The 125,739-nt window shown below is 42.7% G+C and overlaps 7 protein-coding genes across 11 annotated transcripts; 4 read left to right on the top strand and 3 right to left on the bottom strand.

Annotated features, from left to right (window-relative positions):
- Positions 1–9,247: 9,247 nt before the first annotated feature.
- Positions 9,248–30,502, bottom strand: LOC129811146 (chondroitin sulfate proteoglycan 4-like). The gene is made up of 17 exons (XM_055862353.1): positions 30,316–30,502; positions 28,705–28,868; positions 25,882–26,131; positions 25,354–25,782; positions 23,773–25,081; positions 22,543–23,638; positions 22,168–22,425; positions 21,761–22,000; positions 21,224–21,477; positions 20,713–20,935; positions 20,382–20,558; positions 16,531–16,729; positions 16,153–16,284; positions 13,327–13,502; positions 12,966–13,149; positions 12,246–12,739; positions 9,248–12,065 (listed from the first exon to the last, which is right to left on the bottom strand). The coding sequence occupies exons 1-17, from the start codon at positions 30,398–30,400 to the stop codon at positions 10,416–10,418; spliced, it is 7,320 nt and encodes a 2,439-aa protein (XP_055718328.1). The 5' UTR covers positions 30,401–30,502; the 3' UTR covers positions 9,248–10,415.
- Positions 30,503–49,427: 18,925 nt separating this feature from the next.
- On the top strand, positions 49,428–62,157 carry LOC129811117 (ras-GEF domain-containing family member 1B-B-like). The gene is made up of 11 exons (XM_055862314.1): positions 49,428–49,532; positions 52,261–52,458; positions 55,264–55,386; positions 55,574–55,711; positions 59,329–59,544; positions 59,736–59,810; positions 60,128–60,220; positions 60,380–60,482; positions 60,616–60,887; positions 61,024–61,220; positions 61,344–62,157. The coding sequence occupies exons 2-11, from the start codon at positions 52,267–52,269 to the stop codon at positions 61,372–61,374; spliced, it is 1,440 nt and encodes a 479-aa protein (XP_055718289.1). The 5' UTR covers positions 49,428–49,532; positions 52,261–52,266; the 3' UTR covers positions 61,375–62,157.
- A 229-nt stretch (positions 62,158–62,386) lies between these two features.
- On the bottom strand, positions 62,387–64,935 carry LOC129811136 (PR domain zinc finger protein 8-like). Its single transcript, XM_055862347.1, has 4 exons — positions 64,857–64,935; positions 64,350–64,574; positions 63,962–64,176; positions 62,387–63,716 (listed from the first exon to the last, which is right to left on the bottom strand). Exon 4 carries the CDS (start codon positions 63,302–63,304, stop codon positions 62,504–62,506), a length of 801 nt encoding a protein of 266 aa, XP_055718322.1. The 5' UTR covers positions 63,305–63,716; positions 63,962–64,176; positions 64,350–64,574; positions 64,857–64,935; the 3' UTR covers positions 62,387–62,503.
- A 307-nt stretch (positions 64,936–65,242) lies between these two features.
- LOC129811110 (anthrax toxin receptor 2-like) lies at positions 65,243–82,443 on the top strand. Its single transcript, XM_055862302.1, has 17 exons — positions 65,243–65,379; positions 65,678–65,749; positions 66,333–66,404; positions 66,521–66,602; positions 66,691–66,795; positions 66,913–66,981; positions 69,137–69,217; positions 69,313–69,373; positions 69,491–69,586; positions 70,126–70,195; positions 71,122–71,200; positions 71,995–72,090; positions 72,208–72,264; positions 72,379–72,474; positions 72,676–72,855; positions 73,074–73,154; positions 81,724–82,443. Exons 1-17 carry the CDS (start codon positions 65,243–65,245, stop codon positions 81,760–81,762), a joined length of 1,473 nt encoding a protein of 490 aa, XP_055718277.1. The 3' UTR covers positions 81,763–82,443.
- A 2,353-nt stretch (positions 82,444–84,796) lies between these two features.
- paqr3b (progestin and adipoQ receptor family member IIIb) lies at positions 84,797–89,760 on the top strand. Of its 2 annotated transcripts, XM_055862329.1 has the most exons (7): positions 84,797–85,137; positions 85,486–85,717; positions 85,937–86,099; positions 86,333–86,488; positions 86,745–86,942; positions 87,069–87,159; positions 87,856–89,760. In XM_055862329.1, exons 2-7 carry the CDS (start codon positions 85,527–85,529, stop codon positions 87,999–88,001), a joined length of 945 nt encoding a protein of 314 aa, XP_055718304.1. In that variant the 5' UTR covers positions 84,797–85,137; positions 85,486–85,526; the 3' UTR covers positions 88,002–89,760. The 2 variants fall into 2 exon arrangements, with proteins under 2 accessions (XP_055718304.1, XP_055718312.1); XM_055862337.1 differs by lacking the exons at positions 84,797–85,137; positions 85,486–85,717 and having other exon boundaries at positions 85,939–86,046.
- Positions 89,761–101,618: 11,858 nt separating this feature from the next.
- LOC129811106 (progestin and adipoQ receptor family member 3-like) lies at positions 101,619–110,434 on the top strand. Of its 2 annotated transcripts, none has more exons than XM_055862277.1 (7): positions 101,619–101,837; positions 106,046–106,271; positions 106,491–106,653; positions 106,845–107,000; positions 107,170–107,367; positions 107,495–107,585; positions 107,716–110,434. In XM_055862277.1, the coding sequence occupies exons 2-7, from the start codon at positions 106,087–106,089 to the stop codon at positions 107,868–107,870; spliced, it is 948 nt and encodes a 315-aa protein (XP_055718252.1). In that variant the 5' UTR covers positions 101,619–101,837; positions 106,046–106,086; the 3' UTR covers positions 107,871–110,434. The 2 variants fall into 2 exon arrangements, with proteins under 2 accessions (XP_055718252.1, XP_055718263.1); XM_055862288.1 differs by lacking the exon at positions 101,619–101,837 and adding an exon at positions 101,859–105,244.
- An 891-nt stretch (positions 110,435–111,325) lies between these two features.
- anxa3b (annexin A3b) lies at positions 111,326–118,775 on the bottom strand. Of its 3 annotated transcripts, XM_055862267.1 has the most exons (14): positions 118,679–118,746; positions 117,660–117,696; positions 117,012–117,059; positions 116,823–116,910; positions 116,422–116,516; positions 116,156–116,269; positions 115,902–115,992; positions 115,182–115,261; positions 114,976–115,032; positions 114,643–114,736; positions 114,439–114,534; positions 114,292–114,350; positions 113,818–113,940; positions 111,326–111,765 (listed from the first exon to the last, which is right to left on the bottom strand). In XM_055862267.1, exons 2-14 carry the CDS (start codon positions 117,672–117,674, stop codon positions 111,706–111,708), a joined length of 1,020 nt encoding a protein of 339 aa, XP_055718242.1. In that variant the 5' UTR covers positions 117,675–117,696; positions 118,679–118,746; the 3' UTR covers positions 111,326–111,705. The 3 variants fall into 3 exon arrangements, with proteins under 3 accessions (XP_055718242.1, XP_055718236.1, XP_055718228.1); XM_055862261.1 differs by lacking the exon at positions 117,660–117,696 and having other exon boundaries at positions 118,679–118,775; XM_055862253.1 differs by lacking the exon at positions 118,679–118,746 and having other exon boundaries at positions 117,660–118,672.
- Positions 118,776–125,739: the final 6,964 nt, after the last annotated feature.

The following is a 125,739-nucleotide window of genomic DNA, read 5'->3' as shown; positions in this document are numbered from 1 at the left end:
GTCTAGCGTGACAGGATATGTTAAATCATCACTTATACAATTAGTGTCACTTCAAAAATATGTAGAATGATTTCAGTAAGGAAAAGTTTAGAATCGCAATTATATCTGTGAAAACATGTTTAACCTGTTGCATTGAATCCCCCTCATTTGCCTTTTCCTCTGAACAAATATAACGTGATTTCAGTCTCATGCAAATATGAATGACATGTCCCTTTGTGTGTGTGTGTGTGTGTGTGTGTGTGCATGTGTATCAATGTCTACGTGTGTGTTATCATAGAGAGGGCAACCAAGGGGGGATTGGTATCCTGTTGTAGTTTCTGGACCTCGTTTTGTGAAACCTCCTGGAGAGATCTGTGCCAGGAACACGCTTTAAGATTCTAGAACCCTGGGGGAGAACAGAACACATGATTTTCCATTCCTTCTTATTGTTCTGAATGGGGGGGGGGGGGGGGGAGATCGGCCAAAATAATACTGAAAATTATGTCTCTGTGGGAATCCCTGATGTCGAAGGACATTGTTGAAAATAAATCTCTCTTCCTACAGTTGTACTGTATGTGTCACGTTCCTGACCTATTTCTGTTAGTTTGTTATATGTGTTAGTTGGTCAGGACGTGAGTTTGGGTGGGCATTCTATGTTTTCTGTTTCTATGTTGGTTTATGGGTTGCCTGGTATGGCTCTTAATTAGAGGCAGGTGTTTGGCGTTCCTCTAATTAAGAGTCATATTTAGGTAGGTGTTTTCACAGTGTTCGTTGTGGGTGATTGTCTCCTGTGTTTGTGTATGTCATTATGCCACACGGGACTGGTTTCGGTTTATTTGTTCAGTGTTTTTTTATGTGTAGGCTTTTTTTTCCCTGTTCGTGCGTTCTCGTGTGTTATGTGAGTCCGTCGTTCAGATCTGTCTACACTGTTTATTTGTTTTGTTAGTTTATTAGTCAAGTTCGTGTTTTCGTGTTTTTTCTTTAATAAATCATGTCTACAAACTCCGCTGCGCCTTGGTTCAATCCATGCTCCTCCTCTTCTGATGAAGAGGAGGAGGAAAGCCGTTACAGAATCACCCACCAATCCAGAACCAAGCGGCGTGAGTTCGAGCAGGAGACTACACAGGTATCATGGACTTGGGAGGAAATATTGGACGGGAAGGGTCCATGGGCACAGCCGGGAGAATATCGCCGTGCTCGTGAGGAGATGGAGGCAGCGAGAGCCCAAGAGCGTTGGTATGAGGAGGCAGCTAGGAGACGTGGCTGGAAGTCCGAGAGGAGACCCCAAAAATTTCTTGGGGTGGGGCTAAGAGGTAGTGGGCCAAGGGCAGGTAGGAGACCTGCGCCCACTTCCCAGGCTTACCGTGGAGAGCGGGAATACGGGCAGGCGCCGTGTTACGCAGTAGAGCGCACGCTGTCTCCTGTACGAGTGCATAGCCCAGTGCGGGTTATTCCACCTCCCCGCACTGGTAGGGCTAGATTGGGCATTGAGCCAGGTGTCATGAGGCCGGCTCAACGCATCTGGTCTCCAGTGCGTCTCCTCGGGCCGGCTTACATGGCACCAGCCTTACGCATGGTGTCCCCGGTTCGCCTACATAGCCCGGTGCGGGTTATTCCACCTCCCCGCACTGGTCGGGCGACAGGGAGCATTCAACCAGGTAAGGTTGGGCAGGCTCGGTGCTCAAGGGAGCCAGTACGCCTTCACGGTCCGGTATTTCCGGCACTACCTCCCCGCCCCAGCCCAGTACCACCAGTGCCTACACCACGCACCAGGCTTCCAGTGCGTTTCCAGAGCCCTGTGCCTCCTCCACGCACTCTCCCTATGGTGCGTGTCTCCAGCCTAGTGCCTCCAGTTCCGGCACCGCGCACTAAGCCACATGTGTGTCTCCTAAGTCCTGTGCACACTGTTTCTCCCCGTACTCATCCTGATGTGCGTGCACTCAGCCCGGTGCCACCAGTGCCGGTACCACGCACCAGGAATATAGCACGCTTTGAGAGTTCAGTGTGTCCTGTCCCTGCTCCCCGCACTAGGCTTGAAGTGCGTGTCCTCAGTCAGGTGCCTCCAGTTACGGCACCACGCACCAAGCCTACAGTGCGTCCCAGCCGGCCAGAGTCTGCCGTCTGCCCAACGGCGCATGAACTGCCTGTCTGCCATGAGCCTGCAAAGCTGCCCGTCTGCCATGAGCCTACAGAGCCTTCCGCCAGACAGGAGCAGCCAGAGCCTTCCGCCAGACAGGTGCAGTCTGAGCCATCCGTCTCCGCAGCGCCATCTGAGCCATCCGTCTCCCCAGCGCCGTCTGAGCCATCCGTCTCCCCAGCGCCGTCTGAGCCATCCGTCTCCCCAGTGCCGTCTGAGCCATCCGTCTCCCCAGCGCCGTCTGAGCCATCCGTCTGTCCTGAGCCATTAGAGCCGCCCGTCTGTCCCGAGCCGTCAGAGCCGATAGTCAGTCAGGAGCCGCTAGAGCCAGTCATCAGTCATGATCTGCCAGAGCCGCCAACCAGACAGGATCTGCCAGAGCCGCCAACCAGACAGGATCTGCCAGAGCCGCCAACCAGACAGGATCTGCCAGAGCCGCCAACCAGACAGGATCTGCCAGAGCCGCCAACCAGACAGGATCTGCCAGAGCCGCCAACCAGACAGGATCTGCCAGAGCCGCCAACCAGACAGGATCTGCCAGAGCCGCCAACCAGACAGGATCAGCCAGAGCCGTCAATGAGCCATGAGCGTCCAGAGCCGTCAGCGAGCCATGAGCGTCGAGAGCCGTCAGCGAGCCATGAGCGTCGAGAGCCGTCAGTGAGCCATGAGCGTCGAGAGCCGTCAGCCAGCCATGTGCGTCGAGAGCCGTCAGCCAGCCATGTGCGTCGAGAGCCGTCAGCCAGCCATGTGCGTCGAGAGCCGTCAGCCAGCCATGAGCGTCCAGAGCCGTCAGCCAGTCATGAGCTGTCCCTTAGCCCGGAGCGGCTATTTACCCAGAACTGCCCCTCAGTCCAGAGCTGTCTCTCTGTCCGGAGCTGCCTTTCAGTCCGGAGTTGCCCCTCTATCCTGATTTACCTCTCTATCCTGAGCTACCTCTCTATCCTGATCTATCCCTCTGTCTTGAGCTATCCCTCTGTCTTGATCTATCCCTCTGTCCCGGTGCTGCCCCTGTTGTTGATGTTACAAAAAGGATTTTGTGGGGGTAAGAGGAGGGTGGACATTCATAGGGGGAGATGGAAGCTGGGATTGACTATGGTGGGGTGGGGACCTCGCCCGGAGCCTGAGCCACCACCGTGGTCAGATGCCCACCCAGACCCTCCCCTAGACTTTGTGCTGGTGCGCCCGGAGTTCGCACCTTATGGGGGGGGGTTATGTCACGTTCCTGACCTATTTCTGTTAGTTTGTTATATGTGTTAGTTGGTCAGGACGTGAGTTTGGGTGGGCATTCTATGTTTTCTGTTTCTATGTTGGTTTATGGGTTGCCTGGTATGGCTCTTAATTAGAGGCAGGTGTTTGGCTTTCCTCTAATTAAGAGTCATATTTAGGTAGGTGTTTTCACAGTGTTCGTTGTGGGTGATTGTCTCCTGTGTTTGTGTATGTCGTTACGCCACACGGGACTGGTTTCGGTTTATTTGTTCAGTGTTTTTTTATGTGTAGGCTTTTTTTTTCCCTGTTCGTGCGTTCTTGTGTGTTATGTGAGTCCGTCGTTCAGATCTGTCTACACCGTTTATTTGTTTTGTTAGTTTATTAGTCAAGTTCGTGTTTTCGTGTTTTTTCTTTAATAAATCATGTCTACAAACTCCGCTGCGCCTTGGTTCAATCCATGCTCCTCCTCTTCTGATGAAGAGGAGGAGGAAAGCCGTTACAGTATGTGTAATGTCAGGATTCAAGGATCGTTGTTGGTGTTATATGAGGATCGAAGGACCATTGTTGGTGTTATATGAGGGTTGAAGGACAATTGTTGGTGTAATATGAGGATAGAAGGACCGGTGTTGGTGTTATATGAGGATAGAAGGACCATTGTTGGTGTTATATGAGGATAGAAGGACCGGTGTTGGTGTTATATGAGGATAGAAGGACCGGTGTTGGTGTTATATGAGGATAGAAGGACCGTTGTTGGTGTTATATGAGGATAGAAGAACCGGTGTTGGTGTTATATGAGGGTTGAAGGACCATTGTTGGTGTTATATGAGGATAGAAGGACCGGTGTTGGTGTTATATGAGGATAGAAGGACCATTGTTGGTGTTATATGAGGATAGAAGAACCGGTGTTGGTGTTATATGAGGGTTGAAGGACCATTGTTGGTGTTATATGAGGGTTGAAGGACCATTGTTGGTGTTATATGAGGTTTGAAGGACCATTGTTGGTGTTATATGAGGGTTGAAGGACCATTGTTGGTGTTATATGAGGGTTGAAGGACCGGTGTTGGTGTTATACGAGGATAGAAGGACCATTGTTGGTGTTATATGAGGATAGAAGGACCGTTGTTGGTGTTATATGAGGATAGAAGGACCGTTGTTGGTGTTATATGAGGGTTGAAGGACCATTGTTGGTGTTATATGAGGGTTGAAGGACCATTGTTGGTGTTATATGAGGATAGAAGAACCGGTGTTGGTGTTATATGAGGGTTGAAGGACCATTGTTGGTGTTATATGAGGGTTGAAGGACCATTGTTGGTGTTATATGAGGTTTGAAGGACCATTGTTGGTGTTATATGAGGGTTGAAGTACCATTGTTGGTGTTATATGAGGGTTGAAGGACCGGTGTTGGTGTTATATGAGGATAGAAGGACCATTGTTGGTGTTATATGAGGATAGAAGGACCGGTGTTGGTGTTATATGAGGACAGAAGGACCGTTGTTGGTGTTATATGAGGGTTGAAGGACCATTGTTGGTGTTATATGAGGGTTGAAGGACCATTGTTGGTGTTATATGAGGATAGAAGGACCGGTGTTGGTGTTATATGAGGATAGAAGGACCGGTGTTGGTGTTATATGAGGATAGAAGGACCGTTGTTGGTGTTATATGAGGATAGAAGGACCGGTGTTGGTGTTATATGAGGGTTGAAGGACCATTGTTGCTGTTATATGAGGGTTGAAGGACCATTGTTGGTGTTATATGAGGGTTGAAGGACCATTGTTGGTGTTATATGAGGGTTGAAGGACCATTGTTGGTGTTATATGAGGTTTGAAGGACCATTGTTGGTGTTAAATGAGGTTTGAAGGACCATTGTTGGTGTTATATGAGGTTTGAAGGACCATTGTTGGTGTTATATGAGGTTTGAAGGACCATTGTTGGTGTTATATGAGGATTGAAGGACCATTGTTGGTGTTATATGAGGTTTGAAGGACCATTGTTGGTGTTATATCAGGTTTGAAGGACCATTGTTGGTGTTATATGAGGTTTGAAGGACCATTGTTGGTGTTATATGAGGTTTGAAGGACCATTGTTGGTGTTATATGAGGGTTGAAGGACCATTGTTGGTGTTATATGAGGTTTGAAGGACCATTGTTGGTGTTGTATGAGGGTTGAAGGACCATTGTTGGTGTTATATGAGGGTTGAAGGACCATTGTTGGTGTTATATGAGGATAGAAGGACCGGTGTTGGTGTTATATGAGGGTTGAAGGACCGTTGTTGGTGTTATATGAGGGTTGAAGGACCATTGTTGGTGTTATATGAGGTTTGAAGGACCATTGTTGGTGTTATATGAGGGGTGAAGGACCATTGTTGGTGTTATATGAGGATTGAAGGACCATTGTTGGTGTTATATGAGGGGTGAAGGACCATTGTTGGTGTCCTTCCAAAACGCAGTTGTAATTTAGTTATGTAAGTTATTTGACCAGGTTGACTGGGGTACTGCTAGATGACTTAGTATGCATCACCCTGAACAGACTAATATATGTAGAAGGGACTTTTATTCATCACATGACACAAGGAACAGTGTATAGTCCTATATACACTGAGTATACCAAAGGTTAGGCACATCTCCCTAATATTGAGTTGGCTCACCCATGTCTTAATAATCACAGGAGGTGCACATAATAATTTTGAAGTTAAAGGATAACAGTGATCCAAAGCCTATTCAAGTTTGTCCACACGGAAGTTCACATTCACAAACATTACCTTGGTTAAGTTAGTGAGGATAAGCAGCAGCCAAACAGCCTTTAGTCAGACACTCTTAGCCAGAGCAAAGTTCAAAGCACAGAACGACTTAGTTGATTCCTTTATTACTTATTCCATAGAATTAGGAATTAGAATACTAGAATGGAAATTAACCTTCTTATGATGGTCCAAAGGTCAGCCATGTTTGTCAGGGAGTTGGTCACCCATAGGTTTGCCAATGCTGTGATAAGATATTGCGTGAAACAATGAATGTGAATAATTTACCTGTGCTGTATGTGTGCCAGACAGTTTTAGAGGAATGTTTTTTTTTTTTATTCAAGGCAACAGAAATCGCGCCGCCATTTCCTGGTTGCAAAAATTCTAAAAGTTTGCCTAATTTCAGATTATGTGTCAAAACAAGCACGTATATAGTAGAGAATCATTGTACCATCTAAACTCCTGTGAAATATAAACATATTATATTTTCAGCTGTTTGAAGCTGGTGTACAAACCTGTAAGGAAAAGACGCATAAAGGAAATTTAAGAACGGGAAGCATAGAAATAGCACACATAGAACATATCTACTTAGACTTGCTTTCAATGAGAATGACTGAACTATAACTACAATTTCTAAGTGAATTTGGTCAGATCACCCAAATAGTTAGATATTACAGCTTTAATTAACTGCCAATATGCCAACATTCCATTCAAACAATGCAGTCAATCCACAACCAGACACTGGCTGATATCATTAGATGATAGGACTTAAACAAGTTGTAAATGCAACAAGTACTGATATTGTATCATATAATAACACTCACAGCTTTCCTGGAAAACAACATCTGAGACATTTATGGCCTGTTTACATACGTAAGGCTATTTATCCTGAAAATTGGTATAAAACCCAAATAAACTGTTTTTATAATTTTATGACAATATTTTAGGTTGACTATAATTCCATTATAGAATTTCTGATACTGTGCATTACATGCCTTACTTCTATTTTCCTGGTTAAGTAAAAACAGGAAATGCATCACCTATGCCTCTACTGCCATTCATTCTAATTCGACTGGTTTTGGATTTCTCCCTGACCAAGATGGCTGCCATTTTCCCCCATTATGGAACTGTTATGGTTTATATCATAGCCCCTCTAGTAATTTAATATGATCTCTATTACTCATTTCTACACAGACTGGCTACTCCTCTCTCTCAGAAGGACTGTGCATGTTTGAGATTGACTACATAGCAGTGGGCTGTGCAATGCACCAGAACTTCACAAATCCTGGAAGGGTGTTTCTGAATGTGTATTTCAGAATGCCATAGCAGTCTTCCAAACTGCAAAGGAGGGTCAAAGACACTGTCTCTCAACATACAGAAGGAGGGATTTCTGCTACCATCTCACCCCTGTCTAATTATTAATGAGATCTGAAATTGGTGTTTATGTGATGTCCACAGACCCCTAAATCTAGACCGTTTTGCAGTGACACCTTTTTTAAGTTACTGTTCCTGTTCACAAAGAACCACATGTCCATTCATCTCTACAACAAAGGAGGCCATTTTATTTCCACTGGCTGGGACTCTGGTGCAGTCTCTCTCTGTGGAAACAGGAAACTTGTTGGAACTTGATTTGAGTCATATTTCTAACTGTCAATAATGGTGACTGATATCTTTTCTTTAAGTAATCGGAAGCATATTGCAATGTTTGTGGAATGTTAGTGATGAATCTGAAGATGTCTTGTTCAGTTGCGTTCACTTTAAGTGAAATCTTACCCTCCCCTTGTGTGTACCTCACTCTGCCCCAGTCCAGCCCACACGGGCCTCTGAAGTCTGGTGGAAAAGTGGAGAGTTGAATGGAAGGATATAAAGAAACAAAAGCTGTACTCTTGTCTTTATGGCAACTGAAAAGGTCAGTCCAGACCAACATAGGCTACTCATTTAAGACGATTTACAGTCTGCAATACTGAGCTGGCACAAGTCACTTTCCTGTGTAGGCCTACAGTGCATTAGCTATAAACTCAGAGTTCTTCAAAAAAACATAGCCAGCCAACACATGATAAAACATCTACAGTGCCGTGAAAAAGTATTTGCCCCATTTCTGATTTTCTCTATTTTTAGATCTTCAACCAAAACCGAATATTAGACACTACCAGCACCATGCTTGACTATTCCTATGAGGTTCTTACTGTGGAATGCAGTGTTTGGTTTTCGGCAGACATAATGTGACCCATCTCGTCCAAAAAGTTGACTAACGTTTGCCAAAAAGCACCTGGAAGCACCCGGATGACTCTTGGAAGACTCTTGGAAGAATGTTCTATGGACAGATGAGTCTAAAGTATAGCTTTTGGACGACATGGGTCCCATTATGCCTGCCAAAAACCAAAAGCTGCATTCCACAGTAAGAACCTCATACCAACGGTCAAGCATGGTGGTGGTAATGTGATGGTTTGGGGATGTTTTGCTGCCTCAGGACCTGGATGACTTGCCTTAATAGAAGGAACCATAAATTCTGATCTGTATCAGAGACTTCTACAGGAGAATGTCAGACCATCCGTCTGTGAGCGGAAGCTGAAGCGCAGCTGGATCATGTAGCAAGGCAATGACCCAAAACACACAATCAAATATACAAGAAAATTGCTTAAAAAGCAACACATTTTAAGTTTTGGAATGGCCTAGTCAAAGTCCAGACCTAATCCCAATTGAGATGTTGTGGCAGGACTTGAAAAGCAGTTCATGCTTGAAAACCCACAAATGTCACTGAGTTAAATCAGTTCTGCATGGAAGAGTGGACCAAAATTGTGAGAGACTGATCAACAACTACAGGAAGCGTTTGGTTGGAGCCACTGCAGCTGAAAGTGGCACAACCATTTATTGAGTATAAGGGGGCAATTACTTTTTCACACAGGGGCACTGGGTGTTGCATAACTTTGTTTATGAAATAAATTAAATAAGTATGTCACTGTTGTGTTATTTGTTCACTCAGGTTCCCTTTATTTAATATTAGGTTTTGGTTGAAGAACACTCCGTATCAAAAAATATGCAAAAGTAGGGACAATCAGAAAGGGAGGAAATACGTTTTCACAGCCCTGTACACAACCTATATATATAACACAAATATTTTATTTGAATAATACAGATATGTGTTACTGCAGGCTGCAGGCTGCAGCAAAGATGAGCACACTGGTGTAGTATGTGTTCTCATTATAGCTCATCTTTATTACCATAGATATATTTGACTGCATACGGTATTTATTTACATGTATAGTACTTTGTATTCAGACATTTAAAACACTGATTGGGGTTTGGCATGCCCGAAGCACAGGCATGATGAAGTTATCATTTGGTTACAAAAAGACTGGATGAAGACATGCATTATTTACAAACAAAGAGAGTGTGTCATCAAGTATTTTTATAGAAATAGTGGGCTGCATATTTACTAGCCAATAGAAACACTGAATCAGGCATGACATGCGTGTTTAAGTTATCATATGGTTATAAAATACTGGATAATGACTGAAGACATGCATTTCAGTATAATTATTTACAACAAAAAAGTGTGTTAGTCAAGTATTTGGTCTATTGTTCCTAACCAGACTAGAAGACATTGTGACCATTACAACATCATGGCTGACTGACTGCATTCAAACTAAAGGCACTTCCTTGAAAACAGATCTAATGTAGTCTCAGTTCCTGTTTCAAGCTACAAGCAGATGTGTATATACAGTACATGTGCATCTATAAATGGCTCTTTCTATATCTATTCCTTTGGTCATTCTAACCACTGACAAGTTGAATTGCTATGTTAGTCAGATTAATGTAAACTTCATAGTGTAACCGCAAACTGAAACATACATCTTTTATAAAACAGGAAGCATAAATACTGTAATAGAATTAACAACTACTCTAAAAAAAATAAACAGTTTACTGGCCTGAAGAAAAACGGACAGGTTTTTGAAGCCATTGTGAAAAGTTATAATGAAACATCTTGGCGCAAAACTAATTGGTCAAATAACGTATAAAATATAAAATCCCAATAAAGCCAAAGTAAAATAGTTGCCACAAATAAAACATTGTAACAGGGTGAATTGTAGAACCAATTAAGAACTTTCTTTATAAGGACCCAAAATCAAGTTCACAATGAAACCAGCAAACAGCACCAACATTGGAATGCAAACATCAGTAGTCAATAGTTACAGTATATTGGGTGCAAGGTTAAACCAAGTCTCTGTGTTTCAGGGTATGTATGGGTTCAATCAGACATAGTACTGGTTGTCTCTCAGAGTAGGTGTGGGGCTACTCAATAGTATAAAGTTTAGTTAGTATCTCTGTTTCAATGTAGGGGTATGAGCTGTGGATCAATTACACCCAGTACTGGTTGTCTCTCAGAGTGGGCTCGGGGTGTTGACAGTGCTGGGCCTGTACCATATCAGGAACAGCATCTACTGCCCAGAGCAGCAGACAAGGGTCACGTGGAGCCAGCGTTCCCCTACGCAGCACATTGAGGACCGGAGTACTGGGGCAACTATTAGGGCCCAGCAGCGGAGTCACCACCACTGAGGGGACCGCAATGCTCCTCTCCGGTCTGCCCAGGTAGGGGCTCCCCTCTGGGCCTCCATCTCCGGCTGCAGCCGCCAGCTCCTGGATGAGCCCTCTGGATAAGGCCCTCTTCTCCCTGCGGTGGCGCAGCACCAGGATCAGGACCACCAGGATGACGATGAGCAGCAGGCAGGCCAGGAAGGGCAGGATGAGCAGCAGGGGGTCGGAGGCCGGCCGGGGCAGGGACTCTCCCCGAACTGGGGTGATTCTGTGGGGGCCGTGGATGTTGTGTTTCCCATGGGTGTTTCCAGGGACGGTGGGGATCATGGGGTGACCTCCGCGGGTCTGGTTCCCCCAGTGGTGACGGGCTTTGAACTGCTTCTGTAGGGTCTTGTTGTGGGTCTTGTGGTTTGTGGTGTGAGGGTGGGTGGCAGAGTGGATTGTAGTCCCTCTGCCGCCTGTGGTTCGATTGCGCCCAGGTGACCTGGTCGTGTGGTTCAAACTCTCTTCGTATGGCACGATGGTGAATAAAAACTCTCCTACAGCTGGCTGAACATTATCCGCCCTCAGAAGGAATGAAAAGGAGTCATTGAGCATGGACACATGGATCTCTGTTGTGTTGTGGTCGGCGGTCCCTAATTGGGACAGTAAAGATGTTGATTGATCGGCGATGTTGTTGCTGTGTCTTTGTTGTGCCAGGGTCTCCTGTAAGGCCACCCTGCCCTGCACCACGTCCCGGAAGGTAAACGACTCCACCGAGTGATTGGCGCCGTCCGATAGGTCAAAGGTTACCTTGACCAGCTTGCCGTGTTTGGGCGGGGACAGGATGTGAAAGACAGGGTCGCTGCCGCTGAGTGTGGCGAGGTCTGTGGCGTCCAGATAGACCTTCCTCAGTTTCACGGCAATGCCACTGGGGATCAGGACGCGCTCGCTGAAATGGATGAGCGGTCGGACCGTGACATTGACCGTCTGAGCGGTCATGTTGCTCTCCGGTGTCGAGACTGTGAACTCAAAGCTGTCCGAGGAGGAGGTGAGGTCCGTCATGTGATAGGACAGTCTGCATGAGTGAAGGTCCTCTTGGTTAAACTCACTGACTGGCAGGTCGGACATGAGGAGACTGCCGTGGTGTGGTGGTGTGGTCACTCTATAGTGAATCGTCACACTGTGTCTCCCATTGGTCTCTGCAGCCAGGTGTTCTGTTGTCAATGTAGCGGTTGTCTGACCCTGCACCAGCCTCAATCCTGTGTTGTTCACCATGGAGACGGTTGCTGCGGTGACCTCCAGGTTGAAGAGCTTGTACAGCGGCCGGTGGAACCCGTCAGTCACACTGAAGTAGAACACCCCTGAAGAGGGTTTTCCATCCTGGACGAAGTGGACTCTGCCATGGTTGATGTCCGCCTGGGAGAAGGCAGACACTGTCTCATTCAGCTGTTCTCCTAGAGACAGGAAGCCATTGTTGGGTTTGCTGATCACCTAAATCAAATCAAATAAAACATCAATGCATTTCACAGACGTGTCTCAACAACTCACAGAAAAAAGTAAGGAGGGAAAACAGAATTACTGTAAAAATGACAACAACAAGTAAGGTGTAAACGATAAGGGGTTGTGAGCCCTGTAAAGGTGAAGGACAGTAAAAGATGACATGAAGAAGACCTTGTAATGGATCTCTTCTGGAGGGTTGTCCAGGTCTTCCACCAGGAGGTTCTCAGGGCTGATGACCACCGTGTCCCCCTGCACCAGACTCAGACTGGGGGACTTGGTCCGGAGCAGGGGCGGCTGGTCATTGACAGGGGTCACTGTGAGGTCAAACGACTCTGTTACTATCAGGCTGGGCTCTGAGGGTCTCTGGGGAGGCTGGCCCTTACGATTCAGCCAAACCTCAAAGGTGAAGAAGTCCTGGCTCGTCTCGGAGTCGTCGTGCTGGTATGTGATTCCAAACTTATCCAGGATGAACTGGGAGAAGTTGGGTTTGGCGCTGGTCAGGTTGCGTTCTCCCACTGTGATTATGCCGTGCTGGGGTAGAGAGGTGACGTGGTACCAGACCTCATAGGAACGTCGCTGGGGTTCCAACAGCTTGCCCAGTAGGTTAGAGGAATCCAGCTGCATCTTGTCAATCACCACTCTGCCACCTTCAGTCACAACAGCACCTGGTAACAGAGAAGAACAACATACAATCATAAACAAACAGCTTTTATTGAACATTCATCAATATCAGGATTGTCATTGCAAATAAGAATAAATTCAAAAGTTTAACTTGAGGTTTTGGACCAGTGATGGTATTCTGCAGGGTAGGTTAGTTGGGCATACTACAGTCAAGAGTCCAGTAGAGCCTTCGTCTGTCTGTCTAACAGCAACACAGACTAACTGACTCACCAGTGTTAGCAGTGAGGATGGTGTTGCGCTCTGCAGGAGCATGCTCATAGGAGATATGGATGCTGAAGACTTGAGGTTGTAGAGAGACAGGGGACGAAGACACTGTGAAAGTGAAGGAGTCTGTAGTCATCCATCCCAACGATTCAGGATGGGTTTGGTCATAACTAATCAAACCCTCATTCACCTAAAAATAACAAGACAACAGAGAAACGAGAAAGATAGGGATATTTTAACTTCAAAATCCAAGTTATTGTTGCAAAGACACTCTTAAAATGTGTCTTGTAAAGAAAACATAACTGTGCCAAACATAAATAAAACTGTGTCTCTATTGACTTTACCGTAAGAAGTGATATTGCATTACCATGTCTTGTGTGAAGGAGGAGATCTCTGCAGTAGAGTTGTCTGTCTGTTTTCTGAGCAGTCTCCCCAGCTTTGGAGGACTGGTAACATTGTAAAGGATGGAGTGGTTCCCTCCCATGTCACCGTTGTCGTTGGTAACCACCAGAAGGTTATTCTGAGAGATGGTATTCACAGAGCCTGCAGAGAGAAAACAGGACCGTGTTTAGTAGGGATAAAACGACATGAGTGACATGTTGTACAAACGTCTTGTCTGTTGTAATAAAAGATTGACATGTTGTAGACTACAAACTTCTGTTGTAACTACAAATTGTAACTATGAAAGACATGATCGGCAGGTTGTACAAACTTCATTGTCTGTTGTAACTGTTAGGACATTGCAGCATTACAAACATAACCAGGACAGAGACAGGAAGTCTAAGTAGCTATTTCATGTTTTTTTCCTGTGGGTGTTACATGCAGCTCTCTAGACAACATTATCTTGGAAGATACCGTACTGGTAGCATGGTCTCAAGGGCGATTGAATCACCTTTCTGTATAATGTAAGACTATGCCACCTCCGTTATCCTATGATCTTGATAAACCAGGCCTCTGGCCAGGAGGCATAATGGCTGGTAAGTTAAGTATGATTAAGTTACTTAGCAACCTACCACATAACCAGCTAGTAAAAGCTGGCAGCTGGCACCATGATCATCTGATTCAGTACAGGCTGGCACCATGATCATCTGATTCAGTACAGGCTGGCACCATGACCATCTGATTCAGTACAGGCTGGCAGCTGGCACCATGACCATCTGATTCAGTACAGGCTGGCAGCTGGCACCATGATCATCTGATTCAGTACAGGCTGGCACCATGACCATCTGATTCAGTACAGGTTGGCAGCTGGCACCATGATCATCTGATTCAGTACAGGCTGGCACCATGACCATCTGATTCAGTACAGGCTGGCACCATGATCATCTGATTCAGTACAGGCTGGCACCATGACCATCTGATTCAGTACAGGCTGGCACCATGACCATCTGATTCAGTACAGGCTGGCACCATGACCATCTGATTCAGTACAGGCTGGCACCATGACCATCTGATTCAGTACAGGCTGGCACCATGACCATCTGATTCAGTACAGGCTGGCAGCTGGCACCATGACCATCTGATTCAGTACAGGCTGGCACCATGACCATCTGATTCAGTACAGGCTGGCAGCTGGCACCATGACCATCTGATTCAGTACAGGCTGGCAGCTGGCACCATGATCATCTGATTCAGTACAGGCTGGCAGCTGGCACCATGAGCATCTGATTCAGTACAGGCTGGCACCATGACCATCTGATTCAGTACAGGCTGGCAGCTGGCCCCATGATCATCTGATTCAGTACAGGCTGGCAGCTGGCACCATGATCATCTGATTCAGTACAGGCTGGCACCATGATCATCTGATTCAGTACAGGCTGGCAGCTGGCACCATGATCATCTGATTCAGTACAGGCTGGCACCATGATCATCTGATTCAGTACAGGTTGGCAGCTGGCACCATGAGCATCTGATTCAGTACAGGTTGGCAGCTGGCACCATGACCATCTGATTCAGTACAGGCTGGCAGCTGGCACCATGATCATCTGATTCAGTACAGGCTGGCAGCTGGCACCATGATCATCTGATTCAGTACAGGTTGGCAGCTGACACCATGATCATCTGATTCAGTACAGGCTGGCAGCTGGCACCATGACCATCTGATTCAGTACAGGCTGGCAGCTGGCACCATGACCATCTGATTCAGTACAGGCTGGCACCATGACCATCTGATTCAGTACAGGCTGGCAGCTGGCACCATGATCATCTGATTCAGTACAGGCTGGCAGCTGGCACCATGATCATCTGATTCAGTACAGGCTGGCAGCTGGCACCATGATCATCTGATTCAGTACAGGCTGGCAGCTGGCACCATGATCATCTGATTCAGTACAGGCTGGCAGCTGGCACCATGATCATCTGATTCAGTACAGGCTGGCAGCTGGCACCATGATCATCTGATTCAGTACAGGCTGGCAGCTGGCACCATGATCATCTGATTCAGTACAGGCTGGCAGCTGGCACCATGATCATCTGATTCAGTACAGGCTGAGAATGACTTTATACTGCAGCAGAAAGACTAGGGGTTTACTAGCCAGTTCCAGATCTGTTTGTGCTGCCTTGACAACTCCTATGGTCATTGTCATGCGAAACACCAAAAGGGTTGGCAAGACAGCACAGACAGATCTGGGACCAGGCTAGACAATGAGGCTAATGCAGGTGGCAGCGGCGGTGGTGGTGGTTATAGGTTTTATATATTCACTTTGTGAACTGTACCAAGATTTTCCTCTTTAGGACAATACACTTTATTCTGATTATGGTGTAGGGGGGGGCTATAGTTATATTTCCTGTTACGTTACCTGGGAACAGCATAACTGGTTTATGTTCTATATATCTAGTTACTGTTAACTGGGAACACTGTGAGGGCTTAGTTCAAAGTCTATATACACTGAGTATACCAAACATTAGGAACACCTTCCTAATATTGAGTGGCATCCCCTCCCCCTTTTTGCCCTCAGCCTCAATTCGTCAGAGCGTAGACTCTACAAGGTGTGGAAAGCGTTGCACAGGAATGCTGGCCCATGTTGACTCTAATGCTTCCCACAGTTGTGTCAAGTTAGCTGGATGTCCTTTGGATGGTGGACCATTTTTTATGCACATAGGAAACTTTTGAGTGTGAAAAACCCAGCAGTGTTGCTGATTTGGACCGGTGTTCTTAATGTTTTGTATACTCAGTGTATCTAGTTACTGTTACCTGGGAACACTGTGAGGGCGTGGTTCCGCTCCAGGCTGAGGACCAGGGAGCGTGCCGTGGTGCTGAAGATCTGTCGGGGGGCAAAGTTCAACCCATCATTGACCTGGAAGTGGAAACCTCCCGACAAGGCACCTGCAAGGAACAAAAGTCTGTCTTAATGCTTCTGGTCGTTGGATATACTACTGTACATATGTCTGTGGTTATAACCCTTATAATCCCCCAGAACAGGGGTATGACTTGTATGTCTAACTTGCATGTCGTATATTGTCCACTTGCATCTCCAGCATTTTGTTGGCACCCTTCAGTGCTACTAACCTACTATTCTGTAAGAGCAGCTACCTCCTATTGATATCTACTATCCAGTATTCATAGTCTCACCACTGTGGACAAACACCAGCTGTCCGTGGAGGGTGTGTGTCTGGGTGAAGTTGAGGATGTGTCTGGAGGGGGCGCTCTTCAGGGCCAGGTGACCGTTACTAGGCGGGGTCACGATGAACTCTAGGTCCTCCGGTGGAGAGTCACTGTCCTCAGCACTCAGGTCATCTACACTGATCTCTGTGACTGAGTTCACCCATACCTGTAAAGGGGACATGTAGAGAAGAGGACAGTTACAGGTAGAGAAGACGACAAGCAAAACAAGCAGAAAGAAACAGATTGAGAATTGAAAAGATTTCTGTCAAACATGGAAATTCTATGAATATTCTACCATCGTATTGTACCGCAACCTACAGCAGTGGTTCCCAACCTTTATTGGTTACTGTACCACCAAGGTCATACCAAGGATATTTTTGCTATTTGATTTTGAATTTTAAGACCCCTTGAAGAATAAAAATAATAATAATAATTTGATGAAAAATTTGTACCCCAAAAATCTAAAGGATGTTTGTTCTGAAATGTCTGTCCTATATCTGAGAGATATAAGAAAGATCGGGAAACATTTGTATATATTTCTTTTTTTACATGTATTTAACCCCATATTTTTGGCACTAAACAGTCTCCATATATACAGTACCAGTCAAAAGTTTGGAAACATTAATTTTTTACTATTTTCTACATTGTAAAATAATAGTGAAGACATCAAAACTATGAAATAACATATGGAATCATGTAGTAACCAAAAAAAGTGTTAAACAAATCAAAATGTATTTGAGATTTGAGATTCTTCAAAGTAGCCACCCTTTGCCTTGATGACAGCTTTGAACACTCTTGGCATTTTCAACCAGCTTCATGAGGTAATCACCTGGAATGCATTTATATTAACAGGTGTGCCTTGTTAAAAGTTAATTTGTGGAATTTCTTTCCTTCTTAATGCGTTTAAGCCAATCAGTTATGTCGTGACAAAGTAAGGGTGGTATACAGAAGATAGCCCTATTTGGTAAAAGACCAAGTCCATATTCTGACAAGAACAGCTCAAATAAGCAAAGATAAATGACAGTCCATCATTACTTTAAGACATGAAGGTAAGTCAGTCTGGAAAATTTCAATAACTTTGAAAGTTTCTCAAGTGCAGTCACAAAAACCATCAAGAAACCTCTGCGGCAGAGGATAAGTTCATTAGAGTTACCAGCCTCAGAAATTGCAGCCCAAATAAATGTTTTACAGAGTTTAAGTAACGGACACATCTCAACATCAACTGTTCAGAGGACACTACGTGAATCAGGCCTTCATGGTCGAATTGCTGCAAAGAAACCACTACTAAAGGACACCAATAATAAGAAGAGCCTTGCATGGGCCAAGAAACACGAGCAATGGGCATTTGACCGGTGGAAATCTGTCCTTTGGTCTGATGAGTCCAAATTGGAGATTTTAGGTTCCAACTGCTGTGTCTTTGTGAGACGCAGAGTAGGTGAACGGATGATCTCCGCATGTGTGGTTCCCACCGAGAAGCATGGAGGAGGAGGAGTGATGGTGTGGGGGTCCTTTGCTGGTGACACTGTCTGTGATTTATTTAGAATTCAAGGCACACTTAACCAGCATGGCTTCCACAGCATTCTGCAGTGATACGCCATCCCATCTGGTTTATGCTTAGTGTGACTATCATTTGTTTTTCAACAGGACAATGACCCAACACACCTCCAGGCTGTGTCGGGGCTATTTGACCAAGAAGGAGAGTGATGGAGAGCTGCATCAGATGACCTGGCCTCCACAATCACCCGACCTCAACCCAATTGAGATGAGTTAGACCGCAGAGTGAAGGAAGCATATGTGGGAACTCCTTCAAGACTGTTGGAAAAGTAAGGGCCTCCCGGGTGGCGCAGTGGTCTAGGGCACTGCATCGCAGTGCTAACTGCGCCAACAGAGTCTCTGGGTTCGCGCCCAGGCTCTGTCGCAGCCGGCCGCGACCGGGAGGTCCGTGGGGCGACGCACAATTGGCATAGCGTCGTCCGGGGTAGGGAGGGTTTGGCCGGTAGGGATATCCTTGTCTCATCGCGCTCCAGCGACTCCTGTGGTGGGCCGGGCGCAGTGCGCGCCAACCAAGGGGGGCCAAGTACACGGTGTTTCCTCCGACACATTGGTGCGGCTGGCTTCCGGGTTGGAGGCGCGCTGTGTTAAGAAGCAGTACGGCTGGTTGGGTTGTGCTTCGGAGGACGCATGGCTTTCGAACTTCGTCTCTCCCGTGCCCGTACGGGAGTTGTAGCGATGGGACAAGGTAGTAATTACTAGCGATTGGATACCACGAAAATTGGGGAGAAAATGGGATAAAATAAAAAAATAAATTTTTTTTTTTTTTAAAAGACTTGGAAAAGCATTCCTCATGAAGCTGGTTGAGAGAATGCCAAGAGTGTGCAAAGCTGTCATCAAGGCAAAGGGTGGCTACTTTGAAGAACCTCAAATATAAAAAATATTTTGATTTGTTTAACACCTTTTTGGTTACTACATGATTCCATATGTGTTAATTATTAATTATTCTACAATGTAGAAAATTGTAAAAAATAAAGAAAAACCCTTGAATGAGTAGGTGTGTCCAAACTTTTGACTAGTACTGTACTTCCATAAATCTTTTTGACTGGTACCGGTGACCTTCAGACAAGTCTTGTGAGGCCTGTACACATAATAGAGCAAAACATGTACGTGTTCGTGAGAGTCTCACCTTTCCACAGACGGGTCATATTTGTGTGTAGCCCCAACTGTTCGGAAGCTACCGACAGAAGTTGGCAGATCGGCTGTACCGACTTCAGACGAGTCCCAAGACGCTTGTGTGGGTCGTAGAGCAAAACATGATAGTTTCTAGGCCAAACCGTTCGGACGCTACAGACGATTTTGTGAGAAGACCGATTTTCTGGATGTGTCATGGTCTGATTATCACCGCTCTAGCTCTCTCACCTTTCACTGCAGATGCGGAAGTGGATCTAATGCAAAAAAAACATACATCTCTAGCATAAATTGACAGATTTTTATGGGGATTTTTATATTACGCTATTTAGATTTCCACGGGGACATCGACCTTAGGGGGTTTAAGTACCCCCTCATGTGCATTATAGTAGTAGGCCTATGGTCTCATGAGTCTTCTCAAGTACCCCCTGTGGATAGGCCAAGTACCCCTAATTGGGAACCACTGACCTACAGTATGTCATGACGGTTGGTTGGTGTCTGATCCCACCACTGAGAGTGATGTCCTGGTGGACAGATTAAGGTACTTCAAAAACACCAGAAGAGGAAATCCGTGCACTCTTGACTGAATGTTCAAAATACCAGATTCTTAACTTGTAACCTCAAAAAATTATTGTCTTGGAACAATGCTACACTCTTATATTTGAAGTCACAAGGGTGTAAATGTTACAATGTGGCTCATACACTTGAACAACAAAATAACTCAATTGGACTCAAATCCAGCAACAACAGAAACATGTCAAGGTCAAGAGGGACAGCTGATAGTATGTCAGGAATTCCAACTATTTGATAAGTTGGGGCAAACTCTCAACTCTAAGCCTTTGCTAAATTATTTTTCATGACACAGGTTCAAATGTACAGGAAGTTGCCAAACAACCAGTGACACAGTTTCCTGACCACTCCCAAAATAGAGCCAATTACATAATTTTCTTATAAACCCTGTTCGTCAAAATCATGAGGCTAAAACACACTGACTTAACTTAGGAGGAGCATACTAGCATAGGTCAATCCCAAATTCCTCACACTTTTTTTGCCAGTTTCTCAAGTTCCTTCCATCTCTGTTATTTCACATATCTGTTACTACAGTATTATTGTGTTATATACACACAAAAATTCACCCTTAGAATCCTGTTGGCTGTGATGACTGGGGCCTCATCGTTGACAGGCGTCACATGGACGAACACCATGCAGGGCTGGCTGTGCTTTCTGGTGTCTGTGTCGTTGGCGATAATGGTGAAGTTATCTGACAGGGTATCACTTCCATCATGGACATAATAAATATGCCCTGAATCCACCTGAAATCACAGAAATGACCCAGAGGTTAGGAAATCTATCTGTCCAGTATAATTCCATCTGCCCAGTATAGACACTCTTTTTAAAATCCTACTGGTAGAAGATGTTCCACCTGAAGAAGATAAAAACATAGATGACCTTGGACCTTTTACTAACCTGTTTGCGTGTGAAGAAAGGAATAGAGAGTCCAGGAATGCGTGCATGTTCAATATGACCATGGCTTGGCGGCTCACAAACATGGTAGAAGAAGTCAACCTGAGAGAAGTGTCTGTTGGTGACCTGTAGGACCTCCTTGGTCAGGGCCGTGGATGACCCTTCTTCCAAGGTCACGTTGAAGACATTGAGAGGGATGTGGATTGGGATGATGTCCACGGAGACCCTGATAGAATAGAATAGAATGAGATGCTTATTGTCCATTTGGTTAGAACGGAAACTAATCTGCCTTTTACCCCAACACACACACACACACACACACACATCGAGGCGCAGTGTCAGCCGCGGTACATGGTGCCTGGATGGAGAGTAATTCACATTTTTGGCTTGAACAGGCAACCTCCCCGCTTCTGGTCTGCCTGACATCTACCTACCTGATGTCATGAACCTCTGGTCAGCCTGTCATCTACCTACCTGGTGTCATGAACTTCTGGTCAGCCTATCATCTACTTACCTGATGTCATGGACCACTGTGATGCCGTTGGAGGCGTCCAGAAGGAAGGAGTCGTGGGTCTGGTCTGAATCCACCTGGAGGTACTGGATGTGTCCCATGTTGACATCCTCCTGGGAGAAGGAGTGGATGGTCTCCTCTCTGCTACCCTGGTCGGGATTGTCCTCTCCCTGGGTTGACCTACGGAGGAACCCGTGGGATGGAGCCGTCTTCACCTTGTACACTATCTCAGAGGGGAGGCTGTCCTTATGGGTCACCTGAAAACAGAGGTCAGATGAAAGATGTGACATGACATGAAATTAGACTATTTGGTGGTATTTGAGAAGTATGGTGTTTTACAAGACAACAAAGTAACCTATAAATGTGTCTATGTTTGTAAATTCATTCTCGTATTATTCCTAAGGATAACACTTGTGTAACACCCCAGTTAAGGTAATGGGATCTGTTATTGTGTCCCTTATAACTAAAACTTGTGATGATATCCCATGGTTCTTAACAGAAAAACTGCTTGTGATAGGGAACTTCAATGTAGTATCTCACCTCCAGGTCTCCTCTGTTGATCTTGACAGACTTGCCCTCCTCCACCACTACAATGTGGTTGTAGAGTACAGTGGGGGGCTGCTGGTGGCTCTCCAGGTACACTCTCACCCCAACGCTGGCGTCCAGACGCACCTCTTTAACGCTCACCGTGAAGTTGAAGGAGTCAGCCAGGTTCATGCTGTCATCATGGCGATACTGCACGCTGCCCATCTTCAGATCATGCTGAGTGAAACGATCCACCTTCAAATTGAATTGAATCAATTGAAATGAATTATACTAAACCGGTCTGCCTTTGAATTGAATTGAACTTTCATTGATGCCCTAGGTCAAATTAAACGAACAACATCACAACACACAACATGCACATTACAAACAATACAACGCTGGTGCTATTTCAATTATTTTACCTTAACGTTGTTGTGGAACAGATGCCCGTGTCTCGGCGGGAGGAAGACCTGGTAGACCACCTCCTCATCGTCTCGGACATCCAAGTTTGTAAACACACTGAAGTTGGCCAAACCCAAGATGGCCACATGGCCTTTCTGGACCAGCAGGCCTGTGTTGTTCTCCACCTGGATGTAGGGGTCCTGGGCAATGACCTCCAACAGTGTGGATGTGTAGTGTTTCCCATCTGACACGAATAGGACGAAGCGTCCAAAGCTGACCTATGGAGTGAAATCTTTAATATTCGTAAGTGTAACAAAGCAATAATTAAAACGGTGTGTGTGTATGTGTGTGTATTTTATGTGTAATAAAAGTTACTGATTTCACACCATACTGACCCCCCTGTGGATGAACAGCACCCTCCTCTGCTGCAGGTCCTCCTGGCTGAACTGGTACAGCTTGTGGCCTGTGTCGTTTACTAGGACCAGGTCGCCCATGGGGATTCCCCGTCTAGTGTAGACCAGCTGACTGTCATCAAAGTCTGAGTCAGCGTCGTGGTAGCGTAGGTCGTCTAACGTCAGCAGCCTCTGCCTGCCCCTGGCCACGTGGAAAACTTTGTCAACAACGCGGACCGGTTTCTCATCATTGACAAGGGCAATCGAGATGTTGAAGATGCCGTCAATGGTGTGAGTGTTTTCTTTTTTGGAGTGTGTGCGTTTGTGATTGTGTGCTTTGGTGTGTTTGGCGACGGTGGTGTGGAACGTGAACGCGTCTTCCGTGGTTTCACTGCCGTCGTGCACGTACATGATGCGGTCCTCTACGATGTCCTGATTGGTGAACGCCGTGATGTTATCGTTAATAGATGTAGAATTAGAGAGATTGATCCGCTTTAACTTGCCATGTTTAGGACTGCTGGTGAGTGTATAAAGGGCTGCTTTAACCCCAACTGTTTCAGCAAACAGCAAATCCTTGGTGATTACCTTGCTTTCTCCTTCCAGGATGGACAGTCCTTTGTTTGTTTGGATCAGGCTATGAACATCTGCCTTGATGTTGATTCTGAAGTCGTAACCCCCTGAATGTGCGTGTTTGGAGACCACCTGGAAACGAAACGAGTCCCTTGTGTCTTCATGAGGCCTACCTGTAACCTCATATTTCACCATGTGGTCAGATATATTCTTCTGGCTAAATGTTGAGTTTTTCATTAAGACTTTGTCTTCGAACACGAGCTGTCCTTTCTTTGGCAGGGATAGCATTCTGAAGTGAAGTTCACTGTCATGGAGCTTCATGCCCTTGGAGACAACACGGAGCTCCTCGTTGCTAAGGACTTTCCTCATACCGCTGACCTCCATCTTACTGCTGGTGACCTTGAAGTGGATCCACCGCACCGTGATGTGGAAAACCAGTTCATCAGTCACTGCTGAGCCCACACTGACCCTGCATTTGAACTGATCTGTGACATTGCTTGTCCTGATCTCCCGGAAGGTGTTGAGGTACCTGAATAGAATCGAAAATAAAATATTTATTGTCCATTAAATTATTTAATAAAATGTAAATATTTCCTTCAACTCGTGGTGTTAAAACAATGGACAATTGCACACAAACACAGATCAAACAACACAGCTAGGTACCTGATGCGCTCTTTCTCCAGAAGCTTCTGTGAGAAGACAAAGGTGGGCTTCCACTCTCCGCTGGAGTGCAGCCGCTGCAGCTCGCCATATCGCGGTGCCTCCACCACGTCATAGCGGATGTCAAAGCCCTGCTTCACAATGTTTACCTGCATAGCTAGGTGCTGACTGCTGATGACAGCAGCCCCACCCTGGTCCACCTCCACCCCTGTGTTGTTGGCCACCTTGTGCTCAAGCTGGACAGCCATGATCCTTAGTACTACTGTGTTGCTCACCTTGTCCCCATCACTGACCCTCACAGCCATCCGGGAGTTCTTCACCAGCCCTCCCGTGTGCACATAGCTGACCTTCCCCTCCTCCAGGTCGGGTTGGGAGAAGGTGGTGATGGCCGTCCCTGGGTGGTCCTGGTTCTCCAGTAAGCCTGCTTCAGCATTATGGTTCCCCAGTACGGTGAACACTAGGTCTGTGGAGTTGCTGTCCAGGTCGGTGGCTCTGAGAACATCCGTGTTAAGGTAGCGTTTGGAGTTCTCCAGGAGGATGAAGAGACTTCCCTCAGGGAGGCTGAGCTCGGGAGCGTCATTGACGGGAGTGACGCTGATATTGAAGCGGTGTAGTTTGTTTCCCTTGAGGTAAAAGGGGATCTCCTTCTTGCTATTGGTAAAGACAGAGAACATGAAGAAGTCTTGAGGGTCTTCTGAGCCTCCATGGACGTAGATCACTCTACCGTGCCACAGGTCCAGCATGCTGAAGGTCCAATCCTCATCTTGGTCTGAATGATCCACATCAAGCCTCAGCTGGCCATGCACAGGCTGCTCTTCAATACGGAACATAATCTGAGACTGACGGATTCCAAGCTTCCGGAACTCTAGGTTCACCTTGATGTGCTTAGATTCTAACAGAGCCCTCCCACCTTCTGGAACCACTAAGTCTTTCAGAACCAGAAAGTTCTGACCCGGCTTCTTCCTGTTCCTGTCTGATCCATGATGGTGGACTAGTGGCAAGGTGACAGAGAGGACAGCCGTGGGGCTCACGGTGGTGATTGCTTCTGGAAGCTTCTCTAATTCACAGCCGACAGATATGTCTTTGGTGACTACAGCGTGGGGTAGCCCCATCCTCTGCGCATTGACCCGGATATCTCTCAGACAGCCTTTGAAGGATCCTCCACCGGCCAGCCGCTTCCCATTGAAAGACAGCAGGCCGGCCTTCCTGGCTTCTAAACGTGATCTGTCATCCACACCACCCATGTAGAGAGGGCCTCGGAGCTGCAGGGACTTGGAATGAGCCCCTAGGCTGTGATTGACCATCTCCTCACCTAGAAAGATACAATTCATTGGTATCACTTTATTTGAATAGTCTCAAATATATGCTTTTTAGATGTTCAGTAGATGTTCAACAAACTGTCAACAACATTCCAACTACAGTACTGTAACTATTCAGTAACCCTAACCCTAGCCCTAATTTGACAACTCAAAAGATAAAATTCCTGTCACACAAGTGGATACACTGAATTTAAAATCAACAATGACAACACAAAATAAAGGTTTACTACTTGTTTCCATCGTGGTCCGTACAGGTCGTCCTTACCTACAGTCAGCTGCACGCTGTGAGGAAGCAAGTGTAGTTTCACCCGGTGCCATTTCTGGTTGTTGACGTACGTGAGGGAGTGCAGCTCCGTCCTAGTCCCGCCGTTACCAACGACAACCACCAACGTCCCCTCTTGGATCTCCATGGCGATAAAGTCACTCTGGTGGGCAGAACTGTACAGGACGATCCCCTCTTCGGAGGAGGTGTGTACCTCACACTCCATCACCCCCTCCTGAGGGACGTCCCACGGGGGCAGGGACATGTACGCCCTGGAACTGAAGAAGCTGATGGGGTCGTCTTCGCCTGCAGAAAACTGAGAACTGCAGCCCAGAGACACCTCATGGACACTCTTATATCCCGAGTAGGGCCGCAGGCTGGACAGCAAGTTGTGCTGGTTGAAGAGCACCTCGTCCACACAGCCGCGGAAGCCTAGGAGGAGGAGGAAGATGAGGAGGAGCAGGAGGAAGAGAAGAATACTTTATAGTCATTGATTATAACTTAAATCTAATATTTTTCTTCTAACCCAACCTGTGGCATCGTCACTATGGAGGTAGGGTTTGTCCAGGCCAACCGTCCCACCAACGAACAACCCATCGTGGACACTGAGGTCCAGGTCTGGCCCGGGGATCCTGACGCTGGTGTGAGAGTGGCGGTCCACCGTCAGAGTGACGTTGTGCTGGTCGTGTTGGAGCTCCACAGAGTGCCAGGCCAAGTCGTTCAGATGAACCCCCTTCTCAGAGCGGAGGGTACGCTCACCTGATCCCAAATCCAACTGAACCTGAGAGAAAGAAAGAATGATAAAGGAGAGATGAAGGAGAGATGAAGGAGGGGTTAATGAGAGATGAAGGAGGGATAAAGGAGAGATGAAGGAGAGATGAAGGAGGGGTTAATGAGAGATGAAGGAGGGATAAAGGCGAGATGAAGGAGGGATATAGGAGAGATGAAGGAGGGATATAGGAGAGATGAAGGAGGGATATAGGAGAGATGAAGGAGAGATGAAGGTGGGATAAAGGAGAGATGAAGGAGAGATGAAGGAGAGATGGAGGAGTTAATGAGAGATGAAGGAGGGATAAAGGAGAGATGAAGGAGGGATAAAGGCGAGATGAAGGAGGGATATAGGAGAGATGAAGGAGGGATATAGGAGAGATGAAGGAGGGATATAGGAGAGATGAAGGAGAGGTGAAGGAGAGATGAAGGTGGGATAAAGGAGAGATGAAGGAGGGGTTAATGAGAGATGAAGGAGGGATAAATGAGAGATGAAGGAGGGATAAAGGTGAGATGAAGGAGAGATATAGGAGAGATGAAGGAGGGATGAAGGAGAGATGAAGGTGGGATAAAGGAGAGATGAAGGAGCGATGAAGGAGGGATAAAGGAGAGATGAAGGAGAGATCAAGGAGAGATGAAGGAAAGATAAAGGAGAGATGAAGGTATCAATAAATGTTTTTCAATTGAAAAATTAACAAAAGACTAATTGGTGGTTATTTTGTAAGATAACATTACAGATTTGTTACAAAAATCATCAAACAACAGAAGGGTTCAGGAAAGTAGCACATCAAGGTTGTTCTCCTCAGCATATTTCTGTCTGACATAGCATAAGTAGAGGTCATTCACAAGCAGAATGCCAGGTTGAATCCATTCCACCACATTTATTTCCACTCATCAACTATAACCTTCCATGCTGCAGCAGATACTAACATTTAACCAACTGTGGTCTCTTCCAGAAAGATTCATGAATGAACTTGTCAGGGACTGTGGTAAATCCTTAAACTCACGGTGGTCTTTTTTTCTATGAAAGCAATAAGAACATAGCCTTCCTCTGAGTTTAACCTTTGGCCATTCTGAGGATAATAACTGCCTATATACACTACATGTGGACACCTGCTCGTCAAACATTTAATTCCAAAATCATGGGCATTAATATGGAGTTGGTCTCCCCTTTGCTGCTATAAAAGCTTCCACTCTTCTGGGAAGACTTTCCACTAGATGTTGGAACATTGTTGCGGTCACTTGCTTCCATTCAGCCACAAGAGCATTAGTGAGGTCAGGCACTGATGTTGGGCCTGGCTTGCAGTCGGCACTCCAATTCATCCCAAAGGTGTCTGATGGTGTTGAGGTCAGGGCTCTGTGCAGGCCAGTCAAGTTATTCCACACTGATCCCTTCACTGGAACTAAGGGGCCTAGCCCAAACCATCAAAAACAGCTCCAGACCCTTATTCCTCCTCCACCAAACTTTACAGTTGGCACTATGCATTCGGGCAGGTAGTGTTTCCTGGCATCCGCCAAACCCAGATTCGTCCGTCGGACTGCCAGATGGTGAAGTATGATTCACTCTAGATAACACGTTTCCACTGCTCCAGAGTCCAATGGCGACGAGCTTTAAACCACTCCAGCCGACGCTTGGCATTACACATGATGATTTTATAAGCTGTTCGGCTATGGAAACCCATTTCATGAAGCTCCCAACAAACAGTTCTTATGTTGTCGTTGCTTCCAGAGGCAGTTTGGAACTCGGTAGTGATTGTTGCAACCGATGACAGACGATTTTAAGCGCGGTGCGCTTCAGCACTCGGTGGTCCTGTTCTGTGAGCTTGTGTGGCCTACCACTTCGCGGCTGAGCCGTTGTTGCTCCTAGACGCTTTCACTTCACAATAACAGCACTTACAGTTGACTGGGGCAGCTCTAGCAGGTCAGAAATGCTATGACGGTGCCACGTTGAAAGTTACTGAGGTCTTCAGTAAGGCAATTATATTCCCAATGTTTGTCTATGAGATGTACGGGGGTTGCCTTAATCGAAGTCATCGGCGCATGGGGAGCAGTTGTTGTTGGGGGTTAACTGCCTTGCTCAAGGGCAGAACGGCAGACTTTCCCGCTAGGCTACCTGTAGAACCCTCTCTGGAAAGGGTTCTACACAGAACCCAAAAGGGTTCTACCAGGAACCTTTCAGGTTCTAGATAGCACTTTTTTTTCGAAGAGTGTACTGTGGAGGGTGAGCATTTTTTTATTTAACTTTCATTTAACTAGGCAAGTCAGTTAAGAACAAATTCTTATTTACTATGACGGCCTACCCCGGCCAAACCCAGACAACGCTGGGCCAATTGTGCGCCACTCTATGGGATTCCCAATCACAGCCGGTTGTGCTACAGCCTGGATTCAAACCAGGGTGTCTACAGTGATGCCTCTAGCACTGAGATGCTGTGCCTTAGACCGCTGCGCCACTCGGGAGCATTGCTTTGAGCCTATGAAGTAATATGCAAGTCTGAGCTACGGCATGTCTGTTTGCCTGTAAGGCGTGTTCTCACCTGCAATCTCTGAGCTACAGCATGTCTGTTTATCTGTAAGGTGTGTTCTCACCTGCAGGCGACCAGAGTGCAGCTCTAGCAGGAGGAAGTCTGTCTCCCCGGCAGCCATGAAAAGTAGTCCACTGTGACTTGAGGTGCGGAAGCGCACATGGAGCGACGTTCGGCTGGATAACTCCACAGTCCTCAGCTGGACATATCCATCCCCGTAGAATGAGGCTGTGTAGAAACAGCAGATTGAAAAATCATTCTATATGATGTCATCAGATTTAGGAATAATAAGATTTGGTTCGGCTAGACGCTAATCCTGTCACGGCCTGTTGCTGTTTTCTGCAGGGTTTATTTCCATACACTGAAGATAAATTCTGTATGAGCAGTTCTGTATCATAGTTGGTTGCACCCCACCCATTCTATTCCAGTAGTGCCAAAGGGCAGCCTATTTTTCATGCTGCAAAACAACGCATTAGGCCTCATCTTCCTCGCTACTTTTCTTTTTAGAGAACCCAACAACAAGTAGTGTAGATATTCAGCATTTGTTAACTTGCATAAAACACTATAGTAACTTTGTCCCTGTTGGTTTTTCCCTTTCTTAAAGCACATGTGAATGCTAACAATCATTTAGCCTATTGAGGCAGCAAAATTAGGTCTTCTTTGGCAGCATCCCATTTAACTTATTGATTTCCCTGCTACAGGGACTAAGTGCCCGCTATTATTGCAAAGTGTCTGTGACCTTTACTGCCTGTATCTGAATTCAATTCATGTAAACTCTCATGCCCTGAGCATTGTTCTAACTGGAAAACTAGGCAGATTGTGCTGCTGGCGGGACATCATTCAGATTCAGAATATCTGGAGCAGTGGCCCAATTGATGGAAGAACCAAAATACCCATGTTGTCTACTATGTCAGTACTGCTGATCTTTCAGTAGTTAGTTGCGTCATTGGCAGAATCACAGTTGACATCTCACAAAGCAACCCATTATCATTGAATAGACTAGGGCTATTTGGGGAAACACTATATCGGATAGTTCCAACACACTTACACTATAAACCTAAATCTGGTCAGCCATGGAAAAAGCATCAGATGGTAGAACCATAGCGATACAATGTAATATTATATTTAATTATGTGGTTATAAGAATGTAATAAAACTGTAATGCTAGTTTATATATATATTCGCAAATAGCTATATAAAAAGACGTACTTGCAGGAGACTTCTGCTCCAAATACATAATAGCAGCCTATGTTATCGTGTCACTGGCAGTGTCCTCTTACGAGGTCTTATCGCGTTTATAGATCCTTAACTAATTGGATTAATATTAATCTGCCTGCTATAACACTGCATCACTTTGAATTATAAATCTGCCACATTCTTCTGTTCTTATAACGACAACATAACAATAATGCTTCATGCAATGTATTATTATAATCGAACAAATAAATGTGATTTTATCTAAACGTCAAAATCCCTGAATGCAATTCAATCTGCCAATAAAAGAAAATCACATATACAGTAGACTAGTTGGCCTAGATTGCACAATCCAAATGAGTCAACAGTTAAATAGATAGATGCAAATTATATTATCATACCATAACGTATCATTCTCATGAAAAATTCAAGCGGAAGTTTTCATATGGACAAAGAATTACACAGGTTTTCTGTACTTTACCTCCCAACACTTGTCCGCTGGAGAGAAACATAAGAAGAAGCTTGATGATAAACAACTCGTTTAATAACATTAGGAAGGTCTCCATAGTTACTCTTTCATTACTTTCCGTTAAGAGCGAAATCTGGGACCTTTTTAAATGCCATTGTTTTTACTGGCGGTACTACCATTCACCACCCTCATTCCCAACTTTGAGTGTAAAGTCCAGTGTGCAGGGTCGTCCTTAATTACCACAGTCCCAAAGTCCCAAACCCCGCCTATTTCTTCAATGTATGATTTTAAATGTGATTTTAAACCTAACCTTAACCACACTGCTAACCTTATGCCTAACCCTAAACCTAACCTAAAACCAAAAAAAGCAATGGAAAAATCAGGATTTTTTTACGATATAGACAGTTTTGACTTTGTGACTGTGGTAACTAGTGAAAACCAGTTTCCAGTGTACCTGTGCATCCATCACGATATCACGCAAAATAACGTCAGAGGAGGGACGTGAACTATAGCCCCGCCCTGTCAGTTCGCCTATTGGTAAATGTAGCCCCGCAGCTATGATACATCGACATATTTTTACCAAATAAACCTATAAATCTAACCTTTTCTCCAAATGCAATTATTCTTAGAAAACGAATTTGAAAAATGTGCACTTCAAACACATTGTTCGTTTACCTACATATTACATGTGTTGACTTATTCATTTATGCTTTGTAATGAAAGGCTCCCTTGTAAAAAGAGACTTGGTCTCAACAGGACTCTCCACTGCTTTAATAAAGATTAAAGAAATACATTTGTTCATTACTAGGGTAGCCTAGTGGTTAGAGTGTTGCGCTAGTAACTGAAAGGTTCTAAGTTCAAATCCCCGAGCTGACAAAGTACACATTTGTCATTCTGCCCCTGGACAAGGCAGTTAACACACTGTTCCTAGGCTGTCATTGAAAATAAGAATTTGTTCTTAACTGACTTGCCTAGGTAAAATAAATATACTGTATATTGTACAAGAAGTTTCTTTGGCCTCTCTCAAACATGAGTATTATTAAGCAGTAATGCAGTCCTCTTTCCATGATAGACTGACCAGGTGAATCCAGTTGAAAGCTATCATCCATTATTGTTGTCACCTGTTAAATCCACTTCAACCAGTGTAGGTGAAGGGGAGGAGACATGTTAAAGAAGTATTGTAAAGCCTTGAGACAATTGAGACGGATTGTGTATGTGTGCCATTCAGAGAGTGAATGGGAAAGACAAAAGATTTAAGTGCTTTTGAAATGGTGTATTGTAGGTGCCAGTTGCACCGGGTTGAGTGTGTCTAGAACTGCAACGGTGATAGGTTTTTCACACTCAACAGTTTCCCAACGGTGATAGGTTTTTCACACTCAACAGTTTCCAATGTGTATCAAGAATGGTCCACCACTCAAAGGACATCCAGCCAACTTGACACAACTGTGGGAAGAATTGGAGTCAACATGGGCCAGCATCCCTGTGGAACACTTTGGACACCTTGTAATCCATGCCCTGACCAACTGAGACTGTTCTGAGGGCAAAATATTAAGAAGGTGTTCTTAATGTTTTCTACACTCCATGTAGTTCAAGGAACATTCTCAAAACGCTGACATTTCCACTTATGGCCATCAGAGAGTGCTATTCAATCCCTAACTCCATGGCCGTGCATGGTCTTAAGGGAGACATTCTGTTATGTACCGCACACCCTAATTCAATCATACAAAGTTTTGGATAAGAAGTTGGTTCTGTAATATCCAATATCTAGTCCTCTTCAGCAGTGAGGAACACTTTGGATTTTAAAATGACGGCAGGTGTTTTATATTTAGAAAATCCTTCAGAGAAATACGGACATTATATGTAGATGTTCCCTATTAGTAATGATTACTGAATAACCTTTTGAGATCTGCGAAGCAACAATAGATCTTTGAAGAAAATATAAATAATCAGTTAATCCCATATGATCTCTTATAGAGACTTAGATATACATGTTAATATCATAATATGCTTATGGAACAGAGTGTCATTTTAACTTGTCGTGACCCAAATAAAATAAAACAATCCAAAACAAGCAGCAGAGAGAGAGAGAGAGAGAGAGAGAGAGAGAGAGAGAGAGAGAACAGCAAAAACAGGTCACTGCACAGGAGTTTAGACCAACGCCACCGTTGACTGATTCAGTTAACATGAATGTCTGTGATTGTTCAAACTGAGCACAGCAACACTGGCCTCAGCTGTATCCTTTGATAGAGAGAGAGCCAAGTGTCTGACAGTTACAGACCATGTGGCCATTCCACGGTTAGTTAATTTGCTGTGGCACGAGAGAGGGAACCGCTGGTAAAGTTGAAAATAAACATGGAGATTTATGCAGTTGTGTAATTTGGCTGGTTGAGAGCTGTAATGTGACAGCAAGAATGAAAGGATTTCCATTGAAATAGATAAAGATATACTGTATTGAGAAGGATGTAGTCAAGTGGCTTTATGAAAAGGGAAAGTTAACCTACACATTGACCTGAACTAAAACTCTGATACACCGCAATAGCTCTATTCGTGGGTGTGTGAAGGGATGAATGATCGTTAAAACTCTAACATCCTGGACTAAAGCCTCTCCAGATCATTGCAATACAAATGTCCATGTAAATATGGGTTGTATACAGTATAAGGGCCTAGCAGAGACTATTTGTGGCTGATCGCGTAGGCTAGCGGATTGTTGCATAAGACACCCCTGGCTGCTCCGCTGAGCTAAGGCCAGAAATAATAGCTACTGTACCACAGAATCAATCAGTCTGGGGGTTTTCCACATGCAGACAGGCCCCATTCTAGAGATACCACAAATAATGTGTGATGGCATGAGAGGCCTTTAAACATGTAGGATCACACAACTCTGGAGGAGCAAGGGAAAACAAAGTTATTAAAAACAGATCAAAGTTGTTTAAGATTACCCATCTTTCTGTCTCTATAGACCGTCGGGACTATACTTTGTTGCAATGCAATGTTTGAGTTCTTGTAATGCTTGAGGTCATCTGTTTAAATTGTTTAGGATGACCAATCTATTTGTCTGTACTTTATGGAATGCTTGAGTTCTTATGCTGTAAGAGCTTCCCGTGGAGATCTGGAAACTCTCAATGTTAACAGAGAGCCGAGAAGCCCCACTTGAAGATTCCAGATTCCTGGTGCTCAGTGGAATTCTTTTGACATTTGATCTCCCCCTCTCTCGGATACCCTCCTCCCTGCATGCTGTGTGAGACCAGCTGACACCTTTAATAGAGGGTGACTAGAAGTCTCTAGTGAGTGGTTAGCTCTCTCTAGTCTAACTAACTTAAATTGTGTTTGTTATGGGTCTGAGTCACAACCACTTTGTCTTGAGCACACTAGAATGAGGAGTTGGAGGTGGACGGGGATGGAGAGGGGGGTGCTGCTGTGAATGGATGAGCCAAGCTGATTCTCTCCTGGTTGTGTGCTGTCTATCTCTAGTCCAGATCACTCAAATTCATGGCGCTGTTTAAAGCCCTGCCTGTCTGCCTGACTACTTTGCCCTGCCTGCCTGGCTGCCTGTCTGCCTGCCTTTGTGTTTTACTGCCTGGCTGCCTGTTTGCCTGCCTGTATGTTTTACTGCCTGGCTGCCTGTTTGCCTTCCTGTCTGTTTTACTGCCTGGCTGCCTGTCTGCCTTTCTGTCTACCTGCTCTGACTGCTCTGCCTTCCTGACTGCATCTCTGGAGCAGGTTGAGTTAGTGTGTTGAGTTAGGGTGTTGAGTTAGTGTGGACCTCTGATCAGTAGGGATTAGTAATCAAAGCCCCCAAGGCCCAATTCTGTCTCTCTCCATGCGTGTCTCTGGCAGAGAGGTGCTTCTCAACCCCCTTAGACGGGACAGTCTGTGGCAGATTAGTCTAATCTCAGTGGTGTCCATAGTGTGAACCTTATGTGATGCAGACAGAGAGGGAGGGAGGGAGAGAGGGCCAGCCCTTTGTGGTTTATTGAGAAAACAATTTGTGTCCCAAACTAGTTGTGTCGCAAATGACACCCTATTCCCTATATAGTGCACTCTATTCCCTATATAGTGCACCCTATTCCCTATATAGTACAGCCTATTCCATACAACCTATTCCCTACATAGTGCACCCTATTCCCTATTTTATGTTGTTTAAAAAATGAACCTTTATTTAACCAGGTAGGGCAGTCGAGAACAAGTTCTCATTTACAACTGTGACCTGGCCAAGATAAAGCAAAGCAGTGCGACACAAACAACAACACAGAGCCAAGATAAAGCATAAACAAACGTACAGTCAACACAAAATAAAATAAAAATAGAAAGATCTATGTACAGTGTGTGCAAATGTAGAAGATTAGGGAGGTAAGGCAATAAATAGACCATAGAGGCGAAATAATTACAATTAAGCATTAACACTGGAGTGATAGATGTGCAGATGATGATGTGCAAGTAGAGATACTGGGGTGCAAAAAAGCAAGGAGATAAATAACAATATGGGGATGAGGTAGTTGGGTGTGCTATTTACAGATTGGCAGAGTACAGGTACAGTGATCGGTAAACTGCTCTGACAGCTGATGCTTAAAGTTAGAGAGGGAGATATACGTCTACAGCTTCAGTGATTTTTGCAGTGCGTTCCAGTCATTGGCAGCAGAGATCTGGAAGAAAAGGCGTGTTGGCCTTGGGGGTGACCAGTGAAATATACCTGCTAGAGCGCGTGCTACGGGTGGGTGTTGCTATGGTGACCAGTGAGCTGACATAAGGCGGGGCTTTACCTAGCAAAGACTTATAGATGACCTGGAGCCAGTGGGTTTGGCGACGAATATGTAACGAGGGCCAGCCAACGAGAGCATACAGGTCGCAGTGGTGGGTAGTATATGGGGCTTTGGTGACAAAACGGATGGCACTGTGATAGACTACATCCAGTTTCCTGAGTAGAGTGTTGGAGGCTATTTTGTAAATGACATCGCCGAAGTCAAGGATCGGTAGGATAGTCAGTTTTACGAGGGTATGTTTGGCAGCATGAGTGAAGGAGGCTTTGTTGTGAAATAGTAAGCCGGTTCTAGATTTAATTTTGGAATGGAGATGCTTTATGTGAGCCTGGAAGGAGAGTTTACAGTCTAACCAGACACCTAGGTATTTGTAGTTGTGATGGGTGTGGATGGATGTGTGTGTGTGTGTGTGTGTGTGTGTGTGTGTGTGTGTGTGTGTGTGTGTGTGTGTGTGTGTGTGTGTGTGTGTGTGTGTGTGTGTGTGTGTGTGTGTGTGTGTGTGTGTGTGTGTGTGTGTGTGTGTGTGTGTGTGTGTGTTTGTGCGTGTTTTTTTCCACAACTAAATGGTCCGTAGGATGATACAAACTGTTCCGTTGGTCTCTACTGTACAAACACAACTGCTTCTAAAATCTCCAGAACACTTGCAGATGCTGCACACCCACACAGACAGATTGATTCCTGTAATTTCCTTAAGATCAGCACTTCAGCTGAAGAGTGACATGGAGGGACAGGGGAAGGAAAGATGAGGAAGGAAGCATAGGTGGAGAGGAGGGGTGTTAAAAAGTTGAGCAATGTGGAAGAGAGAATTCCACTCTCTGTTTTCAAATTGAACTGATGCTGAAGTGGTCTGTTTATGTAGTCACTTGACTTGAAGATTGTTTTACTCACATTTTCAAGTGTCAATTTGATGCATCTGTGAGGCCACTATCACAATGGTTGACAACAGCAGCTGTGGTTAGTAATGGCCAGTGGCGACCCGTCAATCTGCCCCACCTGTTTTGAGCTCCACATTGGGTTTTTTGGGGGAGGGGGGGCTTGCCTGTTTTGCATATTATTTTGGCATTAGTACATCACATATCACTTAGCAAACAATGTAAAAAAAAAAAAGATCATTGAATTAATAAATCTTTTGTGTTTTCTTGATTAAGGCAGCTCCGAAATGCAGGTGTTTCCACCTAGCTCAGTACTTTCTGTGGTGGTGGGGCAAAAATACGGAGCGTTGCGCCGTGATTGGCTCAGTGTTCTGTAATTCATGGGGACACTAAGTCTCCGCCAAGTCTAAGGGTGGAGCTACAAAATTCTAGCCCCATGGGTGCTGCCATAGAGTTACATTAGAATTGCCCATCCAATATGGCTCAAGGTCATTGGCCTCAGACAAAATGACCTCAAATCACTCAAATATACAGTTTCTTTGATTGCACTGATGTCAACATCATACTTTCAAAATCTTAGTTAGCAGAGGCGTCATTACAGACACCCTGGTTTGAATCCAGGCTGTATCACAACTGGCCGTGATTGGGAGTCCCATAGGGCGGCGCACAATTGGCCCAGCGTCATCCGGGTTAGGCCAGTGTAGTCCTTCATTGTAAATAAGAATTTGGTCTTAACTGACTTGCCTAGTTAAATAAAGGTTAAATAAAAAAATAATTTGCAGTTGTTTTGAAAACACCATAAATCCAGAGAATGCCAGACTTTGATGATAACATTTTCCCACGAAGGACCGTCGCGCCACCTTCCTGTTCAAGTGAGCACAGCACAACAAGGTGAGTCCAAAAATGTATTGTATGCTGCTGCATAAATTAGGTAATATGCCAGATATGTGTACTGTAGCTAAGAAAGTAATACTATGCGACTGTTGTGTAGTAAGATGTTAGTAGCCCATGTGCCTCACCCTAATAATTTGGTCTATTTACCCTTCTAATTTGGCCAACTGTTCTGACTTGGTGGTGCACATGTAGGCTATAACCTGTTTTAGAGAAATGTAATCATTGAATATTGTAAGCGCTTTCAATTGTCTACTTATATGCCCTATTTATTTATCCTGTGGTTCTGACTTGGTGTATAGGGAGAACACTGTAAGAATGGCCCATGTTCTGAATTCTGTCGCTGTACATTTCAAAGGTGCTATACAAATAGTTAAATTTACTACGTCCGTCCTAGCTTGCTCATTAATGTCTTAATCGAAATTACGAATGCCTCTTATCCACTTGTTGTCCACTTATGCCATAGTTTGTACATTTCAATTGTCATTAGAAACCACATTTGTTTAAGCAAGTCAGCCATATCAGCCATGTTTTTTTTAAAGGCATTAAATGAAGCTGAATGAACTGTTTCACTGCCAGACAAGGCTCTACTGATAGCCAGGTGTAACAATGGTAAGATGTTGGGACTGCAGTAGGGACAGCTTTATGTAGGCCCTAACAGTTTGTAGGCACCGTGTGTCACCGTTATAGTCCAATTAATGTATTGTTTAGTGTTGTGTTGTGTAGTGGCTTTGCTGGCATGCACCCCCCCCCCCCCCCCCCAACAACATGCTAAAATTGCCACTGCTAATGGCCCAACTTCAACTTTCTTAGGTTGGCTACATTGTGAAAACAGTTACACAGATGCACTGTCATCAACAGCTCAATTCACTATTCATAACATTCCTCTTCAACATACCTCAACCCAAACAATTAGAAACTAACTATGGCCATTGGAAAGCCATTGCAGCCAGAGCACAAACAGAGCTTTCAGCCAACAGTAATGCTTGGGTCAGCCCAGCTGAATGTGTTTCTTTGTCAATGACAGAACACACCAAAACAGTGCAAAAGTTCTTAGAACTCGTTACAAAGATTCTTTAAAACTTTGGAATCGCATTTGATTATCCATCAATGGAATTCCATTAGATATTTTGGTAGAAATGTACTTACTGGTAACTACTTGTAATTGCCATGGTTATTACTATGTTATAACCCAATTATTCTGAGCTGTAGAGTAAAGTGCAACAGGTTACTTATTTTCTTGTGGCTCTCAGTGTACCTCAGCTAGTCAGCACTGGGGCTTATTGTGGCCTAGACACTTCACACTCCTGGTGACTCAGGGGCTGAGGTAATGATGAGTGTCCATCCAGTCCAGTAAAATCTGGATTTCATATTCCCTTTGGGCAGACGGTTAAACAGTATGAACAGAAGGTATTATGCAAGAGTGAATGACGCTCCTCTCCTCTCCTCTCCTCTCCTCACTTCTCTTCTCTTCTCCACTCCTATCTCCTCTCCTCACTTCTCTTCTCCTCTCCTCTCTTCTCCTCACTTCTCTTCTTCTCAATTCTCTTCTTCTCTCCTCTTTCCTCTCTTCTCACTTCTCTTCTTCTCACTTCTCTTCTTCTCTCCTCTTTCCTCTCTTCTCACTTCTCCTCTCTCCTCATCTCCTCTTCTCTCCTCTTTCCTCTCTTCTCCTCTCTCCTCATCTCCTCTTCTCTCCACTTTCCTCTCTTCTCACTTCTCCTCTCCTCTCTCCTCTTCTCTACTCTTTCCTCTCTTCGCTCTTCACGTCTCTTTGCTTCTCCTCTCCACGCCTCTCCTCTCTTCTCCTCCAGAACATTAAGTGCCTATTTGAACCATATTGAATGATTTCTCACTCTGTGTTGCTGATTAACTGAATTAGCGTAGTCTACTGTACGTTGACAACTGCCTAAAGCACCAGGAAGAGGAGAGGTAAGTGCCCATTGCCCAACAAACACAGGGTTAGAGGCTGACAATTAGCTTGATTCTTAGGGTAAATCAAAATATGGTAACTAATGGTTAATTAAAAAATAATTCTGTCCCAAACCAGGAGGCAGATAGCCTCATCATTTTTGTATTTACTAGGGATCCCCATTAGTTCCTGCCAAGGCAGCAGCTACTCTTCCTCGGGTCCAAACACATTAAGGCACTTACATTACCGATAAAACAAAAGATAAAACAGTACAGCATAAAACATTATTACACCACTATATATCTACAATACAAATGTATAATACCACCATATAACAATATTACAATGTAATGTGTGTGTAGAGTGCATGTGCTAGCGTTTGTTTGCGTATGCGTGTGTCTGTACCTGTGTGTGTCGCTTTACAGTGTAATGAATACTCGGGGAGAAAAAGGTGTAGATTCACGCGCAGAGCGCGGCAGGTGTTTATTTCACCTTCGCTGAAGGCAGGAATCGGGGTCACAAGCAGGCAATGGTCATACACAGGTAGGCAAACAGGCAGGTGAATCAAACTAGGACTGAAGGGTATAACTGGTTCTCACAAACGAGCTAGGAAAAGGCTTAGTAGAGTCAAAACGAACAATACCTCACAAAGGCACAAACAGAATGAACTGAACTAAATAAGGAGCTGATGAGACCAGGTGAGTAACTAACACAGGTGAAATCAATGAACAAAAATGAAAGACAGGGCTACGTTCAAGAACACAAGGTTGACTAAGAAAATAAATACAAAACCTTACACACAGAGCTCGCTGTTCCATAAGATGCATTTTTATCCGTTTTTTAAAATCTGATTCTTCTGCTTGCATCAGTTACCTGATGTGGAATAGAGTTCCATGTAGTCATTACTCTATGTAGTACTGTGCGCCTCCCATTGTCTGTTCTGGACTTGGGGATTGTGAAGAGACCTCTGGTGGCATGTCTTGTGGGGTATGCATGGGTGCACCGAGCTGTGTGTTTAAACTGCTAGCACACAGCTCGGTGCATTTAGCATGTCAAAACTTCTTACAAAAATGAGTATTGATGAAGTCAATCTCTCCTCCACTTTGAGCCATGAGAGATTGACATGCATATCATTAATGTTAGCTCTCCATGTAGATTTAAGTGCCAGCTGTGCTGCCCTGTTCTGAGCCAATTGTAATTTTCCCTATTTGTAGCACCTGACCACACGACTGAACAGTAGTCCAGGTGTGACAAAACTAGGGCCTGTAGGACCTGCCTTGTTGATAGTGTTGTTAAGAAGGCAGAGCAGCGCTTTATTATGGACAGACTTCTCCCAATTTTAGCTACTGTTTTGACCATGACAGTTTACAATCCAGGGTTACTCCAAGCAGTTTAGTCATCTCAACTTGCTCATTTTCCACATGATTTATTACAAGGTTTAGTTGAGGTTTAGGGTTACGTGAAGGATTTGTCCCAAATACACTGCTTTTAGTTTTGGAAATATTTCGGACTAACTTATTACTTGTCACCCATTCTGAAAATAACTGCAGCTCTTTGTTAAGTATTGCAGTCATTTCAGTCGCTGTAGTAGCTGACGTGTATAGTGTTGAGTCATCCACATACATAGACACTCTGGCTTTACTCAAAGCCAGTGGCATGTCGTTAGTAAACATGGGAAAAAGAAGGGGCCTAGACAGCTGCCTTGGGGAATTCCTGAATCTACCTGGATTATGTTGGAGAGGCTTCCATTAAAGAAAACTCTCTGTGTTCTGTTAGACAGGTAACTCTTTATCCACAATATAGCAGGGGGTGTAAAGCCATAACACATATGTTTTTTCCAGCAGTAGACTATGATCAATACTGTCAAAAGCCCCACTGAAGTCTAACAAAACAGCCCCCACAATCTTTTTATCATCAATTTCTCTCAGCCAATTATCAGTCATTTGTGAAAGTTCTGTGCTTGTTGAATGTCATTCCCTATAAGCGTGCTGAAAGTCTGCTGTCAATTTGTTTACTGTAAAATAGCATTGTATCTATCAAACTCCATTTTTTCCAAAAGTTTACTGAGGGTTGGTAACAGGCTGATTGGTCAGCTATTTAAGCCCGTAAAGGGGGTTTTACTATTCGTAGGTAGCGGAAGGACTTTTGCTTCCCTCCAGGCCTGAGGGCACACACTTTCTAGTAGGTGTAAATTGAAGATGTGGCAAATAGGAGTGGCAATATCATTCGCTATTATCCTCAGTAATTTTCCATCCAAGTTGTCAGTGCCAGTCTGTTAGTGCCATCATGCCAACTCCTTGTCCCTCATTGTCATGCCAATGTTTGGTTTGACAATGACGGCAGTGGAGTTGGCAAGAGGAAAAACAGATCTGTGACACAGCTGTTTACCATTTAAAGACAAAATGCACTGGTCTCAGCAATTACTGTAGGACCAAATCACAATCAGTGAGTACCTCTTAAACTGTTTAGTAAGTAGACTAAAATTAGACTAAATACGCAGAAGGGACAAGAACAAAAACAAACTGTCCCAAAAACATTCTTGTCCCACATGCAATGTTTGCTATGACAAGATGTGACGCATTGTTTGCTGTGACAAGATGTGATGCACTCATTGTTGAACCAGACCAGTCCAGACCTCTCTTGTGGGGGAGGGAGGGAGGGCTGTGGGAACAGTTTTGTCTAGGGTGTTCTCTTCTAGTTTCCTCATCTTCCTGAATGCCCCCTCCTCATCCCCCTTCTCTTCGACGTTACCACCCCATTTATGTCCAAATCAGGTCAAGTTACCAGACACATGAGACACACACAAACCCTGCCCCTTGTGCACAAAGACTTCAGTAAACAGAATGGTTACCTTGGAGCACTGACTCACTGAACTTTATCATCTCAAGTGTCTGGAAGAGATTATACTGACAACTTCATATAACACTGGTGTTCTCAGATTGAGGATTAGCTCTCTATATAGTGACGGTAGTGAGTTCAGGGTGTCCCACACAGCAGGCCAGCAGGGAACACACTGCTTCCTGTTTGTGTCACATTCATATGCCCCATGCACCTGCAGCAAGGCACATGGCCCTGGCTGAAAACACTGTCAGCCCAATTACTTTCTACCAGGCAGAGAGAGAAAACAAAGCAGCACATGTTGTGAAACAGTAGCATGGTGTAAAAACACTCCTTGCCACTGGAGTAAATATAGTTCAACTAAACCCCCTTGTACAACGCTTACAGACTGGTCCTGGTTTAATAAAAGAACGCAATGATAGTTTGTTGTGGATGGATATAAAGTACGAGGTACTTTCCACTAAAACTATAGTCTTGAGTAGCTGGCCAATGGGTGCCAAGATCACTAAAACTATAGTCTTGAGTAGCTGGCCAATGGATGCCAAGATCACTAAAACTATAGTCTTGAGTAGCTGGCCAATGGGTGCCAAGATCACTAAAACTATAGCCTTGAGTAGCTGGCCAATGGATGCCAAGATCACTAAAACTAGTAGAGCCACATCTGTAGACTGCAGCAGCTATAAGCATAGTTTACAGTAAACTGCAGTAAATCATTGTATAGCTTACAGTAAATCACCTTGAAATGGCCTTTGAATTGCATTGCTCACCATTCCCAGATGTGAATGTAGACCCAATAGACCATTCCTATTGGGCCATCTCCAAATAGACACATGGCTTCTCAGTTCTAAGCCAATGAAACACAGCTATCTTCTTGTGTTTCTATCACAATATTCTCCAACGAATATGTCTGCATGTGACATAGAAGTAAGGGTGCATGATCTCCGGGAAACAGGGGCTCTCCTCCACTGGCACTTTCCATTTACCAGAAGTCCTCATTGAAAACAGACAGGAGGGGAAAACAGAGGGTGGAGGAGGGGGGCATAGTGTGTGGGGGCGTATAAAACAACCAGATCCTGCCAAAAGAGTGTATAACTTCTGGCTAGTAACTCTGTCCCTCATCGCTCTGACACACAAAGAGCTCTGTGATCATCCATAGTGCTGTGCCGGTGTTAGTGTGTGTGTGTTAATGTGTGTGTGTGTGTGTGTGTGTGTGTGTGTGTGTGTGTGTGTGTGTGTGTGTGTGTGTGTGTGTGTGTGTGTGTGTGTGTGTGTGTGTGTGTGTGTGTGTGTGTGTGTGTGTGTGTGTGTGTGTGTGTGTGTGTGTGTGTGTGTGTGTGTGTGTGTGCATAAACATTATTGTCTAAGGGGAAGCTGGTTTGATGTTGATTTGTTTTTCTGTGTGCCAAATACGGCAGATATTGTTGTTGTGGGGGGAGGCCAGGGGGAGGTGCTCAGTTTGGAAGTGGGCTGTTCAATTGACAGCTCCATGGAGCAGGTCTTTGCCAAGAAGCTGCTTAAATGCCAGCCCCGCGTGGCACGCTGGGATGCCTCGGGTGTAGGTGCAAGCTGGTGGCGCTGATATTTGGCAGTCTCGGCCAGGTACACAGGCTTGCAGGGCGTGGCCTCCAGTATGCGGGCCTGACAATAAACTAGGGCAAAGCAATTGGCTAGGTACTGCTCTGTTTCAGCTGTCATGAGCAGCCTAGCTGTGTGGAGAAGGAGATGCTTTCGGTACCCTGGACTGCCACGCATACAGGGACCTTTGAAATGTTTGGATCCTTTTCTTGTTTGTGTGCGTGTGTGCATGTGTGTGTGTGTCATTCATACCAGTGTTGCATGCAGAGTGAACGTGTCAGTTGACACTCATTAGGCCTTCTGTCAGACAGTGGCTGGAGACAGAATACTTTGCAGGGTCGTTAAATCTAACTTGTCTAACAGAGAAAGCTCCATGTTAGACCTAGTCGGGTCAAATGGGAGTCTCCCCCCTCTACCCCAGCCAGTCTATCCTCTGATCTCACAAAGTGGTCCGTCTGTAATCCCACTTACACAATAACACACCAAGGCCATGCTACGCTGATGTTTGGCGACCTCGTGTTTTCTAAAACATTTTTTTACAACTAACAAAAACATACATAGACAAAAACAATTTCACAACATCACATCAATGGAGGACCATCCTCCTCAGTGAATTAATATTTTTTTAAATGGTAAAACATTTAAAAAAGTTATCCTTTTTAGAATAAACTTAACTAAATATAATCACGTCACCAACTAATTGATTAAACACACTATTTTGCAAAGGTCTTGTCACGTCCTGACCATAGAAAGCCTGTGTTTTCTATGGTAGAGTAGGTCAGGGAGTGACTAGGGGTTTTAGTCTAGTTTATTATTTCTATGTGGGGTTCTAGGTTTAATTTTCTTTGTTGGGGTTTGTGTATGATTTCCAATTAGAGGCAGCTGGTAATCGTTGTCTCTAATTGGGGATCATACTTAAGTTGCATTTTTCCACCTGTGGGTTATGGGATATTATTTATGTTTAGTTGCCTGTTAGCACTGCATTGTCGTCATGGTTTGTTTATTCTTTATTTGTTTTGTATTTGATTAAGTTTCACTTTATTCATTAAAAGTATGTGGAACTCTACGTACGCTGCGCCTCGGTCCGACCATCATTATTACGAACATCGTGACAGGTCTACAGTAGCCACAACAGCACTCTGTAGGGTAGCACCATGGTGTAGCCAGAGGACAGCTAGCTTCCATCCTACTCTGGGTACATTGACTTCAACACAAAACTTAGGAGGCTACACAGTAATTATGACAACTTCCGGAGGACATCCTCCAACCTATCAGAGCTTGCAGCATGAACTGACATGTTGTCCACCCAATCAAAGGATCAGAGAATTAATATAGTACTGAAAGCATAAGCTATAGCTAGCTAGCACTGCAGTGTATAAAATGTGGTGAGTAGATGGCTCAAAGTGAGAGAAAGACAATAGCTAATTAATTTCTTCCAAAATGAAGGAGAAACAAGAGAGAAATATATATAGAGAGAGATTATAATTTTTTTCACTTTCAGTTTCACTTACTTAGCTAGCAAATGCAGCTAGCTAGTTTAGCCTACTGAAACCCTGCTCAAACAGAGGGATGCTATGTTACCTAGATGGCTATGACTAGCCAACACAACACTGGAACTCTTCCAAGTCAATGTAAACTTTTGATTTTGCTAATTTATTGCAACTGGGGCCCGCCGGTGTAACTGCTTACTGCATGACCGTAGCAGGTTTACTAATGCGTTAGTTTTATTAGCTATGCTGACTATGACGTTACTTTAGCTAATATGGTGACAACGATGTAGGCTGTGTATAGCGGTTAGCGGTTATGATATGAAGGTTTTCTCACCTGGTCACAGACAGCTGATGTGTTGTGCATTGAAGTCCACAAGTGAAGGGAAGAGGTGAGAGGATGCGAGAAGAGCGCATGGATGCGAGAAGGAATACAACATGGCTGTGTGTTTACGGATGATCAGGGGTGTATTCATTCCGCCGATTCTGCTTTAAAACTTTTCTTAAACGGAAGCAAACGGAACAAAATGGGGATAAACATACTTGAATTTGTCCAATAGAAACTCTCGTTTGCAACTGTTGGACAAATGATTACAGTGTCACTGTCTGTTCATGTGTCACTGTTTGTCACCTCAAATTTGTCTCTCGACCGGTGTGCACCTACGTTGTAAACTTTCATTCATAGGCTAGGTTGTAGAGAATTCTAGTTTCATGCAATAGCCTAAACCTATCGCTGTTACATTGAACCGGGTGAATGGAATATGAGTGATAGTCATCCACTATGCTGTAATTAAAATAAGACCATGCTAATTAAACAAAAATCCTCCTCCCTCATTTTAAACGGCACTGACCGCCACTGCATCACATTTACATAAACATTAATGACATCACACTTGCTCAGACTTACATGTTCCCACCGGGTCCACATCCAATGCTGTTTCTAATACTTGTAAGACTGTCACGCCCTGACCATAGTAAGCTGTTTTTTCTCTTTGTTGGTTGGGGCGTGATAGTGTCTAGGGTGGGTTATCTAGTTTTTTTTGCATGTCTATGTTGGCCTAATATGGTTCCCAATCAGAGACAGCTGTTTATCGTTGTCTCTGATTGGGGATCATATTTAGGTAGCCATTTCCCTTTTGTGTTTGTGGGATCTTGACTATGTTTCGTTGCCTGTCTGCACTATTTTGTATAGCTTCACGTTTCGTTTGTGCTTTATTGTTTTGTTTTGGAGAATTTTCAGTTTATTAAAATTATGTGGAACTCTACTCACGCTGCGCCTTGGTCTCACTCATACAACGAACGTGACAAAGACTCTGCCTCATATGACTTTAAATTGTATTATGTTGTTTTTGTCTGTAGACAGATTTTTTTCAATATTTAAATAATAAAGCATTTTATTCTTCCATTCTCTTAATGTTGGAGAATCATGTGTTTTTTTCCATGTACATTATTATTGTTATTAGGGCACATGGTTATTAATGCCCTAATGATGAACAATGCAATGAGAGTTGGTGTTATGTTGGTACTATGAAGTCAGACTAATAGAGGTACAATACCATAAATGATGTGTTTCTTACTGTAAAACAAAACTTTATAAGACATTTAAAACATCAACTACAAAACATCCTGACTTCTACACTAAACAAAACAATCCAACTCCTCCAGATTTATTTTCAACCAACAGAACACAGTAAACAACATCCCTTCATCTTCTTTTTCATCATCACGTAACTGAACATCAAGCATCATCAGTAATAGAAGAGAGGTCCATTGTGAAGTGATATGAGTCCTGCCTGGGTTTCACCTGAGAGGAGAGAGAGGGGAGAGAGAGGGGAGAGATGGGAGAGAAGAGTGAGAGAGAGAGAGAGAGAGAGAGGAGAGAGAGATGAGAGGGGAGAGAGGGAAGAGAGAGAAGGGTGAGAGGAGATAGAAGGGTGAGAGGAGAGAGTGAGGGGATAAAGAGAGGAGAGAGAGAGGGGATAAAGAGAGGAAAGAGAGAGGAAGAGAGAGAAGGGAGAGAAGGGAGAGAGAGAGAAGAGAGAGGGGTGAGGGGAGAGAGAGGGGGAGAGAGGGGAGAGAGAGAGGGGGAGAGAGGGAAAAGAGAGGGGAGAGAGGAGAGAGGGGAGAGAGAGAGAGGAGAGAGAGAGGAGAGAGAGGGGAGAAAGAGGGGGGGGAGAGAGAGAGGGAAGAGTGAGGAGAGAGGGGAGAGAGAGGGGATACAGAGAGGAGAGAGAGGGGATAAAGAGAGAAAAGAGAGAAGGGAGAGAGGGGAGAGATTGGGGAGAGAGAAGAGAGAGAGGGGAGTGAGAGGAGAGAGAGGGGAGAGAGAGGAGAGAGGGGCAAGGGTAGAGAGAGAGGGGAGAGAGAAGGGAGAGAGAGGGGGGAGAGAGGGGAGAGAGAGGGAGAGAGAGGGGAGAGAGAGGGGATACAGAGAGGAGAGAGAGGGGAGAGAGAGGAGTGTGTGGGTGGAAGCTCAATCTGAGTGTTTATGGAAGGCAGGACTCAGTCAGTCCACTAGCTTATGATGTCAGTGTGTGTGTGTGTGTGTGTGTGTGTGTGTGTGTGTGTGTGTGTGTGTGTGTGTGTGTGTGTGTGTGTGTGTGTGTGTGTGTGTGTGTGTGTGTGTGTGTGTGTGTGTGTGTGTGTGTGTGTCAGTCGAGTTATATACTGCCTCTCTTTGAGGGAAGCTGTGGCCCCCGTGCCCTAACACTGTGGGTTGAATCTAATCGAAAGGCTCCACAAGGGCCCTCACCAAGCTGAAGCCAAGCCGGAAGCCATCTCCAGCTAGCAGTGCTTTCAGGTGGCTGGCGTGAGTGTAGGTGCAGTAGAATAGAACGTAGCCTATAGGCATTGCAGACTTTGGCTATTCCTGCATGAACAATGATGTAAGACTATGATTGAGAGGCTGTAAATGAATACCACCCACAACCTGGGGCCCACATTCTGTTCTCTGTAAATCATAAAACCATCTTTATGTAATATGACTCAAATCACATTGTATTTGTCACATGCTTTGTAAACAACAGGTCTTGACTAACGGTGAAATGCTTACTTACGGGCCCTTCCCAACAATGCAGAGAGAAAGAAAATAGAGAAATATTATTAAAAAGTCAAACAAGATCATCTCCTTTGTCTTGCTGATGTTGAGGATAGAGGTTGTTGTTCTGCCAACACACTGACAGGTCTCTGACCTCCTCCCTATAGGCTCCAATTGTAAGAGGACACGCCCACTGTTTATGGAAGCGGGTCATTGCTACTAAAACATCTGTAGTTATCAGGAGAGATGTTTGTTTCTCAAGTTCCATTGATCAACTTTCAATGGTCATGATTTATGGTGAATTTGGCATTTCAATTGATTTATGTCCAATTGCTGTATCATTGTTTTATTACCAATACATTGGTAACATTTATAAAGGGTCTATAAGTTGTTTATAAACTATTAACTTTCACTTAATAGATTATAAAGTATAACTAATAATCAGTAATGAAACACTAGTTGAAATTGTGTGATCGTTAATTTGGTTCTTGCCTAAATCTGTAATAATTGCATGACTGTAGTGCTTTACTATTTTTTATTCTTACTGTAAAGTATTTTCAAAGGTAAAACTGCAAAGTTTACTGTATTCTGATACAATTTAGACATACAGTATCGGTCAAACGTTTGGACACACCTACTCATTCAAGGGTTTTTCTTTATTTTTACTATTTTCTATATTGTAGAATAATAGTGAAGACATAAAAACTATTAAATAACACATAGAATTACGTAGTAACCAAAAAAGTGTTAAACAAATCAAAATATATTTTACATTCTTAAAAGTAGCCGCCCTTTGCCTTAATGACAGCTTTGCACACTCTTGGCATCCTCTCAACCATCTTCACCTGGAATGCTTTTCCAACATTCTTGAAGGAGTTCCTACATATAATGAGCACCAAATGACAGATTTCCACTGTTCTAATATATGTTACTCGTGTTTCTTGGACCAAGCAAGTCTCTTCTTATTATTGGTGTCCTTTAGTAGTGGTTTCTTTGCAGCAATTCGACCATGAAGGCTTGATTCATGCAGTCTCTTCTGAACAGTTGATGTTGAGATGTGTTACTTGAACTCTGTGAAGTGTTAAATTTGGGCTGCAATTTCTGAGGCTGGTAACTCTAATGAACTTATCCTCTGCAGTAGAGGTAAATCTAGATCTTCCTTTCCTGTGGCGGTCCTCATGAGAGCCAGTTTCATCATAGCGCTTGATGGTTTTTGCGACTGCACTTGGAGAAACTTTCAAAGTTCTTCAAATTTTCTGTATTGACTAATCTACTTTGAAGAATCTCAAATATATTTTGATTTGTTTTGGTTACTACATGATTCCATATGTGTTATTTCATAGTGTTGATGTATTCACTATTATTATATTTTGTAGAAAAGAGTAAAAATAAAGAAAAACATTTGAATGAGTAGGTGTGTCCAAACTTTTCACTGGTACTGTGTTTTACACTCCATATGGTGTACCAAAGCTGTTGGATAGCGCAAAAAACCTTGCCATGCCATATGCCTTCACACACTCCCTCTATCTCTCTAGCAAATGTCCTTTTCACTTTTTCATTCTCACAAAACGTTATATGTAACATTATGGTCCTATGTCGTTCAAAGAGAATCGATGGCTGGCAAACTGACCAATGAGAGTGCGCTAACGTTTCGATTTTTCTGATTCTTCACTGTGATTGGCTTACTGCCATGCAGAACGATCCGCCTCTAAGCCTATTATAGGCTGTTTCACCGCTTTCTGTAAGGCATTTGAATACGGCTGGTCGTGGTCACAGTTTCAAATGACTTGTGATTCGAAGGACTGCATGGACACAATGGATGGACCATACGAATAGGAATTTCACGCTCTGAAAAGACTGGTCGGTAGTATTCGTATGCTTTTTGTGCACATATTTCCATGGAATATCTTTGAAGATTAATTTCTTACATATGATATTATTTTGCAAAGACTTGGAATAGCTGTATTTGATACACATAGTCTACATCCTTTTTATATTGTTACAATTGTTAGTTTTTTCTAGTCGGGGTAAATTGATCACAATATGTCCACAATGAAAGTCTTATTATTTGTAACAAGGAAACATGCTGGGAACTTTCCAGACAAAAGTGTTAGGCTATGCTATGCATTCCCAATATATTTCTAATTACAGTGCTTTCAATGGGTTTGAAGGTTGCACTTTGAGTGAAGGCAAAAACGGCTTATGATGGCAGATGTTGACTTTTACAAATAAAAATGCTTTGCAAAATCACTTACAAATCCCAGTCACTTATATATGATATAATTACAGCTAATTTCAGTTGTTTTGTACTTCAATTGTGTTATTGTTTTGCTTTAGTCTGCAGTTTAATGCCTGCCTGTGTAATTACTTGCCTGGCATGCATTAGCCTAGGTTACTCACTAGTGTTGTGGCTGAGTGTGGTTCAGCCCAGGAGGAGGGTTCTATGGAAGACTGCTTTCCACATAATAAGACCGCACGAGTCAAGAGTAATTAACAGTACCCGGGGAGTGGGCTGGGTGAGTTGTGATTATCCTGTCTGTGCTACAGTACAGTACATTGGTTAGTTAGCTTGCTACAGTTAGCTGGATACTGGGCTGAGAATAAACATAACTGGGTGGGACATGAGATTTCTTCAAAACAATATCCATCTTATTATATACTATGTCCAAGAGGGATATAGTATATCTATCTTATTTTATTACTCTACATTTGCTTCTCTATCAGATTTGAGTTCTTATTTTTTTCTAGACTAGGGAACAGGCAAAACAAGGTGGGACATGTGGGAATGAGATATTTTATTCCCTCCATTTTATAAACAGTATCCATCTTATTGGACGTTATATCCAAGATGGATACAGTATAATGTACTGCATATCAGTCTTATTTTCTGACTGTTATTTTATTGGCTCCTTTATCAGATAGATTGAGTTCTTATCTGTTTCCACATAAACCTTTAAACTCAGTCAACCCCAGCCAGGCTAGTTTAGTGTAAGCCTGTTGCATCAGTCAGAGAATGTCACTTTCATTCAAATGTAGTACGTCTATCTAGTACACTGTAAAGGGGTTACTGTGAATTTGATAGTAGCTTACAGGCAGCTTTTCTATTTTTCATATTACAGTACTCCTACTTTAATATAAAGACGGTATCAAAGCAAGTGCTACGTAATGACACAAGTACAATACCGTAAAATTGACTGTATTATATGGTTAAAAAAAGTAAACGCTACCGTAATCGGATTGGATGAATGAAATTCATTGAGGGGAGGGGTTTGCATTTCACAGTAATTTACTGTCAATACAAGGGATTGGTGCAAGCAGGTTGGCTCCTAGGTAAAGTGTTTTTACACATAACAGTATATTATTTAATATTTGGTGTTTTATATCACTTGCACTTCTAGAGGCCTTAAGAACGGCTTCCAAACTGCAGTGACTACAGGGCAAAATAGACCAAAAGGACATGGAAAAATGCTCAACCAATACTGTTTAAGACTTGCTGCCATTCCAATCTGTCCCCTATACAAATTGATGGGGCACTATAACCACATATGCTTTAAATTGGTACAGCATTTTCACTCACTGGTGCAACAAATATAGCCTCTTACAAGGCACACCTCAAAATATGTCAATGAGCCAGAAACAACAATACCATGCACCCACTAATGGTCACTGTATTGTGTGGCGTGGAATTACAGTACCATTCAAAATACAGCAATTATTTCCCCGTCCACAACATTTTCCCACAATGCATCCTAATTTACAGTATGGTACAAAATTGTTGATAATACCATATCATTTACTGTTTTCCAGTTACAGCGTAGATCTAATCTTTATTGTGTGGGGGGTCCCTGTAGTAGTAATGCTGGGTGGTGATTGGTTGAATAGCTCTTGTGTTTCAGATTGTCAGCTCCTGTTGTAGCAGGTCGCCTTAAAGGCCACGTTGCAAACTACGCAAACGCAGCGACGGAGCGTCGTTTTCTACGTCGTTCTACGTACTTTAGTGCGGCTCAAATATTAGAATGGACTGTATACAACGCTCCGTGGTTCTGTTCGCGTAGGCTCCTTTAGCCCTGTTTGAACAGAGTAAAGAAGAAAGCATCTTTAATCTCTTAACAGTGTTAAGGAAGCCAGCAGGGAGAACGAGATCAGGGTTAGAATGTGCCAGGATGTCGGTTGAATGAGACAGTGGCATAAACAGGCTTATACCAGCATGGTGTAGACTAAGCAGTAGAAGGGATATGAGACAGTGACGCAGTCAGGCTTATACCAGCATGGTGTTGACATACAGTAATAGGGTAACATTATAGTAACTTCACACACACTGCTAGTACTTATTACATAAGTTGTTACAGTTCAGCTTTTCTCTCTCTCTTACACACGCAAGCACACACACACACACACACACACACACACACACACACACACACACACACACACACACACACACACACACACACACACACACACAATATCTTTCTTAGGGAAATAACATTGAATTGAAAGCATGAAAAATAAAGTGATCAGTTAGGAGTTTAAGAGAAGAAAAACAAAGATTGAACATTGTTTTTATATTTTCACATCTCTTCAACAGGTCAACATGCCTCCCACGACACCGTATGCTGGCAAGTTCAGTACCAGCACTTATAACAACAACATTAATCTCCACAAATACCACCAGCCCATGGAAGTGAGCTACGGGGACATGTGCTACCATGACAACAGTCTTGTTTCTGGCTCCCTGGAGGCCCTAATACAACATTTAGTTCCCACAGTGGACTACTACCCTGACGTGAGTGCTATCTCTGGTCCAAGAACAACAACATAAAACATGAACAATGGAATCATACAAACATATTTGGGGTTATGATAGGGTAAAAACAGGCTCAATGCATTAGAATTTCCATTCTTCAAGAACATGATGGTAGTGCTGTTATCTCTGGTCCAATACGATCTCTCAGGGGGACTCTAATGACAACAACAAAAACATAAATAATGGACTTTTACAAACTGTTGTTATGCCAAATAGAATACAGCTATGTTTTGTGTTGTGTGTACTAACGAAGTCCATAAAGCATTCATAAGTTCTATCCTTCAAGAACGAATGGGTAGACTATGTACAGTATAGTATTAGCTGATTTCACAACTGAATAGCAGGAAATGTGCCAGTATGTGCTAGGTTGATACTGGATTTATGCTGGGTTGATACTGGGTTTATGCTGGGTTCATACTGGCTTTATGCTGGGTTCATACTGGCTTTATGCTGGGTTCATACTGGCTTTATGCTGGGTTCATACTGGCTTTATGCTGGGTTGATACTGGGTTTATGCTGGGTTGATACTGGGTTTATGCTGGGTTGATACTGGCTTTATGCTGGGCTGATACTGGCTTTATGCTGGGTTCATACTGGCTTTATGCTGGGTTGATACTGGGTTTATGCTGGGTTGTTACTGTGTTTATGCTGGGTTGATACTGTGTTTATGCTGGGTTGGTACTTGCTTTATGCTGGGTTGATACTGGCTTTATGCTGGGTTGATACTGGGTTTATACTGTGTTTATGCTGGGTTGATACTGTGTTTATGCTGGGTTGGTACTTGCTTTATGCTGGGTTGATACTGGCTTTATGCTGGGTTGATACTGGGTTTATGCTGGGTTGATACTGGCTTTATGCTGGGTTGATACTATGTTTATGCTGGGTTTATGCTGGGTTGATACTGGCTTTATGCTGGGTTGATACTGGGTTGATACTGGGTTGATACTGGTTTTATGCTGGGTTGATACTGTGTTTATGCTGGGTTGATACTGGCTTTATGCTGGGTTGATACTGGCTTTATGCTGGGTTGATACTGGGTTGATACTGTGTTTATGCTGGGTTGATACTGGGTTGATACTGGGTTGATACTGGCTTTATGCTGGGTTGATACTGGGTTGATACTGGGTTGATACTGGGTTGATACTGGGTTGATACTGGCTTTATGCTGGGTTGATACTGGGTTGATACTGTGTTTATGATGGGTTGATACTGGCTTTATGCTGGGTTGATACTGGCTTTATGCTGGGTTGATACTGGGTTGATACTGGGTTGATACTGGGTTGATACTGTGTTTATGCTGGGTTGATACTGGCTTTATGCTGGGTTGATACTGGGTTTATGCTGGGTATATACTGGCTTTATGCTGGGTTGATACTGGCTTTATGCTGGGTTGATACTGGTTTTATGCTGGGTTGATACTGGCTTTATGCTGGGTTGATACTGGGTTTATGCTGGGTATATACTGGCTTTATGCTGGGTTGATACTGGCTTTATGCTGGGTATATAATGGCTTTATGCTGGGTATATACTGGCTTTATGCTGGGTATATAATGGCTTTATGCTGGGTATATACTGGTTTTATGCTGGGTTGATACTGGGTTGATACTGGGTTGATACTGGCTTTATGCTGGGTTGATACTGGCTTTATGCTGGGTTGATACTGGCTTTATGCTGGGTTGATAATGGGTTTATGCTGGGTTGATACTGGGTTTATGCTGGGTTGATAATGGCTTTATGCTGGGTTGATACTGGCTTTATGCTGGGTTGATACTGGGTTTATGCTGGGTTGATACTGGGTTTATGCTGGGTTGATACTGGCTTTATGCTGGGTTAATACTGGGTTTATGCTGGGTTGATACTGGCTTTATGCTGGGTTGATACTGGGTTTATGCTGGGTTGATAATGGCTTTATGCTGGGTTGATACTGGCTTTATGCTGGGTTGATACTGGGTTTATGCTGGGTTGATACTGGGTTTATGCTGGGTATATACTGGCTTTATGCTGGGTTGATACTGGGTTTATGCTGGGTTGATACTGGGTTTATGCTGGGTATATACTGGCTTTATGCTGGGTTTATGCTGGGTTGATACTGGCTTTATGCTGGGTTGATACTGGGTTGATACTGGGTTGATACTGGGTTTATGCTGGGTTGATACTGGGTTTATGCTGGGTTGATACTGGCTTTATGCTGGGTTGATACTGGCTTTATGCTGGGTTGATACTGGCTTTATGCTAGGTTGATACTGGCTTTATGCTAGGTTGATACTGGCGTTATGCTAGGTTGATACTGGCTTTATGCTAGGTTGATACTGGCTTTATGCTGGGTTGATACTGGGTGTATGCTGGGTTGATACTGGGTTTATACTGGGTTGATACTGGGTGTATGCTGGGTTGATACTGGGTGTATGCTGGGTTGATACTGGGTTGATACTAGGTTGATACTGGGTTGATACTGGGTGTATGCTGGGTTGATACTGGCTTTATGCTGGGTTGATACTGGGTTTATGCTGGGTTGATACTGGGTTGGTACTGGCTTTATGCTGGGTTGATACTGGGTTTATGCTGGGTTGATACTGGGTTGATACTGGGTTTATGCTGGGTTGATACTGAGTTGGTACTGGCTTTATGCTGGGTTGATACTGGGTTGATACTGGCTTTATGCTGGGTTGATACTGGGTTGATACTGGCTTTATGCTGGGTTGATACTGGGTTGATACTGGGTTGATACTGGGTTGATGACAACATGAGTTGTTGTTGATGATCTTTTTTCTTGTTCTCCATCAGAGATCGTACGTCTTCACCTTCCTGCTGAGTTCCCGTCTCTTCCTCCACCCCTACGAGCTCATGTCTCGGCTTTGTCACCTGTGTGTGGAGCAGCATCGATCTGGAGACCTGCTGCTTGATAAGGTAGCTAACAGACACACACACGCATGCATACACAGACAAACACGCAGCCACAACCCTGCAGGAACGCACACACAAACACACAGCGCAGACACACACACACACAGAGTTGTTCTTAACAACCAGGAGTGGACACCACCTCCTTACAGTCGGTCTCACACTAGCATGTCTTTCTCCTTGTTGTCCTCAGATCAGAATACGGGACGTTGCTCCAAAGATCGTGCAGCTGCTGACTGAGTGGACAGAGACGTTTCCCTATGACTTCAGAGATGAGAGGATGATGCTCTGCCTGAAAGAGATGAGCCATCATCTGGCCAGAGGAGATGAGGTCAGCACCCTGACATAACCTTTAACTGACTGACTCATTAGAGATGTGACATCAGACATCTAATTTGACCAGTTACAGTTGAGTTTGACATCAGACACCTTATTTATCACAAATTATTTTACCAAATAGGGCTATCTTCTATAAACCACCCCTGTATACCACCCCTACCTTAATGCTCAAAAGCATTAAGAAGGAAAGAAATTCCACAAATTAGTTAATAATTACTTGAAAAGCATTCCAGGTGACTACCTCATGAAGCTGGTTGAGAGAATGCAAAGAGTGTGCAAAGCTATCATCGAGGCAAAGGGTGGCTACTTTGAAGAACCTCAAATATAAAATATATTTTGATTTGTTTAATACTTTTTTGGTTACTACATGATTCCATATGTGTTATTTCATAGTTTCGCTGTCTTTACTATTATTCTACAATGTAGAAAATAGTAAAAATAAAGAAAAACCCTTGAATGAGTAGGTGTGTCCAAACTTTTGACTGGTACTGTATGTGTCACTCATGTGTTACTGTATGTCATTATATGTGTTCAGTGTGTTCCATGGGTTCCATGTGTTCCATGTGTTATATCAATATAGATACAGATGTCAGATCTTAATTTGAGCCCGTTTGCTCCAGCAGGAAAATTATCCTGTAGCAACAGGAAATGTGAATTATTATGTGGATTTTTAATGGACATTTTTTGTAGAGTTTTATACATTTTTCCTTAGGGTAAGTCAAGTTTAATATTAAGTGGAAATTACAAACTTTAGAAGCCTTTTTAAACCTTGAATAGACCACAAGTTTAATTTCCTGCCGTGCAGGAAAATTGTCAGCGACAAAAGAGTGATCAAATTAAGATCCTACATTTGTAGCATAGGAGGTGAGAATACACACCCATAACAAGTTCACAAATTCCGGAGCCAGATAATGAACTCAGTGCCCTCGTCATTATATCAGCACAAATAAAGATATACCTTGATATTGATTTCTCTCTCTTGTGGCTATACAAGTATACATTGATGTACAGATGTAGGATCGTAATTGGAGCCTGTTTGCTACAGCAGGAAAATAATCCTGCAACAACAGGAAATGTTAATTATTATGTGGATAATTAATGGACATTTTTGTAGGGGTTGATACATTTTTCACCAGGGAAAATCAAGTCTGAAATTTCAAAGTGGAAATTACAAACCTCAGAAGCCTTTTTAAACCTCAAATACACTACAAGTTTTAAATGTTCTGCATTGCAGGAAATTTCTCCTGCAACAGGGTAATCAAATTAAGATCTTACATCTGTAAGTATATGATATATCTACAGATATTGATTTTCCTTCCTGTAGTTTGTGCTGAACTAGACTATGTAGAAATATACGGTACATATATTACATTTCATATTCTCTTTCCGTTGTGTTCAGTACATAAATTGAGCTCCTCTTTACGTTGTTATATCAATATGTGTATACAGTACATTTTCAATGGGCAGTTTATTAGGTACACCCATCTAGTGTACTGGGTCAGACCCCCCTTTGCCTCCAAAACAGCCTGAATTATTTGGGGCATGGATTCTATAAGGGGTGGTGTTCAAACGTTGCTCAATTGGTATCAAGGGCCATAACGTGTGCCCGGAAAACATTCCCTATACCATTACACCACCATCACCAGCCTGTACCGTTGATACCAGGCAGGATGGGGCCATGAATTCATGCTGCTTACGCCAAATCCTGACTCTGCGATTAGCATGACGCAACAGGAACCGGGATTCGTCAGACCAGTCAATGTTTTTCCACTCCTCAATTGTCCAGTGTTGTTGCTCGCATGCCAACTGGAGCAGCTTCTTCTTGTTTTAAGCTGATAGGAGTGGAACCCGGGGTGGTCGTCTGCTGAAATATCCCTTCTGTGATAAGGACCGACGAGTTGTGTGTTCCAAGATTCTATTCTGCCCTCCACTGTTGTACTGCGCCGTTATTTGCCTGTTTGTGGCAGGCCTGTTAGCTTGCACGAATCTTGCCACTCTCCATTGACCTCTCATCAACGAGCTGTTTTCGCCCACAGGACTGCCGCTGACTGGATGTTTTTTGTTTGTTGCACCATTCTCGGTAAACCCTAGACACTTTTGTGTGTGAAAAGCCCAGGAAGCCGGCTGTTTCTGAGATACTAGAACCTCAAAGCCGCTTAGGTCTGTCGTTTTGCCCATTTTAACATTCAATCGAACAGTAACTGAATGCCTTGACGCCTGTCTGCCTGCTTTATATAGCAAGCCACGGCCATGTGACTTACTGTCTGTAGGAGCAAACCATTTTCACGATCTGGGGAGTGTAACTAATAAACTGGCCACTGAGTGTAGGTAGATTAACTATACCTACATGTACATACTACCTCAACTAACCGGTGCATCCGCACATTGACTATGTACCGCCACCCCCCTGTATATATTGTTATTTTTTTACTGCTGCTCTTTAATTACTTGTTACTTTTATCTCTTATTCTTATCCATATTTTATTGAAACTGCATTGTTGGTTAGGGGCTCGTAAGTAAGCATTTCACTGTAAGGTCTACAACAGTTGTATTCGGCGCATGTGACTAGTAACATTTGATTTGATTTCTCTCTCTATGTTGTTTTTATATCAGTACTCATATCTCTTGATGTTGTTTTATATCAGTACTCATTTGATGTTGTTTTATATCAATACTCATATCTCTTGATGTTGTTTTATATCAATACTCATATCTCTTGATGTTGTTTTATATCAGTACTCATATCTCTCTTGTTGTTGTTTTATATCAGTACTCATATCTCTCTTGATGTTGTTTTATATCAGTACTCATATCTCTCTTGTTGTTGTTTTATATCAGTACTCATATCTCTCTTGATGTTGTTTTATATCAGTACTCATTTGATGTTGTTTTATATCAGTACTCATATCTCTTGATGTTGTTTTATATCAGTACTCATATCTCTTGATGTTGTTTTATATCAGTACTCATATCTCTCTTGATGTTGTTTTATATCAGTACTCATATCTCTCTTGTTGTTGTTTTATATCAGTACTCATATCTCTCTTGATGTTGTTTTATATCAGTACTCATTTGATGTTGTTTTATATCAGTACTCATATCTCTTGATGTTGTTTTATATCAGTACTCATTTGATGTTGTTTTATATCAGTACTCATATCTCTTGATGTTGTTTTATATCAGTACTCATATCTCTTGATGTTGTTTTATATCAGTACTCATATCTCTTGATGTTGTTTTATATCAGTACTCATATCCCTTGATGTTGTTTTATATCAGTACTCATTTGATGTTGTTTTATATCAGTACTCATTTGATGTTGTTTTATATCAGTACTCATTTGATGTTGTTTTATATCAGTACTCATATCTCTTGATGTAGTTTTATATCAGTACTCATATCTCTCTTGATGTTGTTTTATATCAGTACTCATATCTCTCTTGATGTTGTTTTATATCAGTACTCATTTGATGTTGTTTTATATCAGTACTCATTTGTTGTTGTTTTATATCAGTACTCATATCTCTCTTGATGTTGTTTTATATCAGTACTCAAATCTCTCTTGATGTTGTTTTATATAAGTACTCATTTGAAGTTGTTTTATATCAGTACTCATGGCGGGCCATGCAGCAGATGACTCAGCGGTTGATCCGGAGATTGGCTGCTCTGGGTCGGTATGAGGAGGCGATCGCCACGCTCAACGCCTCCACAGCAGAGAGACCCACCGCTCTGAAGGCCAAGCAGCAGAACGGACAGCGGAATGATGTCCTCAGTGTCTGTGATGATGCCTTTATACTAGCCCAGCAGCTCACACACATTGAACTGGTGAGGAGAGATTATATTGTATATGTACCTTCTAGACATGTGGTGTTCAGAGAAGTTGAAACTGAATGGCATTTCTGTTTAAATTAGAAGTTATTGTTAACTTAAAGTTTCTCTTATACATAAACTTGATCCATCAAGTAACGTGAATATAAGAATATTGAGTTTATACCTTATGATTTTTCCAATTCCAGGACAGACTGAGTTTTATTGGACCAGAGGAGTTCATCCAAGCCTTTGGTGTGAAAGATCCCCTGGACAACCATAAAGTAGGCCTGGTCCACTACCGTGTACATAACATTGTCCACTACCTTCCACTTGTTACATAAGAGACCATATGTCAGTCATTAGGGGGAGGTTATTGAATGGGTTGTGGCTGACTATCATTGTGTTAGCCTGTTAACAATCATCAACAGAGTACATCACAACAAGTAGCCAAGAACTGACTGAGAGAAACAACTCTAGACCACATTAATTTTACAAGAAAATAAACAGAATTCACTGGATTGCTACAACAGCAGTTCAATGTTGTAATTCAGCTAGATAATAAGTTGAAAAGTAACCATGAACTTTCTTTCCCCCTCAGAGTTTCTTCCGAAAACGCAAGACTACTAACCTGGAGGCCTATGTAGCTTGGTTTAACAGACTCAGCTACCTGGTGGCTACTGAAATCTGCATGGTGAGTGCTCTCTGTCTTTCTTACTTACTTTCTGTCTCTGTCTCTTGCTCTCGCTCTTTAGCTCTCTCTATCTCTGTCTCTCTCCCCACAACCATTCTCTTTCTGTCATCCTTTCTTTCTGACTCTGTTCCCATGGTTTTGTGTTTTTCTTCCTTCCAGCCTGTAAAGAAGAAGCATAGAGCCCGGGCCTTGGAGTTCTTCATAGACGTGGCTAGAGAATGCTATAACATCGGCAACTTCAACTCACTCATGGCCATCATCAGTAAATTACAATACAGGGCTCTAGAAGGATTTCAATATTCTGCAATAGTATGCTTAGAATTGGAATTTCAGTTTACTTCCTGAATTCACTGAATTGAAATGGAATTCCAAACCCTGGTCTCTTCTCCCCATAGCCGGAATGAACATGAGTCCTGTGTCCCGCCTGAAGAAGACCTGGAACAAAGTCAACACAGACAAATTTGACATACTGGAGCACCAAATGGACCCGTCTAGTAACTTCAACAACTACCGTACTGCCCTGCGAGGAGCCACCCAGAGGTCTATCACAGCCCACAGCAACCAGGAGAAAATAGTCATTCCATTCTTCAGCCTTCTCATCAAGGACATCTACTTCCTCAATGAGGGATGTGCCAGCCGACTACCCAACGGTCATGTCAACTTTGAGGTGAGTCTTACTGAAATGTACGGGATGCATTATTGTTGGGGTTATTGATAATGACAATACTCATCTTCTACTACGCTTTTAGTAGTGGGCAAAAGGGCATTGTTGTCAATATTGTTCATTTCCTGTTTCTCTATAGAAACTGTGGGACCTGGCGAAGCAGGTCAGTGAGTTCCTGGTGTGGCGTCAGGTGATGTGTCCCTTTGAGAGAGACAGGAAGATCCTCCAATACCTGGTCACTACACCTGTCTTCACCGAGGATGAGCTGCACTTGGCCTCCTATGAGACCGAAGGTCCAGAGAACCACCTGGAAAAAGACAGTCGGAGGTCTCTCAGGTGTGTAACTTTACTTTAGTTCACTTTACTAACTTAATGTCAACTTCACTCAAGGTTTTGCACTCATACAAGGCACAGTGTTTATTTAAATAATACCATTGTGTTATGTGTCCTGTGTTTCAGGACATCCCTACTGCATAGAGAGCATCGGTGAGTGACGGTCATGAGTGGGACACTGGGCGATCCTCGCAACAAGAGGCTCACGGTTGACAGGGTCTGGAAGATTAAGATTTTCACAAAGGATGGGGAAAATAACCCTTTTCAAGCACTCAGATTAAGGATGCCTCCTTCTATGGCTGGAGAACTGAAAATCTTGCCTCTCGCACTGTACATTAACAGATGATTCATTTGTAACTTGTCTACCCACACAGTATTACAGTTCTTTTACAGATGATTCATTTGTAACATGTCTACCCACACAGTATGACAGTTATTTTTTATACCAATGGGTCGAAATGGTTACTGATGATTTTCTAAGCTTTTCTGAAGTAGTATTTCTGAAGTGGCATGAGCTTGTTGCTGGTTGGCTTGCTCAGTGTTCTTAAAATGTCATCTATTTTTCTTTTACGTTTTTGTTCTTAGTAAATTGTGTGATTTGTATATGTCATAAATTACTTAAATATTTGTGCTGAACATAAAAATATTCTCATCTCATCTTTGGTGAAAGGAATACGAATATGACCCAATAGCCTGTGAATAGTTAACTCTGTTTTTAAATGTTTTTGTATCATCATATGTGTTTGTTTACCTTACAGATATTACTTTTTATAAATATTTTATTTTTATGTATTCTCATCTTTTTTTACTATTTGGTTTTGTATCGTGTATATTTTATTGTTTGCTCCCTCCCAATGTGTTACTTATCAGGGTACTCTACATGAAGTTCTTATGAAATAATAGGTATATTTTTCTTTCAAAATAAAATAGAAAAATTGAAGCGAGTTTTTTTCTGTCCCTGTAAATAGCTCTCTGGCACCATCTAGTGTTCGCAACTGACCTTACAATCAAGTCATAACACTTTAACTATTGTAATTTGTGTGGAAAACAAGCATTTGATGTAAAAGAATAGAAAAATATATGGCATTCAAAAATGACACATTTTACAGAATTCAGAGAAAAAATTTAACTATAAAATGTAATCGCATTGATAATTTACATTATAATAATTAACATAATAGTTTGTGTTTTATTAGTTCTCCAATTAGTATCTTCATCAATATGATGACACATCAAACATTAAAATATCAAGATCTTACCAATAATAAGATCTAATTGAACTGAACTCATGTGTGAGAGGTCAAGTGTCCCGCAAGGTGATGGCGTTGTCTGAAGACCTCGTTGTAGATGCAAGACTTGAGCCTCTCCTCTCTCGCCCTGTGCTGCTGTTGTTTCACCCCATACCCTGACTCTGTGGCGTCCACCGCCCTCTTGTGGTGGTCATATTGCTGCACCAGGTCTGAGGTCAGGCGGAAGGAGGCGTTGCATTTGGCAGACCAGTTCTGAGCCGTCAGGCAGAGGGGCGGGAGCCGTGAGACGGAGGGGGACAGGAGCACCGGGGATAGGGAAATCTGGACCTGGAGGGGGGATTTGCCTGTGGTCCTGGTCCAGAGAACTGCTGGGCTGTATAGAGGGCGCTTCTGTTTCAAAACACCCTGGACCAGCACCGGTCGGTGGAGATCAGTAGTAAAGGGAGTGATTGAAGTTTTAGCCCTCCCAAGCAGGGGGGTAGTCTGGGGAAAGGAAACAGAGCGTGGGGGCTGGGAGAAGGCACTCCTCCTGTTCTCAGAGACAGAGACCTGGCTGAAGGCAGAGGTGACAGTAGCAGAGTCAGTGAAAGAAGACAACTCCTCTGAGTGAGATGGAGACCGGAGTGTTTCTGTCTTTGTTTTCTTTGGGTCTCTCTGAGGCTCTACTAGGCCACTACCGGGCTGAATGCTCTGGTTCCTTAGGCTGGATGAAGATCTGAGGTCTTCAGGCCCAGAACCTTGTTGTAAGTGTAGTTGGGTTGCTCTGTCTTTGGTGATGTTGTTCTTGTTGATGTTACTGGACAGGTGACAGGAGACTGGGCTGTGTTGTCTTTTCATGGTCAGAGTACAGTATCCTGTCTCCAGTGGATCCTGCTTTATCACTCGATGCTGTGGCTCACTACACCTGTCCTCCTCTACCTCTGTGTCCTCCTCTACCTCCCTTTGAGGGAACCTCTAGTCTCTGAGTCCCTGGTGCTGGAAGACCCTGTCTTAATATTCTCCATATCCCGGGCTAAGTTATGGAAGTCTGTTGCAGGTTTGCTATCCTGTGGACTTGTTTCTGGACGGCTCTGTTTGAAGGCAGGAACAGGACGGGAGTCAGGTTTCACATGGTCAGTGTTGCCTTGACCAGGTCTGGTGCTGTGGCTGTTTGGTCGTCTCTGTGGGCAGAGGAATCTCTGATGTTCCAGAAAGGGGAACTCAGTCTCAAAGCTTTGGTTACAGTTGGCACATGTGTACGGACCCGTACCTGGTTATAGAGATGGATATGGATTAATATCACTTTATTCTGCCAATATTGCTTGACATGACCTTTGCCAGTACTGTTTAAATTGTACAAATGTAATGAATAAATATAGTTTGATGTCCTTATTTATGTATAATTGCAGTCAGTATTAAAATCATGAACATTTATATGAACAATGTGTATCTATAATGTAATACATCATATTTTATTACTATGTAATAACACATTCATAGAGTATGTAGACATACCTTTGCTTTGTATCTGCAGTGGGTTTAGGAGAACAAGCTTGGCCAGGGCTTTCCCGTACCACACCAACCGCTCCTCTTCCTTCTGGATCGTCCTGAGGGCTCTAAAGAATAGGTGTCCGTTCTTCACATAGTCCTCCAGGTTCTGTTCTTCAGCGCTCTAGGCTGACTGGACCAGCCGCAGCCACATTGGACCATCAGTGCGCTGAGGCGTCCACCTGTGTAGCCAAATAGAAACGGGTCTTTGTCATACAAAAACAAGTAAAATACACAATTTTACTACGTGAAAGGTTCGATGCATTTCAAACAATTATGCGGGCATGAGAAACTTGCCAACCATTGGTTTGGAACACATTCTTTTAAGACGCACGGATTTGGTACGTGTTCTCACCCTCAAAATGTATGGTGCCGTTCTTCGGTCCATAGACTTGAGAGCAGTGAAGGCGATGCTGTCATAAACGGAGGTGTGTTTCAGCTCATACGGTCCAAAAACGGCGTTCTTGGGAACGTCGTAGGAGATGCGGACGCGCGTAAAAATGTCAGTTATCCATCGTTGCTGAGCTCTCGCCTCTGCGTTCCAAAATAGTTTCGACAGAATATCTGCCCCCAGGGTCTCCTGATGAACATATAATTCATATCATTAGGTTAACAATTAAGAATAAATCATTTTAAAATGAGTTTGGCAAACGCCAAAGAAACCGTGCGTAAACCACTCTAAATCCAAAACAATACAAATAAATACAAATCAATCGAATTGAAGTTTTCAAACGAAACAATGTTTTTGTTTCAGTGTGTGGAACGAAATTAAAAGTAATATTCACGTCTTTCTATGGTTCTGGCTATAATTAATTGCGTATCAAGCTCCAATAAAGTTTGGTTGTTGAACTGAAATAGTTACCTAAATTGTTAATTTAACAAAACATTTTGTCACCTGCTGTCTCCCCAACGCTGGTGAGGGAGCGATGGGGTTCGAAGTGTCCGGATATCTTGCGCATGCCCACTTCAGATGGGATGGTACAGTATCAGCGGTGATGCGACCGGCCAAATCATTTTATTCTCTCAATTCAGACAATGTATAGTTAACAACTATGCGAGTGGCAAGGACGATCATCGGTATTTACAAAGACACATGCTAGTAACATGTCGCGTAAAAGTAATGTCAGTTTCTTGTCAATTTTTTCGTTGGAAAATCAGTCAGTCTTGAGCCTTGATTTATCTTGTTTTACATACAAGAAAGCGCATGTAAGGTAGACAGTGCAATGTGCAAAATATAATTGAGAAAATATGATTTTTATCAAGGCAATGATCCTCAACGGACAAGGGATTGTATTTCTTCTTTCCGTTCTAATAAACACATTATATTGTCAAAGCGAAGAGGCGTCTTGCCATGGAGCTTTTGATATTTATTTCGTTTTAGATAGGTAAGTAGCCTAGCCTGTAAACTAAATGCAAGATGTAGTTGATATGAACGTGACTTCTTGTTCTATTTTTTTATGTTGAAATGTCTTGTATCAACATGATTCAATAGCATCTATCAGGTGTCAGAGGGCACGTATGAAGCATTTTATTATCAAGTTATGTGTGTGAAAAAAACAAATGTGTAATAAGTAGTCAAAATGCTAATGTAAATAGTATTAAAATGACTAATGTTCTATTTCAGTCTGTATAGTCTTTGTATGGGTTTGTTTGGTTCAGAGAGTTTCATTGTGTGCTCTACAGGTCTGGTAGTGTGTATGATAACTGGGGAGAGATCTATGAGTTTGTGGAGCAGCTCACCAACCGCTTTGTGAGGTAAACTGTCTATGCTCTCAGGTCAAGCTCTCTATGAGGTTAACTTTGCCTTGAACATGTCACTATCCATCAGGACAAAACCCACACAACTCTCTCTCTCTCCCTTTCTCTCATGATACAAGTTTTCAGTATATTGACTGAACGAGCCCCTTTTATCAATGATTTACCAAGGGCATGTTTTCACAGCTGGAATCAATAGATAAACTGTAGTAAACACGGTCCTGTGAAAGTGGGGCATATCTTTATCGAGCAGAAGCCTAGGCATTTAACAAAAAGTAGGTCCACCAAACACTCGGACACTGCATGCCTGGTATTATTTTTAACTTAATAATGGGGTACTAAATTTAACTCCACAAAACATTCGGCACATCTGGCTGTGGTGGCAACTGGTGTATAATTGTAGGCTAATGTAGAAAACAAATGTTAGCCCCAAAGGGTGTGGGGAATAGGGCTAAGTAGAGCTACTGTTAGTGTAGTCTTTTAAATACAAAATGACCAGTCATTGCTGGAGTTAATCTGCTTCTGAATCTTCTTGGGTGTTTAATCCCGTTTATCCCCTTGTGTATCCCTGTGTTTGTTCTAGTCCAAAGATGAGAGTTTCCTACATAGTTTTCTCATCTAGAGCGGAGGTGATTCTACCACTAACTGGAGACAGGTACTACTACAGTAAACATATTTCACCTAACGAGACAGCATACACACTCTCTCGCGGTACACATCATCTCTCAGATAATATAGGACCTAAAATGCATATTTCTTGTTCCTTTGTAGGTATGAAATAGAGGATGGCTTGAAAAAGTTAAGTGAAATCAGACCAGCTGGTGAAACATACATGCACGAAGGAATGAAAGTGGTATGAAGTTTTGATTCATAGCAGTTATATATATTTTTGTAGTTGTACTGTATGTGTTGTCCATTAAAACATGGCTTCCTACATGTAGGCTTCAGAGCAGATAAAGGCCCAGGTCACACGGTCATCCAGCATCATCATCGCTCTGACTGATGGGAAACTGGAGGTCTATCCCTATGAACTGACAGTAGAGGAGGTAATGCCATTATAATAGACTGTGATGAGCAATAACATAGTACATACTTTGCTTTGAGCTAGTAGTACACAGCTATTTTCCATAAATTAATCTATTGGTCCTCTCTTTTTGTTTCAGGCTAACGCAGCCAGGGAGTTTGGTGCTAGAGTGTACTGTGTCGGTGTGAAGGACTTTGATGAGAGACAGGTATGATTTTGAAGTCTCACTTTATCAATTGTAGGCTGGAGAAGCACTCACAAACTGCACACAGCCATGCACAAACAGTATCCCTGCTGAAATATTTGTTTACATTGATGATGTAACAGCTGATTGATATTGATAATATAGTGAAAGGAAAATGAGAGTACCAGTTTAATGATTTGATCGTCTGTCCCTCTCAGCGAGCGTTAGCAGTCTGGACAGGAAGTCCGTTGTACTGTAATCGTCTAATAAGATCACGATCGTGCCAGCCCTGCTTCCTGTTATAGTTTCATTACATTAGAGGAAAGCCTTGGAAACCAGGCAGGAAAGCATCAACAGAGAGACAGAGTAATGTACAGACAATGAGGGAGAGAGAGACAGAGTAATGTACAGACAATGAGGGAGAGAGAGACAGAGTAATGTACAGACAATGAGGGAGAGAGAGACAGAGTAATGTACAGACAATGAGGGAGAGAGAGACAGAGTAATGTACAGACAATGAGGGAGAGAGAGACAGAGTAATGTACAGACAATGAGGGAGAGAGAGACAGAGTAATGTACAGACAATGAGGGAGAGAGAGACAGAGTAATGTACAGACAATGAGGGAGAGAGAGACAGAGTAATGTACAGACAATGAGGGAGAGAGAGACAGAGTAATGTACAGACAATGAGGGAGAGAGAGACAGAGTAATGTACAGACAATGAGGGAGAGAGAGACAGAGTAATGTACAGACAATGAGGGAGAGAGAGACAGAGTAATGTACAGACAATGAGGGAGAGAGAGACAGAGTAATGTACAGACAATGAGGGAGAGAGAGACAGAGTAATGTACAGACAATGAGGGAGAGAGAGACAGAGTAATGTACAGACAATGAGGGAGAGAGAGACAGAGTAATGTACAGACAATGAGGGAGAGAGAGACAGAGTAATGTACAGACAATGAGAGAGAGAGAGACAGAGTAATGTACAGACAATGAGGGAGAGAGAGACAGAGTAATGTACAGACAATGAGGGAGAGAGAGACAGAGTAATGTACAGACAATGAGGGAGAGAGAGACAGAGTAATGTACAGACAATGAGGGAGAGAGAGACAGAGTAATGTACAGACAATGAGGGAGAGAGAGACAGAGTAATGTACAGACAATGAGGGAGAGAGAGACAGAGTAATGTACAGACAATGAGGGAGAGAGAGACAGAGTAATGTACAGACAATGAGGGAGAGAGAGACAGAGTAATGTACAGACAATGAGGGAGAGAGAGACAGAGTAATGTACAGACAATGAGGGAGAGAGAGACAGAGTAATGTACAGACAATGAGGGAGAGAGAGACAGAGTAATGTACAGACAATGAGGGAGAGAGAGACAGAGTAATGTACAGACAATGAGGGAGAGAGAGACAGAGTAATGTACAGACAATGAGGGAGAGAGAGACAGAGTAATGTACAGACAATGAGGGAGAGAGAGACAGAGTAATGTACAGACAATGAGGGAGAGAGAGACAGAGTAATGTACAGACAATGAGGGAGAGAGAGACAGAGTAATGTACAGACAATGAGGGAGAGAGAGACAGAGTAATGTACAGACAATGAGGGAGAGAGAGACAGAGTAATGTACAGACAATGAGGGAGAGAGAGACAGAGTAATGTACAGACAATGAGGGAGAGAGAGACAGAGTAATGTACAGACAATGAGGGAGAGAGAGACAGAGTAATGTACAGACAATGAGGGAGAGAGAGACAGAGTAATGTACAGACAATGAGGGAGAGAGAGACAGAGTAATGTACAGACAATGAGGGAGAGAGAGACAGAGTAATGTACAGACAATGAGGGAGAGAGAGACAGAGTAATGTACAGACAATGAGGGAGAGAGAGACAGAGTAATGTACAGACAATGAGGGAGAGAGAGACAGAGTAATGTACAGACAATGAGGGAGAGAGAGACAGAGTAATGTACAGACAATGAGGGAGAGAGAGACAGAGTAATGTACAGACAATGAGGGAGAGAGAGACAGAGTAATGTACAGACAATGAGGGAGAGAGAGACAGAGTAATGTACAGACAATGAGGGAGAGAGTGCTATGTTGTATGTTAGATGTGGAAAGGCAATCTCTCAGATGGTGTGTAACATTATAGAGTATGCTTGCTTTCTTATCCCTACAGCTTGTTGACATTGCAGACAGCAAAGACCAAGTATTCCCAGTGCTGGCTGGATTTCATGCACTCAAAACCATTGTGAATTCGGTGAGGTCAGAATAATTACATAGAGCAATATGTCAGAATAAACTTTAAGACACATACCATGTAATTTACATCAGCGTTATTTATATTTTTCACAGATTTTGAAGAAATCCTGCACAGAAATATTCAGTATAGAGCCCACTAATGTTTGTGTGAACGGTATGCTGCAAAGATTTAGTTTGTCGTTATACTGATTAAATGTGATCAATATTGGTTAACATTATTATTAGTTTGTGCCCGAAAATCCTAACATTGTGACCCTCCATAACATTCCAGAATCTTTTAACATTGTGCTGAGAGGATATGATTTCACCCGTGGGAGGAGCCAGGAGGGAGTGATCTGTGTTCTCACAGTCAACCAGAAGACCTACAGTTAGTATACCCCACCACAAGCTCCATAATGCATCACATTCTGCATTCCAATATTGACACACCGACCTACTGTAAGAGTGCAAATTGAAAATAACTCCCCCTAGCCGCTTGTTAAACCACATTCATTCATGTATATTACCAGATGCCACAGTCCTTTGTAGTTGTACACCAAACAATGCACTCAATGCCATTCCTCAGGATTCAATCAATTTCATCATGGAAAGATGTTGGTCACCCTGTTCATTCTGTAGCCATACTAATAGAGTAATGAGACCATGGAGTGAATGTTGGGGCTCAGTATTTTCCCAAACCAGAGAGAACAGAACAGTGTCTTATTTAGTAGCTAGAGAACAGAGACGTCATTTTGTAGCCAGCTGAGTGCATGGAGCTGGTCTCTGTCTCATTGCTTAATATAGAACATAACAAACAATGTCTCTTCACTGAGAGGGCATAGAGCTCACACACCCCTCCCTTTCACACTTTCTCTCGCTCCCCACAACCCCTCCCTCTCGCTCTCTCTCTCTTTCCCTCTCTCCCAGATGAGAAGCCTAGTGTGGTGCAGGATGGCTATCTGTTGTGTCCAGCACCAGTGCTGCATGAAGCCGGACAGTAAGTGCTGCACTTGATTCTCTCCTCGTGGAACTTCCTGTAGCCATAAATGGCCAGTGAGCTACTGAGCGCGTTCAGATGGCCAGATCAAAGGAATGGTTGTCTGTTGGTTTCCGTGAGAGAAGAACCATGCTGCAACCCAAGCTCCAATGTCTAAGAGTACACACACTTTCATTCAGGGTGGGCAGTTGGTTCGACGGGTAACGGATCGATTGCTTTATAAAAGCAACAAAATAAAATCATTCAAGTATAAAAATAAAATAGAAGTTTTGTGATTGGAGAATAAATGCGGTTCAGTCCTATTCCATTACAGTTACCTGGTTTCTTTATAGAATATAAAACAAATAGGTTGAACCGATGTGTAGTGGTGAGACACACCAAAATGGTTTGGCATACTGTCATTTAAACAGTTTAGTACAGGAGGATGTTTTTGTGAGACTTTGTGACCCTGTTAGTGTTTACCCACTGGGCAAAAACGCATCGAATCAACTTTGTTTCCACGTCATTTCAACCCCAAAGATCTATGTGATAACGTTGAATCAACATGTCAAACTGATTGGAAAAGGACAGAAAAGTCATCAACGTAAGGGCAATTTTTTTCTCCCAACTTTTCCCCTAAATCCAATGACATGGTCACATTTGTTGTTGATTTCACTTTGAATTCACGTTAGTTGACAACTCAACCAAATGTTAATCAAAACTAGACGTTGACCCGTCTGTGCCCAGTGGGTACCCACCGTTGACCGTGTAATAGTGTTTACCCTGCCACCAGCATGCCTGTTTGCTATAGCACAGTGCCCTGGCATTTCAACGTTTGGTCTGCCAGGCCGATACATCAATTAAGTTCGACCTGACCTACTTTGTTAGTCTCTTTCTCTCTCAGCAATAACATAGAAATGGTCTGGATTTTCTTTCTCTCTCAATAGATCGATAGATGTGCTGATCAGCTTGAACAAGGGTCAGTCCTACATCTCAAGTCCATTCACTATCTACGCTACAGGATGTGTGAGTATCAGTATTACAGACAACTCAAAACAAACACTGACATTCAGTTTGGTCAGTCTTAGTTCACCAAAGTCTAGTCTGATAAAGTCCATTAAATACTGAAGCAATAAGCCAGAGGATGTGTGGTATATGACCAACATAAATATAATATACGTACTTGATAAACTGGGTGTTTCGAGCCCTGAATGCTGATTGGCTGAAAGCTGTGGTTTATCAGACCGTAAACCATGGGTATGATAAAACATGTATTTTTACTGTTCTAATTACATTGGTAACCAGTTTATAATAGCAATAACGCACCTCAGGGGTTTGTGATATGTGGCCAATATACCTAAGGGCTGTATCTAGGCACTCCACATAGCGTCGTGCTTAAGAACAGCCCTTAGCCGTGGTATATTGGCCACATATCACAAACCCCTGAGGTGCGTTATTGCTATTATAAACTGGTTACCAATGTACCGTAATTAGAACAGTAAATAATACATGTTTTATCATACCCATGGTTTACGGTCTGATAAACCACAGCTTTCAGCCAATCAGCATTCAGGGCTCGAAACACCCAGTTTATCAAGTCTATTATATTTATGTTTGGCATAAAGAAATCTGTTCAAGTCTGTGTTGCGTACCAGGCTGCTTTGTTTACCATTCAGACTCAGATTCCACAAGAGAGAAATTCATTTGGTCATGTGCTTTAAAAGATGGTACATAAAACATGAAAACACAGAAACTACACAATAGAATTCATTCAGAGTGCTATAGCTACACATTTAAAGTGACAGTGTCTCCTGATGCAGTCTGATGGGACAGTGGTGCTGGTGCTGGTCTTGGTCCTCCTCCTGCTACTGGCTCTGGTTCTGCTGTGGTGGTTCTGGTCGCTCTGCTGCACTATTGTGAGTGGTTCAACACAGCACTTTTCCCCTTGAAAAATAGAAACAGTATGAGTGAATCAGTTCAAATGGTTGTTGGTTGATAGTATATAGTAATGGAAGAAGGCTTCTATTTTACAGGTGATCAAGGACCCCCCTCCCCGTCGCACCCCTCCTCCCCCTCCTCCACCAGTACCTGTGAGTGGACTGTCGCTTAGATCCTTAAGACTGTTGTTTAAATCAACATGAATGTCAGTTCATTCAGCTCTTCACAGGGTTATTGCAGTGGTTTCGCTGGGTCTCCTCCATTAGGAGCCTGAGGAGGACCCTCTGCCCAAGAGGAAATGGCCCATGGTGGATGCATCCTATTATGGGGGAAGAGGTATCGGAGGAATGAAACGCATGGAGGTATGTCAGAATGCGTATTACCCCATTCAACCCCATCTATTTGGGCTGCACTATATCTTGACAGTGAGTTGTTACTTTATTTTGAGTGATGTTAGTAACTCTAAAGGTCTGAATGGTTATTTTGTGCTACAAAAAAAAATATAAACGGTATAAAATGAAAGATGAACTGTATAAAAGAACCTAATGTAAAGTGTGTATTAGGTTCGATGGGGAGAGAAAGGTTCCACGGAGGAAGGTGCACGGCTAGAGAAAGCTAAGAACGCAGTGGTCACAATGGTGGAAGAGGAGGTGGAAGAAACCATTGGAAGAAAACCAATGCCTCAGAGCCCATGCCCTACCTATCCCATCCCAGAACAGTCCAGATGGTACACGCCCATCAAGGTTAGTTCGGATGCTTTCAAACCCAGTTGACAATGGCAGTCAGTAACTGATTTGATATCTTTAATATTTTTTACTGGTTTCATCATATCTTTGTTTAAACTGATTTCATCATATCTTTGTTTAAACTGGTTTCATCATATCTTTGTTTAAACTGGTTTCATCATATCTTTGTTTAAACTGGTTTCATCACCACAATTCTCATTGTTTCTTTCTCTCAGGGGCGTTTTGATGCTCTAGTAGCATTACTCAGGCGCCAGTATGATCGAGTTGCTGTCATGAGACCAACAGCACAGGACAGGGTAAAGTACCCCCTTCTGTAAATGTTTTCAGATTACTTCCTGAATTGACTGAATTTTTTATGGAATTGACCAAACCCTAATTGCAACAAAAGAAAGAGAAAGGAAGAGAGAGAAAGAAAGAGAGAGAAAATAAGAGAAAGTGAATGAGAAAGCGAAAGAGAGAGAAAAGAGAAAGAGAGAAAAGAAGACCGAGCTCTGTGTTTGGTCATTGTCATCCAGTCTTCACACGTTAGTAACCTTGTCTAGCTCATCAGTGGTGAGAGGTAGTAAGGGAGAGAAAGAAAAGCTAGAAGGTTAGTTATGACTCTCCACTGAGAGAAGAGGATGGATGTCCATGTTGGTGTGACTGGCCACCCTGACCCTTAATGTCTACAGTGCATTCGGAAAGTATTTGGACCACTTGACTTTTTCCACATTGTTACGTTACAGCCTTGTTCTAAAATGGATTAAAATGTTTTCCCCCCCTCTAATATACACATAATACCCCATAATGACAAAGCAAAAACAGGTTTTTAGAAATATTAGCACATTTATATATAAAAGAAACGTAAATATCACATTTAAATAAGTATTCAGACCCTTTACTCAGTACTTTGTTGAAGCACAGCCTCAAGTCTTCTTGGGTATGACGCTACAAGCTTGGCACGACTGTGTGACAATGTACGCTGAGAGGCGGGAAGCAAGTTCAGGGAGTGAATACATATAATAAATAAATGAACAAAACAAGAAACACAAACAGCGCAACGACATGAAACAGGAACAATGACGACTGGGGAAGAAACCAAAGGGAGTGACATACAGTTGAAGTCGGAAATTTACATACACCTCAGCCAAATACATTTAAACTCAGTTTTTCACAATTCCTGACATTTAATCAGAGTAAAAATTCCCTATCTTAGGTCAGTTAGGATCACCACTTTATTTTAAGAATATGAAATGTCAGAATAATAGTAGAGAGAATGATTTATTTCAGCTTTTATCTCTTTCATCACATTCCCAGTGGGTCAGAAGTTTGCATACACTCAATTAGTATTTGGTAGCATTGCCTATAAATTGTTTAACTTGGGTCAAACGTTTCGGGTAGCCTTCCACAAGCTTTCCACAATAAGTTGGGTGAATTTTGGCCCATTCCTCTTGACAGAGCTGGTGTAACTGAGTCAGGTTTGTAGCCCTCCTTGCTCGCACACACTTTTTCAGTTCTGCCCACACATTTTCTATAGGATTGATTTCAGGGCTTTGTGATGGCCACTCCAATACCTTGACTTTGTTGTCCTTAAGCCATTTTGCCACAACTTTGGAAGTATGCTTGGGGTCATTGTCCATTTGGGAGACCCATTTGCGACCAAGCATCTTCAAAAGGTCCTTTGCTGTTGTTCTGGGATTGATTTTCACTTTTTGCACCAAAGTACATTCATCTCTAGGAGATAGAACGCGTCTCCTTCCTGAGCCGTATGACAGCTGCGTGGTCCCATGGTGTTTATACTTGCGTACTATTGTTTGTACAGATGAACGTGGTACCTTCAGGCGTTTGGAAATTGCTCCCAAGGATGAACCAGACTTGTGGAGGTCCACAATTTATTTTCTGATGACTTGGCTGATTTATTTTTTTTCCCCCATGATGTCAAGCAAAGAGGCACTGAGTTTGAAGGTAGGCCTTGAAATACATCCATAGGTACACCTCCAATTAACTCAAATGATGTCAATTTGCCTACCAGAAGCTTCTAAAGCTAATTTTCTGGAATTTTCCAAGCTGTTTAAAGGCACAGTCAACTTAGTGTATGTAAACTTCTGACCCACTGGAATTGTGATACAGTGAATTATAAGTGAAATAATCTGTCTGTAAACAATTGTTGGAAAATTTACTTGTGTCATGCACAAAGTAGATGTCCTAACCGACTTGCCAAAAATATAGTTTGTTAACAATAAATGTATGGAGTGGTTGAAAAACAAGTTTTAATGACTCCAACCTAAGTGTATGTAAATTTCCGACTTCAACTGTATAAAGGGCAGGTAATCAAGGAGGTGATGGAGTCCAGGTGAGTGTCATTATGCACGTAACTCTGGTGACAGGTGTGCACCCTAACGAGCAGCCTGGTGACCTAAAGGCCGGAGAGGGAGCACACGTGACAGACTGTATTTGGGGAGTTTCTCCCATTCTTCTCTGCAGATCCTCTCAAGCTCTGTCAGGCTGGATGGGGAGTGTCGCTGCATAGCTATTTCCAGGTCTCTCCAGAGATGTTAGATCGGGTTCAAGTACGGGCTTTGGCTCAGCCACTCAAGGACATTCAGAGACTTGTCCCGAAGCCACTCCTGCATTGTCTAGGTTGTGTGCTTAGGGTTCCTGTTGGAAGGTGAACCTTTGCCCCAGTCTGAGGTCCTGAGTGCTCTGGAGCAGATTTTCATCAAGGATCTCTCTGTACTTTGCTCCATTAATCTTTCCCTCGATCCTGACTAGTCTCCCAGTCCCTGACTCTGAAAAACATCCCCACAGCATGATGCTACCACCACCACCGTGCCAGGTTTCCTCCGGATGTGACGCTTGGCATTCAGCTCAAAGAGTTCAATCTTGGTTTCATCTGACCAGAGAATCTTGTTTGCCATGGTCTGAGAGTCCTTTAGGTGCGTTTTGGCAAACTCCAAGCAGGCTGTCATGTGCCTTTTACTGAGGAGTGGCTTCTGATGTCCACTCCCCCGATTACTCAGAATGGCCAAGCGACCAGCTCTCAGAAGAGTCTTGGTGGTTCCAAACTTCTTCATTTTTAAGAATGATGGAGGCCACTGTGTTGTTGGAATCCTTCAATGCTGCAGACATTTTTTGTTACCCTTCCCCAGATCTGTGCCTCGACAAAATCCTGTCTCGGAGCTCTACGGACAATTCCTTCGACCTCATGATTTGGGTTTTGTTCTGACACTGTCAACTGTGGGACATTATACACTGCTCAAAAAAATAAAGGGAACACTTAAACAACACAATGTAACTCCATGTCACGCCCTGGCCTTAGTATTCTTTGTTTTTCTTTATTATTTTAGTTAGGTCAGGGTGTGACATGGGGAATGTTTGTGTTTTGTTGGTTTTGGGTGATTATATGGTAAAGGGGGTGTTGGGTGTAGTGTATGGGTTTGTGTTGAGTGCATGTGTCTAGCGTTGTCTATGTTGGTTTAGTTGTCTAGGAGAGTCTATGGTTGCCTGAATGAGTTCCCAATTAGAGACAGCTGATTTCTGTTCTCTCTGATTGGGAGCCATATTTAGGGTAGCCATAGGCTTTCATGTGATGTGGGTAATTGTCTATGTTATACGTTTGTAGCCTGTGTGTGCACTTCGTTCTTAGCTTCACGATCGTTTTGTTTAGTGTATAAGTGTTTTTGTTTCGTTTTGCCTTCGTATTCATTAAAAGGAATATGGCTTATTTTCCTACTGCTGCGTTTTGGTCCGTCAATCCTCCACACGATCGTGACACTCCAAGTCAATCACACTTCTGTGAAATCAAACTGTCCACTTAGGAAGCAACACTGATTGACATCAAATTTCACATGCTGGTGTGCAAATGGAATAGACAAAAGGTGGAAATTATAGGCAATTAGCAAGACAACCCCAATAAAGGAGTGGTTCTGCAGGTGGTGACCACAGACCACTTCTCAGTTCCTATGCTTCCTGGCTGATGTTTTGGTCACTTTTGAATGCTGGCGGTGCTTTCACTCTAGTGGTAGCATGAGACAGTCTACAACCCACACAAGTGGTTCAGGTAGTGCAGCTCATCCAGGATGGCACATCAATGCGAGCTGTGGCAAGAAGGTTTGCTGTGTCTGTCAGCGTAGTGTCCAGAGCATGGAGGCGCTACCAGGAGACAGGCCAGTACATCAGGAGACGTGGAGGAGGCCGTAGGAGGGCAACAAACCAGCAGCAGGACCGCTACCTCCGCCTTTGTGCAAGGAGGAGCACTGCCAGAGCCCTGCAAAATGACCTCCAGCAGGCCACAAATGTGCATGTGTCAGCATATGGTCTCACAAGTGGTCTGAGGATCTCATCTCTGTACCTAATGGCAGTCAGGCTACCTCTGGTGAGCACATGAAGGGCTGTGCGGCCCCACAAAGAAATGCCACCCTACACCATGACTGACCCACCGCCAAACCGGTCATGCTGGAGGATGTTGCAGGCAGCAGAACGTTCTCCACGGCGTCTCCAGACTCTGTCACGTCTGTCACATGTGCTCATGTGCTCAGTGTGAACCTGCTTTCATCTGTGAAGAGCACAGGGCGCCAGTGGCGAATTTGCCAATCTTGGTGTTCTCTGGCAAATGCCAAACGTCCTGCACGGTGTTGGGCTGTAAGCACAACCCCCACCTGTGGACGTCGGGCCCTCATACCACCCTCGTGGAGTCTGTTTCTGACCGTTTGAGCAGACACATGCACATTTGTGGCCTGCTGGAGGTCATTTTGCAGGGCTCTGGCAGTGCTCCTCCTTGCACAAAGGCGGAGGTAGCGGTCCTGCTGCTGGGTTGTTGCCCTCCTACGGCCTCCTCCACGTCTCCTGATGTACTGGCCTGTCTCCTGGTAGCGCCTCCATGCTCTGGACACTACGCTGACAGACACAGCAAACCTTCTTGCCACAGCTCGCATTGATGTGCCATCCTGGATGAGCTGCACTACCTGAGCCACTTGTGTGGGTTATAGACTCCATCTCATGCTACCACTAGAGTGAAAGCACCGCCAGCATTCAAAAGTGACCAAAACATCAGCCAGGAAGCATAAGAACTGAGAAGTGGTCTGTGGTCACCACCTGCAGAACCACTCCTGTATTGGGGGTGTCTTGCTAATTGCCTATAATTTCCACCTTTTGTCTATTCCATGTGAAATGTATTGTCAATCAGTGTTGCTTCCTAAGTGGACAGTTTGATTTCACAGAAGTGTGATTGACTTGGAGTTACATTGTGTTGTTTAAGTGTTCCCTTTATTTTTTTGAGCAGTGTATATACAGGTGTGTGTGCCTTTCCAAATCGAATAAATTGAATTTACCACAGGTGGACTCCAATCAGGTTGTAAAAACATCTCAAGGATGATCAGTGGAAACAGGATGCACCTCAATTTCGAGTCTCATAGCAAAGTGTGTTAACATTTATGTAAGTAAGGTATCTGTTTTATTTTTAATAAATTAGCAAATATTTCTAAAACCTGTTCTCACTTCGTCATTATGAGGTATTGTGTATAAATTTATGAGGAAAAACAATTATTTAATGCATTTTATAATACGGCTGTAACGTAGCAAAATGTGGAAAAAGTCAAGGGGTCTGAATACTTTCTGAATGCATTTTATTAGCACCGTTATGAGGCCTGTCACAGTTAGTAAACGAGGATGGGGGGACGTCATACTGTGTTCTTATACTCTGTCACGCTGTGTTCGTGTACTCTGTCACACCGTGTTCGTGTACTCTGTCACGTTGTGTTCATGTCTCTGTCACGTTGTGTTCGTGTACTGTAGTACGTGTTAATTAAGACACTGGTCATTCATACTATTGTCCTGCCATTATAGACCAGACACTCTAGGTAAGTGCAGGATGCTGGTCATCGTCTTTCCATTAATAAGGGAGGTGGGGTCTGTCTGGGGTGTCAGTTCATGTGATAATACTATGCTGAATTTGATCTGAATTACTACACTACATTTACTATAACAACCTTTTGATGTAAAAGTTTTATTTCTTGGTTATGGTTTTGTAAGTTACAGGTCAGTTGAGGTGAAATGTATCTTATTATTATGGTGCCAGATTTCGGTTTCAACCTAAAACTGCAACCAAAATGTACTATTTCAAGCAAAACTCCGTAAAACATCTTGGCTTCAATAAGTAATTGATAAATGTGAACACTGAACAGCCATACTAGCTGTAAACATGCGTTTAACCATGTACCAATTCCTCTTCCTGGTGTGTGGCTATAAGAGGGCTGGTACTTACAGTGGCTTGCGTAAGTATTCAACCCGCTTGGCATTTTTCCTATTTTGTTGCCTTACAACCTGGAATTAAAATGGATTTTGGGGGGGTTTGTAACATTTGATTTCCACAACATGCCTACCACTTTGATGATGCAAAATATTTTTGATCGTGAAACAAACAAGAAATAAGACAGAAAAACAAAACTTGAGCGTGCATAAATATTCACCCCCCCAAAGTCAATACTTTGTAGAGCCACCTTTTGCAGCAATTACAGCTGCAAGTCTCTTGGGTATGTCTCTATAAGCTTGGCACATCTAGCCACTGGGATTTTTGCCCATTCTTCAAGGCAAATCTGCTCCAGCTCCTTCAAGTTGGATGGGTTCCGCCGGTGTACAGCAATCTTTAAGTCATAAAACAGATTCTCAATTGGATTGAGGTCTGGGCTTTTGACTAGGCCATTCCAAGACATTTAAATGTTTCACCTTAAACCACTCAAGTGTTGCTTTAGCAGTATGCTTAGGGTCATTGTCCTGCTGGAAGGTGAACCTCCGTCCCAGTCTCATATCTCTGGAAGACTGAAACAGGTTTCCCTCAAGAATTTCCCTTTATTTAGCACCATCCATAATTCCTTCAATTCTGACCAGTTTCCCAGTCCCTGCCGATGAAAACATCCCCACAGAATGATGCTGCCACCACCGTGCTTCACTGTGGGGATGGTGTTCTCGGGGTGCTGCTGCTACTCTCTGTTTATCATATATGCATAGTCACTTTAACTATACATTCATGTACATATTACCTCAATTGGGCCGACCAACCAGTGCTCCCGCACTTTGGCTAACCAGGCTATCTGCATTGTGTCCCGCCACCCACCACCCGCCAACCCCTCTTTTACGCTACTGTTATCTCTGTTCATCATATATGCATAGTCACTTTAACCATATCTACATGTACATACTACCTCAATCAGCCTGACTAACCGGTGTCTGTATGTAGCGTCGCTACTTTTATAGCCTCGCTACTGTATATAGCCTGTCTTTTTACTGTTGTTTTATTTCTTTACTTACCTATTGTTCACCTAACACCTTTTTTGCACTATTGGTTAGAGCCTATAAGTAAGCATTTCACTGTAAGGTCTACACCTGTTATATTCGGCGCACTTGACAAATAACCTTTGATTTGATTTGATGAGAGGTGTTGGGTTTGCGCCAGACATAGCGTTTTCCTTGATGTCCAAAAAGCTCAATTTTAGTCTCATCTGATATCTGATCAGAGTCCCTTCTTCCATATGTTTGGGGAGTCTCCCACATGCCTTATGGCGAACACCAAACGTGTTTGCTTATTTTTTCCTTTAAGCAATGGCTATTTTCTGGCCACTCTTCCGTAAAGCCCGGCTCTGTGGAGCGTACCGGCTTAACGTGGTCCTATGGACAGATACTCCTTTGCAGCTCCTTCACGGTTATCTTTGGTCTCTTTGTTGCCTCTCTGATTAATGCCCTCCTTGCCTGGTCCATGAGTTTTGGCAGGTTTGTTGTGGTGCCATAGTCTTTCCATTTTTTAATAATCGATTTAATGGTGCTCTGTGGGATGTTCAAAGTCTCCTTGGTCTTTATGGTGCCGCTTGCTTGGTGGTGCCCCTTGCTTAGTGGTGTTTCAGACTTTGGGGCCTTTCAGTATATATATACTGAGATGTATATAGGTGTATATATACAGGTGTATATATACTGAGATCATGTGACAGATCATGTGACACTTAGATTGCACACAGGTGGACTTTATTTAACTAATTATGTGATTTTTGAAGGTAATTGGGTGCAACAGATCTTATTTAGGGGCTTCGTAGCAAAGGGGTTGAGTACACATCCACGCATCACTTTTCTGTTTTATATTTTTGAGAATTTTTTGAAACCAGGGATTTTTTTTCATTTCACTTCACCAATTTGGACTATTTTGTGTATGTCCATTACATGAAATCCAAATAAAAATCTATTTAAATTATAGGTTGTAATGCAACAAAATAGGAAAAACACCAAGGGGGATGAATACTTTTGCATGGCACTGTACCTGCTCTATACTCGCCTGGGATAATGATGGGGGCTCCCTTTTTGACAGAATGGGAGTGGCTGTCTGTTCAGCCAGTTATGCTCTCGTGCTTGATTGGCTAAAATTGATGATGTGTCAATGAGCCGGCCCATTCGCCATCTCCTCCTTACCCATTACAGGCTGCCTCAATTGAGTTGAATTATGATCAATTATTGTAAATACCAACTCTGCATTGTCCAAAAATGTCCATGATATGCCACGTATAGAGCGACTCCCATTAGGAGCTCATTTTGTAACTGATGTACCTTGTTAATCTGAGATAAACAAGTCCATACATGTTGGGGAGAATGAGTAGATACAGCCATGCACTACTGTTCATGAGGATTAGGCTGATATGGAGGTGGGGGTGGGGAGGTGTTACTACTGTAATGAAATATAGTGTATGCTAAGGAAGTACTGCTGTACATTTTCTAATAAGTGTAGAATACAATAGGTACATTTAAGCCTAACTGCTCTCTATTGTAAAAAATGTGTTCTTAATAACTTACCTGGTAAAGTGAAAGGTTTAAATGGAATAAATAATCTGCATTTTGTTTTCGTTTCAGGGGCGCTGTATGAATTTCACCCGAGTTCCCAATCATTAGGTCAAACACACCATAATCTTTGGACTATGAGGCTATGGAGCGAACAGGAGCCCGTAGCCATGGGAAGAATGGGTGCTGAGGGTGCTCTAGGCCCCCTGAACAAAAAATATATATATAAAACATTTATTAATACATATTTTATTTTTATTTATATATATATCAAAAAAATACTTCACAAAAGTAGTACACTGGGGCTTTAGTAGTCCTGTATTTGCAGACGGATATAGATGTCTGTATCAGCACCCTCACCCTCAACCTACTTCCTGGGGCTATGTAGGAGCCTATGGACAACATACCTAAACATCACACTGTAAATGTGCCTCTCCTAGGACTTATTATTTAACATGTATTTATCTGGGATAAAACAAGGCTGTTCAGTAGCATTCAACAATGTTAGCTTGCTTACTTGCTATAAAATCCTCATGTCACCGTTTCATTTATTGTCAGGAGTCATTCAAGTTCAAGTCTGTTTATGTGGATAGACAGGTTCACTTCTTGACATTAAAACAACAATCGTAAGAAATTAAGTGAATAAAAGAGTACCAAAAATAAAGCTGAGTGAATTAAAAAAATTGGATACAAATGTTGACATTTTTTGTACACAGTGTATTTCTCTTATTTTTTATTCAAGCTCTGCTGTTTCAAATGTGGTTTTCTAAATAAAGATATTTTTCAACATTCTGTGGAAAGATTGTAAGGGTTTCACTTTCAAGTAAAACTACAACGGGGTCATATTTTTCCCAAGATGCAGGCCTAATCTCATTCATGTAGCTAAATGCCATAATACAAATCACATTGTTTATCTAATCCCTTTGACCTAATGCTTATTGTACATAAAAACCCTGCTTCGGTTTCCAGTCCCCGAGGACAAACAGAACAAGAGAGAATAATGTCATATCCGCGTTTTATTTTCTAGAGGAGGTATTTAGGGGAAAGACTATTATAATTGTAGAACGCAATGGGCTTGATACACATAATTTGCATATAAAATCCAATGGGAATCCCAAAATAATTGATTTACATTATAAAAATGTACAAAAATAAAAAATGTACAAAAATAAAAAATAATAAAATAAACAGTACCCCTGCAAACCAGAAGGGATGGTGTATCGCTGCAGAATGCTGTGGGAGCCATGCTGGTTAAGTGTGCCTTGAATTCTAAATAAATCACTGACAGTGGCACCAGCAAAGCACCCCCACACCAGCACAACTCCTCCTCCATGCTTCACGGTGGGAACCACACATGCAGAGATCATCCGTTCACCTACTCTGCATCTCACAAAGACACAGCGGTTGGAACCAAAAATCTCCAATTTGGACTCATCAGACCAAAGGACAGATGTCCACCGGTCTAATGTCCATTGCTCGTGTTTCTTGGCCCAAGCAAGTCACTTCTTATTATTGGTGTCCTTTAGTAGTGGTTTCTTTGAAGCAAATCGACCATGAAGGCCTGATTCACGCAGTCTCCTCTGAACAGTTGATGCTCAGACGAAGGCCCTAAAAATTGTCAGACACCAGCCACCCTAGTCATAAACTGTTCTCTCTGCTACCGCATGGCAAGCGGTCCCGGAGCGCCAAGTCTAGGTCCAAAAGGCTTCTCAACAGATTCTACCCCCAAGCCATAAGACTCCTGAACATCTAATCAAATGGCTACCCAGACTATTTGTCAGACTCCAGCCACCCTAGTCATAGACTGTTCTCTCTGCAACCGCAAGGCAAGCGGTACTGGAGCGTCAAGTCTAGGTCCAAAAGGCTTCTCAACGGCTTCTACCCCCAAGCCATAAGACTCCTGAACATCTAATCAAATGGCTACCCAGACTATTTGCATTGCCCCCCCCCCCCCTCCCTCTCCTACTATTTTACGCTGCTGCTATTCTGTTTATTATCTATGCATAGTCACTTTAACTCTACCTACATGTACATATTACCTCAATTATCTCGACTAACCAGTGCCCCCGCACATTGACTCTGTACTGGTACCCCCTGTATATACCCTCACTACTGTTATTTTACTGCTGCTCATTAATTATTTGTTTCTTTTATTTCTTATTTTTTTACTTAACAGGTATTTTTCTTCAAACTGCATTGTTGGTTAAGGGCTTGTAAGTAAGCATTTCACTCTAAGGTCTACACCTGTTGTATTCGGCGCATGTGACAAATACAATTTGATTTGATTTGTTTTGATGTGTCTGTTACTTGAACTCTGAAACATTTACTAGGGCAGCAATCTGAGGTGCAGTTAATTGACGATTTCTGAGGCTGGTAACTCTAATGAACTTCTCCTCTGCAGCAGAGGTAACTCTGGGTCTTCCTTTCCTGTGGAGGTCCTCATGAGAGCCAGTTTCATCATTGTGCTTGATGGTTTTTGCGACTGCACTTGAAGAAACTTTCAAAGTTCTTTTCATTTTCCGTATTGACTGACCTTCATGTCTTAAAGTAATGATGGACTGTTATTTCTCTTTGCTTATTTGAGCTGTTCTTGCCATAATATGTACTTGCTCTTTTACCAAATAGGGCCATCTTATGTATGGCAACCCTACCTTGTCACAACACAACTGATTGTCTCTAACACATTAAGAAGGAAAGAAATTCCACAAATTAACTTTTAACAAGGCACACTTGTTACTACCTCATGAAGCTGGTTGAGAGAATGCCAAGTGTGCAAAGCTGTCATTATTTACCTAGGCAAGTCAGTTAAGAACAAATTCTTATTTTTAATGACGCCTAGGAACAGTGGGTTAACTGCCTTGTTCAGGGGTAGGAGGACAGATTTTTTTTTACCAGGTCAGCTCAGGGATTCGACCTTGCAACCTTTTGGTTACTAGTCCAAGGCAAAGGGTGGCAACTTTGAAGAATCTCAAATGTTTAACACTTTTTTGGTTACTACCTGATTCCATATGTGTTATTTCATAGTTTTGATTTATTAACTATTATTCTACGATGTAGAAAATAGTAAAATAAAGAAAAATCCTTGAATGAGTAGGTGTGTCCAAACTTTTGACTGGTACTGTAGGTCATTTCCATCATGTCCAGATGATCATATCCAGATGGGCAATAAAAATATATTTCATTTCTGGGCACATACTTCTTCAACTGCGGTTCATGAAATCGTATTTTATTCAAGCAGTTTATAAAGTACAGAGGGGGGTCCATGGGCACGTCTGTCGCAGGGCTATTGTGTAACTTCAGAACGCCGATTTTTGGTTTCGTTTATGGACTAGCTAGCATGAGCTGCTGGGCTAGCCAGCTGCTTAGCATAGTGTAGTGTGTCATTGATTTAGCTATAGTCTATGAATTAAAAGCTTGCTAGATCACAAAGTAAAGTGTACTGTAGCTAAATGACACCACGTAGACATCGATAGCATGCAACAAAAGGTAATTTTATCTCTGCGTGCCAGCATGAAAGCTATAGCTAGTTCGCTAGCTAGCATGCCCGGCTAAATTTTCAGTTGAACTTCATGTTATGAGAGGAATGCATATATTTCGATCAATCGCTTAGCTCTGATTTATTCCTAGAAACTAACTTAGCTATTGCCAAAGGCATGTTGACTCTCTGATTTTATTAGTCATATCTTCAGATCCTCTCTTAAGTCTGCTATCAGCAGAATAGTACCTTGTTGTTGAACTACAAAAGCGCTCCATCTATGTCAATGTTAGATTGCAATGAAACCGTAGTGCCATGCTATAACATTACCCTGTTGTGTGCCCCTTTCATCGTTCCAGCCTTAAAACGGTGCCAGAACTCTGAAATCTGATGGTCCAAAATGCCTCAAAAACTCAAGTTACACAAGAGTAGTCACTACATTGAGCTGGGGAGTTACCAGTACTGGCCAGTTCTGGTGCCTCGGGGAATACGCCTGTACACATTTGAACAGATCCCGTTGTTCTTGAAAGAAAACCCTTACATTACAGATGGATACAGAGCACACTTGACATCAAAACTATGTTTAAAAAGGTATGTGAAATCAACAGAATAAGCCTAGTTGTTGTAGCTTCAGTTTTAGTAATATATAGATAGTTGTTGTGTAGCCTGGTCCCGGATCTGTACTGTCTTGCCAACTCATATGGTCCTCGTCACACCAAACAAAATGACAGCAGTTGGCAAAACAGCACAAACAGATCTGGAACCAGGCTAGTTGTTGAGTGCGTTGTGTATTGTTTTCCACCCCTCTAGCATCTTTGTGCTGTCCAATGAAACAGTCAACATATGGACTCATCTGTTGGGCTTCCTCCTGTTCTTCCTACTGGGGGTGAATGACATGTCTACAGTCCTGCCGGCTTCAGGTGCCAACAGAGAAGACTATGTCATCTACTTCATAGGACTTTTCTGCTTTCAGGTGTGTGTGTGTGTGTGTGTGTGTGTGTGTGTGTGTGTGTGTGTGTGTGTGTGTGTGTGTGTGTGTGTGTGTGTGTGTGTGTTATGGGTGTATGTAACAGAGGTCACAGCGATCTGTCTTATGTCCATGAAAATCTTTAGCTACTTTGCTTTTGTGCCTACACACCTGTAATGTTATATTCTGCAGCTCTGCATTTAGTACTGTTGTAGGATTGTTACCTGTTGTTTTTCTAGGTGTGTATGCTGTGTTCAGTGGGGTATCACCTCTTTTCCTGCCACCGCTCAGAGAAGACGTGTCACCGCTGGTTGGCGCTGGACTATGCTGGAATCTCTGTGGGAATCCTGGGCTGTTACATTCCAGGGGTCTTCTATGCCTTCTACTGCAACATTGTATGTTGGACAATATAATAGACATTTCAGCCCATTGCTTTTATTTCACCCATAGTGGTATATATAAAAAAATATTTCACCCATAAAATATATAAATATAGTCTTGTGAAACCAGACTGCTCTGTCTGGTTTAACAAGGCTGATAAAGATAACATGTTAAACTCACTGTGAAGATATACCTACATAAACTAGCTCTGAAATGTAATCTCTTCTCCTGCCCTTTATTCTTGTTTTCCAACTCCCCCCTCCCCCCCAGTTCTGGAGACAGGTGTACTTGGTGATTGTTCTAGCGTTGATATTGGCCATATTCTCGGCTCAGATCCACCCTCACTACCTCTCTACGGAGTGGCAACACCTGCGGACCGCCATCTTCTGCTCTGTGGCTGGCTACGGGGTCATCCCCGCTGTCCACTGGGTCTGGCTCAATGGAGGCTTTAGCTCCGCTGTCGTCCAGGTGAAACTGCAGAATTGTTATACAATTATTACAAAGATGAAATGCATACAAAGATTTATAAATACAAATATTACAATGCCAGAAAATATTCTGCACAGGAGTGAAGTATTTCTTACTGTATTGCAGTTGTTCCTCCCTCGTGTGATTGTGATGTATTTGATAGCTGGAGCTGCGTTCCTCTTCTACATCTCTAAAATCCCAGAACGCTGCTTCCCAGGTGAGCCGTCATGCTTGACACATCTATTCCACAATATTACAAATTACCTTGTGTAGCAAATAACCATTTGTGTGATTAAGATGAGTAATTGTACACCTTGCCTTCCCAGGTGAGCCTTCATGACTTCATGCTTTTGACCCATTTATAAGACATGTATAACATAATACTCTTTCCATTTGTTACTGTACACTGAGTGTACAAGATATTAGGAACACCTGCTCTTTCCATGACAGAGTGACCAGGTGAAAGCTATGATCCCTTGAATGGGGTATGGTAGTAGCTGCCAGGTGCACCGGTTTGAGTGTATCAAGAACTGCAAAGTGGCTGGGGTTTTCACACTCAACAGTTTCCCGTGTGTATCAAGAACTGTCCACCACCCAAAGGACATCCAGCCAACTTGACACAACTGCGGGAAACATTGAAGTCAACATTGGCCAGCATCACTGTGAAACGCTTTCAACACCTTGTAGAATCCATGCCCCGAAAAATGTAGGCTGTTCTGAATGCAGAAGGGGGTGAAACGCAATATTAGGGTGTTCCTAATGTTTTGTACACTCTATATTTCAGTCACCTTTTTTTTGCCAACTTTTGATTGGCCAAATAGCCTCTGTCTTCCATTTCCTTATTCCAATCTTTGAACACTTAAAATTTGTAGTGACCTTTTGATGACCGTGTGATGCCCGTTGACCTCCACAGGTCAGCTGAACTATCTGGGAGCCAGCCACCAGGTGTGGCATGTCCTGGTAGTGTTTATGTTCTACTGGTGGCACCAGACTGCTGTGTATATAATGAACTTCAGACACAACCAGCCATGCCCTCCTCTCTACACCAATAGTGGCTAGCTGGAGCCACACAGACTAGCATCCAGCCACCAAGCAACCACAGCCTGTACTGTAGCCACTCAATGCAATCAAACCAGACTACAGACCGCCATATAAGCTTATTCTACAGATGCCCAGTCAAGACCCATATCCAAGAACACCCATGATAGTACTGTTAAACCTTACAGGTGTCTGTAGAAAGCTTGAAACCATCTCTGGTTTTAAGGTTTGCTATTGGTGTTATGCAATCATGTCTGCTTTCTGCTGAGACTTCTGTAATGCCAGGTTATAAGAGATGGAAAGACATGTCAGTCATAGCCTGGTCGCAGGTCTGGGAAGCAAGATGGCACAAACAGATCTGGGACCAGACAGGGTAAGTCACTAGACACACTGTACACAATACATATACCGCTACAGCTGAACATTTTCTGTGATTCTCCAATTATCTTTTCATATTCAAGATTTTTTTTACCTGATTTGTATCTATTAATTTGCATGTAAGCTACTGTTTGAATGTTACATGCTGTGAAATACTTCTCTGCTGTCTTGAGCACATGGGACCTTACAAAGGGTTATGTGCAATCTACCTGCCTGCTATACTATGGAAATGGAACAAAAACAAAAAAGTTATTTTTGTTTGAGTAGTTTTATCTGTATTAATCAATACTTGAATTGTTTGTGTGTTGTATTATTGCCTCTGGCACAAACTTCATTGGGTTCTATGGTGGGGTTGAGTAGTTATCTTACTGTATTTCATTAATGGTGGGATTGAGTAGTTATCTTACTGTATTTCATTAATGGTGGGGTTGAGTAGTTATCTTACTGTATTTCATTAATGGTGGGATTGAGTAGTTATCTTACTGTATTTCATTAATGGTGGGATTGAGTAGTTATCTTACTTTATTTCATTAATGGTGGGATTGAGTAGTTATCTTACTGTATTTCATTAATGGTGGGGTTGAGTAGTTATCTTACTGTATTTCATTAATGGTGGGGCTGAGTAGTTATCTTACTGTATTTCATTAATGGTGGGGTTACTTTTAGTATTTGTGGTCAACTGACCGCCTTCCTCTCACAATCCACTTAAATCTAAGGGCTGATTCAAGAACTGTTTAGAGAAATGTAACCAACTAAACATAAACCCAATGAAATAGATTGGGAGTAAATTCCCCTCGCCTTCATTTGTTAGTGTCCCTTTTGTCACTCACTGGTGTGTGAACAACTGCATAAGAACAAAAGTCCTAATGGCCAGTATTATCGATTGTATGTTATACACCACAATAGTGTAGTACACTTGAATTCAGGTTACGTCAAATTACTACCCGGTCTCTCTCCATGCATATACTGTACATCTCCTGCCATTTTTATCCAGTTCCCGGTCATTTAATTAAAGGAAATGTATCCAGCACTGCAATGACATTTTGGTCACAGGTTTTTAGATTGTCTCCAGCTGACATACTTAGCCTCTAGTCAGATAAGGATGCTCAGAACATATCACAGCCTGTAATGACTGGAAACGCAGCAGACTGTTTGTTTGCCTTGTAAATTCACTTTTGTTTTTAAGTATGACTTTCATTATTTTACTGTGTAATTACTGTATTATTTTACCTGTCTGTCTTGTTTGTTACGTTGTTCAACATTTGTTTTTAATTTATTTTGGCATGGTTGATGGACCTTTACTTTTGAATGCACTGACTAAAGGGGCACATTATTTGAATCTATCTGTAATATGACATGTTTCTCTTTGCTTACATCAATAAATAAAGAATGCCTCAAGCAATATCATTGTTGAACTTATGTAATGACAATATCATATAATTTGCAATGACATTTACTTGTAGCTACAGTTTTCAGAAAGTGCCCTCATCCTCAAAGTTGACTATATCCTCGTCTTCTCCATGCAATCAAACGTCTTCCAGAGCATAGGCTAATTTTGGCATATGAGGATTATATTTTCTCTAAACCCATTCTACAATATAACCTCCCAGCGTAAATTGAGGGATTATAATCTACAGCCATTGTTCTTTTCTTGCAGCTACTAATTAGAATTTTGTAAGAGTTTGAGTTGTCAGATACTCCCAACCTAGATTACAAATCTCCAGATTACAGCCTTGCCTGAGATGACAATGAGATTTTTTAATTTGATTTATTTAACCAGGCGAGTCAGTTAAGAACAAATTTTAATTTACAATGACGGCCTACCCCGGATGACGCTGGGCTAATTGTGCGCCACCCTATCGGACTCCCAATCAGGGCCGGATGTGATGCAGCCTGGATGACAGAGATCATGACAGAGATCTTCAATCAAATTTATTTATAAAGCCCTTCTTGCATCAGCTGATGTCACAAAGTGCTGTACAGAAACCCAGCCTATAACCCCAAACAGCAAGCAATGCAGGTGTAGAAGCACGGTGGATAGGAAAAACTCCCTAGAAAGGCCAGAACCTAGGATGTAACCTAGAGAGGAACCAGGCTATGAGGGGTGGCCAGTCCTCTTCTGGCTGTGCCGGGTGGAGATTATAACAGAACATGGACAAGATGTTCAAATGTTCATAGATGACCAGCAGGGTCAAATAATAATAATCATGGTGGCAACAGGTCAGCACCTCAGGAGTAAATGTCAGTTAGCTTTTCATAGCCGATCATTCAGAGTATCTCTACCACTCCTGCTGTCTCTAGAGAGTTGAAAACAGCAGGTCTGGGACAGGTAGCACATCCGGTGAACAGGTCAGGGTTCCATAGCCGCAGGCAGAACAGTTGAAACTGGAGCAGCAGCACGACCAGGTGGACTGAGGACAGCAAGGAGTCATCAGGCCAGGTAGTCTTGAGGCATGGTCCTAGGACTCAGGTCCCGAGAGAGAAAGAAAGAAAGAAAGAAAGAAAGAAAGAAAGAAAGAGAGAGAATTAGAGAGAGCATACCTAAATTCACACAGGACACTGGATAAGACAGGAGAAATAGTCCAGATATAAAAATGGAGCTCTATAGGAGAAAGCCCTGCCTCCAGCTGTTTGCTTAAAAATTCTAGGGACAGTAAGGAGATCTGCATCTTGTGACCGTAACGTACGTGTAGGTATGTACGGCAGGACCAAATCGGAAAGATAAGTAGGAGCAAGCCCATGTAATGCTTTGTAGGTTAGCAGTAAAACCTTGAAATCAGCCCTTGCCGTAACAGGAAGCCAGTGTAGAGAGGCTAGCACTGGAGTAATATGATCACATTTTCAAATCATCTCTTTCCATGAGTCAGTTGGCAAAACATGACAGAACAAAGAGAAAGTTAGACGCACAAATATCATATCGTCCAAAAGATGCTAACTTCCCCTGTTATTGTAATGGTGAGAGGTTCTGTCACGTTCGTCGTCCTCCTCATCTGAGGAGGAGTAGTAAGAAGGATCGGAGGACCAATGCGCAGCGTCTTATGAATACATCGTTACTTTTAATTAACGAAGAACACTGAATAAACTTACAAAACAATAAACGGACGAAAACGCAACAGTCCCGTATAGTAACATACACAAAGACACAGAAACAGGAACAATCACCCACAACACAAAACAGGCTACCTAAATATGGTTCCCAATCAGAGACAACGAGAAACACCTGCCTCTGATTGAGAACCATATCAGGCCAAACACATAGAAACACACAAACTAGACATAAAACATAGAATGCCCACACAGATCACACCCTGACCAAACAAAACATAGAAACATACAAAGCAAACTATGGTCAGGGCGTGACAGGTTCGCATGTCTCAGGGGTATGATATTTGTGTGTCTAACTTTCTCACTCATTATTCCCGATTCATTCAGGACTATCCGTAATCATGGTAGTATCTAAATGAATGTAAAAGTGTTTAGAAACATATTCTATTCTTATTTACTTAACCAAAATATAAACACAACATGTAAAGTGTTGGACCCATGTTTCATGAGCTAAAATAAAAGATCCCAGAAATGTTCCATACTCACAAAAAGCTTATTTCTCCCAAATGTTGTGCCCAAATTTGTTTTGTGCGCCTTTAGTCCTTGCCAAGATAATCCATCCACCTGACAGGTGTGGCATATTAAGAAGCTGATTAAACAGCATGATCATTACACAGGTACACCTTGTGCTGGGACAATAAAAGGCCACAAAAATTGTGAAGTTTTGTCACACAACACAATGCCATGTCACGCCCTGACCTTAGAGATCCTTATTTATTCTCTATGTTTGGTTAAGTCAAGGTGTGATTCGGGTGGGAACATCTATGTTTTCTATTTCTTTGTTGTTTTTCCGTGTGTGGTTCCCAATCAGAGGCAGCTGTCTATCGTTGTCTCTGATTGGGGATCATATATAAGTTGTCATTTTCCGTTTGGGTTTTGTGGGGTGTTGTTTTTCTGTTTAGATGGTTTCCCTGACAGAACTGTGCACTTTCGTGTTCTCCTTTTGTTTGAGTGGTTTTGTGAACATTCAATTATGAACACTTTCCACGCTGCGCTTTGGTCTCATTCCGACAACGAACGTTACAGAACACCCCACCAAAGAAGGACCAAGCAGCGTGGACAGGAGGAGAAGAGCTCCTGGGCACGGGAGAGAAGGGTGTTTAGGACATCGTGGACATGGGAGGAGATCATGGCAGGCGACAAAAGCCTGCCATGGAAACAGGCGGAGGCAGATAGAGAGGAGCAGAGAGATCAGGAGTTACGGCAGAGACGGGAGCACGAGAGGCAACCCCCAATTTTGGGGGGGGCACACGGGTTGGCGAGCAGATTTGGTCACGGTTCCAGTGCCATGTTTTACGGTTTTACGCACTGTGCCTTCAGTGCGAAGTCACAGCCCGGTGCGTGCATTACATGCTCTCCGTACCTGCCGTGTAAAGAGGGGTATCCAGCCAGGTAGGGGGGTGCCGGCTCAGCGCTCCTGGTCTCCAGTGCGCCTCCTCTGCCCGGTTTTTCCTGCGCCAGCTCTTCGCACGGTATCCTCAGTTCGCCAGGAGAACCCAGTGCGGCCTGTTCCAGCTTCCCACACGTGCCGGGCTAAAGTGGGCATGCAGCCAAAAGGAGAGGTGCACGTGTTAAGCACCGGATCTCCAGTGCTCCCCCACAACCCGGTTCGACCTGTGCCTGCGCTCGGGAGGTGCCGGGCTAAAGTGGGCATTCAGCCTGGAGGAGTGGTGCCAAGGCTACGCACCAGATCGCCAATACTCCCCCACAGCCGGGTTCATCCTGTGCCTCTAAGGACCAGGCCTCCTGTATGTCTCCCCAGCCTGGTGGGCCCTGTGGCAGCCCCACGCACCAGGCTGTCTATACGTCTCCTCCAATCAGCGAGGGTTCTCCAGTCCGGAGCCTCCAGCGACGTTCTCCAGTCCGGGGCTCGCAACGAGGGTGCCCAGTCAAGAGCTTGTAGCGATGATCTACGGTCTGGAGGTCCCGGCGACAATCCCTGCACCGAAGGCGCCACCGAAGTGGGGGTAGCCTAAAGCGAAGCAGGGTCTGCGTCCCACACCTGAGCTTCCACCGAGAGTAGATGCCCACCCGGACCCTCCCCTATAGATTCAGGTTTGCGGCCGGAGTCCGCACCTTTGGGGTGTGGTACTGTCACGCCCTGACCTTAGAGATCCTTATTTATTCTCTATGTTTGGTTAGGTCAGGGTGTGACTCAGGTGGGAAAATCTATGTTTTCTATTTCTTTGTTGTTTTGCGGTGTGTGGTTCCCAATCAGAGGCAGCTGTCTATCGTTGTCTCTGATTGGGGATCATATATAAGTAGTCATTTTCCGTTTGGGTTTTGTGGGGTGTTGTTTTCTGTTTAGGTTGTTTCCCTGACAGAACTGTGCACTTTCGTTTTCTCCTTTTGTCATTTTGGTTGAGTGTTTTGTGAACATTAAATTATGAACACTTTCCACGCTGCGCTTTGGTCTCATTCCGACGACGAACGTTACATGCCACAGATGTTTAAGATTGAGGGAGCGTGCAATTGGCATGCTGAATGCAGTAATATCCACCAGAGCTGTTGCCAGAGAATTTAATTCATTTCTCTACCATAAGCCGCTTCCAATGTCGTTTTAGAGAGTTTGGCAGTACATCCAACCGGCCTCACAAACACAGACCATGTGTATCGTGTCGTGTGGGCAAGTGGTTCGCTGATGTCAATGTTGTAAACAGAGTGCCCCATAGTGGTGGTGGGATTACGGCATAAACTACGGACAACGAACACAATTGCATTTTATCGATGGCAGTTTGAATACAGAGATACCATGATGAGATCCTGAGGCCCATTTTCGTCCGCCGCCATCACCGTGTTTCAGCATGATAATGCACAGCCCCATGTCGCAATGATCTGTACACAATTCCTGGAGGCAGAAAATGTTCCAGTTCTTCCATGGTCTGCATACTCTCCAGACATGTCACCCATTGAGCATGTTTGGGATCCTCTGGATTGATGTATACAACAGCGTGTTCCAGTTCCTGGCAATATCCAGCAACTTCGCACAGCCATTGAAGAGTGGGACAACATTCCACAGGCCACAATCAACAGCCTGATCAACTCTATGCATAGTCACTTTAACTATACATTCATATACATGCTACCTCAATTGGGCCGACCAACCAGTGCTCCTGCACATTGGCTAACCGGGCTATCTGCATTGTGTCCCGCCACCCACCACCTGCCAACCCCTCTTTTACGCTACTGCTACTCTCTGTTCATCATATATGCATAGCCACTTTAACCATATCAACATGTACATACCTCCTTAATCAGCCTGACAAACCGGTCTCTGTATGTAGCCTCGCTACTTTTATAGCCTCGCTACTGTATATAGCCTGTCTTTTTACTGTTTTATTTTTTTTACTTACCTATTGTATTCGGCGCACGTGACAAATAAACTTTGATTTGATTAGAAATGTGTTCCGCTGCATGAGACAAAAGGTGGTCACACCAAATACTGACTGGTTTGCTGAACCATGTCCCTATCTTTTTTTAAAGGTATCTGTGACCAACAGATGCATATCTGTATTCCCAGATCATGTGAAATCCATAGATTAGGGCATAATGAATTTATTTCAATTGACTTATATGAAAAATCTTTGAAATTGTTGCATGTTGCGTTTAGATTTGTTTAGTATACAATAAAAGTTACTCCAAAAGGACACAATACATCATTTACCATTAATTTCTATTGCCCACAAAATCTGAGACACAGCAAAACAAACAGCAAATGCATCCAACAAGTTTGTAGAATCACAAGCCTGATGTAATCATTGCGAGCTAGGAATATGGGACCAAAACTTTTGACTACTATGAATTTGTCCCCTAAAATGGGGGGACTATATACAAAAAGTGCTGTAATTTCTAAACATTTCACCTGATATGGATGAATATACCCTCAAATTAAAGCTGACAGTCTGCGCCATCATTTCAAATCCAAAGGTTTGAAGTACAGAGCCAAAACCAAAGTGAACTGTCCCAATATGTTTGGAGCTCACTGTATATATATATGTATATTCCGGTCTCTCACATTGCTTGTTGTGATATTTATTCATTTCTTTATTTTTTGCATTATGTGTGTATTGTTTTTTTTTGTTCATAGGTATTACTGCTCTGTTGAAGCTGAGAACACAAGCATTTAGCTAGGTATTACTGCACTGTTGAAGATAGAAACACTAGCATTTAGCTAGGTATTACTGTACTGTTGAAGCTGGAAACACAAGCATTTAACTAGGTATTACTGCACTGTTGAAGATAGAAACACTAGCATTTAGCTAGGTATTACTGCACTGTTGAAGCTGGAAACACAAGCATTTTGCTGCACCTGCGCTAACATCTGCAAAGGGTGCTCTAAAGCGGCTAGATGTTCTTTACCATTCGGCCATCAGATTTCCAACTAATGCTCATTATAGGACACATCACTGCACTCTATACTCCTCTGTAAATGGTCATCTCTGTATACCTGGGGCAAGACCCACTGGTTGATGCTTATTTATATAACCCTCTTAGGTCTTCCTCCCCTCTATCTGAGGTCTACTGTAGCCCTCATTCTCCACATACAACACCGTTCTGCCAGTCACATTCTGTTAAAGGTCCCCAAAGCACACACATCCCTGGGTCAATCCTCTTTTCAGTTTGTTGCAACTAGCGACTGGAACGAGCTACAAGAAAACATTCAAACTGGACAATTTTATCTCCATCTCTCTACATTCAAAGACTCAATCATGGACACTCTCACTGACACTTGTGGCTGCGTGATGTGTTTTTGATTTTACCATTTTGTCCTTCGTGCTGTTGTCTGTGCCTACAGTGCATTCAGAAAGTATTCAGACCCTTTACTCCGTACAGTACTTTGTTGAAGCACCTTTGTCAGCGATTACAGCCTTGAGTCTTCATGGGTATGACGCTACAAGTTTGGCACACCTGTATTTGGAGAGTTTCTCCCATCCTCTCTGCAGATCATCTTAAGCTCTGCCAGGTTGAATGGAGAGCGTCGCTGCACAGCTATTTTCAGGCCTCTCCAGAGATGTTCAAGTCCGGGCTCTGGCTGGAACACTCAAGGACATTCAGAGACTTGGCCTGAAACCACACATGCGTTGTCTTGGCTGTGTGCTTAGGGTCGTTGTCCTGTTGGAAGGTGATCCTTCGCCCTAGTCTGAGGTCCTGAGCGCTTTGGAGTAGGTTTTCATCAAGGATCTCTCTGTACTTTGCTCCTTTCATCTTTCCCTCGATCTTGACTAGTCTCCCAGTCCCTGATGCAGAAAAACATCCCCACAGCATGATGCTGCCACCACCATGCTTCACCGTAGGGATGGTGGTGCCAGTTTTCCTTGGCATTCAGGCCAAAGAGTTCCATCTTGGTTTCATCAGACTACAGAATCTTGTTTCTCATGGTCTGAGAGTCCTTTAGGTGTCTTTTGGCAAGCAGGCTTTTACTGAGGAGTGGCTTCCGTCTGGCAACTCTACCATAAAGGCCTGATTGGTGGAGTGCTGCAGAGATGGTTGTCCTTCTGGAAGGATCTCCCATCTCCACAGAGGAACTCTGGAGCTCTGTGAGGCATCAGGTTCTTGGTCACCTAAAAACCTGTTTTCGCTTTGTCGTTGTGAGGTAGTGTGTGTGTAGATTGATGGGGATTTTTTTTTTTTTAAGTCAATTTTAGAATAAGGCTGTAACTTCGGTCTAAGGCACTGCATCTCAGTGCAAGTGCCTTAGACCACTGCGCCACTCAGGAGCCCGAAGTTACAGCCTACAGTCTCTGGTTCAATTCCAGGCTGTATCACATCCGGCCGTGATTGGGAGTCCCATAGGGTGGTGCACAATTGGTCCAGCGTTGTCCGGGGTAGGCCGTCATAAAGGTTAAATACCTTTTTTGGGAAAAAGTCAAAGGGTCTGAACACTTTTCAAATGCACTGTAACAATGTTTGTGCCATCTTTGTGCTGCTGCCATCTTGAGTTGTTGTCATGTTGTGTCGTTGTCTTAGGTCTCTGTTTTATAGTGTTGTGGTGTCTCTTGTCGCGATGTGTGTATTGATCCTACATTTCATTTTTTTATAGCAGCCCCCGTCCCACAGGAGGACTTTTGCTATGCAGTCATTGTAAATAAGAATTTGTTTGTAATTGACTCGCCTGGTTAAATAAATAAAACAATTTAAACATACAAAAAGTTAAGCATCAGAATACCTCTCTTACCTCCCTGATAAACCCTCCTTTATACAAGTTACACATGCATACTGTTCAATCATATTGTAATTCATGTTTATCCATAGATCAAAATGGCATACTGTGTTAGGAGGATAACTGTGTTCTTGAGAGCCTTTTTGCGTATTTTCTTATCCAAAAATGAAGCATCTAATAACTTTCTCTTTCTTATTCAATCTCTGTTCACATTTACATTTAAGTCATTTAGCAGACGCTCTTATCCAGAGCGACTTACAAATTGGAAAGTTCATACATATTCCCCCCCGCGGGGAATGAACCCACAACCCTGGCGTTGCAAGCGCCATGCTCTACCAACTGAGCCACACGGGACACATGTTTAATTTCTGTTTGCAGAAACCTTGTACTAATAAAGGGTTTCATTTTAAACTCAAAACTACAATGGGTTAATATTGTTCCCCAGACTGTAGGCCTATAATCTCATTCATGTTGCTAAATGCCATAATATAATCTCATTTTTTAAGTATGTGACCTAATGCTTACTGTACATAAAAACCCTGCTTCTGTTTCCTGTCCCTGAGGACAAACAGAAGAGAGAATAATGTCAGATCCTCCTTTCATTTTCTAGGAAGGAGCTAACCATTTTATGGGGGCAAGACTAAAAGATGGCTGTATAATGCATTGGGCTTGATACCTTTTTTATTTGCATTTAAGCATTTATCAAAGAACCTGTAAAACTACAGCACCACCTACAATCCCACTCCGGTCAGATGGAGGCGGAAGTTGTCTATTGCCCAGAGAATGAGAGGACGAAAAAGGACTGTAAGATGTCTGGAGAAGCAGTAAAGGGAGGCCTCACTGCTGATGAACATGGTCTTCAGACCATGTTGGTGCAACAGTTGAAGATGGACAGAAGATGGGCAAAGGTGCCACTGTTGTGGTGCCATCATCATCATCATCTGCATGTCCTGCTACACCATCTTTGTTAACCTGCAAAGGCTAAAGAAGAGAGGAAGAGCGTGGAGGCCAGCTTAATCATTGGTTGACCAATAGTGCCTCCCACTAGCCAGGTGATGGCTGCATTGTGCAGCTGGTGAGAAGCAACTGCAGCGACACCCTAACCCGGACGACGCTGGGCCAATTGTGCGCCGCCCTATGGGACTCCCAATCACGGCCGGTTGTGATACAGCCTGGGATCTATCAAGGGTCTGTAGTGCCTTAGACCGCTGTGTCACTCGGGAGCCCCATATTAATCTGACTATTCACAATAATCATATTATTTTGTGCATACTCCGTGTTGGCGGTGTTCCTATTGATCAGTCAACCCGATCGGATCGTAACACCAGCCACACTACACGATAAAGACAAAAAAAAATGGGACACTGCTAGAACTTTGTCGGAACCTACGACTGCATGTAGTGGTACTTAAATCAGCAGACTTAGACCCAGTCACACTGAACGAGCCAAGACGTAGTGGTACTGAATCAGCAGACCTAGACCCTGTCACACTGAACGAGCCAAGACGTAGTGGTGAATCAGCAGACCTAGACCCTGTCACACTGAACGAGCCAAGACGTAGTGGTACTGAATCAGCAGACCTAGACCCAGTCACACTGAACGAGCCAAGACATAGTGGTACGGAATCAGCAGACCTAGACCCTGTCACACTGAACGAGCCAAGACGTTGTGGTACTGAATCAGCAGACCTAGACCCTGTCACACTGAACGAGCCAAGACGTAGTGGTACTGAATCAGCAGACCTAGACCCTGTCACACTGAACGAGCCAAGACGTCCGACAATCATTTACGACCTAATTATTGTGCCCGACAGGCGGAGACGAGGTACACTATCGGTGTGCTCGCTAGCTAGATATCTATACCACCAGTGTCCTTCGCTTCCGCCTGCCGAACACCTGCCCTCGCCGTCGTTAACATAACTGCGGGAATGCATTGCCCACCAGGCGGGGTCGACAGTCTACCGTTGTCCTACATATCGTTCCCGCCTCTTCTTCTTCCAAGGGGTTTAATTGGCGGTTGTCATCCAAGGTTATGGTGCATTACCACCACCCACTGTTCTGGAGCGCCCCTAACTCCCGCCTGTGTACCGGAGTCCTAGCTAAAAAAGGTACCAATGGAAGGGAAGTATAAAGAGGGGTTCCTGCATACGACGTCGTCTGATGGGGACATGAAAAATAAAGGAGAGCCGCACACTCTAGGAGCTCAGATGCAATTATTTAATAACCTAATAACCAACGTTTCGACAGACGTTGGTTATTATTGCATGCTGTCAGCAGCTTAGGTTATTATTAAGTTATTAACTGATTGCATCTGAGCTCCTAGAGTGTGCGGCTCTCTTTTCTTTTTGTGTGTGTTCTATTCTGCTAGCCAGCACCTTGCCTAAACAGGTGTGCGTTTCTTTCGCCTCCTGTCTCATGGAGACATAACATGCGCAGTTTGATCTACTCTAGAGATATAAGTAGGAAATAGGAATCCCATTGGGCAATGAATGGAGGTAGTATAACGCCCCACCCAGCAGACTGTCGACCAATCGCTTTCACGTTCACGCGTCATGCTACGTCATGTGGCTGCTAAGCTATCGTACCTATTTTCCTCGAAAGTACGTAATGTCACGATTTCAAAGCCATACAATATTGCATAGGAAATTAATTCTCTTACATCTAGGAAAATATTTGTAATGTTGTACTTCTTGATGACAAAATTCATGCTAATGTTGTGTTTTTAAGCTAGCGCCCAATTGACTCCCATTCACTCCATGAAGGAGAGCTCTCCTTGTCCCAGAATCGTCCAGACTGCACCGTATGGCCCACTGACGTACAATGGGCAACGTACACAATAGGCGTTAATAATGTAATGAAACAGCAGGTCTCGAACCCTCGACCTTCTAGCCCGAGGTCCGGCGCGCTATCGACTGTGCCGCAAAAGCATGCTCGTGCGGCAGAGTCGATTTCCGCGCTTATAAACCCAGGGTAGTTACAATACGATTGCAATGGAGTTTCCCATCTCCTCAAAAGGACTGTATTTCTGGCTACTCCAGAAAGTGATGTTGCACGCTACCTCAGTAACTCAAGCACAAGGCCAACCTGGGTAGTCTACTGCTGGCTGCTATTAGCAACTAAATTATCCTTATAACTTATTCTGTGAGCGATTTAAATAAATAGTTAAAAGGACATAGATCTGGTGTATTACAAGCAATTATTGGTACCATAATTTAATAAAACAATTTTACACAAAGATACATTTTTCCATTCACTATAATGGGGCCTAGTTCTGCTAGCAAATGCCTGCAGTACAGCGGTCGGTCTTGAACTTCCGTGACTTCAAGAGGGAGCAAGCGGTCTTCTCCATAGAGAATGATAGATGCCTCTAGCGGCCAAAATTCTATTTTAGCGTTGGCAGCGCGATTGAGGGCATCCACCATGCTTCCGCCATTTTAAAGTAGTCAAAATAGTCATCTGGGTGGGGTTTCCTATGGGTTGTAAGTCACAATGGCGCTGCGGCTGTCCATGCTGTCACAGATGAGTCCTCTATCTATCTCTATGTTCTCCCCTAGTCTGCTGCATACTTTTGGGGGGGACAGTTGGGACACCTTTTTCGGCAATCAAAGCCAATCGAGGAACACGGCCAAACTGATCTCAGTACTTGAGAACTAGGCTATTGGAAATCCCAATAATTGATTTAGATTATGTATTTTGGATAAATACCACGTCATTTTTTACAAATAATATTCTATATTCTTCAATAAATTGACTTGTTCATATCTTTCTATCTCTCCAGTATAGCTATTAATTTTAGTAAAATGAAATCATTGCTGTAGCTGTATCATAAATCATATACATTTGGCTATTTGGGTCATTTCCATAATATCCAGATGGGCCATAAAAAAAGCTTTTATTTATGATCAGATATTTGGAGCCACCCAGACTTAAACTGGTGTTCATGAAATCGTATCACAGAGTTACTGTCTTTGATCGTATTGTATTCAGGCAGTTTATAAAGTCCAGAGAGGGGGTCCTCGGGCACGACTTGCGCAGCCATGTCCATTGTGTAATTTTAGAACTCAGTTTTTTTGTTTTGTGCTTATGTATTTTCCAGCATGAGCTGCGGGGCTAGCCAGTTGCTTAAAATATTGTATTAATAGCTTGCTAAATCACAAAGTAAGGTGTATTGTAGCTAGATGACATCACGTAGCCATCGATAGCATGCAACAAAAGGTAATTTACTCTCTGCGAGATCAATTCCGCATGCTAGCATGTCCGGCTAAATTTCAAGTTGGAATGCAAGAGGAATGCATATATTTTGATCAATCGCTTAGCTCTGATTTATTCCAATAAATGATCTATTACCAAAAGCATGTTGACTTGCCAATTTTATTAGTTATAGGTTCAGATCCTCTATTCGTCTTTCCTAGAAAAGCGATCTAACGTTATGCTTGCCAGAATATACTGACGCCTACCATTATGCTTGTTTACACTGAGCTGCACTGGGGTCGGAACGCAATCATGGTTACATTAAAAGCCTATTTATTCTTGATCTGTCAATGCCACCAGGAGGCTCCATGTGGAGGTTATGATGCAAAATTGCAGAGCCTTTGGAGGCTTGAAAATGCCAAATCTAGCCCCATATGGCAATACATACGGCTCAACATATTTTCATGTAGCCAGTGCTTAATACTGTCGGGAGCTGAGTAGTGAAAGGGGGGATACCTAGTCAGTTGTCCAACTGAATGTATCTTCCACATTTAACCCAGAGAGGTGCAGGGGGCTGCCTTAATCAATGTCTTCAGGACATGGGGAACATTGGTTTAACTGCTTTGTTCAGAAGGACAGATTTGTACCTTGTCAGCTCAAGGATTCGATCCAGCAACCTTCCTGTTCCTGGCCCAACGCTCTAACCACGAGGCTACCCACTAGTACTGGCAACTCACATTTTATACTGCTTGAGCTCCTGTTCCTCTTATAGAATATTAGCTTAAAAGTATTGTAGAGGTGCTGCACATAAATATAAACCGTACCGGCACCAAAATTGAGTACCGGCACCTATTTCAGTCCAAGTCAAGCACTGCATATTGCTCCACAATGGCATGATTGGTTGATGGTAGGTGGGGGGCAGTTCATCCTGTATAAACACAAACTCGCTTACTTCACAAAAAAACATGGAGAACTTTGACGAAAGACTATCAGAACAAATTCACCAATATAATACATCTTTATGTAGGGATTTCAAAGACACAAAAATAAGTTTGAACTCCTAGAAAGACATTGTGGAGGAAGCTCCCGAGTGGCGCAGCAGTCTAAGGCACTGCATCTCAGTGCAAGCGGCATCACTACAGTGCCTGGTTTGAATCCAGGCTGTATCACATCTGTCCGTAATTGGGCGGCACACATATTGCCCAGCGTCGCCGGGGTAGGCCGTCATTGTAAATTAGATTTTGTTCTTAACTGACTTGCCTAGTTAAATCAAGGTTAAAAATAAATAATAATAGGAATAAAGTTGAAGTTGGAAGTTTACATACACTGAGGTTGGAGTCATTAAAACTCATTTTTCAACCACTCCACAAATGTCTTGTTAACAAACTATAGTTTTGGCATGACACAAGTCATTTTTCCAACATTTGTTAACAGACAGATTATTTCACTTATAATTCACTGTATCACAATTCCAGTTGGTCAGAAGTTTACATACACTAAGTTGACTGTGCCTTTAAACAGCTTGGAAAATTCCAGAAAATTATGTCATGGCTTTAGAAGCTTCGGATAGGCTAATTGACATCATTTGAGTCAATTGTAGGTGTACCTGTGGATGTATTTCAAGGACTACCTTCAAACTCAGTGCCTCTTTGCGTGACATCATGGGAAAATCAAAGGAATCAGTCAAGACCTCAGAAAAACAATTGTAGACCTCCACAAGTCTCGTTCATCCTTGGGAGCAATTCCCAAATGCTTGAAGGTACCACTTTCATCTGTACAAACAATAGTACGCAAGTTTAAACACCATGGGACCACGCAGCCATCAAACCGCTCAGGAAGGAGAAGCGTTATGTCTGCTAGAGGTGAACGTACTTTAGTGCGAAAAGTGAAATCAATCCCAGAATAACAGCAAAGGACCTTGTGAAGATGCTGGAGGAAACAGGTACAAAAGTATCTATATCCACAGTAAAACGAGTCCTATATCGACATAATCTGAAAGGCTGTTCAGCAAGGAAGAAGCCACTGCTCCAAAATCGCCATAAAAAAGCCAGACTACGGTTTGCAACTACACATGGAGAAATGTCCTCTGGTCTGATGAAACAAAAATAGAACTGTTTGGCCATAATGACCATCGTTATGTTTGGAGGAAAAAGGGGGAGGCTTGCAAGCTGAACAACACCATCCCAACCGTGAAGCACGGGGGTGGCAGCATGATGTTGTGGGGGTGCTTTGCTGCAGGAGGGACTAGTGCACTTCACTAAATATATGGCATCATGAGGCAGGGAAATTATGTGGATATATTGAAGCAACATCTCAAGACATCAGTCAGGAAGTTAAAGCTTGGTCACAAATGGGTCTTCCAAATGGTCAATGACCCCAAGCATACTTCCAAAGTTGTGGCAAAATGGCTAAAGGACAACAAAGGCAAGGTATTGGAGTGGCCATCACAAAGCCCTGACCTCAAGCCTATAAAAAAAATTGTGTTCAAACTGAAAAAAGTGTGTGTGAGCAAGGAGGCCTACAAGCCTGACTCAGTTCCACCTCTGTCAAGAGGAATGGGCCAAAATTCACCCAACTTATTGTGGGAAGCTTTTGGAAGGCTACCCAAAACGTTTGACCCAAGTTAAACAATTTAAAGGCAATCCTACCAAATACTAATTGATTGTATGTAAACTTCTGACCCACTGGGAATGTGATGAAATAAATAAAATCTGAAATAAATCATTCTCTCTACTATTATTCTGACGTTTCACATTCTTAAAATAAACTGGTGATCCTAACTGACCTAAAACAGGGAATTTTTACAAGGATTAAATGTCAGGAATTGTGAAAAACTGAGTTTAAATATATTTGGCTAAGGTGTATGTAAACTTCCGACTTCAACTGTAGATGCAGTAAAGAGGTCAATGGAATGCAGACCGTGGGGGATAGAAGGGCAATGGATTGGCCCACATTCAACAAATCTGAACTAAGTGAATATTTGTCAAATCCGTCATGATTGATGTATTGTAACAGGCCCATAATGTGGGTACTAAATTCCCAATTTGGATATATTTTGCTGTTTTCGCTGCATAACATTTAGAAGTTGTTCATTTTCAGGTTTAGAAAAAGTGACTAGTAAATGCTAACTCCCGTTTGTATAAGCAGGTTAGCATAGCTAGCACACAGAAATTGGTGGTGTAGTCAAAGTCGTTTTAAACTGTAATGCAGTTGATTGATGACATGAACATGTATTGGGGTTGACCTCCATACAAACATATAGTGTGAAATACACATAAACAACAGCCTAAATGTAGGCTGATTTTGCTGGGGGGCAATGAGGAGATTCGGGATGGAGATTCAGGTGGAAAACGGTGCATCCTTTTTACTTCATGCTATTTTGGCTGAGCTATGTCAAGCACCGGGAAACGGACTCCAACAACTCAGAAGAGGTAAGGTATTTTCTTTTTGTTTAGCCAGTTGCTCGTAATTAGCTGGATGGCTGTAGAGATGAATCCTGAATCGCTACGAGTGGTGCGGTGCAGAACAATTTATTGGATGAGTATGACAGCTGCCCGAAACTCAAGATGTAGGAATGCTCTGACTTCTGTGGAGGCTGCATTGCTGTAAATGCTGTACAGCCACTGCAGAATCGGATTGACCATAAAATCAGCTTTTAAAACACTGGAGCTGGCGCGAGATATGGATCGGAAAACATACCTCAATGCAGGATGGGATATGCCACTAATTTTGACCTTTATCCACACTGATACATCGAGAAGATTGAAATACTGCTAATTTTCCCAGAAAACTGCCCTTTTTGTTCTCATGCTAGCTAGTAGTAGCCACCGCAGTCATTTTGGAATGTAGGGTCAGCCAATCAGCTCCTTTGTTGTTCAACGCCACGTGCCATTCCATAATGGCTGCTTTGGCTGATGTTAGCTAGCCTGATAACACAAAGGGCTGTTTTTCCAGTTTTTCAGTGTGGATGTGTGTACAGTGTAGATGAAGTGTGGATGAAGGTACAACTTGCAGTAAAGTACCCATCCCTTAATTGAGGTACATTTTCCGACCCTTATCTCCTGTCGGCTCCACAGTATCTTAATGTAACCATGATTGCGTTTAGACCCCAGTGCAGCTCAGTGTAAACAAGCATAATGATAGGGTCGGTATCTTCGGCCAACCTTAGATTGCAGTGACACCTTAGTGCCATGCCATAACTTTACCTTGTTGTGCCCCTTTCATCTTTTCAGCCTTAAACCTGTGCCAGAACCGTGAAATCTGATGTTCCAAAATGCCTCATAAACTCCTCAAGTTACTCCTGGGAAGTTACCAGTGGCTGGCCAGTTACTGGCCCGTCCTTATGCCGAGGGGAATCCGCCTGTACACATTTGAACAGATCCCGTTATTCATGAAAGAAAACCCTTACATTACAGATGGATACAGAGCCCGTTTACAATCCAAACTTTGTTTAAAAAGGTATGTCAAGAGAATAATATAGCTAAGCTCAATGTAAAGTAGTACGTTGTTGTACAGTGTTGTTGCTAGTTGTTGTATAGCCTGGTCCCAGGTCTATACTGTCTTGCCAACTCATATGGTTATTGTCATGTCAAACAAAATTACCATAGCAGTTGGCAAGATAGCACAAACAGATCTGGAACCAGGCTAGTTGTTGTGTATTGTTTTCCACCCTTCTAGCATCTTTGTGCTGTCCAATGAAACAGTCAACATATGGACTCATCTGTTGGGCTTCCTCCTGTTCTTCCTACTGGGGGTGAATGACATGTCTACAGTCCTGCCAGGTTCAGGTGCCAACAGAGAAGACTATGTCATCTATTGCATAGCGCTCTTCTGCTTTCAGGTGTGTGGTGTGTGTTTGGGTAGGTGGGTGGGTGGGTGAGAGTGAAAGAGAGACGGACAGAAAGAAAGAGACAGATAGAAAGAAAGAGAGTGAGAGGTCACAGCTATCTGTCAGTCTTATTTTGTTGTGGTTTACAGGTCTTACCTGTGTTCAGGAGAAGTAAAGCTGGTGTATTTTACCTGTTTTTCTAGGTGTGCATGCTGTGTTCTGCAGGGTATCACATGTTCTCCTGCCACCTCTCAGAGAAGACGTGTCACCGCTGGTTGGCGCTGGACTTCGTTGGAATCTCTGTGGGAATCCTGGGCTGTTACATTCCAGGGGTCTTCTATGCCTTCTACTGCATCACTGTATGTTCGGCAATAATACATTCCATTATTTGTTTTCTTTTTCCACTCATACTGTTTGTTTTTGTAAATGTATACTTGTGCAAACTGGCTCTGAAATCCCATCTCTTCTCCCCACATATCTTTCCCCGTTTCCTGTCTACTACCCCCACCCTCTTTCTCTCATCAATAGTTCTGGAGACAGGTGTACCTGGTGACTGCTCTAGCGTTGATATTGGCCGTGTTCTTAGCTCAGATCCACCCTCACTACCACTCTAAGGAGTGGCGACACCAGCGTACTGCCCTCTTCTGCTCCGTGGCTGGCTACGGGATCATCCCCGCCGGCCACTGGGTCTGGCTCAATGAAGGCCTCGGCTCAGCTGTCGTCCAGGTGAGGCAACAGATTCCTGAATTAACACTTTATTTGAAAGTGTGTTGACTTCATAACACATTCATAAACAGTACAATTATGCATCAGAGTTCAGTATTGTTACCCTTACCATCTGTTCTGTCTGCAGTTGTTCCTCCCTCGTGTGATTGTGATGTATTTGATAGCTGGAGCTGCGTTCCTCTTCTACATCTCTAAAATCCCAGAACGCTGCTTCCCAGGTGAGCCTTCATGCTTGACACATCTATTCCACAATATTACAAATTACCTTGAATAGCAAATAACCATTCGTGTGATTAAGTGCACCTTGTCTTGCTCAAGTGACCTTGTGATGCACTTTGACCTCCACAGGTCAACTGAACTATCTGGGTGCCAGCCACCAGGTGTGGCATGTCCTTGTGGTGTTTTTGCTCTACTGGTGGCACCAGACTGCAGTATATATAATGAAATTCAGGCACAGCCAGCCCTGCCCTCCTTTCTACACCCAGCCTGGTCTCATAGACTAGACGTAACATAGTAAAAGTAAATCCGGGACACTCAAATTAGTATGATATGTTACGTTTGGTATGGGTGGTTGGTCGAGGTGGATGGGTGGGTGAATGTCTAGCTATCCAAAAGGTTTTGTGTTCAAATCTCGTCACTGACAACTTTAGCAACTTTTCAACTACTTACAACTTTTGAGCTACTTTGAAACTACTTAGCATGTTAGCTAACCCTTCCCCTAACTCTTTTAGCCAGCCCTTCCCCTAACTTGAACCCTTTAACCTAACTCCGAACCTTAACCCGTAACCCTAAACTAGCTAACATTAGCCAGCTAGCTAACGTTGGGTACAACGAATTGGTATTCGTAACATATCATACGTATTGCAAATTCGTAGCATATTGCACATTTACAGATTCATAACAAATTGTACATTTAGCAAATTCTTAACATATCATCCAAATTGTAATTCATAACTTATCATACGAAGTGGATGATGACATCCACAAATGAATACATACAATACGAAACGTAACATATCATTCTAAATGAAGTGTCTCAGAATTACGTACAGAATAATACAAATTGCTGAGAGACCAGGTTGCTACACAAGCAGTGACTAGAGCCTTAAGCTGGCCCAGCCACCGACTGAGCAACAACCGCCTGTACTGTAGCCACTCGATGCAATTAAACCAGACTACAGACCTCTAGAATTCTATCATACAGATGCCCAGTCAAGCAGACAAGAGCATAGCCTCCCTACCAGAAAATCTATAACCGCACCGTTAGACCTTGCAGATGTCTGTAGAAAGAGCGAACGAGTAAAAGAGTGAAACCATCTCTCTGGTTTTAAGGATTGCGATTGGTGGTATGCAATCGTATGTGCTTTCTGCTGAGACTTCTGTAAGGCCAGGTTATAAGAAGGAAAGACATGTCAGTCATAGCCTGGTCGCAGGTCTGGGAAGCAAGATGGCACAAACAGACCTGGGACCAGTCTTGGTGAAGTCACTAGGACACACAGTACAGCTTCAACTGAACATATTCTGTGATTCTCCGATTATCTTTTCGTATTCAAGATAGTTTTTTTAACCTGATTTGTATCTATTAATTTGCATGTAAGCTACTGTTTGAATGTTACATGCTGTGAAATGGTACTTCTTGAAATGCTTTCTTGAGCACATGGGCCTTTACAAGGGTTATGTGCAATCTAGAATATATATCCTTTGGAAACCGAACATAGAGCCTATGTTCAGTTATTTTTGCCTGCGTAGTTATCTTACTGTATTTAATTAATGGTGGGATTGAGTAGTTATCTTACTGTATTTCATTAATGGTGGGGTTGAGTAGTTATCTTACTGTATTTCATTAATGGTGGGATTGAGTAGTTATCTTACTGTATTTCATTAATGGTGGGGCTGAGTAGTTATCTTACTGTATTTCATTAATGGTGGGGCTGAGTAGTTATCTTACTGTATTTCATTAATGGTGGGGTTACTTTTAGTATTAGTGGTCAACTGACCCCCTTCCTCTCACAATCCACTTGAATCTAAGGGCTGATTCAGGAACTGTTTAGAGAGTTGGTTACATTTAAACATAAACCCAATTAAATAGATTGGGAGTAAATGACCCTTGCTTTAATTTGTTTGTTAATAGACTATTTATGAATCCGTCCCTCTAGTCACTTACTATATAACCTAGCGTAGCGACATAAAATAAACACCTGAGTAGGATACCCCACATTCTGGTCCTGAGTATTATTTTTTTTTTTTATATAACTTGTGGGAGGTTCTGTTCTGCACTGTTCAACCAATCCAGTAAATGTGAAGGAGTTAAGATGGAGCGTCGCGTTTTTAAGGGTCCAAAAGCTGAAGTCGCGTCACAGGCTCTTCCATTTCCACTGAAAACCGGTTGCACCCAGTTTTTGCAACCCCGCTGATGGTGTTTACTATATACTGTACATGGGTGTGTGAACAACTGCATAAGAACAAATACTTTAGAGGCCAGTATTATCTATTGTATGACTAATACTGTATGGTTTTACAATCACATTACTGACAGGTCTATCTATGCACAATATGGTGTCCTGTAGATCACAGGTGGCTGGTGGCACCTTAATTGGGGAGGGGGGTGAGCTTATAGTAATGGCTGGAATTGATTTGATGGAATGATACAAGTGTTTTAATACCATTGTTATGAGCCGTCCTCCCCTCACCAACCTCCTGTATTGTAGATCTACTGTGTAGCTAATACCCATAGAGGTCATTCGACCTTGTCAGATAATGATGCTCAGAACATATCACAGCCGTTAAAGGCCCACTATGACATTCACAGCCTGTAATGACTGTTCGTTAGCCTTGTTTGTAAATTAGCTTTTGTTTCAAGTATGCCTTTATTTCACTGTATTTTTCCTGGTTGCTATAATGTCAGTCTTTGGTTGTCCAACATTTGTTTTTCCATTCATTTAGGCATTACTGATGGACTTACTTTTGAATGCTGGAATGCACTGACTAAAGGGGCACATTGTTTTAATCTATCTGTAATATGACATGTCTCGAGTATTATAAATTAATAAAGAATGCCTAAAAGGAATGTCATTGTTGAATTCAAATGTCAGAAAAAAGAAGCCATTACTCTCACTTGTGGCTATATACGGTTATTAGAAAATGCCATCATCCTCAAAGTTAACGAGAGCAGTCTCCTTGCCATCACATCTTATACAAAGGCATAGTTGTCAAAACAATATTTTCAATTAATCCCATTCTACAATCTGTTGTAATCTCTGACCTCCCAGTGCAAATTGAGGGATTATAATCTACAGCCATTGTTCTTTTGTTACAGCTACTAATTGGAATTTTGTAAGAAAGGGTTCCTAGCCACCGTGCTTCTACACCTGCATTGCTTGCCGTTTGGGGTTTTAGGCTGGGTTTCTGTACAGCACTTTGAGATATCAGCTGATGTAAGAAGGGCTATATAAATAAATTTGATTTGATTTAGAGTAAATACTCCCAACAGACAACAAATCTCCAGATTAGACAGTCTTGCCTGAGATAATGACTAAGCATATCTTTCTTCACGACAGTGTTGGCAAAACATCGCAGAGCAGGAGGATTTATCACACTTTGTCTCACTTGACAAATTGCCTTTATTCTCAGGTGCAGACAGAGATGAAATAGTCATGCCATGTAAAATACCAATCATAAATTATATCAGAATTAGGCTAAACAGCTTAAATCACTGCATTACATGTCAACATTGTTTTGAGGATTACAGGATGAGATCTGGGCTTTGTATAAAAAAAACTCAATTTCACATTGATTCAGAAGCATTGTCAGTTATTGTTAGCAAATCCAATTCAAGTCTTTGTAAAACCACTTTACAAGAAAACTGAACTTAACATTTCTAAACTGAATCACTGAACATGGTATTCTGCAGATATGCTTTATCGCCACCCACTGGACAAAAGACCACATGACAAGCAACTGTTAGTAAACATTTTTAATAGTACTTCTCATACAAGAACAGAGAATACCTTCCTGATATCTATAATAATTTGGATAATAACAATAAAGGTTTGTCTTAATGAGATGCATTCAGGAATGTAAATGTTGGAAACACATGAAACAGAATAAGTGACTCTGGCTAAGGAATCCTGGAGTGTGTCTGGGCTGGCTGAACACATTACATGTTCCAGGTTACACATCCCAATGTCAAACTTTGAACATTGAAACAAACATATCCACGTTTCTCAGGGAAACACAGTGAGTGTGTCTATAATAAATCGAACCTGTGCAGTGCACTACAGCCTTCACATTGTTACGATCCTTCGGTGGGAGGCTCCACAACGCCAAGTAGACAGGACCTTAGTCGTCTTCACCACACAGCTTCAGCAGAGCTTGTCCATAACTTCCAGCAGTTTCAGACTACAATTGAACACAGGGATGGAGAGGACTTTTACATGGCTATGACACATAGGATCTGTGAAATTGATCATACTCTTAGTCAATCATTTCCTCCACAGAGAATCTACAGAGCGTTGCCATAGTGACTGAACACTTATGACTGACCAGGCAAGACAGAAAACGCCACAAAAAAATAAAAATCCCCAAATCACAATAAAAAGGTCTGATTCGCAATCGCATATGCAGATCAGATTGGCTGACCAAATAATAAAATCACAAGATAGGGGGTAGGGCTGAAAATAAATCAATTCCAATCATGTTTATTTCGGCAGCCATTAAATAAAAATCAGATACAGTGCATTCGGAAAGTATTTAGACCCCTTGCCTTTTTCCACATTGTTACGTTACAGCCTTATTCTAAAATTGATTAAATATTTCCCCCTAAAGATACACACAATACCCCATAATGACAAAGCGAAAACAGAAATACCTTATGTAAATAAGTATTCAGACCCTTTGCTATGAGACTCGAAATTGAGCTCAGGTACATCCTGTTTCCTTTGATCGTCCTTGAGATGTTTCTACAACTTGATTGGAGTCCACCTGTGGTAAACTCAATTGATTGGACATGATTTGAAAAGGCACACGCACCTGTCTATATAAGGTCCCACAGTTGACAGGCCATGTCTGAGCAAAAACCAAGACAGGATTCTGTCGAGGCACAGATCTGGGAAAGGGTACCAAAATAAATTCTGCAGCATTGAAAGTCCCCAAGAACACAGTGGCCTCCATTCTTAAATGGAAGAAGTTTGAAACCACCAAGACTCTTCCCAGAGCTGGCCGCCCGGCCAAACTGAGCAATCGGGGGAGAAGGGCCTTGCTCAGGGAGGTGGCCAATAACCCGATGGGCACTCTGACAGAGCTCCAGTTCCTCTGTGGAGATAGGGAAAAACCTTCCAGAAGGACAACCATCTCTGCAGCACTCCACCAATCAGGCTTTTATGGTAGAGTGACCAGACGGATGCCACTCCTCAGTAAAAGGCACATGACAGCCGCTTGGAGTTTGCCAAAAGACACCTAAAGACTCTCAGACCATGAGAAACAAGATTCTCTGGTCTGATGAAACCAAGACTGAACTCTTTGGCCTGAATGTCAAGCGGTACGTCTGGAGGAAACCTGGCACCATTCCTACGGTGAAGCATGGTGGTGGCAGTATTTGACTTATTTCACCTTTATTTAACCAGGTTGACCAGTTGAGAACAAGTTCTCATTTACAACTGCGACCTGGCCAAGATAAAGCAAAGCAGTGCGACACAAACAACAGAGTTACACATGGAATAAACAAACGTATAGTCAATAACACAATAGAAAACTCTATATACAGTGTGGGCAAATGAGGTTAGATTAGGGAGGTAAGGCAATAAATAGGCCGTAGTGTCGAAGTAATTACAATTTAGCAATTAAACACTGGAGTGATAAATGTGCATCATGCTGTGGGGATGTTTTTTAGCGGCAGGGACTGGGAGACTAGTCAGGATCGAGGGAAAGATGAACGGAGCAAAGTATAGAGAGATCCTTGATGAAAATCTGCTCCAGAGCACTCAGGACCTCAGACTGGGGCGAAGGTTCACCTTCCAACAGGACAACGACCTTAAGCACACAGCCAAGACAATGCAGGAGTGGCTTCAGGACAAGACTGAATGTCCTTCAGTGGCCCAGCCAGAGCCCGGACTTAAACCCGATCGAACATCTCTGGAGAGACCTGAAAATAGCTGTGCAGTGACGCTCCCCATCCAACCTGACAGAGCTTGAGAGGATTTGCAGAGAAGAACTCTCCAAATACAAGTGTGCCACGCTTGTAGAGTCATACCCAAGAAGAATTGAGGCTGTAATCACTACCAAACATGCTTCAACAAAAACAATAAGTAAAGGGGTCAAGGGGGTCTGAATACTTTGAATGCACTGTAACTAATTGCTCAAAACAAATCGAGCTGTAAACATTAGAAAATTGACCCCATGACATGTAGCTATAGGACAAGTATGTTACCAGTCAGCAAGATTATCAGCAAATACCTTGATGGTGGAGTAGAGAGAACAGCCAAACAGCTTTTTGAACTCTGCCCTGATGTCCAGCATGTCCATCTCAGAGCGGCCAACCATTATCCTGGTCAGAATGGACTCTGTGGTCCCCACGCCCTGAACACACAACCACTGGATTAATCCCAAAACCCCACAGATTAACATTCTACACCACCAGAGCCCACTGGATTAGAGGAAATGAAACAAAACATGTCAGCCCCAGATCTGTTTGTGCAGTTTAGGAAAATCAGATGGCCATTCTTGTGCAGTTTGGCATGACAATGACCATAGGAGTTATCAAGACAGCCCAAACAGATCTGACATCAGGCTAGCCACCGTGCACTATGACCTTGTATCCCGTTGGGCTCTGCGGGTGGAGAATAGTGTATGAGCTGCACGAAGCTTAAAAAATAAAATGTATACTGTAAGCAATTTGTAAAATGCATAAACAGGAAGACTTCTCCTCACCTTTGTGCTTTTGAACAGTCTCTCAGCCAGGTAGGCAGGAACACTCTTCACACATTTCACTGGAAAGTCAAATCGTTAGTTAGCGATAACAGTGCATGACATCTTTGAGAGTGATGGGCAACAAAACCTGTGAATAGTCCTTCGTACCAATAGCCACCAGTAGATCCTCTAGATTCCCTGACATCTCCCTCTCAATGCTCTCCTGTAGAGTTTTGTTGCTCAAGGCCTTATACTCCACTAGGGCTGTAAGGGGAGGGAGAAACACGCAACCCATTAGCCTACATCATCATCACAGAAGAACAGACGACAGTATTGTGTCCGTCAGTGCTTTGCTAGACCAAGGTTACTAACTCTGTCTCAGCTGAGGAACACTCCGGTGACACAGGATGTCAATGAACTTGCTTTCATCAGTCCCCCACTTCTTCTCTCCTGCCTCGTACAGGGCCTAGAGAGGGGGAGGGACACAGACAGAGCGAGACAGATGTAGTACAGTACTTGTTAGGCACTATCGTGCATTGGCATGAGTGAGAGAACATGGAAGAGGAACAAACCAATATATTTAATTACACTTCACGATGACAAGTCTTTGGCAGGACGTCTGAGTGAGTCACTCCCAAGGAAGCTTAAAACCAAGACCAGTGAAATACTGAGCATGGTTGCAAAATTCATCATATCTTAATGTACCTTAGCGTCTGCTTTAGCTTTAGCCGGGTCCACATTCGTACTCTCATCTCGCTTTCCCTTAAAATGACAGACACCGAACGGTTGAAAAAGTAATCAAAGATTTATAGGTCACAAGCAGCTGAAAAAAAAACATGTAACAGAAATACCACTGTTACTTGTAAGTCCAAGTCAAATTCCCCCTGGGGACAATAAAGTTCTCATTTTACCTCAGCCAAGATGAGAAGTGTTGTAGCATAGTCTCCAGATACCTCAGACTTGAGGTCATGAGTCATCAATCGCCCAGTTTCTGTGGTCAAATACAGTATCTTATTAGTATCCAACTAACAGATGACTGACAATCAATATGTAACTTTTTAGGCGACCGACCAAATTCACTAAGAAATGTGGGTTATAGATCTATCATTCTAAGAAGAGTAAATCTGTTTTATTTGCGCTATTTCTATGCTTCCCATTCTTAAATGTAGTTTTTGCATCTTTTACTGTCGGTGTAACTTCAAACAGCTAATACAACAATATTTTTCGTTATGGAAAATATAATTTCACAGTGGTTTGGATGGTACAATGATTATCTATACTATACTTGCTTATTTTATCACACAAACTGAAATTTGGCGAACTATTAGAGTTTTAGCAACCAGGAAATGGCGGAGCGATTTCTGCATAATGCAACTTTAATACTATTTTTTATTTAACTAGGCAAGTGAGTTAAGAACAAATTCTAATTTACAATGATGGCCTACCCCGGCCAAACCATAACCATGTTGCTGCGCCCTATAGGACTCCCAATCACGGCCAGTTGTGATACAGCCTGGAATCGAACCAGGGTCTGTAGTATTGCCTCTAGCACTGAGATGCAGTGCCTTAGACTGCTGCACCACTCGGGAGCCCTTAGTAGTACATACTAAGATAGTTTAGAGACTACTAACCTGCTAAGTAAGCATCAGATAGAGCCTTGATTTGCTTGTTGGATCTTGAGGCAAATATCTCTGTTAAAGTCTCCTCAGTTGTCCCAGGACCCTGTGTGTGTGTGTGTGTGTGTGTGTGTGTGTGTGTGTGTGTGTGTGTGTGTGTGTGTGTGTGTGTGTGAGACAGGCAGGTATGCACAAAGTACATGATAAATGGTCATTCACTGTAATGTTTGGTACCAGATAGTTACCTAATACAGATAAATGTCCCTTACCTTGATGGCTCTGATGACCTCATGGCAGTCGAAAAGAGCAGGAGGGGTGACCAGAGCAACTAGCAAGTCCTCAAAGTCCCCATGGGTGTCCCCCTTCAGGTCATCCACTAATGTCTGGGGGGGGGGGGGTCAAAGGCCATGGGTTATCAACAGGGATGGCTATTGACTCATGTAATATTCAGAGATATCTGGACAAGATGTTTTAAATAAATTAGAGAAAAACTATCATGCTGCTAATATTGAGAGTAGTAGAGGGATAGTTGTACCCTATTGGCAGCTTCCTGGTACGCTTTACAGATGAGCTGACGCTGGGCAATGCTCCTCCCGGTTAGAACTTCAACTAGAGTCTTCTCAGTGGTACCTGAGAACATCAACACACAATGTTTATAGAAACAGAAATTTTACATTTCAGTCATCCAGAGTGACTTACAGTAGTGTGGACATACATTTTCATACTTTTTATTTTATTTCTCCATACTGGTCCCCTGTGGGAATTGAACCCACATTCCTGGCATTGCAGGCTCCATGCTGTACCAACTGAGCTACACAGGATCACATGGAGTTTAAAATCCTATCATGAGGCATCAAATAAGTTATTTCTTGGTTGGTATGTGGTAGAGTAGAGTGAAGAGTTTAGAGAGTATGGTGGATTGATTGACATTCCTACCTATTCCCTCTATGGCCTTCCGTAGAGCAACTACATCTTCTGCTGCTTTGAATCCCGCTTTCTCTTTAATGGTTCCTCGGGTAGTGGACTGAGAAACAGAAAAACATATCAAGAAACAGTAAAAACTAGTTAATTACATTAAGGTACATAGCCCATAGCTGAAATACAAGTATAACTTAGTAGGCCTACCGTTACTGTCAAAGAGGAAGGTGAATCCAAAAGGAGATCCAAGTCATCCTGAGAAGAAAATGTACAGATTACCAGAGGATCATTATGGACAAAGACTAGCAGTCATCCTTCACTGAGTTCTTTTCCCCCCAATGAACCTCCGACTCGCTATGTGTCGACACTTCAAAAATGTAAATTCTTAAACTCTCACCGTGTCCCGTATGTTTTAACCTCTGTTATTGCCTTTGTTTGCTGAAAATCACTTTAATAATCAAATACAACCACCAACTATTTCCTTGTTAAGATTAAATTGGCACAATTTATGTGATTGTGGTATATTTGAATAACGTTTTATTAAAAACGTATGGATTTCGGCAAACTAAGAATGGCACGCAACAGAGGACAAACATAGGTACATGGTAAGGGTTGAAGAATTTACCTTTTGGAAGTATCGACGCATAGCGACTCGAAAGAGTCTTGAGGATCTTTTTTTATTTTTTAAGATGTGAGTCTGCTCTCAAGTCTGTGGAGGAGTGAAGTTACTTGGAAACCAGCCAACAAACACAGGCCAGGGACAGAAGTGGCTTAGAGATGTGTAAACAGAAGCAACAATTAGTAGAAAAAAGTATTTCCGTTACAGAAATTAGAGTGACATATCTGGTAACTTACCCAAACATTGGCCATTGCAGCAGTGGATATTCTACAACTGAGGGGGGAAGGAGCTGGGTAACAATTCATATTTCTTTGATTATGGCCTAATTTGTACAGCAATTCCAACGCCATCTTCATTGACAGTGCAACGTTGCACATTCCACCATACTGGTAGGTTAGCCCATTCATAGACACTAACGCTAGCGTCTATTGGTGGAGCTATCTTCTTCCCGGGGCACTTTTGTAAAGAGCCCCGACACCTGCTATACACATTAAAACACATCCCTTGCAGTATGGCTTTAGAAACATAAAGAACACATCTTTCATATCAGCAAGAAATCATAAAAAGGTTATATTACTAGATCTTTATAGGGTAAAGGTTAGTGTTCCCACATGGCCATATCTCCATGTTACAGGGCTTGTTTATGTAAGACAGAGCTGACAACTTGTACCTATTAGCTATCTAACATGCGTCGAACACCAGTGTGGACGCGTCACTGAGGAGGAAGTGTGGTTTGTCAACTGGCGGCCCCACAGTTTATGGCTCTGTGAAAATCTGCTACAATAAGTATCATTTTAATTTGAAAGATTATTTCTTGCTGATATCAAAAAGGAGCATATGTTTTTCGAAAAAAGTTTCGCAAGCGATGATTGACATTTCTAAATGTTAAAACAGCTTCGGAATTATAGTTCACATGGAGCCAGCCGTGGGCGAAGTTAACCAGTGAAAACCCTAAAGAGAGAAGGGGTTTTCGAGAACTATGGTAGGTGTGTTACTTAAGGCATTTAATCAGAATAATCTAAATCAAATTGCCTACGTTAACGGTTTTAAATACAACATATTTTTCGGAGTTTGATAGACTAACGTTAAATCACATCTGGTGACAGCTGAAACGAATTCTTGTCGAGAAAAATAATCACAGTATACTACTTGACGCACTTCACTAAACTTGAACAATAGCGTGCCATACCTTCGATAGTCCTACATTTTCCGTGTTATAATTTGTTAAATATCAGAAAAAGCTGTTTCGACTTACCTGAGCTATAGTTGTCAACTGGCCACACCTTTTTACTAGAGTGCAGAAGCCAACGCCCATAAGCACCACGGGAAATGAAGTCACTACCGGGAATATTCCCAAATCCCTCCTCGTTTTTAAACGGATAGAACAGTCAAATACGTCTGTGGTACAGTCATACTAATAGGATCAATTATGGTGGTCCTGGTGCATTTTTATTAGCTGTCATGATGATACTGGAGTTGCAAATACATTGTTGGACAACATTATTACATTGTTGCACTGCATAACCATCACTCAGTGATACATTGTATCAGCTGATCACAACCTGACAACGATGATTAGTCACTATTATGTTTCTCTTTGACAAAATATTTAACACCAGATTTAACAAGTGTCCTGGTGAAAATATCCCACAGTCGTGTAGCCACTGTCTATCCAATATAATGAATGCATTTGAATGGACATGATTTGAGAAACATAAGCATGCACTATTGTAGAGATACTCCATAGAGACACTCCCTTTTTAAGGAATCTAACATAATACACATGTAGGAATAATGAGTCCAAAGTTCTATTTGCACTGTGAGGGAACAATCGCAGATGTGTCTGTCCAAGACTAAAGAGTACTGAGTTAATAATTAATCAGTGAAATGAAAATAAATGCCTGTGAAAACAATGGTCAATGTGAAACCTTTTAGATACCAAAACAAGATGTGGGAAATAGATGTTATTTTTTACATACATGTCTTACTGCTATGTTTATCATGACGGAGAAACAATTTTAAATTGTTTACATAGACAGCCGCACCCAACGTATAAAGTCCACTTACAATTTGTAACTTGCAACTTCAGGCCAACTCCCCTAAACCTTATTTCTGTAATTGCAGATAAATAAAAGCTGTGAGGATGACACCACAGACACCACACATAGTAATTACACATAATAGTCCCTTGATTACGATTGTGAGTTGAGCCATAATACAATTGTGTATGGTATGAGGACAGGGGGAGCTATATCAATCTCATACCACCCAGTGGCCCTACTCCAATACCCTGCACATTTCAGACTGTATTACAAACATTCAGGATGTATCTAGGCAATACCTACTGTTTACTTGAGGCATGTTATCATACTATGGAAGGAAGGAGGTGTGAGGGGGCGACCCAGATGACCAAGATGTCATATCCTCACACGTCTTTGCTTCCAATCATATCATGAGTAACCTTCTTAATTACTCACAAGCCTCAACTTGTGACAATCCAACCTTGAACTGACTGAACATCCATCTATACTCAAAGTAACAAATGACTCACTGTTGTCATTGTTCAATTGAAAGTTGTATCAGTTGGTTTTAATATATAATGTATAATTAAGCAATAAGGCCCGAGGGGGTGTGGTATATGGCCAATATACCACGTCTAAGGGCTGTTCTTAATAACAACGCAACACGGAGTGCTAGGACACAGCCCTTAGCCGTGGTACATTGGCCATATATCACAAACTCCCAAGTTGCCTTATTGCTATTATAAACTGGTTACCAATGTAATTAGAAGAGTAAATAATACATGTTTTGTCATACCCATGGTGTACGGTCTGGTATACCACGGCTTTCAGCCAATCAGCATTCAGGGCTCGAACCACCCAGTTTAAAATTCTGAATGACTAGTCTTGGGCCATTTGGCTTCTAAGCCATTATATCTTTGTAGCCATTTGCTGTTGGACACTAGGGCTGTTATCCCATCCATGTTAGCCTCTGGTGCTGTTAGCCTTTGCATTTTAACATGACTACTTGTATCCCGAAAAGCTTTGTATTACATTTTTTACTTCGACCGGATCCTGGAACACAAGTCTCCTCTTCTACCCTGCCAAAGTCAACTTTGCTACTGCACAATTCAAATCTACAGAGGGTATGTAAAATCAAATCAAAGTTTATTTGTCGCTTACACAGATTAGCAGATGTTTAAGCAGGTGCAGTGAAATGATTGTTTCTAGCTCCAGCAGTTCAGTAAATGATTGTGTTTCTAGCTCCAGCAGTGCAGTAAATTATTGTGTTTCTAGCTCCAGCAGTGCAGTAAAGGATTGTGTTTCTAGCTCCAGCAGTGCAGTGAAATGATTGTGTTTCTAGCTCCAGCAGTGCAGTGAAATGATTGTGTTTCTAGCTCCAGCAGTGCAGTAAATGATTGTGTTTCTAGCTCCAGCAGTACAGTAAATGATTGTGTTTCTAGCTCCAGCAGTACAGTAAATGATTGTGTTTCTAGCTCCAGCAGTGCAGTAAATGATTGTGTTTCTAGCTCCAGCAGTACAGTAAATGATTGTGTTTCTAGTTCCAGCAGTGCAGTAAATGATTGTGTTTCTAGCTCCAGCAGTGCAGTAAATGATTGTGTTTCTAGCTCCAGCAGTGCAGTAAATGATTGTGTTTCTAGCTCCAGCAGTGCAGTAAATGATTGTGTTTCTAGCTCCAGCAGTACAGTAAATGATTGTGTTTCTAGCTCCAGCAGTGCAGTAAATGATTGTGTTTCTAGCTCCAGCAGTGCAGTAAATGATTGTGTTTCTAGCTCCAGCAGTGCAGTAAATGATTGTGTTTCTAGCTCCAGCAGTGCAGTAAATGATTGTGTTTCTAGCTCCAGCAGTGCAGTAAATGATTGTGTTTCTAGCTCCAGCAGTACAGTAAATGATTGTGTTTCTAGCTCCAGCAGTGCAGTAAATGATTGTGTTTCTAGCTCCAGCAGTGCAGTAAATGATTGTGTTTCTAGCTCCAGCAGTGCAGTAAATGATTGTGTTTCTAGCTCCAGCAGTGCAGTAAATGATTGTTTCTAGCTCCAGCAGTGCAGTACATGATTGTGTTTCTAGCTCCAGCAGTGCAGTTAATGATTGTGTTTCTAGCTCCAGCAGTGCAGTAAATTATTGTGTTTCTAGCTCCAGCAGTCTGATGGCCAGGAGATGGAGGCTGTTTTTCAGTCTCTCGGTCCCAGCTTCGATGCACCTGTACTGTCTCCGCCTGCTAGATGGTATCAGGGTGAACAGGCCGTGGCTCGGGTGGCGGAGGTTCTTGTTGATCTTCTTGGCCAAGTGCTGTAGATATCCTGGAGGGCATGCAATGTGCCCCTAGTGATGCGTTGGGCTGACCGCACCACCTTTTGGGGAGCTCTGCGGTTGCGTGTGGTGCAGTTGCCATACCAGGCGGTGATACAGCCTGACAGAATGCTCTCGATGGTGCATCTGTAGAAGTTGGCGAGGGTCTTGCCGAATTTCTTCAGTCTCCTGAGGTTGAATTGGCGCCTTCCTCACCACACTGGCTGTGTGGAGGGACCATTTCAGTTCCTGAGTGATGTGCATGCCAAGGAACTTGAAGCTTTTGACCCTCTCCACACTGGCCCCGTCGATGTGGATGGGGGCGTGCTCTCTCTGCTGTTTCCTGTATTTCACGATCAGCTCCTTTGTTTTGTTGACGTTAAGGGAGAGGTTATTTGCCTGGCACCACTCCTCCCTGTAGGCTTTGTCGTTGTTGTTGGTAAACAGGCCTTCCACTGTTGTATCATCTGCAAACTTGATGATTGAGTTGGAGACGTGCATAGCCACGCAGTCAAGGGGGAACAGGAGGGGACTCAGCACCCACCCCTGTGGTTCCCCTGTGATGAGGATCAGCATGACAGAGGTGCTGGTATTCAAAATGTCAGTGGGTAACAGTAATATACCTTTGAAAGAAAATATTCTAAACTAACCCTCACATTTTTCATGTTTATGCAAAAAAATATATTATACTGAACAAAAATATATAAATGCAACATGTAAAGTGTTGGTCCCATGTTTCATGAGCTGAAATAAAAGATCCAAGAAATGTTCCATAGACACAAAAGCTTATTTCTCTCAAATGTTTTGCACAAATTTGTTTACATCCCTGTTAGTGAGCCATTGCCAAGATAATCCATCCATCTGACCGGTGTGTCATATCAAGAAGCTGATTAAACAGCATGATCATTACAGAGGTTCACCTTGTGGCGTGGACAATAAAAGGCCACTCTAAAATGTCCAGTTTTGTCACACAACACAATGCCACAGATGTCTCAAGTTTTAAGGGAGCTGCAGGAATGTCCACCAGACCTGTTGCCAGAGGATTTACTGTTAATTTCTATGCCATAAGCCGCCTCCAACTTCGTTTTAGAGAATTTGGAAGTACGTCCAACCGGCCTCACAATGTGTAACCACGCCAGCCCAGTAACTCCACATCCGGCTTCTTCATCTGCGGGATCGTCTGAAACCAGCCACCCGGACAGCTGATGAAACTGAGGAGTATTTCTGTACGTAATAAAGCCCTTTTGTGGGGGAAATCCATAGATTAAGGCCTAATGAATTTCTTTCAATTGACTGCTTTTCTTGTTTGAACTATAACTCAGTAAAATAATTGAAATTGTTGCATGTTGCGTTTTTATATTTTTGTTCAGTATAATATGTTCAAATGTCCTGTCACTCAAATTAAAACAAGTCATACAACAAATGTTTTAAATGTAGTTTCAGTATGAAAGGCGTGGTTTGGAAAAGCCCTTTAATAGATCACCCTGTAGTTCTCATCACAAGGCGAGACAATTTAATATGTAAATAGTATACATGTAAAACATGCCAGTATGTAACTACTGGACTAACTAACTAACTAACTAACTAAACATGTAACTACTGGACTAACTAACTAAACATGTAACTACTAGACTAACTAACTAAATATGTAACTATCGGACTAACTAACTAAACATGTAACTACTGGACTAACTAAACATGTAACTATTAGACTAACCAAACATGTAACTATTGGACTAAATAATTAAACATGTAACTATTGGACTAAATAATTAAACATGTAACTACTGGACTAAATAATTAAACATGTAACTATTGGACTAACTAACTAAACATGTAACTACTGGACTAACTAACTAAACATGTAACTACTAGACTAACTAAACATGTAACTACTGGACTAACTAACTAAACATGTAACTACTAGACTAACTAACTAAACATGTAACTACTGGACTAACTAACTAAACATGTAACTACTAGACTAACTAACTAAACATGTAACTACTGGACTAACTAACTAAACATGTAACTACTAGACTAACCAAACATGTAACTACTGGACTAACTAACTAAACATGTAACTATTAGACTAACCAAACATGTAACTACTGGACTAACTAAACATGTAACTATTAGACTAACTAACTAAACATGTAACTACTGGACTAACTAACTAAACATGTAACTACTAGACTAACCAAACATGTAACTACTGGACTAACTAAACATGTAACTACTAGACTAACTAACTAAACATGTAACTACTGGACTAACTAACTAAACATGTAACTACTAGACTAACTAACTAAACATGTAACTATTAGACTAACCAAACATGTAACTACTGGACTAACTAAACATGTAACTACTAGACTAACTAACTAAACATGTAACTACTGGACTAACTAACTAAACATGTAACTACTAGACTAACTAACTAAACATGTAACTATTAGACTAACCAAACATGTAACTACTAGACTAACTAACTAAACATGTTACTACTGGACTAAATAATTAAACATGTAACTATTGGACTAACTAACTAAACATGTAACTACTGGACTAACTAAACATGTAACTATTAGACTAACCAAACATGTAACTACTGGACTAACTAACTAAACATGTAACTACTAGACTAACTAACTAAACATGTAACTACTAGACTAACTAACTAAACATGTAACTACTGGACTAACTAAACATGTAACTATTAGACTAACCAAACATGTAACTACTGGACTAACTAACTAAACATGTAACTATTAGACTAACCAAACATGTAACTACTAGACTAACTAACTAAACATGTTACTACTGGACTAAATAATTAAACATGTAACTATTGGACTAACTAACTAAACATGTAACTACTGGACTAACTAACTAAACATGTAACTACTGGACTAACTAACTAAACATGTAACTATTAGACTAACTAAACATGTAACTACTAGACTAACTAACTAAACATGTAACTATTGGACTAACTAACTAAACATGTAACTACTAGACTAACTAACTAAATATGTAACTATCGGACTAACTAACTAAACATGTAACTACTGGACTAACTAAACATGTAACTATTAGACTAACTAAACATGTAACTATTGGACTAACTAACTAAACATGTAACTACTGGACTAAATAATTAAACATGTAACTATTGGACTAACTAACTAAACATGTAACTACTGGACTAAATAATTAAACATGTAACTATTGGACTAACTAACTAAACATGTAACTACTGGACTAACTAAACATGTAACTATTAGACTAACTAAACATGTAACTATTGGACTAACTAACTAAACATGTAACTACTGGACTAACTAAATATGTAACTATCGGACTAACTAATTAAATATGTTACTACTGGACTAGAATTTTAACTCTCACTGTAAGTATACCTGATCAGTTTGTCTCCACTTAGGACTGGGTCCGCCACTTTGGCATCTCTAGATAGAATAAATATATATTATAAACCGGATCATTCGAGCACTGAATGTTGATGTTGATTGGCTGAAGGCCGTGTTATATCAGACCGTATACCACAGGTATGACACAAATGACTTGATTACTGTTCTAATTACATTGGAAACCAGTTTATAATAGCAATAAGGCATCTTGGGGGTTTGTAGTATATGGCCAATACACCATGGCTAAGTGTTGTATCCAAGCGCTCCGTGTTGCGCGGTGCATAAGAACAGCCCTTAGCCATGGTATACTGGCCATATACCACACACCTCCGGGCCTTATTGCTTAAATAAGAGATACTAAATAAGGTTTTATCTTATTGTAAGAAGTTGTAAGAAAATAAATTCTACTTACCAGTGATAAGGTTGCTTGGGGCAAAAGCAAAGAGAGACAGAAAACGGGAGGGTCGCCGGTTCAAATCCCAAATCTCTCATGAAAAGATGATGGGAAGTGAGCATCCTAATTGCCATATCCTGCCATTGTGCCATTGAGCAAGGCACTTAACCTCTGGAATGAG

The sequence above is a fragment of the Salvelinus fontinalis genome, chromosome 2, assembly GCF_029448725.1.
Source record: "Salvelinus fontinalis isolate EN_2023a chromosome 2, ASM2944872v1, whole genome shotgun sequence".
In the NCBI taxonomy this organism is placed as follows: Eukaryota; Metazoa; Chordata; class Actinopteri; order Salmoniformes; family Salmonidae; genus Salvelinus; species Salvelinus fontinalis.
Note: the sequence above shows the minus strand (reverse complement) of the source record. Positions and strands in the feature narration are given on the sequence as shown.

Excerpts from the sequence above, each read along its gene's own strand:
- anxa3b (XM_055862253.1), bottom strand. The coding sequence starts at position 117,830 with ATGAATGGGCTAACCTACCAGTATGGTGGAATGTGCAACGTTGCACTG. Across the intron at positions 116,911-117,011 it reads CTTCCTCTTTGACAGTAACG|TCCACTACCCGAGGAACCAT; the intron begins GTAGGCCTACTA and ends TCTGTTTCTCAG. Across the intron at positions 114,351-114,438 it reads GGATCTACTGGTGGCTATTG|TGAAATGTGTGAAGAGTGTT; the intron begins GTACGAAGGACT and ends TTGACTTTCCAG.
- LOC129811136 (XM_055862347.1), bottom strand. The coding sequence starts at position 63,304 with ATGAAAAGACAACACAGCCCAGTCTCCTGTCACCTGTCCAGTAACATC.
- paqr3b (XM_055862329.1), top strand. The coding sequence starts at position 85,527 with ATGCCTCAAAAACTCAAGTTACACAAGAGTAGTCACTACATTGAGCTG. Across the intron at positions 86,100-86,332 it reads TAGGACTTTTCTGCTTTCAG|GTGTGTATGCTGTGTTCAGT; the intron begins GTGTGTGTGTGT and ends TTGTTTTTCTAG. Across the intron at positions 86,489-86,744 it reads ATGCCTTCTACTGCAACATT|TTCTGGAGACAGGTGTACTT; the intron begins GTATGTTGGACA and ends CCTCCCCCCCAG.
- LOC129811146 (XM_055862353.1), bottom strand. The coding sequence starts at position 30,400 with ATGGAGACCTTCCTAATGTTATTAAACGAGTTGTTTATCATCAAGCTT. Across the intron at positions 22,426-22,542 it reads TGCTGTTCATCCACAGGGGG|GTCAGCTTTGGACGCTTCGT; the intron begins GTCAGTATGGTG and ends TTCACTCCATAG. Across the intron at positions 16,730-20,381 it reads CAGCCAACAGGATTCTAAGG|GTATGGGTGAACTCAGTCAC; the intron begins GTGAATTTTTGT and ends TCCCCTTTACAG.
- LOC129811106 (XM_055862277.1), top strand. The coding sequence starts at position 106,087 with ATGCCTCATAAACTCCTCAAGTTACTCCTGGGAAGTTACCAGTGGCTG. Across the intron at positions 106,272-106,490 it reads TCCAAACTTTGTTTAAAAAG|CATCTTTGTGCTGTCCAATG; the intron begins GTATGTCAAGAG and ends CCACCCTTCTAG. Across the intron at positions 107,001-107,169 it reads ATGCCTTCTACTGCATCACT|TTCTGGAGACAGGTGTACCT; the intron begins GTATGTTCGGCA and ends TCTCATCAATAG.
- LOC129811117 (XM_055862314.1), top strand. The coding sequence starts at position 52,267 with ATGCCTCCCACGACACCGTATGCTGGCAAGTTCAGTACCAGCACTTAT. Across the intron at positions 59,545-59,735 it reads AGCTCACACACATTGAACTG|GACAGACTGAGTTTTATTGG; the intron begins GTGAGGAGAGAT and ends TTCCAATTCCAG. Across the intron at positions 60,888-61,023 it reads ACGGTCATGTCAACTTTGAG|AAACTGTGGGACCTGGCGAA; the intron begins GTGAGTCTTACT and ends GTTTCTCTATAG.
- LOC129811110 (XM_055862302.1), top strand. The coding sequence starts at position 65,243 with ATGATTTTTATCAAGGCAATGATCCTCAACGGACAAGGGATTGTATTT. Across the intron at positions 65,750-66,332 it reads CTCACCAACCGCTTTGTGAG|TCCAAAGATGAGAGTTTCCT; the intron begins GTAAACTGTCTA and ends TGTTTGTTCTAG. Across the intron at positions 66,405-66,520 it reads CTACCACTAACTGGAGACAG|GTATGAAATAGAGGATGGCT; the intron begins GTACTACTACAG and ends GTTCCTTTGTAG.